The 102,875-nt window shown below is 41.5% G+C and overlaps 3 protein-coding genes across 25 annotated transcripts; 1 reads left to right on the top strand and 2 right to left on the bottom strand.

Moving 5' to 3' along the window:
• Positions 1-8,762: 8,762 nt before the first annotated feature.
• On the bottom strand, positions 8,763-46,789 carry INTS13 (integrator complex subunit 13). 16 transcript variants are annotated; one of them, XM_039542499.1, is made up of 20 exons: positions 46,661-46,679; positions 45,675-45,803; positions 44,967-45,063; positions 43,973-44,108; positions 41,503-41,734; positions 38,256-38,330; positions 35,077-35,279; positions 34,013-34,093; positions 32,036-32,126; positions 29,768-29,896; positions 27,913-27,997; positions 22,974-23,063; positions 22,252-22,341; positions 20,539-20,717; positions 19,525-19,695; positions 18,959-19,113; positions 17,536-17,766; positions 12,142-12,281; positions 9,847-9,982; positions 8,926-8,965 (listed from the first exon to the last, which is right to left on the bottom strand). In XM_039542499.1, exons 5-20 carry the CDS (start codon positions 41,725-41,727, stop codon positions 8,926-8,928), a joined length of 2,121 nt encoding a protein of 706 aa, XP_039398433.1. In that variant the 5' UTR covers positions 41,728-41,734; positions 43,973-44,108; positions 44,967-45,063; positions 45,675-45,803; positions 46,661-46,679. The 16 variants fall into 16 exon arrangements, with proteins under 16 accessions (XP_039398386.1, XP_039398522.1, XP_039398433.1 ...); XM_039542466.1 differs by lacking the exon at positions 46,661-46,679 and adding an exon at positions 46,544-46,654; XM_039542488.1 differs by lacking the exon at positions 46,661-46,679 and adding an exon at positions 46,577-46,595.
• FGFR1OP2 (FGFR1 oncogene partner 2) lies at positions 46,736-68,580 on the top strand. 6 transcript variants are annotated; one of them, XM_039542629.1, is made up of 7 exons: positions 47,608-47,757; positions 51,050-51,052; positions 56,483-56,619; positions 57,556-57,673; positions 59,100-59,242; positions 62,503-62,616; positions 65,833-68,580. In XM_039542629.1, exons 3-7 carry the CDS (start codon positions 56,485-56,487, stop codon positions 65,968-65,970), a joined length of 648 nt encoding a protein of 215 aa, XP_039398563.1. In that variant the 5' UTR covers positions 47,608-47,757; positions 51,050-51,052; positions 56,483-56,484; the 3' UTR covers positions 65,971-68,580. The 6 variants fall into 6 exon arrangements, with proteins under 6 accessions (XP_039398541.1, XP_039398570.1, XP_039398552.1 ...); XM_039542607.1 differs by lacking the exons at positions 47,608-47,757; positions 51,050-51,052 and adding an exon at positions 46,736-46,868; XM_039542636.1 differs by lacking the exons at positions 47,608-47,757; positions 51,050-51,052 and adding an exon at positions 46,909-47,042.
• Positions 68,581-71,876: 3,296 nt separating this feature from the next.
• TM7SF3 (transmembrane 7 superfamily member 3) lies at positions 71,877-102,651 on the bottom strand. 3 transcript variants are annotated; one of them, XM_039543136.1, is made up of 12 exons: positions 102,416-102,651; positions 88,102-88,256; positions 86,593-86,743; positions 85,789-85,909; positions 83,552-83,723; positions 82,153-82,330; positions 80,265-80,351; positions 79,668-79,748; positions 78,768-78,920; positions 77,071-77,168; positions 75,306-75,468; positions 71,877-74,439 (listed from the first exon to the last, which is right to left on the bottom strand). In XM_039543136.1, exons 1-12 carry the CDS (start codon positions 102,498-102,500, stop codon positions 74,177-74,179), a joined length of 1,707 nt encoding a protein of 568 aa, XP_039399070.1. In that variant the 5' UTR covers positions 102,501-102,651; the 3' UTR covers positions 71,877-74,176. The 3 variants fall into 3 exon arrangements, with proteins under 3 accessions (XP_039399070.1, XP_039399074.1, XP_039399081.1); XM_039543140.1 differs by lacking the exon at positions 102,416-102,651 and adding an exon at positions 101,693-101,771; XM_039543147.1 differs by lacking the exon at positions 102,416-102,651 and adding an exon at positions 101,644-101,674.
• Positions 102,652-102,875: the final 224 nt, after the last annotated feature.

Below are 102,875 nucleotides of genomic sequence, written 5' to 3'. Positions count from 1 at the left end.
ATTTAAATGAAACCCATCTTAAGCAGCCACATGTGAGAACAGCCAAAATTGGTTGCCTAGTAGAGACAATGTCTTAAAGGTCAAACAAAATTGCACTGGAAACCATGGGAGTAAAATGGTTGCAGAAATGGGACTTCATATTGGTGATGATCCCTTATGCAGGTTTCACTGCAAAGCATACTGTGGCAATACTCTATGAAACCCTTCATATAAAAACACATTTTATTGTAGTAGCCAGGTAGTAATATTGACTAGAAAGTAACAGTAATTTATATACTACATGTAATTATTTTATATTATATATGTATATATACAGAGAGAGGGAGGGAGGGAGAGAGAGATGTGGTTTTAAAATTACATGCAAATACATGGCAAAACACACATGCAAAATTCTTGCTGAAGTATACTACCGACAAAATTTCAGTGTCATTACAGACTAAAGTTATAGCATCAATCAAATCAACCCATAAGTGAGGTGAGTCCTTTCCTCAGTTAAAGCCTCCAGTTGTTGGTGGCCCCTATGTTGCTGACCGAAAGAGAACAACCAAGGACGTATATCCCAGAAGGGAAGTTCAAAAGGCCCTGCAAGGTGGTTGTCAGCCAGTCATTTTAAAACCCATATAGCCACCCAATGTAATGCAGATTAAAAAAGTGAAATAGCTCTTTTCCTGTTGAAATGGTCTGAGGAACTACTGTCATTAGTGTAAAGGAAACAAAGAATGTAGACAAAAAAAAAGTCAAATCTGAAACCAATAAGAAGCAATTAGAGGAGACTCAAAGCAATGAAAAGTAACTCAAGTCTGGGATTTAGATTTTGGGTACATCTGTCCCAGAATATGAAACTTGAATGAAGGCTGTATGCGATACCCAGATCTTTCAGAAATTGATATTGCTTTAATGAACATGAGCCATTCTTCATCTAAGAAGATATTTGGAGGTTGAATCATACCTTTCCATGCAAGATTAAGTGACCCTCCTAGTTAAGGGGAAGGTAGTTGTTATGGATATTATAGAAACCCAAGTGCAACGCTATAGCTTCCTGATCAATCAGTAAGAGGGGAAGTGACTGAAAGGATTTCAAGCTATCTTCAGCATGGGTACAAGCATCATTTTGCATGTGGTAAAAGTTACCTATTTCATAGGAAAGAGTCATTTGTGGTGCTCAAGAAAGGCTGGGTCAAGGGATGCACTGGAGAGGGGGCAGAGCATACTTACCCCAGATAAAAATCTATGAAACTAATTAGTTGCCATAAGTTTTACAAGGTTTCTTTATCATCATTCACTGTCAGCCAGGCTGTTTGTTTCTTGTAACTTTCCCTCCCGCTTACTTCATCCTTTGTAGGTCAAACAAACACTTTCCCTAAAGTTGTTAACTCCATTAAATTCATAACAGCAACTATTGGATGCAAGTTCCATTTTTCAGTACCCGCTGACACATTTTATGATCAGGAAGATGGCAACTCAACTCAGTTGACCCTTGGAATAAACCCAGTCGACGGCTCACCATCAGGACCAGAAAGCTGGCTTCAGTTTAATGCGTCTCTCCAAGCCATGTATGGCTATCCACTCAGTACTGATTTTCAATATTCACCTCAGGAGTTTGTACTATCTGCCACAGATTCAGGGGGTCTGACTGTTTGGGAGCCTCTCATCATTGAGCTTTTGAGGCCCACCAGCATTCCATGCCATATTTATACCATCAGAACGAAAAATAGTTACCACTCATTCCTGAGAGAGAGAGAAAGGGTTGGTTTATTCCTTGACAAGCTTTCTAAATATTTAAACTCCAGCAGTCTTAAGAGCATCACACTGACTGCCCTCAGACCTGGGTCCACTGTAATCTCATGGTACAACAGGTCTCTGTGTACAAGCAGCAACAGATCACTGAGCTGGTGCTCAAGAGATGAAATCCAGGAAGTGCTGAATAAACTAAGAGTACCTGATGGGACTATCAGCCCATACTTTGCTGAGGCAATGTTGCCAGAATACAAAATTGACATCGTTGAGAATGTTTCATATGGAGGAATCTGCTTGCCCACTACAAAGCCATTTAATGGATCCTGGACTTTAAACAGTACCTTCCCTACATATAACGAAGAGAGCAAATCCTGGATTAGAAATGTCTTGCTAATTAGCTTATGTGCAACCATCATGGTGGCTCTGATAATTGTTGCCCACCATTGTTGTAAATATCACAAGAAGATTCTTGAATCACAGTCTATGACTTTTCAGGGAAGTCCCTTATTTGACTATGTTGACCTGGAAATGGACATGCTGAAACCCCACAAAGCACCTGTACCTCAACAGGAGGTTCCACCCTCACCACATTTATGGATACCTGTGCCACCTTCTTCCCAACAGCAACCTTGCAGGCCCAATGTAACTTTTGTTGCCTCAAGACTGCCTCAGTCTCTACCACCTTTCCAGCCTCCAAAATATCAACTCCCACCTCATTACAAAGTAGATATTACTAGCCGCAGTGATCAAGGCAATAGTCACAGGAAAGATTACCCTAAATCTGGATTATACTAAGAATCTGTCTCAAAAGAGGCAGATTTGTCTATTACTCAGGAAGAAAATGCACAAAGGATAAACGTCTTAACTTTGTATTCGGTTTTAAATTTGAAAAAGATGTTAAACCCTAAAAGTTAAGGTGATATCACAATACAGAATTCTGGAACTAACAATTAATGCAAGATGCCAAAAGAAACAGATTTAGTTACAAAACCAAAAGGTTAGTGGTTTGTTTTGTAGCAACAGATTGATATGGAAGGATTGCCAAGAGGCAAGTATTGACATAGCTCAGACTGTGCCTATATATAGGGCCTTACCAAATTCATGGCCATGAAAAATGTGTCACGGACCATGAAATCTAGTCTCCCCCTGTGAAATCTGGTCTTTTGTGTGCCTTTACCCTATAGTATACAGATTTCATGGGGGAGACCAGTGTTTCTCAAATTGGGGGTCCTGACCCAAAAGGGAGTTGTGGCAGAGGGGGTCACAAGGTTATTTTAGGGGGGGGTGTCGTGACACTGCCACCCTCACTTCTGCGCTGCCTTCAGAGCTAGGCAGAAGAAGAGCGGTGGCCGTTGGCCGGGCACCCAGCTCTGACAGCAGCGTCCCCCCAGCAGCAGTGCAGAAGTAAGGATGACAATACCACCCTTACTTCTGTGCTGCTGCCTTCAGAGCTGGGTGGCCGGAGAGTGGCGGAGGCTGACTGAGGGCCCAACTCTGCAGGCAGCAGCGCAGAAGTATGCTATCGCCACCCTTACTTCTGTGCTGCAGCTGGCGGCGGTGCTGCCTTCAGCGTTGGGCTCCCAGCCAGCAGCCACTGCTCTCTAGATGTCCAATGCTGAAGGCTGCGCTGCCACCAGAAGCAACGCAGAAGGGTGGCAGTACCGCAACACCCCCTACTACAATAGCCTTGTGACCTCACCCCCAACCTCCTTTTTGGGTCAGGACCCCTACAATTACAACCCCGAGAAATATATATCTTGATTTAAATGACCTCTTCAGGTCAGAATAGCATTTCTCCAACTCTATGAAAGATTTCTCCCTCTTTATTAATAACAAATACTTCACTTTCACACCTTTTATCTGAGGATCTGAATATATTTTAAAAGTCAAGCCTCAGAACAATCTGAAAAACTGGAGTGGAAATATCAGCCTATTTTACAGAGTGCTTAAATAACTTCCCCAGAGTCACACAGCAAGGTGGTGATGGCAATTAGGAAAAGAACCCAAGTCTCTTTCTCTAACCATTAGCTCGTAAATCATACATTTTTATAGATATTGGGCAAGTTTTTCAAAAGCACATAAGTGACATTAGCCTACATCCTCAAATATACTTCGGCTCCTGGAATTTAGGAGCCTAAATACCTTTGAGGATCCAGGCCCTAGAGTCTAAGTTTGACTTAAAGTCAATAGAACAAAGGCTCCTGAATGCCTGTTATTTTTGAAAATGGGACTTAGGTGCTTTTGAAAATTTTACCTGTTACTTACTCATCTCAGACTTGGGTGAAGCAAGAGAATCTCTTGGAGACTCTGGATATTTAAGTGTTTTTATCCCAATCTTTTCAAGCCTGTATTTAAAAAGGTATTTAATAAAATACAAAAACTCACACACATTCCATTTCGTAAACTAGAGCAATGCAGACTGCTTAACTATAAAAGCAAAGCAGTGTTTTTAAAGGAAGATCACGGGGAATTATGCCAGTGAAAATTGCATAGGCTCATACTCTCCACTGTAGACCAGACCAGCTCAAGATCTTGGTTCCAGTGCCAAAACATATTAAAAGAAGCCATAATTAAAAGAATTTATACGTAAGGTGTATATTCAACAAACTGAAAGTTCACCACACAGTGTTATAACCTAACACACAAGGTATTTAAATTGTTCACTAATTCACATATACCTCTGTAGACTTGTAGAAATTCTCCCTCAAATTAGCATCTCCTTCCATTTTATGCTTTTTGAAATGCCATAGGATCACATTATAGAGCACCCTGGGAAAGGGCGCATCCATGAAATGCACTCTGCTGTGAGGTTGCACCATGCTAAAAGAGTAGTAAAGATTTTGATGGAAAAGGGCCATGAGACCCACTGGCATTGTAACTATGAAAAATATATGTCTATCCTTTACATTTACCAACAGCTACAAAGTAAATCCTCTTAGGATAGCTATTTGTTCTCTGCCAATGCTGTACTCTTGTAAAAGTAATGATATTTTGCACTTAGAACACAATGAAATAGCTAATAAAAAGAACAATCTCGATAGAGCTATAAAACATGGATTAATATACAAGTAACAAAACTTGCTTTATAGCTGACGGTGAGACTGGCTTTTTTTAATTGGCACTACCTATAAATATCCCCCTTTCTTCATCAACCTATACATTGCAACTGCACGTACCGGGTTCATTTTGGAAAATGTACTTCCAGAGCTAACGATAATGTATCATTAATTTATATTGAAGACTATTAGAACAGCACCATGGTTGCTGGTGCGGACAAGAAGCATTGAAATTGTTGACAGTATCATCCTATACCTACTCAACGAGCTATGGGTTTTTTTTTGTAACAGCAGTTCAATCATTGTGAATGTGGCCACAATAGTCTGGTTTAGAATCAAGGATGATCTTCTGTACAAATTGATGGCACTAGTTCAGGATTATAGTGTTGCATTTATCCACAAGCTTCTTCCTTAGGACAACTGCTGAAATACCTACAAGAAACCAACCAATTGGTTACCAGGTCTCCAGTTGATGTAAATCAGAATAGTTCCATTGACATTAATGGAGGTATGCCAGTTTGCACCAGCTGAGGACCTGGTCCTCCGATTTGTGGGCTGAACAACATTTGGGAACGTCAAATGATTTTGAACAGTCAACCTGTACCTGAACTCGTACCACTGGAGTGAACAGGAATTTTGCCATTGATTTCTATGGAGCAGGATCAAGCCTACGCAGCCACAGGATCTTGTTATCATCCCTCTCCCTCTTTCCTCCTTTTGTTCAGTACACTCACATGGGAAGTCTTGTTTCAGATTGGATTGTTAAGAGCTTCAGGGCAAGGACTAAGTGCCTACACATTTGTACTGCATCTGGCACAACAGGGCCACAATCTTGATGGGGGCCTGTGCATGCTACTATAATAGATGTATCAATTTGTAAATTATAATCATAGCTGAGGGGACTGTCTTCATGTGTTTCTTATGCAGCATCAACCATGCTGTTGGCACTTAAATATAGCATTGTACCTAAAACAACAATGTTATTTTTTTATTTATTGAACCGCCATTAAAAGGTTAAAACGGGTTCAAATGTGGTAAAAGTTTGGACAGAAAGTCACCCAAACCTTTCATTTCTGTTAAAAGCCCAGAATGCCATCTCTGCTGAGTGCTTAGCTCTAGGAAAAAAATCTAGCTATTTTTTTTGGAGCCCATGTTTGAATATCTTGACCTAAAAGACCATCTCATACAAGTTTATTAAAACCTCTCCAGAGAGGAGGTATGAGGCTTCAAAGGTGCTATTGCAGGGGAAGGGTGGGGTTGGGTAAGCATCAAAAGGGCAGAACAAAGATAATTAATATAGAATATAACACATGTAACAAGCTCACTTACCTCACAGGATCGTTGTGAAGCTTAAAATGAAATTGTGGCCCCAATTCAGCAGGAAATGTAAGCATGTCTTACTTTGAAGTATATCAATACCTTAATTAATTCAATAGGAATGCTCATGTCCTAAACATTAGGCACATGCTAAAGTATCTTGGAGAACTGGGGCCCATTTGTTTGTAAAGTGCTTTGAGATCTTGTATGGCAGGTACTTCAGAAGAGCAAAATATTTTTATTGAATCATGTGTAGCTATTTATTTGGGTTGTTTATGCAGTATGTTTGTTTTTAATAGAACATGCAGGATTTCTCTTCCTGTGATTAAATATTCACATACATATTTTAAGTGTGCAGCCTAATATAAATGGAACATTAGGATGGGACAGGTACAGAATGCCCAGATACAAAGGATAAGCACTTCTGCTTGATGTTTCTTTACAAATAACAGCAACTAATGCTGAATATTGACATTTAAATGCTCAGCTTCCAGACTTAAAATCTTCTTCAGTATAGACAGGAGGAAGTTCACCTCATATAGTGCTCTCAGGCCGAGTAAATTTTAAGATGAGAAACTGCCATAAAATTTTAGGTGCTGCAAGAAATGAGGCTGGCCTAATTTTAAAGCCCATCTTGAACCCAACTAACCCACAGCTGACCCAAACTCATGTCAAGTCGCTTTCAGACATGACTAATACTTCCTCCAAACTTGTGTTAACGTTGTGGCCTCATCCTTTAGGTTTGGCCTGGTGGAAGCTTCCTGCTCCCCACATCTTGTGGCTGCAATCTGTCTCCAATTGTCTCCTGCCTATGGGGTTGGCAACGTGGTGGCCCATGTGACCTGCTCCTGCCTCACTTTTGTGTGTGCACTGTGGAGTGAGAGGTGCTGTGACTTGCTGGCACACTCACTCTGCACAACACTGAGAGCAGCAAGGTGGCAGCAGTCAGTGGGAGCAGGGCATGCAGCCGCCACTGAGCTGCCAACCCTAGGGGCAGCAGGAGATGATCAGAGAATCCAACCCAAGTCAGAGAGTCAGGTTGTCTTCACATCTGAACCTGATACTTGTAATCAGGTCCTGTCAGATTGCAAAGCTCTAGGTGGCACTTTTCTTTCTGCATCAGCACTGAATCAATGCCTCAATATGGTGGTAGGTGACCCTGTGCTGCAGGACATGCTGGCTTTCAGATAAGAGGTGGAAACAAAGGACTTGAGTATTTGTGGCCATTAAAGATTCTATAATACTCAAGAGTAGGGAGTCTTTGCAGAGATCTTTCGGATGAGTCTTTATTAAAAAAAAAAAAAAAAATCAGTCCTGTCTGCTCTGAGAGGACTTTCAATATCTGTAAGCCCTTTTTATAAATGCAGAGATTTGCTCCAGCATCTTTGGTCAAAGTTTTCCCTCCCCCAACTGTTATGAAGTGCTGTGAAATGGTTGCCTTCCCATCCCAGAGGTCACTGGATTTCAGCAGTGTGACACCAAGCTTTGAGAACCTCAGCAATCGCCATATAAATGTAAAATATGACAGACAAAATATCATGCAAGTACTCTTTATTAACTGATCCTATGGATTACTTAAATAATTACACCAGGTGACTCTAAAAGAAATCATCATATATCAAGAAAGAAATAAACCATGTATTTACTTCGTAATTACATTACATTATACTTGCTATGTAATCACCTTGAAGCTCTGTATTTTATTTCTATCCCGCTAAATGGTCAGCATTACGAATGTAAGTAAGGAGTACTCACATGATATTTGTGTTCTGATCCAGCCATCAATCATCATCATCTGTGGCTTTCATACTTTTCTCAGTTGATGAAACTTGGCTATGTGACATACTAACTTATTTAGAAGAAAAGCCTATGTGTCAGCTACCCTTCTTCCTAAAGTAAGAGCATGGTACCACATCTTGCACTGTAGTATACCCAAGTCAGTTGTTTCTACCGGCTGCCATCAAGCAAAAGGAAGTTAATTTAGCAAAGGTTGGAGTAACTCTGCTGTATGGCCGCAGAAAGAATAATTGATTGGGCCCTGCTCTCTGAACTGGGTTTTATTTTACACCCAGTAGCCTCTTTCTGTACATTCCTGTGGATGGCAAGTTGAAGGTAGCAGCCAGTTACCAGTTAAAGGCAAGGATTTTTGTTTTGTTAATTCTGGCATAAATAGCTACTAGAAAAGCTTTGCTTTCAAACTGAATAATTCTCTTGATGAAATTAATAATTAATCTTGTTTAAGAAGTTCAAGCCCTTACCCCAATCATTTATACTCTAATGAAGGTTTTAAACCATTTCTCACCCCACTGCCCAACTGTTGATCTGGAACTGCACACTCTCAACGAGGAACTCCAGATTAAGAGTCTGTACTTAATAGGTATTTTTATATTTCTCTTCTCCTAGAGCGTGGCCTCTTGAGGAGTTTCATACAGATCTAAAAATGTATCAATACAACAGAAAAAAAAGCTCAAATACATTTTTTTAAAATGCTTGAATATTGTGCTTTTCAATATTAAACAACAGACCTAAAAATCAGATTGTATCATTTCACAGGTTTGCTTGTGTGTGTAGCAGGAGAAACATCCTTTCATCCTAAAATATGATTATAAGATACTTCAAGACAAATCCAATTTGCACACAATTCACTGAATGTAATATGCAAATTTTACATTTAATAGAAAAAGGATAAAATCAGAAAAATGTAAAACCAATCAAAGCAACAGATCTATACAATCTTACTGAAATGGTACCAATATCAAATCCAGCATAAAATATTAATGAAATATGGCCAAGCACAGTTCTTAAAAACCAACATTCATTGCCGGCTGGCTTTTCCATTTTCTGTTGTTTCCATTCTGAAATACAAAAATAGGTCAAGACAATTGAACAGTTAGAGCATATCGTTTACTTGTCATGCACTCAAATGATTAAAAATAAAAGGCAAATCTGTGGTTTTATATAAACATTTCTTTATACTTTTCTAGTACCCCAACACTATTTTTTAAGAGACCTCATTATGCCGTAATCATTAAACCAGAGGAAAGTTTGCTTTCAAGGAACTTTCCGCTTACAACTAGGGTAAATGAGCAATAAGTTCCATATATAAAATCACAGATAAGACTGAAGTTACATTATTGACTCCAGCAGTGGTTAACAAAGGCAAGACAAAACACAGACTCGTGTCTGACTGTGGAGGGTCTGCTCCTCTGAATCTCTGGAGCTGAAACAGTTTCTGTCAAATCCGTAATAGTATTTAACATTTTCCCCTGTTTTTACCATTTTGCTTAATTTGTTGGCCACTCCCATTCTAACGATTACTTGATGGCTGTTGGATTTATGGGGATGCAAGAGATGTTATTATTCCTTTAATGTGTTGTACAAGATGCAATGGTTTTATCTCTGCCATGTTTGATTTAGCTACTTTTATGGAGATGCTGTTTTGGGGAGTTTGGGTTTTAATCTTGTTTCCTACTTGCCCCCCTACAAGCATAAGGAGGATTGTGTAAGAAGCAATCCAAGAGAACAGGGTGGCATTCAGCCCTGCTCAGTTAGGGGGAGGGTTGCAATGAAGTAGGGGCAAATGGAGGAAAACTGAGATTATTAAATGTCTTTCCTGTAAAAAAATGTTTTTTAAATTTTAAAGTAGTGCAAGAGGTAAGGAATCCTTTTAACAGATTACTACTATGACTAATTTATTCCTGTATATAGAATATATTATGTATTCAGCAATACTAACCCGTTTTCCTCTTTAAGATGTTGATACAGCTCAGCTTTATTGTTGACAGAGTTCAGACGACCAATAAATTCTTGGTGTTTTCTGGAATTGGCTGTATTAATCCTATTGCTCCACAAAGACAGCAAGGACATTGGCCCTAGGATTAGATTTGAAAATAGAATCCAGGTGATTTGATTACTGAATTCTCAAATATTAATTCAATATAAGTTTACAGAACAAATTATACAGCACCAGCATAGCACATTAAAGACCAATGTAAGACATGGTCCCTATCGCAAGAAACTTACACTGTAGGTTAGATGAACATGACAGCTGCAAACAGGTGGGAGGTTTAGATGGTATAAGGTTCTGAGGTTACCTTTTCCCACATTATGTTAGTTCTATATGGTTTATTTTATGGTTTCAGTACATTTGACCAAAATGGATTCTACTATTCTGTGGACATGAAGCTGGGCCAGGCTTTATGCCTATGCAGAGCAGTAAATGGATCCAAAGGAGGCAAACCCCATCCTGTTCACAACCCGTAGCAGACAAGGAATTGCTCTGCATCAATCAAACCTTGTCCTAAAGGCAGAATTGAAGCGGTGGCTGCTCTACTGCAATATATGGTAGTGGAGCCATCAAAGGAGGCAGTACCTCTCCTTGATATCCCAGCCTGGTCTCTCCAGCTGATTGACAGAGTATCAAGTGGTCACTGTCCTTTCAGCACCAGCCACTGCTGACAGCTCTGAAATACAGCTGTTCACCCAGCAAGAATGGTGGCCCACTAGCCCAAAAAAAATCCCCACCCAGAACTGCCAAGGACGGTGGGGAGCAACAGAGCGCTCTGAGCTTTCCATCAGCATGTGTTATATTGGCTGAGGGGAATCTCAGTATGCGAACTACCCCATCTCACTCTTTATCTTTTGTAGACTGCTCCAGGGAGTACTCTAGCTCCAGGTCTGCATAATGCAGCTCTCTCTAGAACCTTCAGACCACACCACAATATTCTATTTTACATAGCATGTCAATTAACTAACAGTGATTTTTAACCTTTTTTCCATTTGTGGACCCCTAAAAAATTTCAAATGAAAGTGTAGACCCCTTTGGAAATTCAACCAGCGGTCTGCAAACCCCCACCATAGAAGTCTTGGCCTGAAAACTGATATTTTATAAATGTTGCACATGCTCAGCATGGCATTTGATGCAACGTGAGAAAGGGCACTAAACTGTGGGCATCTATGGTAACGACAATACTTCTGGGTTTTGACCTGTAGGTGGGGGTATTCAAATACTTTTGACTGATCAGAAAAACAGAATGCCTTTTCTGGGATCTGAAACTTTATTTTCATAGTCACCTTCTGCGAACCCCTTAGACATAGCCCGTGGACCCCCAGACCATACATTGAAAACCACTGATCAATAGATTATACACACACAAAAATCAGAAGACATCTCTCAGAATTCACTAAAACTAACTTTTCAAATCTCTCCAAGATTCAACTCTTCTGCAGTTGACACCTCACTCTAGGATAAAACAATTTTATGTCCCCTGCTAAGGCTTGTTCATTCTGTCTTAACTTGGCTTTTGTGGCCTTCTTTCCCATACAGGTGTACGGTGCATTGTATTCCACCTCTATGCCTTATTTAGCACTTTATTTTGGGGTAGTGTGTCTTTATAGAAAAGAACCCTCACCAAGTAAATACATTTTATATTTTCTAGTAACTCTTCCGCTCTCCTCTGTGTTACCCTCATGGCTTTTTATTCTACATTAGTGACATCTCTATACAAGGAAATGAATTTTGAACCCAATAAATTTACTACCTAGATTAGGATGAGACTGCGATTTTTGTGCACATTGAGAAGCTCCTACTCCAAATGTAATTCCACCAAAATCAGTGGGACCACATACAATGTAAGGTACAAACCACATTTAAAACTATCACAGTCTGGCCCTTGATGAACAGCAATCAATCAGATGGAACTCAAATCAGGAACATAGAGGCTTTGTATCAGTCCCCTGAACCTTCAACCTCACAGCTCGTTTTTCATCTCTCCACCTGGACCAAAACTATTCAACTCATAGTAAGATCCTGCTTGACCCCCTCTCACCACCCCCTTTGTGTATAAAGACTTAGCCATGACTCATTAGCACTGAACGATTAAATCTGCACACAGGATATTCAAGAGATGCACCTTTATCTTATTCAAGCAAATATGAACTGCTGTGACAACCGTATATGAGATCTTGCAATTCACACCAATTTTACCTGACTTACTATTTTTCAAAATCTGTTGCAATCATTTTGACTTACCTTTTGTTTTTTCCACTGGAGGTATTTCATCTATTGTAATAAGAGGCTTTTTGTTGGGTGGTTCGGGAGAATCGGGAGAATCTTTTATAACTTCAGCTTCTGCCAGTTCCTCTTTTTCGCGATCCAGTACACCTTTTAATCTTAAGTGGGGAAGGGAGGAAAAAAAGGTGAGACAGCAGAGAGCATCAACAACACACTTCTCATTTACAGTGCTCTTCAAGTTTATTCATATAACATCTGTCCTAGTATAACAATTGCTTTTTGTTGAGAGTCATGAGATCGATGAAAATAACCAGAAAAGCCACTGGCTAAGTATTTTCTTGGATGCAAACCAAAAGGAAGTGGAAATGACCTGAAACTCAATCTCATTTCAATTAGTTACCAATATTTATATTGCACTCATTATTGTGATAATTGGTTGTGCTACAGATTTAAAAAAAGTGCAATTGTTGCTAACCATCCGGACAACACAAATCTACTGCTGACTCCGGGTTTGAGCCTGAACCAGTTTGCTGCCATCTGCATCCCTACCTTTGTCTCACACTAGGAGAGAAAGGAAATCATAGTATTGGACTTGACCACATGCACAGACAGATCTAAGGCCTTGGCTACACTTGAGAGTTACAGCGCAATAAAGCCACCAACAGCGCTGTAACTCTCTCCCCGTCCACACTGGCAAGGCACGTACAGCGCTGTATCTCTGCGGTTACAGCGCTGCTTGTACTCCACCTCCCCGAGAGGAATAAAGAGTATTGCGCCACTGCTGCTGTGCTGTGGTGCCAGTGTGGCCGCCCAATACGCTCTGATTGGCCTCCAGAAGTATTCGGCAGTATCCCACAATGCCCGTTCTAGCCACTCTGCTCATCAGTTCAAACTCTACTGCCCTGACCTCAAGTGACCAACCATCAGACCCGCCCTTTAAATTCCCTGGGAATTTTAAAAATCCCCTTCCTGTTTGCTCAGCCAGGTGTGGAGTGCTATCAGTGAATCTTTCCAGGTGACCATGCCTCCACGCGCCAAACGAGCCCCAGCATGGAGCAATGGCGAGTTGCTGGACCTCATCAGTGTTTGGGGGGAGGAAGCTGTCCAGTCCCAGCTGCGCTCCAGCCGTAGGAATTACGATACCTTCGGGCAGATATCAAGGGCCATGATGGAAAGGGGCTATGACTGGGATGCACTGCAGTGCAGGATTAAAGTGAAGGAGTTGCGGAATGCCTACCACAAAGACCATGAGGCAAACCGCCGCTCCGGCGCTGCCCCCACGACCTGCCATTTCTACAAAGAGCTGGACGCGATACTTGGGGGTGACCCCACCTCCACTCCAAGGACCATGATGGACACTTCAGAGCGGGAGGAGGAGGAGGAAGAGGAGGAAAGCAGGAGGGTGCTGGGGCAGGGGGAGACACCCCGGAATCCCTGGAGGCATGCAGCCAGGAGCTCTTCTCAAGCCAGGAGGAAGGTAGCCAGTCGCAGCAGCCGGTACTTGGTGGAGGACAAACAGAAGAGCAGGTTCCCGGTAAGCGGCTTTTATTGTCAGGAAGGAAATTTTTCGGGAGAGGAGGGTTAGGGCTGCATGCATGCCTAGATGCGGAATAGCGCATTGATGTGGTCTATCACATCGCGGTAATCGGCCTCAGTAATCTCTTCGAAAGTCTCATCCAGAATGTGGGCAATGCGCTTGCGCGGGTTTATTGGGAGAGCCACCGTGGTCCTTGTCCCAGGCAGGCTAACATGTCCGCGCCACTGTGCCGCAAGGGGCGGAGGGGACCATTGCTACACACAGGCAAGCTGCATATGGGCCAGGGTGGAAGCTGCATTGCAGCAGAAGACCCTCCCATGCTTCCCAGGTCACCCTCAGCAGTGAGGTATCTTCCAGGATAAACTCCTGTGGAAAATGTTGGGACAGTGTTCAGTGTAGGTGCCCCCTGCAGCTGTTGGCTCTCCCCAAGGCACAGAAACCCAGAGGACAGTACAGCCCTGAAACAATCAGTCCCCCTTACTCACCATTTTGGGGCTCCCGTGGGTTATGTGTGCTCTCTTTGGGATGGGAAAATTATGCTATTGTGTAGACTATGTGTGCCTCCCTTAAGTGCGGGGGAATCATTACTCTGTCTGGTATAAACAATGCTGCCTCTGTTAAGTGTTGCATTTTGCCTTTACAGATGCAACCTTGAGATCTCAGCTGTCCGTGTTATCACCGGCTGAGAGACTGCAAAAACTCCGAAAGAGACTGCGAAAAAGCAAAGACGACATGCTGCATGAAGTGATGCATCAAACTCTCACAGAGTATCAAACAGCGCAGGAGTGGAGGGAGAGCGAAAGCAGGATCTACAAGGAAAACGCAGTGCACCGGAAACAAAGCACGGAGCGGCTGATAAACATCCTGGAGCGCCAAGCGGACTCTATCCAGGTGCTTGTAGCCATGCAGGCGGAGCACTACCGCCCCCGCCCCCTCCTGCAGCCCTTGTCCCAAAACTTTCCCTTGTGCCCCCATGTCACCTCCAACCCACTTTCCACAACATCTGCCACCAGCTGCCTCCAACACCTGTATCTTCACCAACCAACCCTGAGAACTACGACCCTTACCCCTCTGCACTCAACCCCCATCACCATGCAGTATAGCCATCCTGAAGTGCAGCACTCATTGCACAGCACTCCAGACAGAACATACGCAAATCTGTGATTGTACCGTTCCCCACCCCACCCCCTTGCTCTTTCTGATTCCCAAACAGTTGTGTTTCTTTCAATAAATGAATTTTCTTTTCAATAAATGGATTTTTTGGCTTTGAAAACATTCTTTATTATTGCATAAAGTAAAAGATATCTTAGCCCAGGAAAGAAACAAACACTGCAAATCAGCTTAACAAACACTGCAAATCAGCTTAGCAAACACAGATTCCTACTAACATTGTAACCACTGCACTTCACTCCTGTGCAAGGCACCAAACATTACTGTTGGTTTTCAGCCTCAAATTGCTCCATCAAGGCATCCCTAATCCTTGCAGCGCTGTGCTGGGCCCCTCTAATAGCCCTGCTCTCTGGCTGTGTAAATTCAGCCTCCAGGCGTTGAACCTCGGAGGTCCATGCCTGACTGAATCTTTCACCCTTCCCTTCACAAATATGATGGAGGGTAACAGCACGCAGATATAACTGCGGGGATGCTGTTTTCGCCCAAATCCAGCTTCCCATACAGAGATCGCCAGCGACCCTTTAAACGGCCAAAAGCACACTCCACAGTCATTCGGCACCGGATCAGCCTGTAGTTGAACCATTCCTTGCTGCTGTCAAGGTTCCCTGTGTAGGGTTTCATGAGCCACGGCATTAACGGGTAAGTGGGGTCTCCAAGGATCACAATGGGCATTTCGATGTCCCCTACTGTGATCTTCCCCTCTGGGAAAAAAGTCCCAGCCTGCAGCTTCCTGAACAGGCCAGTGTTCCGAAAGATGCGTGCATCATGCACCTTTCCGGGCCAGCCTGCGTTAATGTCAATGAAACGCTCACAGTGATCCACAAGCACCTGGAGAACCATAGAGAAATACCGCTTCCAATTAATGTACTCGGATGCTAGGTGGGGTGGTGCCAGAATAGGAATATGCATCCCATCTATCGCCCCTCCACAGTTAGGGAAACCCATTTGTGCAAAGCCATCCACAATGTCCTGCACGTTCCCCAGAGTCACAGTTCTTCTTAGCAGGATGCGATTAATGGCCCTGCAAACTTGCATCAACACTATTCCAATGGTCGACTTTCCCACTCCAAACTGGTTCATGACCAATTGGTAGCTGTCTGGAGTTGCCAGCTTCCAGACTGCAATAGCCACCTGCTTCTCCACTGGCAGGGCAGCTCTCAATCTCGTGTCCTTGCGCCGCAGCATGGGGGCGAGCTCCTCACACAGTCCCATGAAAGTGGCTTTTCTCATCTGAAAGTTCTGCAGCCACTGCTCGTCATCCCAGACTTGCATGATGATGTGATCCCACCACTCAGTGCTTGTCTCCTGAGCCCAAAAGCGGCGTTCCACGGTGCTGAGCATGTCCGTGAATGCCACAAGTAATTTCATGTTGTACGCGTTACGTGACTCGCTATCATCATCGGACTCCTCACTGTCACTTTGGATCTTAAGGAATAGCTCAACTGCCAAACGTGATGTGCTGGCGAGACTCGTCAGCATACTCCTCAGCAGTTCGGGCTCCATTTCCCGCAGACCGAAACGGAACACAGATCGCGCTGCACAGAAACCGTTGAAAGATGGCACCAAATGTGGACGGAAACACAGGGATTGCTGGGATGCGAAGCGATGCATCACGGGGCGTTGGGACAGGACCCAGAATGCCCCGCACCCTTCCCACAAACCACAGCGCCAGAATGGGAAGAGGTGCTCTGTGGGATAGCTGTCCATAATGCACTGCTCCCAATGCTGCTGCAAGTGACGCAAATGTGGCCATGACAGTGCACTGGCAGCTGTCAGTGTGGACAGACTGCAGCGCTTTCCCTACTCAGCTGTACGAAGACAGGTTTAACTCACAGCGCTGTACAGCTGCAAGTGTAGCCATACCCTAAGTATCATCAGGATGCTCACAACACTGCAGGACAAAACATCCATCTTCCCTAGTGGCCGTGCATGCACATAGAACAGCACATACAAGTTGAGCTTAGAGCTGATTAACCATTTTTTTTGAGTCTCAACTTTATCTTTTTTTTCCCTCCCCTTTCAAACTTGTCTTCTAAAGAAGTCATATTCAAGAAATTCATGACTAGACAGATTAACTGATCCTTCATGATCATGTGTCATATCAGCTAACAGGACAACTTTTTGTTTCTTAAGGCATAGAAAGCAGGTCCATAATCAATAAATCTTGATGCTCATCTACACAAAACTCAGCACAGAGAAACCTGGAGCATCTAAATGTCTATCAGCCAGAGTTCAGGATAAATGAAATTCATTTGTCTATAGTTTTCTGTCTCACTTCATTTTAGGGTTTGTTTATACAAAGTTATTAACAGATGTAGTATGTTACGGATAGGTATATATCTAAACAGTAGAAAGTGCTATAGATAGTGAAGTCAAAGTCAAGCAACTTACTGTTATTTTGGCCATTATAACAATTGATTAAACATTACAAAACATGCATCTTCTTATCCCCATTCTAAACTACTTATAAGTGTACCCTTAATATAAGCATGAAACTAAATGTCATATTTGAGAAACTTATCTTAACATCAGATAACTAGGGTTTCGATATTTATACTTACACTTACATGTGTGCCTTTTATAAACAAGCTAAAATCATGTTAGTTAAATCACTTAACCTTTTAAAAATTCAAGTGCTAGACTGTGCTGCATATGCCGCATTACATACTAGTACGTGAAAGCATATATCAATTCAGAAAATTCACCTCTCTGATTCCTGCCAGGGTTTTTCCAGTTCATAATCTTTTCCTGATTTCTCTGACTTGTCTTCTTTTTCTTCTCTCTTCCTCCCTCGTTTCTTGCGCTCCTCTTCTTCAGGAGGTTTGCTCCTGCAAGCCAGGAGACACTCCAAGACTCGCTGGTGTTTATCCGAGTTAATTATATGCGCTCTAACAAGGGTCTCCAATTCATTCCACATAATCCGGTATTGTTCATCTCTATCCACAGGCACAAAATAAAATCTTCACATATTTACTTACACACACACACACACACACACACACTCTCTCACTCTCTCTCCCACTCCAGCTTGTAAGAGCCATTTATATATTAAATAATCAAGGTTCAAAACAGTTACTGTCTTGTAGATTGAGCCTAAATTTTTAAAAGAAGTCTCAGTAAAGTAGGTTTTCTCCAACTCCCTTTTACTGGAATTCTGATCACTTTGTATTGTTTCATTCTTGGAAGCATCAGAGCTGCATAGTATGTGGACATGCTCAGTTGTTTCCAACAAACCTGAACTTGTAATTAAATCTAATACCCTAATCTCCCCTTGAGTCATAATCATCAATTTCCCTGCGTCAAAGCTATTGTAGAGACATTGCCAAAACCTATTAAAGTCACTTGAGCCAACCAACTCAAGAGGCAAGAAGAAACAGTCTTTTTCAACGCTGGGACAGGTAGAAATCCATCTGTTAGTTGCCAGATTCAAATGAATTTTAATGTTTTTCTCTTAGACAGAAATTAAAGACAAAATAATAGAGAATCATTGTAACATAACACTACAGAATTGAATAGTTCAAGTATTTTTTGTAGCTGACTTTTTTTTCATACTCAGGAAACCATCCTGCCTAGGATTAGATTGATGTACAAGAAATGCAGATCATTATCCCAATGGATGGGATATCATAGACTTCCAAATTTGTTGTAAGGGAAGTTTCATCTCTTATATAAAATGTTTCTACAATGGTATGACTACTTTTAAGATAATCAAATATTAAAAATATTTTAAATATACTTTGGAAGTGTCTGGTTTCCATAAGTCCAGTGGTGACCTGCATTTCCTCTGTTCTAACCTACATGAGGCTCAAGATGGTGTTTTCTGTGTGATATTTTTTCCCCTTTAAAAAGTGTCTTAAATATAATAAAAATATTATTCTTTGTAAGATGTGATTGAATCTGTTTTCAGTTACAACTGAGTTTTTTCTTTAACATGAAACCAGGGGAATAGGATTGCAGCTCTAAATTATGCAGCCAAACAATATACAACATTTATTTTGCACATGTATGTAGTTTAGTGGACTCTAAATTACCTTTGATTGTCCAACTTAAAATACAAGGTTCATCTGGAATGTATGCAGATGTGATATATTTTTTGCAAAAGTACAATAACATTAATAAATGTTAAACCTTTTTGGACCCTTTCCCCTGGTACCAACTGTTGAAATTGGCAGTGGATCATTTTTCCTCTCCATATCTACCAAGTTGTATATTGTTTTCTGACAATTCAGCACATCCTCATCTGTCAGAGCTTCTTTCACAATAATACTGGCTAATGGCACTACCTTCAAGACAAAACAAAACAGAACAAAATCTGCATTTAGTTGGTGGGTGGGGATTTAGAAGTATATTTGAGCTTGACATTAAAAAACAAAAATCCTTTAATCTACATTTTGAAGTGTCCCCAGCATGCATTACTATATGAAATCTCCCCCTTAACCCAATAGCTTTGCATCCAACTCAATTCTATGTAACGGGAGACATTTGGGTACAGACTTATAGTTGTAAAATATACACAAAGTACTTAATCAAAAGTGAAAGCCAAAACCTTATTTTAACCGATTTTGTTTTTGTTGATTTTTCTAGTGTGCTATCAACTATGCAGTTTTTACTGATATTAACTCTTCTCTAAGTACAGTTTTAAAATACTCCAGAGCAGAACAGAACAGAAAAGTTACAAATCCATGATCACTTACAGCTTGCATGTTGAAGATGGTGGTTTGCGAAATAATCATAGGCCAGTAACGAGTATGTTTCTCTAACTGATCTTTTGCTCGTTCCAAAGGAATCTCAAGACTTCCATCGATCTTATATCTGGGGTCTAGAAAAGGAGTTAATCTGTTTTCCCTCATAAATTCACCAAAATCCTAATGATAACCAAACAAGATAAAATTAGGAACTTCTCTAATAAAGTAACTTTCATTGAATGGGTCAAAACATCATTACCTCCATTATGAATAATGCAGAAAGGAAAAGGAATGTAGCCCTAAAAACTATAGATCTGTGTTCAATATTCTTATTAGCAATTCTACTTTGAATTCATATAGAAAGCATTTAAGTAAGAGGTTTGTCAAATCTTAACTTCAAAAAATTGTAGAATGTGAGAACAAATGCTCTGCTTTGGATTGGTAATAACGAATTACATATGTTAAAGTTTTATTCTGTTTGTTTACAGTCCACTTTTTGCTAATGTGCACTGAATGCAGAGGGTATCAAGTTAAAGAGAGTAAAATGAGTTTCTTTAGAGTGCCCCCTCCACACCTGAGTCTATACACTCCAGCTCTTTTTTATCTGTGCAGTCCAGCTATTTTCAAAGACCCTCATTATGACAATTATCCTTCTTATAGAGGGCTGGATGCAGGGCTATATGGATCCAGTCCACTTCAAACCTTTGTTGAGATAAACAGTTTTTAGAAAGAGTAACCAATGAGAGTATTTCAGAAAGTTCATATTGCCTACAGCATGCAAGCACAGATATGGAATAGCGACAGAAGGTTTCTATAAAGTGGTCATGTGTGTGTGTCAATAAATGCTGACCATCAAGAATAGAATGAAGAAATAGTTGATCTAGGTGTGCTTTTTTTTTTTTTTCTTTAAAATAAGTGACCTACAATTTCTTATGGTACAGAATGTCTGTTTCTACCCACCTCACTCCTGAATTCTGATGAATTGTTGTGTAAAACTACAAATATAAAATAGTAGTATCTTACTGTAATCCTGTAGTCTGTGACTCTCCCACCACATCCTTCACTAATTGAAGGGGGATCTTCTAGAATTGATCGAGAACTGCTCAATACATGCAGGAAAATCTCTCCTCCGTGGCTACTAAGCATGTGGCTAATTACTTTAGAACCAGACTTGCGTGGTTGTTCCAACAAAACAGAACGACCTATTAAAATTGAGATCAGTTTGATTAGCTATTCTACAGGTTTATATTTAATCACCCAGCCACCCAACCCCCAGTGGTGTTAAGCTAATGTAGGTCTCTTACTAAACTCAAATTAGTAGATCTACAGTTGTTTCCTATGGAACTTTAATTCCTGCCTTTAGATAGGCTATTATGGAACACAGCACTCTTCTTGCATTATATAAAAAGGGGCCAAACTATGTACTTTATTTGTTACCTTTTGATCATTCAGAAAATATAGTTCTTATGGAGATAAATGTTTGTAAAAAGTAATGCAAGTCCTATACTGTATTTGGCCAGCTCATTATTTTCAATAGTTTACAATATACCTTTGTCAACCAAATAGTGACCCAAACATAACTTGTTCTCACTGAAGACTAAGGACATGGTAAATATACAGTTTAAAAAACTCTCTTGTGTATTATTTAAGCACTAGGGTACCTTAAATTTCTTTGTTTCAAGGGACACTATTTCATGTTCACAAAAGTCAAATATGGCTTATTTTCTTGAAATTAAGAGTATGCATGAGAAAACTCTACTAAATATATTCTTTTGAGGGTGAAGGTTATGGTAACAGTTGAATGATAAACTGACTAACCAAATCCTTGGTTGACCTCAATGCTAATTAGTATGTCAGTTTCAAGCAGGCAAAATGCCCTCCTAGTATATGAAAATAAATGTAGGAGGTCATATGATTACCTAATTGGATCAACTATGGGTGGTAAAGATAGTAGTCACCGATCCTTGATTCTGTCCTGATTGCTGACAGCTGCCTATCTTCTCTATATGTGACAGAATATATCATTGCTACCTTAGCTCAAAACTGGATTACACTTAAAATGAAAGTTAGCAAGTTTACAGAGTTGAATAGAAGGGAAGATATTTTTGATCTCTTGAATGAGAGACAGTGAGGGAAAGAGGAATACATTGAGAAGTTCCTATTCTGTTCTGAATCTCTGCTGCATGTTTCAGAGAAACTTGCAAATGCTTTGCAATATAGAACAATTTCCACTTAACTCATAAGAGCAAGAAAACCTATTTTCCAGTTTTCTGATGGAAGAACACTTAGTTATTACATTTCTATTTGGAAAGAATACTCAACACTATTAAGCATTGTGATCAAACATATTATCAGCTATACTGTAATTCAAGAACAGATGTAATATTAAAATAAATGTATATTACTAAACGCAGAACCTATGTTGGGATTTAGAAAAAAAACAACAACCAGGATTCCTCTCTTTCCCATCTCTTCTCCCCTTTTCTAGGTTTAAAGTCAAATTGTAATTTTTATTCCATTTGCAATCAAATATAGTTATCAGTCTAGATGCTTGTTGGACTATCTTGTTTCTGTATTACTGTCCTTTACACAGATTAGGTGTTAATATGACATCGGTAATAATGTGACTATCTAACTTTTTAACATTTTGTACAACGTGGATATACCTACACACTTTTAAAAATGGACTTTCAACATTAACAATTTTTAAAATGTTTAACCAAGAAAACAATTTACCATTGAGAAGAAAGTTTGTCAGACAGGAGGAAGGTCGGCTATTTACATCTACAGGTGAGATTCTGTATGCTCCAGTGCAATAATGCAATTCTGAAAAATAAAAATGTAGAAAGGTTTTTAGCTTAGTTCCAAAGATAGAAAAGAACACACTACACAGAGGGCCTGAAGCTACTCTCTTACAAAATGCCTAAATTAGTTGAAATGATTTGTTTGTGAAATGTCTTTGAGAGAGAGAGGGAAGAAAAAAGCTGCAGAGCAATGTTACTAGAGAATTATAATACATTTACAAACTGGTGTTGCAAACCACAGAAAAGTAATGGAGGGGAAAATACACTATCTGACTAGGAAATTACTGAACACTTTTAGCTAGCGAACAAGCAGTTTGCTTGGTGGAGGGAGAAAAATCCTGGTTTCCCCTCTCTCCTACATAAATAAGTCAGTGATTAGCCAGCAGCAGGAGCATTCAGTCTGACAAGATACTAACTATATGCATATAGTGGCCAAATCACAGCAGTAGATGTTGCAGCCTCTTTGGAGGCCTGCTGGCTGTAAAGTAGAGCTGTGGCAAGAGATACTGGGTATAGGAAACAGAAAGGAGAAGAACAGTAGTGCAATCACCAGGGAATAATATTTCTAATGTTTGGATGCCATTGGGGAGGGAAAAAACCTACTGCAGGACAGAAAGTGTTTCTCAAACATTTACAGAAAAATACAGTACCTACCAACACTGTTTGTTCGTGGCGTGCACCATTTTAATGTTACAGTTTCTTTAAATGTACCTTCTCTGCTATTGCCACCTATATGATTATCACCTGCAACATCAAGTTAGAGAAAATGTACCATAATAAATTAGTCAGTAGTCTTTGGTTCATTACATTATACAAAAATCTAGCAATTATAACCTTATATAAATATATGATGGCACTGCACAAACCCTCCTATTATTTGAATGAGAGGGTTTAACGAACAAAATGTCTGATCTGGAATCTGAACTTGATTTTGGAAAGAGAACATGATGATTTTTTAAAAAGTAAATATTCAAAATAAGCTTCAAAACATCCCCTAACCCAGAAGTTTTCAGAAGTAACATCTACAATTGTAAACTTTGCAGTACAGACAACCTTGGGTGTAAGAAACCATGCATGCAAAATACGTAGGTGTTCAAGTAGGCATGTTCAACATAATGGCTACATTGAGGCTCCTGAAAAGGTGTTCCTCTAAGTCTCATTTTATTATTTAAAGCAAAAATATATTTACAATACTTTTATAGTTGTAACAGGACAAGAAGTTTATTTTTAAAATGTCTAATACATTCAAAGGATGGATAATGGCCTTCTGTGCAAAAATACTGCATCTCCTTTGTTTTGAACTGATCAGTTATAATTAAAATTTTATTTTAAACAGCACATCCCAAAAATCATAACTGAAAATATATCTCAAGGACACATTTGACAAGTTGTATTGCTTTCTTCCCTTTTGCAAAAAATAGTAGGTATTGTTATCAATCTTTTTATCCTTTCTTGTCCAATGCGAACACCTCTCATCATGTAGTTCTGGCCATGTATATTAAGATACATTGCTAAAACACTTCCTTACAACCATCTTATTTACAGCTGGTCTGACAGGAAGCAGTGAATTACAGGAAGACAATAAAATATATAGACATATCATAATACTTTCAAGACAACGTGGTAGATTCTTGCTAATTAGTGCTTTGCAAATCTGAACCTCCAATAATCTGCACACACTAAGGAAAGATAAGTTTTACGTGAACTTTCAAATCCCTGGTGTTGCCACTTACAAAATATACTTCAAAATATTACACTCTAGCCCAGGGGTCGGCAACCTTTCAGAAGTGGTGTGCCAGGTCTTCATTTATTCACTCTAATTTAAGGTTGTGTGTGGCAGTAATACATTTTAACATTTTTAGAAGGTCTCTTTCTATAAGTCTATAATATATAACTAAACTATTGTTGTATGTAAAGTAAATAAGGTTTTTAAAATGTTTAAGAAGCTTCATTTAAAATTAAATAAAAATGCAGAGTCCCCTGGACCGGTGACCAGGACCCAGGCAGTGTGAGTGCCACTGAAAATCATCTCACGTGCCGCCTTCGGCACGCATGCCATAAGTTGCCTACCCGTGCTCTAGACCAATAACTCATGGCTGAACTAGATGCAAGTGTCAATGGGTATATATTGGGTTATGCGGGAGATCAGACTAAGTGATAAACACAGTCCATTCTGATTATGAAATCACAGAAATGTACCAATGGGTCTTGCATGATCTGTCCTTTACTTCTACAAGTAGTCTTTACCCACAGAAAAAAAAAAACCAAAAAAAAAAAAAAAACACCACACTGAAGTCAACCCTGCAGGTTGCTGTTAAGGATAAGATAATGGCAATACTTTTAGATACTCAAACAGAGATCTTCTAAAGAACGTCAGTCAGATCTATTTAATCTCAATTGTGCAGCAGCCACAATGCCTTAACAAAAAAAAATCTGGTTCAAATTACCACCTTCCTGGTCAGAGTTAATGTTTTTAAAATTGGAAATGCTGCCTAGTCTGCTCTCTCCTGTCCAATATATTCCTATAGACGAGCTTGAAAAATTCATTTTGCTTCATAAACTTGTCCAAGTAAACTTTCCCAGGTGAGTGTCAATTGACTTCTACAGAATCCAGGCTTCTGTTTATGGCTGCAAAGAGAACATTTTCAATCTGGCCAGGAAGTAAACACTTCTGTCCTGCTTTTCTACAGACAGACTACATCTGTGATGCTTCTCACAGCTTTCTCAAACTGCAGCAGACTGAAAACTTAACAGTACTAGCAGTGTGGTGGGGCGGCTGCCCCACACAGGGAGAAGAAGGGGTTAAAAGCAGCACCAGGGAGGCTGCACAGAACCCACGCATCAGGAAAGGGCTTATTGAGCCCATGGATGGGGGAAGGCTTGCTGGAGCAGCCAATCAGGGCCAGCGAGAGTTGTATATAAAGGGCTGTTCAGCCAAGCAGAGGGGAGTCTCTCCCTGGAAGGCAAGGGAGGAGGACTGGCTGAAGAAATGCCATAGATAGAGCAGTGCTGGGCAGGAGCAGCAGAGTGTGAGGGTGAGCTTCTAGCTGACTGCTGCCAGGCTGGGGCCTTGCAATAAGGGCTGAGAGCGGGCTAGGGCTACAGGGGAAGCGGCCCAGGGAAAATAGGCAGCAAATTGCAGGAGGGCAGTAGATTGCTGCTGGCTATTGGGTCCCCGGTTTGGGACCCAGATTAGCAGGCGTGCCTGGGTTCCCTCCACTTGTACCCCACTTACCAATGAGGAGGTGGCCGATATCCAGACTGCAGTTTGCCCCTGAGGCGAGGGGCTGGACCTTGGACTGCAGTTGGCAAGTGGTGGGACTAAGCACTGCCAGTCCTCTGGAAGGGGGGAAGATACCTGTGTACGGGCACAGCTGGAGGACCATGCGCAGAAGAGGACGCTGCGGTCCGGGGAGTGATGCGGGTCCAAAGAGTGGAGACAGTAGTGATAGCAGGTGTGACCCCACTAAGCTGAAGGCAGACCATGGAAGGGCCAAGCATTAATTCCCAGGATGGCCAGCAGGAAGCGCCGCGGTGGTAAGTCCTGCCCCCTTACAAGCGCTATCACTAAATAAATTCAGAACCCTGGATCACTTTCACTTTCCTGCTGGTTGGGAAGAGAGCAGTGTAGGGAAGTACCTTGTCCATCTTTGCAAAAAGGCTTTGATGAGATGAGAATGATCCTTCCAGAAGCCAAAGGCTTACTGAGGGCATTTCAAATTTTTCAGACACCTGACATCTCCCAGCCACAGGAAGATATAAAAGATGGAGTCCCAAGGAGGTTTCAAAGACAGTATGCCAATAGAAAACCCTGCACTCCCACCTTTCTCAGTAGCCGGGAGGGGAGGGGGCCAAAGGGTGTAGGCCTCCATATTTATAGATTTACACAGAGAAACAAAGAAAAACCCACATTTTACTGAACGGACTGTGGATGAAAAGAAAGAGGGCGGGGCAGAAAAGAGGATGGAGAAGCAATTTTATTATTCATTTAAGTTCGGAAGACAAGAAAATACATGTCCAGACCAGTATAAATGCATTATTGTTAAGGATACAATTCTGTCACGGAGGTCATGGAGTCTGTGACTTTCTAGGACTTCTGGGCCTGAGCGGCAGCCGGCCCTAGGGCTGTCCAAGCAGCGGCCTGAGGCTGGAGCAGCAGAAAGCCCTGGCAGTGCTTTATTTGTTCATCCCCCCGCCCCAGGATGTTTTTAGTAAAAGTCAGGGACAAGTTGCATGCGTCCATGAATTTTTGTTTATTGCTCACGAGTTGTCCCTGACTTTTATTAGATACCTGTGATAGAATCTTAACCTTAATTATTGTACATCATCTCTCTCTTCCCTTGCTGCTTCAATTAAAGACAAAACTGAATAACATTTTTGATCACACATCACTCAAATTCTTTGACAGAATAATTGTAAAAGACAATTAGGTAATTTCTCCCTCACAGTAACCCAGGGTAATTCAATCTCTTTCTAAATCACCAACACACCTCATTAAAACCCGCCACCCACTTACCCCCAGGTCAGATGGTTCTAAATGAAAAGGGTGGGATATCTGCTTCATATCTTTCAATATTTTAAAGGTGGAAGTTTGTATCTGCTCAAAGTGAGTAAAATGTTTTACTCAAATCTAATTTTGGCCTTCCAGTATTTGTACACTAAATTAGAGCTCCGATAGCCATACCCTGTTTCTAGACCACAAGTATTCTACATGGCAAAGCTGTTCAAACTAAATGTATTTCTAAATTGCACTGGATTTGGGTTGAACTTTATCAGAGGATAGTAAGAGATGAAACCAAAAGCTAAAGATCATACTGGAAAAGAAAAAACTGTGGGAGAATAAGGTTCAATTCTCAAATAATCTCTGTCAATTTTAAGAGGAAGGAATTACTGTTCAGCCTAATATACTGCACTTGTCAGTTGTCCGTATTCTACAGGAAATTTAATCTAGCATACCCAGATGTGCATATGAAAGTATCATCCTCTTTGATGTACATCTGATTGTCTCAAATTTTTGGAAACACGTCTGTGTGTCTGTCAGTGAAGTAATTGGTTGCCATATTTATTTAGACACTGACATGCAGCTACCTGGATAGAGAATACCTTCCTATAACATCAAAGAGAATTTGGCCTGTCACACGATCGTCTTGCTCAAAAACTCCTGGAATTTAGTTTAAGCATCTGGTCTCTTAACTCATGAACTGGCATTCTTACATCCAAGTGACAAATTGAAATGCCTCTGGTTCCATCAAACACACACATTCTGAATGCATGTCTAATCTAGTTTGATGTTTATATGTTATTCTTTCCTTAATTATGTCTCCTCTTTTTAAAAATAATCAGTTAAATTGAATATTCCAAGACCAATTCCTTTTACATTACATCTCAAATTGTTGTAAAGAAAATTTAAAGTTTCAATTAAATCTGCTATAATTAGTTAAATCTTGTCCTTGCTGAAGAAGCTTAAAGTTTGCATCAATTTAAAGCCCAGATCCTGAGCTTTTGAATGATAGTTTTTATAAAAGTGTTCTATTAGACATTTTTAATTCTTAGAATACTCCACCACTTTCTTTTTACATTTTTCCCTACTTACCACTTTTTAGAAAGTCTACATGTGCATCTTTGTGATGAAGAAGCTCCACATCATAATTGGCAGATGTGTTAGCATGTTGTTCTTCCTTTAAATAAAAAGAAAATTCAAAAAGAATCTGGTTTATTTTTTTTAAAGGATTCTTTGTTGTTTTTAATAAATGGTGAATGATATTCTACATTTTACCTTTCAGAAGAAAATAAAATTCCAAGTGAATCAGACAATAAGGGGTTGCAACGTTGAGGAAACTGTTTGCTTTCTGATCTATTTAAAGATGCAATAGCCAGCTTTTTCTTTAAATCTAGGATATTCCTATTTATATAAATGCCATAAATGTGCACAATGCCTAACACACAGATAAAGGACACTGACATAAATTCTAGTTTTTTCCCCTTCCTCTTCTTCTCTATATAAAGCTTAAAGATGTAATATAAGAAAGATACATAGTAGTATCTTACACCCAGAGCTACAAGAAACAGATTGGGAAACTTGTAATTTCCTAACCAGCACCCAGTAATTCTAACTACTAGAGTCTGTTGGCAGAGTCCCCTTTTTTTTTTTTTTTTTAAATCTTCTGAGAATTTCTTTTTAACCTGAACTAACAAAAGAAACCACTTACAGTAGCAGTTTATCATGTTCCTGTGGTTAAGAACTAGAAGCTATTCAATAGTTCTAACTGCAGGCATGAAGTTAAAGACTGGATGTTTGTTAAAAGAAGGACACAGCATCTTTAAACAGCTGCATTAGCAAACACTATATATAGTAAATTAGCAAAAACAGAACAGTAATCTTGGGGAATTTATTTTGTGTAAATAGTACACAGGGGACCCAACATATTCTATTCCTAAAAAAGACAAAGGTAGGAAGAGGCATACCAGCAGCACACAGGGCAGTAAGTTACAAATAAGGTATTTGTGAAACTAAAAAAAAAAAAATCACATTTATACTATGATCCATGTTAAAGCTGAAAGTTGTCAAAACAAACTAAAGTATCTGTTTACTTAATTTAACACACACAATCCATACACTACTACCATTTATTCATTTTAAAGAAGTGAGCACTGGGTAATAACATTTTTCCTTTTGTGCATTCTTTAGTTTTGCTAATAAACTTCCCCCTCTTTCAATATCGGTGCTCTTGGTCTGGCAGTAAAACGTAATTGAAGCTGGGGGGCTTCTACTTACTAAAAGCCAATTAGAATTTTTAATTACATTGACTGCAATCCCAGTGGCAATGAAGATTAATTAAAAAGAAAAATAAATGAGAAGTAGGGATGTATGTAGCTGGTGGGGGGAGGAGGGAGTCATTTAATATCTTCCATTACTAGAGGCAAAAGTAATTTTCCCCTTCCCCTCTTGGTTAAGCAGTTCAATATCAGTTGAAAAACCACTATCCTTTGGTCAGAAACTATTAGTTACAAACACCTTTATGGTTGGGTGGGCATGAAAATGACACAGAGGAAAAAAGACTCACTAAACCACTAAAATGCACAAAGGTCAAGAATATCTAATGAACACAATTGTAAGAGACAAAAGAATCACAGACAAAGTAATTTGAAGTAAACAAGATTGTATTTATATAAAATAATATGAAGTGGACTGAAATAACACTTGTATTGCCAAATCGAATTGCTGACATAGCAATACAGCATTTTGTTCTGTGATCCTTCCTTTTTTTCCTTCTTAAAATGTACTAACCTGGTCACAGACATTGAATGTGGGCTAATAAAAAACAGAAAATATGATATGGAGAGAAAAACAATGTAAAAATTCAATTAAAATAAATATTAAAATTTCAAAACAATTTAAAGTAAGTGATTCAGCTACTTATCATAAAAAGCTATAGATACAATCTTACCTTCATAGGGATATTGGTTATTGTGGTTGAAGCCAGATCGAAGTGCTGCTGTACTAAAACATTCAGTTTTGTAGCCAGATGCCGTCCAGCACGGACACTATGTACTTCACTGGTTAAGACTGGAGAAAGCTTTAAAAAGATATAGAATATATAGCATCAGTGTTTTCAATCATCAAAATTTTAAGCTTGGTGACTTGCATCACCAAGTTCAACAGAAATTGTGATGTATGGTTCCTTAGAAGAAAAAAGGATATGAACAGTTTAAAGTGATGGGTGCAGTAATGTTATATAGAACACTTTGGTTCTGTTAGTCGTCATAACTTCGTCAAACATGCTGAACACCAGAGAGTTGTTAAACTGTGACCCTTCCTGCCAACAAGAGGCCACCTTAGTGCATGAGACCAGAATCCAAGAACTCCTGGGTCCTAATCTCAGCTCTGCCACTGATCTGTCATAGGGCCTGACGTAAGTCTGTCTCCCTTTCCCAATCTGTAAAGTGCGGACAGTAGTCTTTTATCCACCTACCTCATGTGTATGTTTCATATACACTTGTATAACATTCTGAAGAGATAAAGTGCTAAATGTCATGAGCTGATATAATGAGCTGCAAGGAAGTCCTGTCTAATTTTCTTTGGGCAGAGGACTGTGTTATAGAGGGGAACCTCAGAATGTTGTGAAGGAGTAAGAGTACTTTCTGCTTCTCACGCCCATTGCATAAATATTTAATACCTATACAAGGGCTCTGTGAAGTTTATAAAGCATTTGAAGGTTCTGTGGGAGGAAAAGTATTATGTTTATTTTTACTCCTACAATGAGATATAGAGTTGGATTTATTTAATGTTCAGAATGACAGTTTAAAAAATAAATTTGCAGATTTTTTTCACACTTTCAATTAACTCAATAGTTTCACTTTCATCTGGTCATTTTAAAGGGACACTGTCAAACTAGAAAGCTTTCTTTAAAATAAATATATTTTCATTCTTTTACATCTGTTACAGCCAACACCTTATGATTATTAAAACAGAGCAGGACTGAAGAACAGCAGAGCACAGTGGCACATACCACTTGGGACATGCATGGTTTTTGACTTACAGTCACTATAAATATACAGATTGCCCAATAACATGCACTTGTAAATAAGCAATGAAAATATCAGTGTACAGAATAATTTTAACTCAATGTGTCAATATTATTTATAAAATACAATTTCTTCTTTTAGGACATTTATTTCATTGGTATGTGGATAAATACTATAGGATTTTATCTACTCCTGAGACACCACAAGCAAACGTGCAAAATCACCCCTTTGGAAGCAGATATTCTTTCCACTGACATTTAATTAAAAAGACACAAACAAGTCAATCTGCCAAGTTTAAAATAACATATTGTGAAATACAGTTAGTCAAAGTACTGACAGGTTGGTTAGAATAATATATATGTAACATTTAATAATATTCATGCTCTGGCAGGCTATCAAGCTCAGCAGCAACAGAAATTTGTATGGGGAAAAAGAGGTTCCTGGTGGCCAGCAAAGTGTTCTTCCATGGATACAGGAAGTCCCAGTGAAGTAAAATAGGCCTTGTTTTCTCATTGTACTATAATCTCCTTCCCACAAATTAAAACTAACAGTTTTCCTTTCAAGAGGTCACTAAACAGCTCAATCTGCAAAAACTATAAGATGAATGGCTTTACTGCAAAGTCAATAGGTAGCAAAAAAACTCAAGCAGGCTGACAAAAGAGATACCATAACTGCATGCCAATTGCAAAATGAGGGGAAAATAGTTATCAGAAACAGACACTGAAAATGTCAACAACATTTCTATGATGTCAGCTTCTTCAGAAACTGTCAAATATGCCTCTTCCTTTACTGATAGTTTCCCAGAGACTGGATACTCAAAACATTACTGCTAAATTTTCCGCATGTATTTGTCTACCTAAGGCCAGGACTACACTACAGACCTATGTAGGTATAACTAATTTGCTCAGAGGTGTGAAAAATCCACACCACATGAGCAACAGTTATACCAACCTTAACCCTTGCGAAGACAGCACAATGTTGACGGGAGAGCTTCTCCCATCAACATAGCTATTGCCTCTCAGGAAGTAACAAGAGAGCTCTCTCCTGTTGGTGTAGGAGTGTCTTCAATTAAGCACTACAGCGGTTCCTCTGTGACAATGCAGGGTTTTAAGTGTAGATCTGCCCTAAGTTGGTTTGTGACATTCAGTACAGTAGTACCATTTTTTTAAAAAACAATTTAAGCTCCTTACCTCTTTTTTAAGGCGATCTGAAACAAGGCTATCTTCACCAACTGGATAGGTGTGGATTAAGACCAATTCACACTTCTGGATCTGCATGAGGCTTAGAAATCAAATGTTCTATTTAGTAGGTCAGCAATGCAGCTGAATGCCACATAATTCATGTCAACTCTCTTCCATGCAAGACTAACTTGATTTCCTGAACACTGCACTAGTCAGAAGCACCAGAGACAAATTCTGCTTTTGAGTAAGTTTTGTCACGACTTGGTGTTTGTTTATTCCATTTTATAAGCACACAAATCTCCGTCACTGGAGATTTTTAAGAGCAGGTTAGACAAACACTTGTCAGGGATGCCATGAGTGCACAGGATTGGACTAGATGACCTCCCAAGACCCCATTCCAGTCCTACGATTCTATGAATTTATAATTGAAAATATGGTAAGATTTCCAGCTGAGAGTTTTGAGGTGCGAAACAACACTGTACTTCTGTAGCACCTTCCATTTAAGTATCAATGGGGTAGATAGATCCCCAGCTAAAGTAAGTTGTCATAGCTCCACAGAAGTCAATAAACCTATAACAAATCGATACCAGCTGAGGATCTGCTCCTAAAAGTGTTTTGAAAATATCAATTAATTCCCATTAGGTACAGAAGAGAAAATGGAAATTAATAGCCTGAATGATGCTGAGCACCCTCACCTCCCAATTGCTGGAATTCCACACACAGTCATTATCCAACTTGCCTGAAGTTTTCACAAGAAAACACTGGCTGATGGAAAAAGAACCCAGATCTTGTACCTCCAATCCTCCATTGTTTCCAGTGTGACATGTTTTAGTCACAAAATCTTTTCACCTTTACATAGTATTTAAATAAAAACCTTATTTCCTGGGACCCATAGTACCATTTTAACATTTATGAAATTGTAAAAATGCAAATGGTGAAATGAAAGTTAGATGTAATGTGGTGGATTATATTAACAATGTTTATTTGTATTGTGAAAATGTCTACAGCCAATCAGGATAGGGCCCCATGTACAATGTAATAGACAGTTCCTGCCCTCAAGAGCTCATAATCTAAATAGACTAGACAGAAGATGGGGGAAAGGGATTTAACATAACATTCCTTCCCCCCAGTAATTTTGTTTCTCAAGTTTCAACAGAAAAAAAAAAAAAAAACCACAAAAAAAAACCAAACAAAAAACTATTTGAAAACTAAAAGCAATTTCCAAGCACAGAAGCTTTTGCAGGCTAAAAGTAACCAGCATGTAAAACTAATTCATTGCTGCCACCAATATGCATTGCTAAAAGCATTAATCACCAGCAGTATCAGATATTCTTCAGATAAATGATTAGTTACAGAGATGTTTTCCACAGCTGGGCTAAATTATCTTCTTTACTCTTCTCTTTTATAGCTCACTGCTTTAAGAGATACCAATCTAAAGAAGCGCAGTCTTGTGCAGGGCTAAGGTACAGGAAAACATAATGGCTATAACTCAAGACCTCAAACTACAGGGTTGTGTTTTAGCATCTTCCCCATCTAGTTTCCCCTCTCTGTTAAGTTTATCTTGAGAGGCCATTTGAATGTTCTCAGTGGTAGGCAACCTGCGGCCCATCAGGGTAATCGGATTACGGGACGCGATGACCCGCCCCCCCCCCGCCATCTCCCAGTGGTCGTGGTTCTCTTTTCCCGGCTAATGGGAGCTGCGGGAAGCAGTGGGCCGCAGGGACATGCTGGCTGCCGCTTCCCACAGGTCCCATTGGCTGAGAACAGAGAACCATGGCCACTGGGAGCTGCGGGGGGGGGGCCGTGCCTGCGGACAGTCAACATCAGCAATATGTTTCACGGCCCGCAATCAGATTACCCTGATGAGCTGCATGCGGCCTGTGGGCCAGTTGCCCACCACTGATACAGATCAATATTTCATAAAAGGCACATCAAAGTTGGCATATGCGAGAGAAGAAAAACTGTGCTTGCGGATTGAACACTCACTGATCTGAATTAGCTGCAAGCTTGTTATGCTCATGAATAGTTTCCTGGACACAGTCTTCAAGCATTCGAACATGGCTGTCACTAAAAGAAGGGGGGGAAAAAATTACCTTAGAAAAAGAGAAAAAATTAACCCAAATACTTTAATAAATAGCTTATTACTTTTACAGGTCAAGAGGATTTTGAAAAACTTATGTGGCTATATTTGTTTCACTAACATATTGCTCTTACTGTTTTGGCATGTAGATGCAGCACAAATAAGAGCCAATGTCAGTTTAAAAATTCTTCAACAAAAGTATAAATAAGTTTTGCTTTGCAACATTTAAAAAAGTCAAAGTAGAATTTTAATTAAATATCCACAACCTTATATTTTTTTCCTAGATGCTTGTACAATTGAACAAAATTTCAAATCTTGTACACTAAGCCCCAATCTGCAACTTTTTATGCATCTGTGGACTGCTCTGCCTGTGAGCAAGGCGGCACAGGATAGGTCAAAGAACTTGTCCACACTTGAAAATTAATTTGGATTAAAATATGTTGTGAATTTCAAGCACACCAGCTATTCAGGAATGTACAGACACCCCTCCCCTTTCTCTTATTCATGAATAAGAGTACCTTCTTCCAATTTAGCTTAATACACTCTGATTCCTGAATAGCTCCATGTGGAGACAAGCTTTAATTCTGTATCAAAATTATTAACCCTTCATAAAGCATTAATCCCAACAGCACTACACTACTATACTCCTTAGCTCACCAAAACTCTTTAACCAACTCTCTCCTGGAAACTTTCTATCATTAATGCTCACTTATGTAAAACAAGGAGCTGTTATCTAGAGTGCCTCAGCTGACCTTTCCTGGTGGAGTACATTAGGAGAGAACTTGTCTGTAAAATACTGGTAGCCAAAATCTAACTATTAAAGAGATTATATGTCAAAATAAAAATACTGAACTACATAAAGAAAAAAAAAAATAAGAATCAGAAGACAAAGGATCTAGCCTACTTATAAAACTATTACTTTCCAAAAATATATATAAATAAATAAAAAATTGTATAATCCTGTAAACACCTTTTGGCATTCGTAATGCAGATTATTCTTCCTCTGTTTCCAACACGTTCTGCATTTTCCATTAGCATGGTTCGGGCCTCATGCTGGTATTCTGTGATTTTGCAGAGAGTTTCTACTGCTGCAACCAAACCGTGCAGTATGCTGCAACATTCTGGGTCCGCACGAGGATTAGGTGGTCCAACAGCTGCTAGAGCTGCCATTAACTGGTTAAAAAGAAAAAAAGGTTTTGTTGTGAAGTTATGATCTTCGCTATTACAGTAAAATGATCTGTTACTAGAAATCATTAATTACAATTTATTCTACATACAAATTAACATTGTCAGGAAGAAAAAAATAGAGCAATAGTCAATTGATTTTGACCTATAACCAACTTGCTGGGCTAAATATTTAGCCCTAAACTCACCGCCTCCAGCAGCAGCGCAGAAGTAAGGGTGGCACGATATGGTGCACTGTCACTCTGACTTCTGCACTCCTGTGGAGCTGGGCTCCCTGCCAGCAGCCACCACTTTCCAGCCACACAACTCTAAAAACAGTGCAGAAGTAAGGGTGGCAGTACTGTGATCCCCTCTATGATAGCCTTGCGCTCCCCTCATGGGTTGGGATCCCCAGGTTGAGAAATGCTTACTTAAGGGCTTTACATGTTTATATTTTGCTGTCTTTAAATACACATTCATGCTTTGTTACAACACTGTGAAATTCAAGATTTTAAAATGTTAGGAGCATGAAATTTACAAAAATGGACAATGAATTTGTTAAGGCCCTAGCAATTAGCCAAGACACAACCCCATGTTCTGAGTATCCCTAAGCCTCCAACTGCCAGAAGCTGGGACTGGACAACAGTGGATGGATCACTTGAAATTGCCCTGTTCTGTTCATTCCCTCTGAAGCATCAGACACCGGCCACTGTCAGAACTAGATGGATCACTGGCCAGACCTAGTATGGCTGTTATGTTCCTAAAGTTGCAAAACCATTTCCATTATCTTCCTTTATTACACACTTCTAGTTTTCTGAAAGCTACTTCTTTTGGCTGAAAACATAATTTTTATTATTTCACTAATATAATTACGACCAAAGAGACGCTCATCTGAATTAAGATTTTTATGTAGGTCCTGACAAGAATGTTACTGATAGTTCTTTTTTACCAAGACTATGATCATTTGCTATTTCTGATGGTAAAATTAGACCTTTGATAGTTTACTTCAGATATTAAAATTAGAGCAGGCCAGGAAACAGGAAATTTTTTGGCCCAAACTGGGACAAAAAATTGAAAAACCTCAATTTTTCATGGAACTGGGTGTTTGTTTTATTTTGCTTTGGAAACCAAAATGTTCATCTCAAGGGGAACGTTTTGGTGATTCTAAAATGAAATATGATCCCCTAGGTCCCAGGCTCCCTGGAAGCTCTGGGACCTCCACTCTGAAGTAGCCTGCCCAGCAGGAAACCTAGAAGCAGTGGTTCCAGGGCAGCCCACTAGACAGGCTGATTTGAAGTCAGGAAGTCCTGTGAACCCCAGCCTCCCAGAGGAGGGAGGAGATAAGCTTACAGGAAACCAGCCTGGTTTGCATGTTTACAACCAAATTTTCACAGAATCAACATGTTTCTCTAGATCTATCAAATTATTATTTTCCAATGAAAAACTGTTCCATCAGAAAATCTCTAACCAGCTCCAGTCAAAATGCAAATGGAGTATGTGATAGTGTCTATTAGGCATTCTTTGCCCCAAAGCTGGAGGTGTCAACAACCCCCTTCTCAGACTGGCCTATCTACAAGACTTACTCCTCCAAATGCTTAAAAGGACCAGCAGGAGACACTGACCAATTGGGAGACAGCAGGCCAGTTTAAGGCAGCTTGCCTGCTTCTGCTTGGGGCAGAGGTAGGTGAGGCTGGGAAAGAGGAGTTACTTGGTGCTCTCCCAGAACCCCAGGGCCAGGTAAGGGCCTTGCTTTCAAGTGCTGCAAGTAAGTGCTTGCCTTGGCCAGACAAATAAAAATAGACTAATTTTGAATGTGTCAACTTTTTTGAGACTGACCCTGAGCTTACGGTACAGACCTCCCTACTCCAAGCAGGTGGCCACAATTTATAGACCAGTGGTTCTCAACCTTTCCAGAGTACTGTACCCCTTGCAGGAATCTGATTGGTCTTGTGTACCCCCAAGTTTCACCTCACTTAAAAACTACTTGCTTACAAAATCAGACATAAAAATACAAAAAAGTGTCACAGCAACTATTACTGAAAAATTGCTTACATTGTCATTTTTACCATAGAATGATAAAATAAATCAATTGGAATATAAATATTGTACTTACATTTTAATGTACAGTATATAAAACCATATAAACAAGTCATTGTCTGTATGAAATTTTAGTTTGTACTCACTTCCCTAGTACTTTTTATGTACCCTGTTGTAAAATTAGGCAACTATCTGGATGAGTTGATACCCCTGGAAGACTTCTAAGTACCCCCAAGGGTATATGTACCTCTGGTTGAGAACCACTGTTATAGACTAATGCAGGGAGTGCTTACAGTACCATCCCCGGCCCTGTAGAGGGTACTACAGAGAAGTCAAAGCTGTGATGGAGTACCTTTTAATTTTGTCTTTAAATTACTACCTTTTTTCCCCTTTGTATTCCCACTGTGTTTTAGTGAATCTCTTTACAAGATTATTTTGGAACTTTTTTGCAATAAAGAGAATTTTACAGCTCTTGCCTATTTTCCTTTGTTAGTTACATGATTGTGATTTTAAAGGATGACTAATAAAAGAAACACCAAATAAAAATTCAAGTGAGTCTAAAAGAGGAGCTAGTTTCATCTAGATTTGAAAGAATACGCAAATAAAATTAAAATTGACACAAGAAAGCTAAAAGTTGTTGTCTCTATTTAAACCATTATCTTAATGATGAAAAGTTAGGTGAACTGCACACACACAAAACCTTATTCTGTGAGAAACATACAATCTTGCTAAATCCAGAATTCTCCTTCAAACAAATGAATCAATTTAACACTTTCCAATTATTATTCTCAGACAAAATATACAAGACAAAAAACTAAAACATTGGTATGTCATACCATGATAAAATGCTGCCTACTGAATATACTAAGAAAGCATATTCTTTCACTATAATTAATTTAAACTAACCTCACAAAATAAATAAATAGAGATATCATGTATTAATCATACCTCCTGCAAGTTTTGGTCTTCTTGGGTCCAGGAATTTAAGATATGAGCCCCAGAATCACTTACAATGAAATTCACCTAAAAGGTTACAAAGCAAATTTTAAGGTCACAGTAATGTATTGTTTCTTCTTACACAATAATTCTCACATGCCCACAAATTGAGCTTTGCATAGATACAAAATTTTTATCTACACCCAATCTGCAAAAATGGTCTGCGGATATCTGCATTCGCGGATATAAAGTGGAAATCCACGGCTTAGCGGGGCTCTACTAGCAGCTCCACGGGTCACCATGCACCAGTGACACAGGCCTGTGCCAAGTCCCCAATTGCTGCCCACTTCTCCCCAGAGATCTCCTGCCCTGCCTCCCACTCTGCCCTTGCTGCACCTCCTTTCCCAACTCCAGACAGAGAGGCTACAATCCTGGGCCCTCGTGTGCGGTGCCGCCCTCCCAGTAGGGGGCTCGGACATCTCTACACAGCCATGTCAGCTCTAACAAATGCAGACCTGGCCAGGACAGGCAGGGGCGACAACTACTCTCCTCACAGCACCCATTGTTGCTGCCCACTAGTTTAAAGTACAACGACACCTCTTTCAAAATGGCACTTGGCTCACTGTGCAGGAGCACATGGTTGTGCTCTCTTCCGGGAGTTGTAGTTTAAGCAAGTCTAAGCAAGCCGGGCACTACAGACGCCAGAATGCTCAGCGGGCTATTGCCACATATTGCAGCCCACTGCTGCAGGATTCAAAGAGCTGAGTGGGAGCCTCAGTGACAGCCACTCCATTTGGAAAAGTGTGTGTTGCAGTCAGAGCTCCATTCCCACCTCCTCTACCCCACACCTGCTGTTGGGGCCTGAGCATCTGCCTTGCCCCCATCCCATCTGTTACAGCGTCACCCTGATTTCTGTGGGGAGATTCCTAGAGCCCTGCATCCAAGCCATGAGCCACCAAAAATGGTCCATGAATATAAAGCACATACCCACAGATTTGCAGAGCTCTACCTATAAAAGGCAAGAGTATTATCTTTATAGATCACTCAAACCTCATGTTATTTTTACAATCAAACTAACCTGTGACCACAAGTTATAACAATTGTGCTAAATCCAGACTAACATATCTCCTTTTTATTTTAAGCAAAGATCAAGCATTTAGAAGTGCAGTGATGACACAGAAAAAATGTTCATGTACACTTAATTATCTTTTTAGAAAGTCATTATTAACACTGACTTCATCTCTTGTCTGTTAGTAGAGTATAAACAAGGAGCGGATTTTGACTGTTAACACTGCTGTTACCATTGCAAGACTAACAGGAGGAAAAAAAATGGAGCAACTCCCTTAGTATCTCAGTTATATTTTCATTAGCAATAGTTATCACTGAGCACAGATGTATTTTTTCTGTTATTTAATTAAACATGGCACTTAATCAGTGAGTAGAATTTGCTATCAGAGAAGATCATTGAGGTAAATACCCTAATGAGAGATGAAGATAAAGTTATCTAATCTATGAGTATGTGAAGGCTCATAAAGCATTTAAGCATGTACTTGGAGATTACAGTGAAGTCAATGGGACTTAAGTATATGCTTAAATGCTTTGCTGAATTGGGGCCTTAGAGAAATTACAATTTACTCTTAATAGCAGAACTGCCACTCCATTAAATTGGCATTGCAGAGAGCTACAAAAGAACTTAACATATTTATGACAGAAAGGAGTGGAACAACCTTATTACAACAACAGTTAAAAGGGTCACAAATGGGCCCAATGACAAATCTGGCATACTAAATCTTATAATTGTGAAGTGTTAATTAAAAGGCACAGTGCTTACTCTATAAAACAAAAAGGATAAAAAATTGCGCTCTGTAAAATCTTTCACTTTTAATTTCTTTAATAACTTACTTTAAACTTATTTTTCTTACAAATACACATTGCCTGTGTCATGTTAAAAAAAGTTCATCTTTCTATTTATGTTTTCAAGTAAGTTATCTCTGATTGCAATTCACAGTTCCTTTTCTCATTAACACAGTGATTCTCTTTCATTTATGTACCAAAGTGTAGGCACCTCAAAAAACCCGTTTTAGTCTTAGACGCAAACGAGAGTCATGCTGGACACAGTGGATTATGGCAGCTGGATGTGATGTCAAGCATGCACCAAGGAGTGCCATTATTATTTCAGATTTCCAGGTTAATGAAGAAAAGGAACCATAAATCACAGAAGTGACTTGTTTGGTCTTAAAGGGATGGAGAGGTCTCAAATGCATGCCAAAAGAAAAACAGACTAAGCGATCCACTATGTACTCCTTAGTTTTGTCCAAAACATATCAGCTTAACTCCAAAACAAAATAAATTAGTTTGAGAACAAAAAGGCCTGCTCCAATTCTGTGTTTTATGTACTTTGTATTATTTAAAAAGACTGAATGAAGACTAACTTCTTACAGCAAGATAAATGGATCATAACACATTATCAATCCCTCAGCAAGACTGCATTTTCCTCTCCCCCCAAAAGTGGAAGACCAGCATTACAGAAAGCAGCACTAAAGCATGAAGCTACAGGAACCGTCTCCCATACTAAATCCTGCATACAAACAATAGACCGAGAGGGCAGTACATTTTACTGTCATTTCAGCAACAGAGTCAGATATGCCAATGAGGGCAATTATTCTATTTCTCTGCCTTGCTTTTACCGTTATCCCATGAAGTACCACTCCATACTCACTTGGAGACATCTGTGACTAATTATGTAAATGATTAAATAAAAGAGGAAAGTGAGTTTCTCCTCTAAGATGACATTTTCCTAGTAATACCAAGTATTTTATGTTTTTCTTATTTATTTTCCATCAAATTTTACAAAAGTTATATCCAAGTCTGTGTAGCATCAAAATCTAGATTACATAAAACCTGAGATCAAAAGAAATGATTTAATGTTTAAATGTATGTCAGATAATAATTATTAATATTATTATAGTTGGTATGGATTTAAAAGCTCACCCACAGGGTTTGCAACCAAAGCAATGAGAGAGCAGATAACCAGAAAGTGAAAATGCTCATAAACTAAAATGAAACTATTTTCATTGTTCAACTGAGTGAAAAGGGTAATGCAACAGCTTAAATGGTGAAAAATTCAATTTTTAAAATTTCCAATGTTTTTAATCTAAGACACCTGCTTTTCTATCTGACAGTATCGAAAAATAATTTTAAAAGAGCACCCATTAAAATGAGAATTTCTACAATAAGCAGTACTTTTAGAAGCACTTACCAGTTTTTTGAAAGGAAAAATATCATACATTATTCTACAGTATTCCATAGATGATTCCACCGAGCAGGTCCACAGTGATTTTGATATGGGTGCCAGGGGTATGATTCCTTGGGTCCGATTCTTTACTAACATGTCAAACTCAACATGTTGTCTACATGATTCTGCCATATACGGGCAGTGATCCACAACAAAAACAGTTTTATGGGACTCAGAGAAAATTTTCATTTTCCTCCTGAAATGAATAAATCCTGAAATTAGACAAAAACTTACAAAGCAACAAGAAAAGACCACTATATGAACTTTGAGCCTCTGAAGATGTTTAGTGTTATTTTATTTAAATTTGTACTACAAATATTAACTTTATTAGAGAGCTGCTCTTGGTAAGATTTTAGTTAAAGATGTGCAAATATTTATACCATAAATACATATTTTCATTGTTTGTTTGCCTTACTTATGGTTGGTATTTAAAAAGAAAATCCTTCTGAACTAACAACTAGTAATTTTTTTGCAGGTCATCCTCACATAAGGATTAAAAATGAAATTAGTAAACGGTCAGTTTTTTTGCTTGTATATTTACAAATATACCTTAAAATATTATTTCTGAAAATAATGAATTACAGAGCAATAAGCAATTTTTCAGCAGCCAAAGTAGTTCATTGCAGTGACCTGAAGAAGAGCTGTGTGTACCTTGAAAGCTTGTCTCTCGTTCACCAACAGAAGCTGGTCAAATAAAAGATATGATCTTACCCACCTTGTCTCTCTAAAGTAGTTCATATTTGTAGGCGCAGTGTTCAGCACACATAGCAAAGCAAATTCGGTCAACCAAATTTATTTTCACACCAGAAATTATGCTAACTTGTGCTAGCTATGTCAACTTTTAAAAAGCCACTCATCTGTATGGTTTTTTGTGTTTTGTTTTTGTTTTTCTAACCACTTATAGTAATCTTGGGTGGTGGTACTTAAGACAAGCCATTTTTAAGAGCAAAGAAACTTTTAAGAACATAAGAACATAAGAAAGGCCGTACCGGGTCAGACCAAGGTCCATCTAGCCCAGAATCTGTCTACCGACAGTGGCCAATGCCAGGTGCCCCCGAGGGAGTGAACCTAACAGGCAATGATCAAGTGATCTCTCTCCTGCCATCCATCTCCATCCTCTGACGAACAGAGGCTAGGGACACCATTCTTTCCCATCCTGGCTAATAGCCATTTATGGACTTAGCCACCATGAATTTATCCAGTCCCCTTTTAAACATTGTTATAGTCCTAGCCTTCACAACCTCCTCAGGTAAGGAGTTCCACAAGTTGACTGTGCGCTGCGTGAAGAAGAACTTCCTTTTATTTGTTTTAAACCTGCTGCCTATTAATTTCATTTGGTGACCCCTAGTTCTTGTATTATGGGAATAAGTAAATAACTTTTCCTTATCCACTTTCTCAACATCACTCATGATTTTATATACCTCTATCATGTCCCCCCTTAGTCTTCTCTTTTCCAAACTGAAGAGTCCTAGCCTCTTTAATCTTTCCTCATATGGGACCCTCTCTAAACCCCTAATCATTTTAGTTGCTCTTTTCTGAACCTTTTCTAGTGCTAGAATATCTTTATTGAGGTGAGGAGACCACATCTGTACACAGTATTCGAGATGTGGGCGTACCATGGATTTATATAAGGGCAATAATATATTCTCAGTCTTATTCTCTATCCCCTTTTTAATGATTCCTAACATCCTGTTAGCTTTTTTGACTGCCTCTGCACACTGCGTGGACATCTTCAGAGAACTATCCACGATAACTCCAAGATCTTTTTCCTGACTCGTTGTAGCTAAATTAGCCCCCATCATATTGTATGTATAGTTGGGGTTATTTTTTCCAATGTGCATTACTTTACATTTATCCACATTAAATTTCATTTGCCATTTTGTTGCCCAATCACTTAGTTTTGTGAGATCTTTTTGAAGTTCTTCACAATCTGCTTTGGTCTTAACTATCTTGAGTAGTTTAGTATCATCTGCAAACTTTGCCACCTCACTGTTTACCCCTTTCTCCAGATCATTTATGAATAAATTGAATAGGATTGGTCCTAGGACTGACCCTTGGGGAACACCACTAGTTACCCCTCTCCATTCTGAGAATTTACCATTAATTCCTAACCTTTGTTCCCTGTCCTTTAACCAGTTCTCAATCCATGAAAGGACCTTTCCTTTTATCCCATGACAGCTTAATTTTCTTTTACAGTTTGTTAGTTTGTGCATTTGACAACATTTTGTGTATTGTCAGTTTCTCTTCCACCTCTGCAGACAGAGATTTCCCTTTTGTTCGTATGGATCTTTCACACGGCAATAGGAAAAAAAAGCATTTTAAAGAATAGGAAAATGCGATTGCAAAGTTAAAAATTGGCATAGAAACTTCGGGGCACAAATCTATTACGTGAAACTATTTTAAACTTATTATTTGAAATTAGAGATTAAGTTACCCGTGTTCTTTCAAAATTGTCACGAATCAAAGTGTTATTTCTCTGTTCAACATGGAGAACTATTTAAACAAAACATTGCTAGCAGAAACTCTACTGTAGTCTCCCCATCGTCAGCATCAGGATTTTTGGACAGTTTCTAAACACAGCGAAGACAGCATTTGTAACCAGGTTGAATGTGGATGCAAACAGTATTATAGCTGTGCTTCCAAACAAATTTCAAACATTAAAAGGAACACAATTGTCTAAAGTTTATATTCTGTAAGTAAACCAAAGAATTCAGTCCCCAGACTATGAACTATTAAAGACTTCAAGCTTTTGTATCTGCCCTTACATACAGATATGTTTTTTTCAGAACCTCCTATTATGAACCATTCCAAATGAGTTAAAAGTATTCTTGATCGATGCTGACCAGACAGGAGGTCTTTTAAAAACTGACAAAACTGAATTCAACTGTACAGTGCCCTGTGATTTTACTACCACAGTTCTCACACCATGTGGATGTGACACAATCTCCTTCACAAACACAGATTTAAGGCAGAAATCAAGATGTTCAACTTCTAAGTGCCAGAAGAGAAGGAACTCAAGATTATGTTCTACCAACCATGCTTCTTCGTATTCTGGGCTCAACCTACGATCTCTGTATTTGGGAGTAAGTCATGCCAGTTAAGTAATGGAAATGTTTCACAGACTCTTGAATCATTTTTAAGTTTTGTCTTCAGAATTAAGCCAATGTTAAAGACCTGGTGAAATGCTCAGTGTTGAAGATGGCATTTTTCAGAAACATCCATGTTGTGAATGTTCTGTTTTTCCACTAGAATTTTGTTGTTGTTGTTGTTCAATAGCACATTTGAGCTTGAAGATCTAAAAGAAACTCACTTTCTGCATTTTTTAGAATGAGCACAAATCTTTCTACTTAAAATAAAATGTAAACATTGTTTTAACTACTGACAATCTGTTTTCATAACTTCAGTCCACTGAATCACTTATTTCTTACCATTTTCTTCAACTCTAGGTACACTAAGTCAGAAAAACTCATACCCTGATGTTTCGTGGCAGTTTAATAATCACTATTCATTATGCGCAGCATTGACCTGCAGAATTCAAATATAGTATGCTTACAATGAAAAACAAGCAACCACTTAGTGAATTCAGCACTTATGACTTAAAAATATAAACTAGCCAATGTTATATAGAACAAAGTTATCAGATGCATTCCCCACCTTATAGAAATTTTTGTATTCCAGCAAACCAAGCCTCACTAACAGTTAGCAAATCCCTATCCAATTTACAATAGCTGGTCCCACACACTATCCATGTCACACTTCAAACAGTCCTTCCAATCCTATTCCCCTCAAGCCTTCTAAATTTTAGAGCTTTCCTGTTACATTAGGAACATTGATGTTCTTATTGTATCCCTTTTAAAAACAAGAAATGTTTTCATTGACAGTTTGACATTAGAATGTTTTTAGAATTAAAATCATTCAAATATGTTTATGTAAAAACTTTAGAATGGTAATATCTTTTGCCAGTAGGGTGACTAGATGTCCTGATTTTATAGGGACAGTTCCAATTTTGGGGTCTTTTTCTTATATAGGCTCCTATTACCCCCCACCTGCTGTCCCGATTTTTCACACTTGCTGTCTGGTCACCCTATTTGTCAGACCAACTTCTGTTGATGAAAGTGACATGCTTTTGAGCTTACCTAGAGCTCTTCTTGCCAGACCTGACGTTTGAAGCTGGTCTTGCTCACCAACAGAAATCAGTCCCATAAAATATTTTATCACAGCCACCGTCTCTCTCGTATCCTGGGACCAACACAACTATAACACCACTGCAAACAAAGTTTGAATGACAACGCAGCTTTAAAAAAATAATAATAATGAAGGAACCAAGCAAACCACACACACGCTGGGTTTGTTTCCCCCTGGAAATAAACAAGCACGTTTTTCGGCCTAAGGCGGACAGAGTCATACCGTGCTCCACCTTCACGTGAGGTTTTCTTCTTTCAGCCTCTAAAGGCTGATTCACACTAGCAAGCTCTGCCGATGATCTCAGCAAGAGGCGCAGCTGTCCGGATGTTAATAACAGTTTAACTACGAGCACAGCCAGACCTTAACCTCTCCCAGCGCCGTGCGAAGAAGACTTGGGCCCAGCATTAGTGGAGGGAGCCGGAAGAGCCAGCGGCAGAGCCGGGAACAGAACCCGACCCAGGAGTCCCCAGTTCCTCAGCGAGACACACAGAGGGTGGGGGAGGGGGGAGGAGTCTCTTACTTTTGCCTGATCCTCTGCCCACACAGCGGGCGCGCAGGCGCACTTGGGCTTTACACCGGGACGAGAGGGCGGCGCGGCGGCCTGGTACTTTCCACCCCCTCCTGCCGCCGCCGCTGCCCCACAGCCCGCCCCTAACGCGGGGAGCAGCCGGGCGCTCCGCTCCGCTCCCCCCTCAGGCTCCGACACCCTGAAGCTGCCGCTTCAGCCAGTAGCCCGGGGGGCCCGTCGCCGCTGCCCGGGCCTGGCCACAGCGATCCCCCCCCCGCGGCTCATTCACTCCCCATGCCCGTCCCTGGCTACCGTAACCACAGCGATATCGCGAGACTCCCCCACCGTCCGTAGAGCCTCTCGCGGGACTTCCCAAGGGGCTCGCAAGAGAAACTGACACTCTCGCGATACTTGGCTGTGGCACTTTACCACAAGCCGAGCAGGTGGAAAGGGCTGGAAGTCTCGCGATATCTAGTCTCTGTTGCCTCCCGGCGGGTAGCTGTGGTTGTGGAGCGTCTCGCTCCCCCCTCATGGGGTCTCTCCTCCGCCTGGCGCCTCCCCCCGCACTCGCCGCTCTTTGAAGCGGCGGCCTCCGCCCGCTCGCGGCGCCTAGCGCTGCCGGCGCCACCGGCTATGAGTGAGTCGGGGAGGGCTACGGGGAGCGGGGCTGGGGGCGCCGCGCTCAGCCGGGGGAGGCGGCGGCGTTTGTGACGTTCGGGCGCCTGTGGCCGTGCCCGGTGAACGTTAGCCAGGGAGGGCCTCGTCCACCCGCGCGCGCCCTTGATATCGCGATACGTGCCGCTGTCGTGAGGTAACATTATCGGGCGCTGCCGCCCGCCTTCCTGCCCCGCCCGGCGCGCGACGCTGCGGCACCAAAACAGCCCTATCGGGCACGCGCCTGTGGGGCAACCGGAGCCTGCCGACGTCAGGCTGGGGCAGCCCCCCCCCCAAGCACCCTCCTCTCCCCCCCCCCGCTCTCCTAGCGCTACGATCCCGAACACGGGGGCTCGCACAGCGGCATCGCTTAAACATTTTGCTGTCCGACGCGGAGGGATTTACCTGATAAATGTACGCGGGGGGATGCTGCTCGCTCTGGGTGTTACGAGAGGTTGCGTGCAGGGCTCGCCCAGACGTGCCTTTGCCCAAGCGCTGTATGGTAAAACTGTTCCGTGTTTGAAAATTAATCATCAAAAGGGAGAGAAATAAACCGAGCAGAGAGGTTTTTAGCAGAGATGGAGAAAGGCAGAAAGATATAGGAAGGGTGTGGGTGTGTGCGGGGGGGGGTTAGTATGTTGTTAAGGCAACTGAGTTTGATAAGATTCAAAGTAATTAGTTAGCGACAGGAAGTGGCAAGAAGGGAGCATGTAGGTGGCTGTATTGCTGTGCTGTCAGAGTTGTTGATCTTGTTCTGTGCTAACCCTGACATTTCTGAAATCAGTGAAAAGGCATCTAAATGGCAAGTGGATATCTCAAGCCAGGCATTTCCTTGGGGAAGGAGGGAGGCTGCAGTTGTCATAGAATCTAAGGCCTGGTCTACACTAGGACTTTAATTCGAATTTAGCAGCGTTAATTCGAACTAACCGCTCAACCGTCCACACCAGGAAGCCATTTAATTCGAACTAGAGGGCTCTTTAGTTCGAATTTGGTACTCCACCCCGACAGGTGGAGTAACGCTAAATTCGACATGGCTAGCTCGAATTAGGCTTGGTGTGGATGCTAATCGAACTTAGTAGCTCCGGGAGCTATCCCACACTGCACCACTCTGTTGACGCTCTGGACAGCAGTCCGAGCTTGGATTCTCTGGCCAGCCACACAGGAAATGACCCGGGAAAATTTGAATTCATTTTCCTGTCTGGGCACTTTGAATCTGACGTCCTGGTTGGACATCGGGGCGAGCTCCGCAGCATCTGCAACGATGCAGAGCTCTCCAGCAGAGGAGTCCGGGCAATCCCAGAATAGAAAGAGGTCCCCAGCATGGACTGACCGGGAAGTCATGGATCTGATCGCTGTGTGGGGCGAGGAGTCTGTGCTCTCGGAGCTGCGCTCCAGCAAGCGGAATGCAAAGACCTTCGAGAAGGTCTCCAAAGCCATGAAAGACAAAAGATACAGCCGGGATGCGATGCAGTGCTGCGTGAAAGTCAAGGATCTAAGACAAGGGTATCAAAAAGTCAGAGCAGCAAACGGACGCTCCGGAGCCAAGCCCCAGACATGCCGCTTCTACGAGGCACTGCATGCCATTCTAGGTGGGTCTGCCACCACTGCCCCACCAGTGACGGTGGACTCCGAGGACGGAATAGTGTACCGGGACAGTTCCTCCTCGATGTTCGCCGATGGGGAAGATGAGGAATGGTCTTTGGAGGACGGCGCAGGCGACAGCGAACCCACTCCCGCTTTCCCTGACAGCCAGGATCTCTTCATCACCCTCACAGAGATCCCCTACCAACCGTCCCGCCAACCCGGACTCAGAATCAGGGGAAGGATCAGGCGGTAAGTGCTATAAACATGGAAACATTTATTTTTTAAAAAACAGGTATATAAAAAATAGAAATACTATATAAAAAATTTTAAATCTCAAACTATACAAAAAGTAGGTCCACACATATAGGAATAGAGCAATAATCCTCTTGGGACAGTTCAAAAGCTCTCAGAGAGCAGCTCAAAAGCCTCCAGGAGGTTCCTGGGGAGAGGTGCCTTATTGGGTGCTCCGTGGAAGCACACTCTTCCGCGCCAGGACATCCTAATGTACATAGGAACCATCACCTCCACCAGCATTGCTGCATATGGTCCTGGTCTGTGCAGGGCTTCCCTTAGCATCCGCTCTCTCTGACTCCGAGTGACACGCCTCAGGGTAATGTCGTTCTGGAAGTGCTGCATCTAATTAGGGCAATTAGTGTACTGTTACTATTGTGAATGGTAGACTTTTACTTTGCATAAGAATGACCTCGCTTAACAGCCACGTGTTGGAGGCCACAGAGGAAAAGCATACAGTGATCTTTCCGTGCACTGCCGGGAGGGGCTGGAAAAGGCTCAGACTTTATGCTTTCCAGATTGCCTTTAGCGGGAGGGCACAGCTATCCATTAACTGTTAAGCAGACTCTACTGTAAGGCTTACCAGGACTGGCTGCTAGACGGATTCAGCTGTCCCTCCCGCTTGGCATCTCTCCTGTGCAAGACCGCAACCACTGAAAGCGTATTCAAATCTCGAACTTGGCCTGAGATCTCGTGAGACTAGGTGCCCTGTATGGTCTTGTTCACAGAAACTGACTAGACTGTGTTCACTGTTCGCACACATGTATCTGTTCAAGGAAATCACTTACTTTTTCCCATCACACAGCTTGGCTCTTTCCCGGACTGCCCGTCATCCACCTGCAGAGGCTGGCTAACATTAGGCGGCGAAAGAAAAGACTAGGGACGAGATGTTCGCGGAACTGATGGCCTGCTCCACAGCCGAGGCGGCAGAGCAGAGACAGTGGAGGAGACCCTGTGTCAGCAGCATCGCACACACATCGAACGGGAGGATAGGTGGCGGCAGGAAGACCAGCAGGCGACTCAAACGCTGCTTGGTCTAATGAGGAGCAAACGGACACGCTCCGGCGCCTTGTAGATGTTCTGCAGGACCGCAGGCAGGAGAGAGAGCCCCTGCACTGCATCTGCAACCGCCTCCAACGCCAAGAAGTCCTGTCCCCTCACCCAAAGTTACAAGAAGGAGGCGGTAGGGGCCGTGAGAACTGTCACTGCACGCAGCAGAGCGCTAATGTACAAGACACCTCTCGCTCTAAATTTGTAGAAGTTCTTCCCTTACAGGATCACCCAGTCCTAAATCCAAGTTTCAACCCCACTGTGTATAACATTATTAAAAGCGGTTTGCTGTTACTCTCTGTTTCCGCTTCTCGTGTCAGAAGACTTTGTGTGTGTGGGGATTTTAATTGCAGTGCATAGCCCACATTACCAGGGTACAGACTTGGGGGCAGGGTCAACTGCAGGGCACACATAGACTGCAGTCACTAGGCACAAGGGTCAGTCTGTGTGGTGTATGCTGCCCCGGGTCATTCGTTGATGTGTATGCTTGTCCAGGGTCCTGGCGCCTGCCATCCCCGAATGTAAAGTCAGGCTTCCCTTACCATGCACTTCGACCGTAGCCACGAGCCTCTCCGCTGCCCTGAGCCCCAAAAAGAGCCCTCATCCAGGGACAGATACTCACCCGTCCCCCACACCCCTCACCCCTTCCAACGCCCAAACCCACAGCCCACAGCCATCATGCAAACCCCTAACAAAAGACGGCACCCCTCGCCCCTTCCTGCAAACCCACCCATTCCTGCAAACCCACCCCTATATGCACAATCACTGTAAACCGTCCTCCACCCCACAGACCTATGTAGGAGCAGGAGGCTGTCCGTCCTGTATTGGACAAGCGGTCTGTACATCAGTGCACACCGAACCCAGCACAGTATGCTTCCATGTTTCAACCCAGGAACAGAAATGCAAAGTCAACGAAAGATTTATTATTAATTACTGTTACATGTCATTAGTTTTAAAACGTGCTTTGGAAGTGGGGGAAACTTGGAGAACCGGGTTTGTGAGCTCAGATCTAACTCGACACATACAGACACAGGCCCATGATCAGGCTCTCTTAAAATCAAGTGGACAGTCACAGGTTACCCTGCTCTGCGAGGAAACTAGCTTTCAAAGCCTCCCGGATGCACAGCGCTTCCCGCTGGGATATTCTCTCGGCACGGGTGTCTGGCTGATCGTAAAGCAGCCAGGCGATTTGCCTCAACCTCCCATCCGGCCAAAAGGTCTCGCCTTGCTCTCACACAGATTGTGGAGCACACAGCAAGCAGCAATAACTACGGGATATTCTTTTCGCTGATGTCCGAGCGAGTGAGTAAGCTCCGCCATCTCCCTTGAGACGTCCGAGCACACTCCATGACCATTCTGCACTTGCTCAGCCGGTAGTTGAAGAGTTCCTTCTCACTGTCCAAGGCGCCTGTATAGGGCTTCATGAGCCAGGGCATTAGCGGGTAGGCCGGGTCCCCGAGGATCACTGTAGGCATCTGCACATCCCCAACCGTTATTTTGTGGTCCGGGAAGAAAGTACCTGCCTGGAGGCGTTTGAAGAGACCAGAGTTCCTGAACACACGCGTCATGAACCTTGCCCACCCACCCGACGAAGATGTTGGTAAACGTCCCTATGGTCCACCAGTGCTTGCAGCACCATTGAAAAGTAGCCCTTTCGGTTAATGTACTCGCTGGCCTGGTGGGCTGGTGCCAGGATAGGGATGTGAGTCCCATCTATAGCCCCACCGCAGTTTGGGAATCCCATCGTGGCGGCCATCTATGACGACCTGGACGCTCCGAGTCACTACCTTTGAGAGCAGTTGCTCAACGATTGCGTGGGCTACTTGAATCACAGCAACCCCCACGGTAGATTTGCCCACGCCAAAGTGGTTCGCTACTGACCGGTAGCTGTCTGGCGTGGCAAGTTTCCAGAGGGCTATGGCCACTCGCTTCTGCACACTCAGGGCTGCTCGCATCCGTGTGTCCTGGCGCTTCAGGGCAGGGGACAGCAAGTCACACAGTTCAAGGAAAGTGCCCTTACGCATCCTGAAGTTACGCAGCCACTGTGATTCATCCCAGACCTGCAGCACTATGCGGTCCCACCAGTCTGTGCTTGTTTCCTGGGCCCAGAATCACCGTTCCACACCATGAACTTGACCCATTGCCACCATGATCTCCACGGCGCGGCTGAGAGGTCTGCGCCACTCTCCTCACCATGCTGCCGGAGCCTCCTCGCCCGATTTCTCAGCATCTGACTGTGGAAGAGGTGGACGATAAGGTGCGAGGAGTTGACAACGGCCATAAGTGCAGCGATGATCGCAGCGGGCTCCATGCTCGCAGTGCTGTGGCGTCTGCGCTGTAACCGACCAGAGAAGGGCGCGATCAGATTTCCCGCCGGCGCATTCAGGGAGGGAGGGCGTGATTGACGGTTCAATGACGACAGTATCCCAAAACCGCCCTCGACACATTTTTTCCCCCAGCAGGCATTGCGAGCTCTACCCAGCATTCCAATGGGCAGCGGGGACTGCGGGAACTGTGGGATAGCTTCCCACAGTGCACCGCTGGACTCAGAAGTTCGAATTAGTGTATTTAGTGTGGATACACAAATTCGACTTCATAAGGTCGAATCCACAAATTCGACTTAAGTAGATTCGAAATAGTCTTGTAGTGTAGACAAGGCCTAAGATTGTAAGTGTTAAGTTTATTGCCCCTAATGGTTGCAAAGAAAACCTTCCAGATATATAGATTCAGTGATGTATTCCCAACTCTGTAGACAGACTGGTCACATCTCTGCTCAAGTTTAAAATGTTTTTCCAAAGCACAGCCCAAACTGCTGAGTAGAAAGTCTCAAACTTGTGCTGTAGGGATTATCCTTTTTTTTTTTTTTTTTTTTTTTTTTAATGATTGTACAGTGCCCAGCCTAGTGGGTTCCTGGCTTATGGTTCCAAGAATGTCAGTCTGTGTCACTCTGAAAACTAAAATGAATGTACAGTGTGATGTGATGGAAGCAGCTACAAGTATGGTTGAAAGTTCACTATGTTTGGAATCTCAACCAGGTTCAGTCTGTTACTGTCTAATTTTTACTTTCTTAAGCCGTTTCAGCTGTTTTACACACATGGCATTACAAATTGCTCCCATGTGACAGCACAGGCTTTCAGCTATCGGTAAATAATAATCTCCCACTCAAAGACACTAACATCAGAACTGGGAGTATCTTCTGCACCATCTGGGATCCCGCTATTTTTGGTGGGACGTATGTTGCTGTATTTTTCCTGGACTTGCCCCTAAATGTGAGCTGTGCACAAGAAGTCCCCCAGAGCTATGAAACCATACATCCTGCATAAACATTTCACAGGCTTTCTTGAGTCATTCACTGTCATTCAGAACCTTGCTGGTTCTGTTACAAAGGAGCTTTTTACTGCAATGTAGAAAGGGTAAAATTGATTATTTGCCTAGAAAGGTGCATCAGCACTGAAAAGTCCAGTAAAGGTGTAGTTGAATCAAAGTTAATGATATATAAGCTCCAATATAGACTGCAAAAAATGTTTCTCCTGTAAGGTGTGAGGCTCCATTCATAGTGGGCTGGAAAATTAAATGAAAGAACAATTTTTAAACTGTCTAAATATGGTTCTGGATAACCTTGCTTCTATCACAGTTTTGCCAGCCTGTGTCGCCAAACTTTTTGTGTTTGTTGTTGTAAGTGTTCTCACCTAGAAAGAACAAGAACACAGATTGGGAGTGGGGAAAAAAAAACATATGAGCCAACTCTCCATTAATATTAATTAAAAAACCCTCTAATATTGGCCCGATTAAGACAAAATAAATCAATCTGATTGTATCTGGCAACACACACAATTCTAAAGAACTTGGCTAGGTACCGCAAATGGAAAAGCATAACCCACAAGATTAACTGTTAAAGATGCACCTGTTAAACAGGAAAGACTTAACTTTTTCCTGTAAATGTTTGTAGTGTTAACAGCCGTTTACACATTTACAGCCAGCCTGCATCTGCCAGTTTTTAAGTGAAACTTACTTGCTGAATAAACAAGTTTTTTTTCCATTCTCTACCAATGGGATCCCTGAAAAGTCACTTGGCTACCTTTACATAAATACAAAAGTAAACATGTTTGTATATTACATGTTGTATTCAGGGCAGAGAGGGAGTCTCCGGTGAAATTAATCAAATTAAAACGTCTGTGTAATTTAAATAGATATCAAAATCTTTGCAGAATTAGATTTGCAGCATATTCTTAAAATGCAGGAACACTGTTGAGCAATCATAAAATTATTCTCCCCCCCCCCCCCCCGATCGTAGTAAGGTAGGAATGGGGATGATTTTGCTTCACGTGTAAATGTTTGATTCATTGAATCATTCTCCATCTTAACCAGCACATCCTGGACTAGTCTGTCAGAATAATCAGTAGTGAAATAGGGGCTTCATTAGGATATGCTTAAAATCTTGGCTGTGATTTTTCAAAGGGGCTTAAGGGAGTTAAGCTCCCAACTCTTATTGACTTTTTCAGGTAAGTTTGTTACCTAAATGACCTCTTGTGCTTTTGAAAATATCCCCCTTGGCATGTGTTCGGTAAGCATGCTCAGAAGTTATTATTTTAATAGTTTATAATTTTCCCCAAGGCAAATAAAAGCCCTACTCTTCATTGAGGGCTACTACACCGCTACCTCGATATAACGCAACCCGATATAACACGAATTTGGATATAATGCAGTAAAGCAGTGCTCCGGGGGGGCGGGGCTGCGCATCAAAGCAAGTTCAATATAACACGGTTTCACCTGTAATGTGGTAAGACTTTTTGGCTCCCAAGGACAGCGTTATGTCGAGGTTGAGGTGTATTATGCCAAGATTCAAACTCTTGCTGTCTTTTTACTGTAGCTCTTTTTACTGCTCAAAAGCATGAGCAGGTTTTTTTTAATAGAAAAAGTGTGTGGGTTTTCCTCCATACTCTGAACTCAAAAATGACTGAAGAGACTTTGCATCAAAATCTCCAAATAAGAAACCAAATATAATCTGAGTACCAAGACTAAGGGTATAAAATCTCATAAGGCCAATGTTTTTCAAATTTGAATATATACAGTTTTGCTACCTTAGCCATAGTGAGTCACTGGTCACGATGACTGTAATGATAGATCACAAAGTTTTAATTGATTTCCATATGTTCATTTTGTGTCCTAAATTGATGTGTTACTCAGTTCAGTTAAAAAGTCCATATTTTGACATGAGGAAAGTATATGCAATGGTAGCTGGAGCCACTTTTAGACATAGATAAAAATCATCTATTCTGGGCCTCCAAATTTTTCCCTGGGTGATTTCCTCTTGCCTGGTTAGTGGTCACCTCTACACTCAAGATTCATAAAAATGTACCTTTATTCCTAGCCTTTCAGCATCAGTTCTAGATTTCTCCCCTCTCAAATACATCACTGGGACCTTAAAATATATGGGGAGGGGGGGAATGACACAACTTTTAAGCTTCAACACCACAAGGTCTTCAGTAACCAAATTTAGAAATAAATTTTTATTTTCCTCTTTTCATATACACTTCCCAAAAAGGCTATTGCAAGTCACACCATTGTCTCTTCAAGTCCTCCAGAATTCTATCCTTCCTGCTTATCCTTCTTTGCAAGAAGTTGGTCTTCATGTCTCATATTGACTGCTGTAATACCTTCTGGAGGAACGAGCCAGAACAATAATCCAAAATGAAGGTGCCAGCTCTGAACACATCTGCCCCTCTTTTCTTTGCTCTAGTTTTCCTTCTCGTTCCATATTAAATTCCAGCTATTCTACTTTCAGAATAGCAAACAACCTATGGTTCCATCTCTGCCTTGTATTACTGAATTTTATGGGATAAATTTAAGTCTCAGAAACAGAACTCTCTGGATGTCCTTTGAACATAGTGTTCCATTATTAAGATTGCCAGGAAATTAGCTGCAGTAATCTGGTTGAAGTGTAAATAAAGGGGAAGAGTGCTATCCCTGTATTTTTGATGGCCTTTAATTAGGTCAGGGTTTCTCAAACAGAGGTCGCCGCTTGTGCAGGGAAAGCCCCTGGTGGGCCAGGCCGGTTCGTTTACCTGCCCCGTCTGCAGGTCTGGCCGATCGCGGCTCCCAGTGGCTGCGGATCGCTGCTCTGGGTCAATGGGGGGCTGCTGGAAGTGGCGGCCAGTAGATCCCTCAGCCCATGCCGCTTCCAGCAGCTCCCATTGGCCCGGACCAGCGATCCGCGGCCACTGGGAGCCGTGATCGGCCAGATCTGCGGACGGGGCAGGTAAATGAACCGGCCTGGCCCGCATGGGGCTTTCCCTACACAAGCGGCAACTTCTGTTTGAGAAACCCTGAATTAGGTGTCTTGAATTTCAGTTAATATAACATAACTTTTTGTAATAGCAAAAGTTTCATTTCCTCTCTTGGCTATGGTGAATTTGGGGGATTAAAGGTGGGTGAAGGAAATGGGGGGCCTCAGGGTTCCATGAGGGATGCAGAGTTTCCTTGTTCCCCAGGAGAAAATAGTTCCTGCAATGTGAGGATGTTTCTCCTTATTTGCGGATGAGGGAAAGACTGTATCTGACTGCTTCTGAGTTAATGAAAACACATTTGATGTGTTTGAGGTATGACATGGTGGTGATACAGCTGCATGATAAATTGTCCTTGTCTTGGAAATAATTAAATTTATTTTTTTAGAAATGAGTTGCACAATTGAGAAAGCCCTAGCTGATGCTAAAGCACTAGTAGAGCGACTAAGAGAACATGACAACGCAGCAGAAGCTCTTATTGAACAGACTACAGCTCTCAACAAGCGGGTGGAAGCGATGAAGCAGGTTTGTTTTCCCATTTTGCTTACTCACTTAAAAAGACACTTTGAAAACACTTGAAACATCGCTATTTTAAAACTGGTTTAAATATTGTCGACTCCTACAGTATAGTGCATTATCTGTTTAATATCCAGGACCTCCTCTGGTGATCTCATGGGGATTGAGATGAAATCTGTGATCCAATAGGTCTCTTGTCTCTAGTAATTATGATTCTACAAACAAAGTACTTGACGGTTACTATGACCCCATCCTGCAAACATGTACTTGCTTAAAGTTAAGCATGATCCTGTGTCTGTAGGATTGGGTTTTATGATTTATTTTGGCACTTTCAGTGTCCATGTGCTGCTCTTCTGTGAAGTAGTTAAATGTAGCTTAATATTTTTGCTTAATTTTGCACATCTCAGCTAATACATTGTTCTTCTGCAAGTCTCTATACAAAAATCTCCTTGTTTTCCCTTGCATAAGTATTCTCATCTCATCTTTAGATTTTCTTCTGTGACAAAGTATCCTGTTCAGCTTATTTTGAGTGGGTAATAATTTCCTCTCTGCTGTTATCTTAACCAATGGATATTACTAGATTCTGTGGGTGGGTCGGTAGTGATAAAGGCTCTGTGGTATCTACGTTTGGGAGACCCATCCTGTCATATTAACAATTTCAGTAAAGTAGAAAAACGTGTTATCTTTATTTTAAAGTTGTGAAGTAAATGATACATCTCAGGGGAATTATAATGGTCAGCAGAACCTTCAGACATAAGATTATTAAAAATTAGCTCATGTTAATGGTCTTTAAATGTTTGTTAATTAATAATAAGCAGTGTATCAAAAGGGCTATTTAATATTGGTCAGATTCCAACTTTGAAACTAGTCAGTCAGGACTAATACACTTGCTTGCCTTCATTTACACAAGAAACTTTTGTTTTTAACTCTGTTTAATTCTACTAGTACCAAGAAGAAATTCAAGAACTTAATGAGGTAGCAAGACATCGGCCTCGATCTACATTAGTAATGGGTATCCAGCAGGAAAACAGGCAGATCAGAGAACTGCAACAGGAAAATAAAGGTGAAGCTTAATATTTTCTTCTTTAAGGATCTGATCTTGCTCCATTTAAATCAGTGGGAGTTTTGTCATTGACTTCAATGGATGTAGGATCATATCCTAAGAAATTTCTCTTCTAATCTTAAATTCTTCTAGTACAGGGGTTCTCAAACTTCATTGCACCACGACCCCCTTCCGACAACAAAAATTACTACATGACCCGGGGAGGGGGACCGAAGCCCGAGCCCCACTGCTCCAGGCAAGAGGACCAAAGCTGAAGCCCGAGGGATTCAGCCCTGGGCAGGGGGCCTGTAACCTGAGCACCACCACCCAGGCTAAAGCCCTCTGGCTTTGGCTTCAGCCCCGGGTCCCAGCAAGTCTAAGCCAGCCCTGGTGACCCCATTAAAATGGGGTTGGGACCCACTTTGGGGTCCCACCCCACAGTTTGAGAACTGCTGTTCTAGTATAAACAGTCATATACACTGGTTGTGTAGACATTTGGCTTCTTTATTACAATGGTGAACAAAAAAAACAATTCAGGCATACTATTTTTCCTTTGAGATTTTTAAAATGTAGTTTTGCTGGCAATTTTCTATAGGTCTTATAGCTCTTATTTATCCTGTGACTTGACTATTATTCACTGTTATTATACAGAATATATCTATCTCTGTGTGTGTGTGTGTGTGTGTGTGTGTATATATGTATATATAATATATATCTCTTACTGTTAAGAAAATAACTTATTTATGTACAGGGGAGGCTTCTACTTCTTTTTTAAAAAATAGTCTAATGAAATGTCTTCTGACTTGATGGTTTTGGGGTACCCTAAGCAAGGGGGCACTTACAGATTCATATTCACCACGCTCTTGTCTCATGTAGGAAGTTATCTACCTGTTTGTAGGGCACTAGAAACTCAAAGATCAGCCCTGCTTACTAAGTACAATTCCAAAGTGGGTCCCAACCCCATTTTAATGGGGTCACCAGGGCTGAACTTCCTCCCTTTATTAATTTTGTAATGGTTAATTGCTTTGAGCTTTTGGTGCAGAAAAGCTTAGTTTTGTGAAAATTAACTGCTGGTGCTATATACTGAAGAATCACAAAATATTGTATCTCAAAACAAAACAAAGTTTTGCTCACGTTTGAAGTCAGACAAACTCTGCAGAGTTACAGATCAAAATAGTAACCTAAGTAACTTCCTGATGGACTCTGCACTGGGTGTTTTAAGTGGAGCACTAGGAGTGAGATCCTCACCCTTTTCTCTGGCCACTTGACTCCAGTTAAAAGGGCTGGAGCAGCATAAAGGGACTCTATAGGTTCTGGCTGTGGGAGAACTTCTCAGCACAAGTGCTATGCAGACTTTGTTTGGTGGTGTCTAAGAGCTTGTATTAGTTTTCTCCTATGAAGTATTTTTGCATGCATGTCTTGAAGCAATTTTTAATTGTTTTTGTAGAACTACGTACATCTCTCGAAGAACATCAGTCTGCTTTGGAACTCATAATGAGCAAATACAGAGAGCAGATGTTTAGGCTGCTCATGGCCAGCAAAAAGGATGATCCTGGTATAATAACGAAGTTGAAAGAACAACATTCCATGGTAATATGTTTTTTTAAAAAAATTCTAACTTGTAGTCGTGTGTCAGTATAATAAGATAATTGAGCAAATGTCATTTTGTATTAAAAAGTGCATTAGCAATTCCCAAGTTTTATAGCATAGCCTACTTAAACATGGACAGGAAGCTTGTTCAGACTAACAGATCAATCTTACTAGATGCTTGTGATGTGTGTTTAGGCATTTATCAAAGAGCATTTCATTACTACATTTCCATAATTCTCTTTTTCCTCTTGTAGACCTGGGGGAGGGGGAGGGAGAGAGGCAGCTGTGCCATATTGGACTCTTGGCTATCATAGTCTCCAGTAATAATTTAGATCAGCTCAGTGTTCCAGCATGCACTTGTGACTTTTAATGGCTTCTGTGATCAGTGCTGGGTCAATAAGGTAAGCCTTGTTTTATTCAATATTCAACCGCTTTTCTGAAGGTATTAAACTAGTTTTGAAAAAACCCTTGGGAGAACCTTCTGAATATTGAATAACCAGGCTTACATTTCTTCTCTTCTCCCACCCCTTCAGGCAGGCTTCCTGTTTCAGCACTAATCAGAGATGCTATGGAGTAACCAGTGCATTGTAGGATGTCTGAGTGGATCTGGAAGTTGTCCATATTGGGTGAGCTGCTTGATTATCCTGGAAAGCTAGAAGAGTAAAGGGTTACTAAAAGCCAATGTTTTTCTAACCTGCCATCAGTAGGATATATATGTATGTATGTATGAGGCTATTCAGCTCCTAGTTAAGGCTGACACATGTTATTTTGGTTTTTCACTTTTTTAATAGGCTTTGCCAGAAGGTGACAATGTTCAATTAATCTTTTTAAAGTAATTAATACATGTATTTAAATTGTACCTTTGTAAGATGGCACAATAAACTCTTCATTAATGGAAAGTACTGCAATTGTTACAGTAAACTATTTCATTAGAAGAGCTATTGAAATAGATTTTTACATACAAGTAATAGAATAATAAACGTTGCTAGGTACCAGAAGTAACTTCACAGATAAACGCTGAGAATAAAACAGTGGGATATTCCCTCAGTTCACTTCTACTTGGAGTTTCCAGTTAACCTTTCGGGTTAAAAATCGGAAAAACTCCCTCTGTGGAAGAGAGAATTTCAAATAGAATGTAACATTAGGAGTTAAAAAAATGTAGGTACTATAAAGTGAGTTTGTGTCTAGAAAAGTATGAAGATGAAGCATTAAAAGAAACTGCATTTGTTTCAGTAACAGTTTAAATCCTAAGCAAGGAAACTATACATCTCCCTCTGATTTAAGCCAAGAGTATTTTATTTGTGGAAAGTATTATTTTAGCAGAGACATTTCAGGGCCCTCTTGATCTTTTTGGTCCAATTCAGTCCCATTTAGTATGTCCGTTGGGGAGACTTTAATGTGTCTAGATGCCTGGAATTTCACCATTTGTACTTCCTACTAAGTCTGTATAATCAGTAATGTTGGATAACCTTGAAGTGCGGTTTAAAAGCGTCCATCTCTTATGGGCATTAAGAATATAATTACTCCAAATTTTGTGTCCAAGGAATTAATCTTGCCACTTGGTAGAACAGTGTTCACTGGTAAAGCAACTGTTGGCACTTGTCTACTGAAGTTTTCCACATTGCTTTCTGCAATTAATTTTTTTTTCAAACAGAAACTGGAATAAATATTTTCAAATATCATATATACCAAAAAAAAAATCTGTATGGTGTTAAGTAGTGAAAACTGGTCTAAATATGGTGTAGAAATATGCTCTGTTTCCTGCTACGAATAGTTTAATCCTAAACTTCCTAAAAACTGGTTTGACTATTTAAAAAAAAATTCTTTTGCAGGCACTTGATCCTTGCTGTACCATATGGTAACTTTTAAAACAACCAAATATTTCAAACAACAGAGCTATTGCAACTCAAACACTGGTTACTGCACACCTTTTAACTTTTTTTTGTAGTACTTTAAAATTAAAGTTTACATCCATATTAACATTGTAATGACTCTAAACTAGTGATTGAAATGTGTCCTTGTAACAACCCTGAAGGACTCCTCCTCATCAGTGCAGCTCAACATGTCCATGAAGCACTTAATTATGGTCTGGAGAGGAGGCAGTTGGCAGCAAATCAGAATGTACATTTTAAAATTGGGTGGTTTGTTTTTTTGTTTTCTTTTTTTCCCAGATCTTATTTAGTTTTACTTTACCTTTTTGAAAATAGTAAACAATAGAAGAATATCATTATTGTGACCCAAAACAAAAAAGAAAATTCCATATCTCTTGTAGCAGATGTCCTGAAGATCAGGCATATTTAGCAAGATCATGGGCTTTTTCAAGCCTCTGCAATACGTAGGCACAATGGGGCAAGCTAAAGATGGAATTAACTTTGTAACTTACTTATTAAAGCCTAAACATTATTTCAACTTTTTTAATAGTTACGCTTTTGATTTCAACTTTATTTTAATATAAACCCTCCTGGGATATACAAGGAGTTCCTTTGTTTTGGGGAATCGTTTGAGCTTTGTTGTTTAACTAATATTTGGCTTTCAGATGCTCTTGAATGATTTTAGTGTAGCCATACTATTCTGATGTCATCAGGTATACTAAGCAAAGCAGAGTTTAAATGGAATACATCAAAATCAATAGGTGCAGAAAATGGTGTAGGCGATATGGGTGACATGCTTTCCTCTGGTTTGGTGTAGAATCAATTCCCCAGCATGGTGGGGGGAGATGACAATGGGTTACTAATCTTCCAGGTGAGGTGTAAAATAGAAAATTTTGACCAAAGAACAGATGTGTCCTTTAGTGGGCAGGCAAGATAACAAAGATTGATTAAAGTACAAACATAGATGAAGGACACCTCACAAAAACTAGAAGTTGTCTGGACCATCCCACAATGGAAGTAGTAGATGTACTGCAAGGACTGTTAGGAATGAACAAGAGCAAAGAAATTATTACTACCTCTGTAGGGATTATGTGGTCAGTTTTGGTGATACTGTAACAAGCTTGATCCAAACTTCCACAGGCATGAGACTGAAGAAGCCTTTTGCTAAGATGACTTTCTTCTTTTAAGTTTACTGGATAAATTATGTCACAGTAATATTAGTTAATGTTGGAACGTTGTGGGGCTTTTTTTTTTACTGCTAGATCTAAATTATTGTAGAATTCAAACTTCTGATAGCTGGCACAGTAGTTTAAAATGCAGTTAATGCTCACTTTTATTAATGCAGGAAAGAATATATTGGTAAAGCTTTTTATTTCACTTATGGTTTAGGAGCTACAAGTGCATGTGGACCAAATTACAGAAATGGCAGCAGTAATGAGAAGAGCCATTGAAATTGATGAGCAGCAGGGTTGCAAAGAGCAGGAGCGTATTTTTCAGCTTGAAGTAAGTATTACATCAAAGAAGCTGTGGCAGCAACAAGGTTTTCTCTTCCCACCTCTGCTGCTAAATGCACTGAGGCAAGTGTTATCACATTTTGAAATAAAATTACAATGTAACATGTATTCTTAAAGCAGAGGAACTTTGTAGCTTTGAAATGCTCCCTTGCTCAACATTACAAGGGTTTGCTCAAACTTAAAGCTCTCTCTTTATTTGACCACCTATTATATATCTTTTTTTTTTAATCTACATCCTGTTTTTGGCATTAAACATATTTATTTTGCTTGGCCCATCTCCTCTCTCTATCTGGTTTTAGTCATGGTGACAGAAGCAAGTAATTGAAGTGCAGAGTTGCTAAAATAAGTGTTTATATGAGAACTGGGCTACATACTATCTACATATTATGCCTAGGCTTAATTGAGTGCATTGGGACCATGCTCAGCTTATATATCACTGGAATTAGCCTTTAATACAACATTTCCTTTTCCTGGCCACCTCTCCCCCCTCTTTCTTTTCTCTATTTATTCTTCTAGTTGCACTACTTGAGCACTGTGAAAATTCTTCGTTGCTGTCCTGGTATGATAAATTGGGAATATGCCTGTTCAGTTTATGAATTGTGTGAGATTATGAAGCCTATATTTGTGTCAGGCTGCAAACTCTCCATTTTGAAATTGCAGCCTTTTGCTTTCTCTGTGGTCTGTCTGCCTCCATGTAGGGTTGCAAATGCCAAAGGCTGGTGGCAAAACAACAATAGAGGGTAATTGTCTCAAGTACCCAATCACTGGAAATATAGTCACTCTAGACAAGAGACTGGTCCCTGCCCTGAAGAACAGCTTTAGCAGGTGGGAAGTGACTTTGTGCTCATACAGGGAAGCTGGCATGAGTGTCACCTGACAGATGGTGAAGGTTTTAAAAGAGCACAGGCTGGTCTCTGCTTGAGGGCTGTTTTCTGCAGTCTATGAGGGAGAGCTCACTTCCCTTGTGACAGCATGCATGAGGCAGGGGATACCCTGCCCACCTTGCAGAATCCAGATTATTCTTCAGCCACTTCCAACAGAAAGGTGAGCTAGTGAAAGAGATTGTGGTTAAGATGTTTTATTGTTTTCCATGGTCTGTTTTTTCTCCTGTGCTTTACAGGATTAAGTATGAAAGAGCATAAAGGTGTTAGACCAGGGGTGGGCAAAATACAGCCTGAGGGCCAGATCCAGCCCGCCATGACTAACATTTCTGTCCGGCCTCCTCTGCCCCTCATGATCTCTGAGTCTGGGTTGCTAAAAGTCCCGCGGTGCAGTGGGGAGCTCAGGCAGGCTGCATGCCTGCCGTGGCCCCATACCGCTCCCGAAAGTGGCTGGCTGCTCCTGGCGTATCTCCGTGTGCTGTCCCTCCCCCATCACTGTCCTCACAGCTCTCATGGGCTGGAAACCGGCCAATGGGAGCTGCAGGGCTGGTGCTTGCGAGCGCAGGCAGCGCACAGAAATGTGCCAGCAGCAGCCGGCCGCAGCCGCTTCCGGGAGCAGCATGGGGCCATGCCATGCGGGCAGCCTGCCTGAGTCCAGCCGCACCGCCGGCCGGGAGCCACCTGTGGTAAGCGCCTCCCAGCCAGAGCCTGCATCTCACACCCTCTCCTGCACTCCAACCCCGTCCCAGGTCAGAACCGCCTCCTGCACCCAAACTCCCTCCCAGACCTCACACTCCCTCCATAAATATAGTAGAAATGTGCGGCCTGTGATGGCTTACCAAAATTAGTGCCCACCCCATGTTAGACTGTACAAAGTGTAAACTGTAAGTGTGTATGCATCAGAACTGCTGCACTGTAAACTGGAGGCATCACACCTTTTGGGTGGCATTCTGGGAAAGGGATGGGTTTAAGTGCAGGGGAGTCAGTGCTGAGCTAAGAAGGGGTAGGTGGCTGGATAGTGGGTTCACACTCAGAAGGGGTGCCAGTTAGAAGAGAGGTGCCCTGAGATTGGGGCAGTGGCTCAACTCCACTCAGGCTCCAGAAGCTTAACGCACCTTTGGGGATCTAGAGCATAAAGGCCTGGGTTCTTCTCACATTAGTTCTGGGCACTCACTAGATTCTGAGAGACACTTGTCCAAATATTTTCCTTGGCTCCAGTTGTCTACTTTGACTTTGTTGCAGAGAATATTGCATCTGTGTCCAGACTAGAGAGAGCCTTACCAGTGGTGCTTCTTTGTGCCCTTTACAGAATGCTATGCTATTCAGCTTAATTAAGGATCTGTATGAACCATTCAAATAACTATTTTCAACATTCATCACCTCTAACCATGAAGTCTGCAAAGCCAGTAATTTTGAAGAAGAAAGCTTAATCTTCTCTACACCTTCTGCCATTTTAATCCCACATGGCAAAGGATGCTTTGCATTCTTGGTTTTCAGTCTCCACTTCTGTTCTATGTACATTTTCTGATCCTGTTGTTCCCATCATATTAGTGCCACCCAAAACAATCTCATCTCATGACAAAATTAACAAAATGTAATATATTATTGAATTAGCTTGATCTAATTTATTTTTATGCTCCTGTTTGCATTATACTCTATTTGGACAATAAGACTAGTCAGCTTTGCTCTGTTTCCAACTCTTGTGATTTTTTTCATGAGTCCTGCACTAGGATGTTTTCTGTAAAGTTCCAGCTCCTAGAGAAATGATCGAGAGTTTCAGCTTTCATTTTTAAACAATTAAATTTTTAGCCCTCATGGTTGTAGACAAAAGCTTTCAAAATGTGACAGAAGTGTATCCTGAAGGTTCAGAAACTGGAAGACAAATAGCCTCCAACCCACATGCATGTCTTTGTCTTAAAAAATATTTTTGGGGTCGCTTTTTGAATGTTTGGGGTAGGCAGTGCAGCTTTCTGGTTATGTGCTTGCACAATGCTTTGCCACAAAGAAATGTTTTAAATAAGGGTTTTCCCATTGAGGATCAGCGGGGAAAAAAATCTTAGCTTAACTTATTTTTTAAGCATTGCTTAAAAAATATCTTCCTTTGAACACTTTTCTTGATACTGAAGATACCTGTTCAGTACAACAAAAAATAGAACTCCTAAATACTCCCTCACTCTCAAATCACAGGTTAATGTAAGACTACTTTCTTCCTCTTCCATCCCAAACAATTAATCTCCTCCCCAAATAATCTTATTTTCATTTTCTTTGTCTTGATTTCCACCTGGAATTATTTTAAGTGTCTTTTTTATTTTGGCATGTTTTAGCAAGAAAACAAAGGCCTGAGGGAAATCCTTCAGATCACCAGAGAATCATTCCTGAATCTCAAGAAAGAAGATGTATCGGAGAGTACATCTCTGTCAGCATTAGTAACAAGCAGTGATCTGAGCCTGAGGAAGAGCTGAAGATTCTGTGAAGTCAGCAAACTTTGTTGCACATTTAACAGCTTAGGGTATCAGGGTTCACTTGTCAAGCATTTGTTACTGAATAGGGCACCAGAAAGCTCCTGTATCTTAAATCAGACTTCAGGTTAATGCTTTATACAGTGTACAGTATATCAAGGTTTTTAGCACCAGATTAGTTGATTGCCATAGACCTAACTCTTGTAGGAAATTGCTTCTCAATACAGTTGTGGAATTGGAGATTTTGTATTAATCCATTCAAAACAAATGACAAGCTAAACAGTCACATATAGAAAATGTGTATAAGCTACTGATCATAAAAAGGACACCTGCCTAAATAACATGACACTTGAAATCAGTCTCCTTGGCCAAGAGTAGTTAAAGTAACAGGTAGACCCTATGTACTATCCATGTTGCTGTTTTTCTTTTAACAAATTTTATAGTCAAAACTACCTTTCGCAACAGGAATTGGTAATACTAAAGGCCTAATCCAATTCCTGGTTGAAGTCAGTGGAAACACAGACCTGAAGAATCCCGCTTCAAAATATGATCATCACTTGCATTTGGTATGGCAGTTAGGAAATAACTAATTTAAAATGACAAATCTTGTTATTCCTAATGCTGTTAATCTTTATCAGCACTCAGCAGTAAACCAACTTGTAAATAATATTTAATATGAGAAGGTACTTTTCTGTAGGTATCCACAGTATGTTCTGCTCACACGTATGAGCAGTTCTAAATACTTCTGTTAAAGTATTTTGCAGATACTGAATCTATTTTTAAATTGTTTCAGTAACATTAAAAGAGCTGCTCCCATCTTGCTCAGTTCTTTCTGTAGCCAATCACCTTTAGAGAGGGGAAAAGGTTCAGACTTTTGTTTCAAAACTGTAGGACTAGGTTGGTCTGTTTCTAGTCTGTAACTAGATGTTTGTTCATCACAACTTGGGAAGCTGCAGTTGGGAAACACCCAAACTGAAGTAGCTGAAATAAGGTATACTGAAAGAACCATTTGAGGAAGCTGGGACTGTAGCAGGCTCTAATAGTGCTATTAATCCCTCACTTTCATGAGGTACTAAAAATGTTTTTAAAGTTTGCTTCAACTCCCTTTATAGACTGAGTTGTGCTTTTAACATGCTTCACTGTGCAAAATAGGGCCCGTTCTTTAAGTCCTGAGGCAAATGCAGAAATGAAAACTTGGCACTTCCCACTTAAACTGTTGGAATCAGATTAAATGGGCTACATGTGCTGCAGTATGTAGGTGTGAAGTGAAAAGCCGAGGAAATAACTTTTGCATGGCTTTTGTCCTTTGAGTGTTAATTTGACAAATTGCTTCCCTGAATAAGAAAAGGAGGTAAAAACCCTCAATTGATGTGTGTGGCTTCCTTTGCATATTTTTTCTGGCATGTAAAAAATTTCATAATTTTAAAGTGAATCTTCAAATATGTATAGTAAAAGCCTTCACCAAAAATTGTTATACACACAAGCACTAGCCAAATCTAAATACTTGGGCAGCTCAAACTTTCACATAGCAAAAGTTGTTTGAATCCTATTAATCTGCTACTCAAGCTTCATTTGATAAATCAGATTAAATACTGTAAATGTAAACTAATTTTTTTCAAATTAAAAAACCCCAAAACTCTTGAGCCCTTGTAGGCTAAAATGTATCACGATATAAATGTCTAAGACTGAATTATTAGCCTGTGGAAAAACTTGAGTTTATAAAGTTAATGTTAGTAGCATCACTATACCCATGGTTCAAATTCACATAATAACTTCCCCTCCCTTGAAGTGAAGTGAAGTGATTAAAAATCTTTAATACTTAACTTGTATGAACGTGCTTGGTGAAGATTGTAAATATGCAAGTTAGTCATTGAAATGACTGAACTGCTCCTATGGAAGTGATAAAAGGCATTGTAATGATGAGAACTAACTGTGGATCAAATTCTCCAAACTTTTAAAGGAATCTTGCTTTTTACAAAATAAGTTTTTATAAAAATTATTGAAAAGATCACTAGTTCTGTTTCTTGACAGTGACTACACAATCAGCATCCTATCTTTTAGTTTAGGAACTTAAACTTCATGTTATAGAATGCCTCTATTGTATCAGCATTTGAAAGATTTTATTTCCATTTGAGAGCTGTAAAAAAATGAGTTTCCCTTTAGCCCTTACTGACTGGTGTCAAAAGCCATCTTAAATTTTATCTTGAGCATATTTTATATTTTTAAAAATGTAATTTCCTAGCTTGTATAACAGAGGAAGCTGTTAGTCTGTGGCAATTCCTTAAGGTTGCTCTATTATGAAACAATGCTTGATTAGTGCTTATCTTTGTAAATACAAAACATGATTTTAATTTATCTATTCCTAGTCTTCACCTACATGTATTGATATTTCTCCCTATCCATCCCCAAAACAAACTCAATTTTAGGGTTTTAAATACATTTCACATTGTGTGGAGTGACTACTTTCCATCACATACCCACTATTTTTGTAATGCAGATGCTTGAAGTGAACATAGGGCTGGGAATGTGTATTGTACAGTAAATTTATTTTATGAATAAAAATGACTGAAAATGTAGATGGCTTAATGATTAAAGCAACATTAGCAAAATGTACCATTCAAGAATGAGCATGCTTAGTATTCTATATTTATAGAAAAGATGTCTAATTAGTGGGGTCATGGCCTTCCCTGAACTTCCTTTAAATGTTAAGGAGGCAGGTTTTCTTGTAAAGTGACAAGGAACTAAAATTTGAAAATCAAATGTATTTTTCACTTTATCTCTGTAAACTCTAGTCAGTTGGACAAGTAACTGCCTAGTCACTTTCAAAGGTTGTCATGCAGCTTTCAAACCAAGTATTACAGAACACTTTACAAAAATTTCATTTCTTAAATTTTGAGAACACTTAGCTAAAATCTGACTTCCTTCAGGGTTTAAAAATGAATTATTTACATCAGCATTCAGGTTGCTACTTCTATGAACATTAACTCACATGTATAATAAAGTTGGGTGATTACTAGGGCTGTTTAATTGCAGTTAATTCACACAATTAACTAAAATGTAATTGTGATAATTTTTAATTAGTGTTAAATAGTGGATGTTTTCTACATTTTCAAATTGATTTCAATTACAACACACAATGAAGTGTATAGTACTCACTTTTACAAATACTTGCACTTATAAAAAAATAGTATTTCAATTCATCTCATACAAGTTACATAACTGCACTCAAACAATGTAAAACTTTAGTGGCTGACAAGTCCAATCAGTCTCACTTGTTCAGCCAATTGCTAAGACAAATACATTTGTTTACATTTACAGGAGAAAATGCTGCCTGCTTCTTATTTACAGTGTCAGCTGAAAGTGAGAGCAGGTGTTTGCATAGCACTTTTGTAGCCACAATTGCAAGGTATTTACGTGCCAGATATGCTAAACATTCATTTCATATGCCCCTTCATGCTTCAGCCCCCATTCCAGAGGTCATGCTTCCATGCTGATGGCACATTAAAAAAAACTGCATTAAATAATTGACTGAACTCCCTGGGGGAGAATTGTATGTCTTGTGCTCTGTTTTACTCACATTCTGCCATATATTTCATGTATGGCAGTCTGAGATGACCTAGCACATGTTCATTTTTAAGAACACTTTCACAGCAGATTTGACAAAATGCAAAGGTACCAGTGTGAGATTTCTAAAGATAGCTACAGCACTCGACCCAAGGTTTAAGAATCTGAAGTGCCTTCCAAAGTCTGAGCGGGACAAGGTGTAGAACATGCTTTCCAGAAGTCTTAAAAGAGCAACATACTAATGTGGAAACTACAGAACCCGAACCACCAAAAAAGAAAATCAATCTTCTGCTAGTGGCATCCGAGTCAAATGATGAAAATGGACATGCAGCAGGCCTCACTGCTTTGGATTGTGATCAGGAAGAAATCATCAGCAGCAAGGGGACACATCCTCTGGAATGGTGGTTGACGCATGAAGAGACATAGGAATCTTTAGTGCATCTGGCACATAAATATCCAGACACTGGCTACAACAGTGCCATGTGAACACCTGTTCTCACTTTCAGGTGACATTGTAAACAAGAAGTAGGCAGCATTATCTTCTGCCAATGTAAACAAACTTGTTTGAGTGATTGGCTGAACAAGAAGTAGGCCTGAGTGGACTTGTAGGCTGTAAAGATTTACATCTGAATGCTGTTTTTTGTACATAATTCTACATTTGTAAGTTCAACTTTCATGATAGAGTGCACTGCTGTACTTGTGTTAGGTGAATTGAAAAATACTTGTTTACAGTACAAATATTTGTAATAAATAGTGAGCACTGTACACTTGTAATTGAAATCAATATCTGAAAATGTAGAAAACATCCACAAATATTTAAATGGTATTTTATTAATAGTGCAATTAATTGCAATTTTTTTTATTGCTTGACATGTCCTTTACTGGATTTAAGTTTTAAAACTTATTTCAAGCTGTTTTAGAACTTGGAGGTTTTATTGAACTAAATATGGAGTTGGTCAGTACAGTAGCCTCTTTAGTTTCAAATTCAATCTCATGCTGTCTCTATATTGTCTTCACTAGACTGTAGATTTTGTATTAATACCTAAATGCATTAGGGGTAGTAGTGGGAAATTAGAGGGCCTGAGAGCTGCGTAGGGTGGGGAAGGCTGGGATAGATTTTTTTTTTTGAAAATGATGCATCAAAGTTCTGAAACTTGTCACTTAACCATTTTAAAAAAATAGGCTAGTTCATGGCTGAGCTTTTGTTTCAGGTTGACTGTATACACTAGTTGAGTTTACATTCTGCTCATGCTTTTAGCATTATAAGAACTAAAAAGATTCTTGAATAAAAACAGATTCTGGAACAATTCTGCAGCCACAGGGCCCTGAATACAACCATCCCCCCAACAATCAGTACTGTTCCCACTGGCTGACATTTATAACAATCTTAGAGTGCTTTACAAACCGATGTGCATTATAGTGATAATCTCACATTAAATTGACAAACAGCACACTCCATGGAGAATCTGACCCTTGCTCTCTGGCCTACATTGTGGAAATGGACAGGGCCCATTTTCTCTCACCCAAAACGAGTAGTCCTAATGATTAAAGGAGGTAGGATACTGGCCATGCCACAACTATCCCTTAAAAAGTAAGGGTCAGCCACAAGAAGCCTTTGTGGTTTGAGGGAAGAAGTAGCTCTAAAGTCCTGGTTGCTAAAAAGTTCTGTCATAGCAAAGTAAGAGTTTAGTGCTGGTAATTGACTACAGTAATGTTGTTACAGCAGCAGTGCTTCATTAAGTTGACCTAGTGTCAGGGCACATGGGCTTTGTTTTAGAAGGGGAGCTTGGTGTCATGTTAATCTTTAACAAATCATGACATGAATTCATAAGTAGGCATAGGGAACAATGCTGGAAAACATGGAGCAGTGCTGAGGGTAGAGTTACAAAAACCACTGCAAAAGGCCATTTCTCAGAGCACTCAAGTGGATTAGAAAAAGCTTTGCTCAAAATTCAAGAGGATGGTCAGTTTTAAGGCTGTGACTGGGACACAGGAGATCTGACTTTCATTCCAATCCCTGCCAATATTTTCCTGTGTGACCTTAGGCAAGTTGCTTAATCAATTTCCTCGATGTGTAAAATATGGCTATAGTTTTCTTTCTCCAAATCTTCGATTATGGTGTAAGGTCTTTGGGGCAGGGACTCTGAGCACAACGTGGCCCAGATCTCAGATGGGAACTCACGATTTTACTGTACAAAAGATAAAATGAAGCCTCTGTACTCACCTTTTCAACATCTCCACAAGAGACTTATAGAACAGACAAAAGGTGTTTCCACAGATTGGTTTTGAGCATGTTTGTACCAAAGGTGGTAAAACCCTCTACAAGAGCAGACTTCAATTCCACGTACTCTTAAAAAAAATCTTTATTATAAAAGATAGGAACAAATGCAACTCATATTTTCTCTTTCACAATGTTAATCATGGCAATCATAAAAACAAGGTAAACATATACAAGGGTAGTTTTATATCCAAGTTAAGTGTTTGCTACTTTGGCCATCAGATGTGGCAAAGTTACTCAGTATCATCAGTGCTATAAAAGGTAGTCAGTGAGCAGCAGTCCAGTAGATGATGAGAAACAGGTTTCCCCTCGAGACACTTGAAAGACAGCATGTTCAGGACCATATCTTCAAATGGTGCAAGTCAACATAGTTCTATTGATTTCACTTGAGCTATGCTATAATCTGGCCCTTGCGTTTTAGCTCCCACAATGAATGACTGATTTAACTTAATCTTAAATCAGCCTTTGAAGAAACTGTGAAACTATGCCACATCTTTCTTTACTAATTTTCACCCCATAATGAACATTATAAAAATTAGCTTAAGTAGTATTAAAATGGTCTGAAGTATCAAGATTTCAAGGGAAGGCTGCTGCTTCTTGTTAAAGTTCTGGTCCACTCATGCCATCAGATGTTTTGCAGCTTTCAAAAGCTATAGTTAAAAACTCGATTCTTTTACCACTTTGTAATTCAAGGTGGTATCCCATATTGAAAGAATTTCAGTTTAGCCATCAAGTTGCACTGGTAAGTTTAGTATTTTACTATTTGTTAGTGGTTGTTCTAATACAAAATTGAAGAGCATTACAACAAAGCAAGAGAGGTCAATGCTGTTTGCTGCCTAGGAGTTAGAGGTATACAAGTGGGGGTGATGAGGGAAGAGGAAGGAGGTACAACTGCCTGCCATAAGCTAGATCAGGACTTGGGAGGTATGGACTTTATTGCCCCACACACACACGCAAGGGAAAGGACTGCATTTGGAGGCCGGGAAGGAGGAGCTGGAGGAAAGCTTGGATTTGTGGTTTTACTGAGTGATCCAAACTAAGCCACTCTTGTTCACTTCTCCAGCAGTGATTAAAAAGAAAAGGACACTAGCTCTCGGGAATATGAAGGATGGTCTGGTAACTCCTTTCACACACAGTGTGCTAACTGGAGTGTCAGAGAAGTGTATGTATTACCAACCAGCAAGGCTTCAGGTGGATACTTTACCTGCAGTATAATCTTCCTATCCTCAACCCAAAAGGGGAGAGGAGGGAAAAGCACTGATTAAGAGGCAGGGTTAGTGTTTTGAGCAAGCTCAAAAAAAAAATATCTGCATTTCAATACAGAAGTGCTGAATTTGAGGTTATTCTTCTGTGAAGAGCTAACAATCAATTCTCAGGAACCAAAGCTATTTACAAAGTACAGTAGCTGAAACAAGGAGGCCATTAGCCCTTAGGTGTTCCTAGCTCTAAGAAGCAATTATGGAAGCTAAAGCAAGGGAGGGGACTCTTGTGTTTGATCAGCAAGCCATCATCTCTGACAACTTACAACTCCAGCTTTGCCTCACTGCTTCTTGTAGGACTCGGGGCAACTCTTCAAGCAGAGACCAGACAAGCATCTTGGTACTGAAAGGACGTCATCCCACCCCAAAGATAGCTTAAAAGGGAAGGTGAAAAGGAGCCTTCTTATTCGATTTCTGAGGCAGAGTCCAGTTGCTGAACACACAGGAATACAAATATTAATCCAGTGCAATTAAAACACAAGTACTGTACAGTTTGTGATGGTTCACAAACCTATTAAAGACCTATTAAAAATGTTTCATACCAATATTGAAGGTTTAATAGTTATTGAAGTAGCCTAACTGCAGTGTCTTCACATCTAGTCTGTCTTTAGTATTTCTTCCCTTGTATGTTCTGCATAGGATGCTCATGTCTGGTGAGAATCAAGATGGTCTCTTGAAAATCCATTACAAGATACAAGGGAAGAGTTTTGACATTGCACATATTTAAATCACAAGTTATCTTCTCAGGCTTTTGTTTTTAGACTTCACATACCTAAACATTTCCAATAAACACAACAAGACTCACAAAGAGAAACACCTTGGTCATTGCACTCAAATATACTCCACCCTTACTGCAAGGTCTCTGCAGGAACCAGAAGTTTTTACAGCAGGACAAGTGGGCCACTGAGAAAGAGCACAGGACAGCATTCAGCGTATCAGCTAGATAAAGGTTTGTCTTCCACGTCCAGCATACACTGTAGCTTTGTTAAGCAGGATTAGGTCATAAGAACACCAAGTCAGCATTGCTGGACAGATGCTGGTCCTCACCAGCTCAGTTTAGATGCTTAGAGACCTTTTGAGTAGCTATCAATGTGCACCATTTGGTTAATTACAGAAGCAATGGAGTTCTTTCCCCAGCTGGCTGCTCTTTTCGGAAGAACTCCTTGATCTGTGATAGTTTGTTATGGATCCTCTCTCTCAGAGGAGGGATGTGGTGGCTAGGATCCAGGATGTTAGTAATCCTGCGCTCCCTTTCTCGTTTCCAGATACGATAAGGGTGTGGTGGGAAGGGTACCTCACGTCTCTCTCGGCGAAGCTGCACCATTATTCCACCGACTGCCAGCATCCCCCATACTGCCAAGATGATGAAATCTATAGGGGAATAGGAAGCCATTCATTCAAACAGTATCAGAATAAAGGGATTTCCCCACTCCAGCGACCTTGCTTTTGTGGGGGGAAAGGTCAGGCTCAGATTTAGAAGATGCTGATTTGCATACTGACATGGCTTGGAGCAGGTTGTCATAGGGGAATGGAAAATACAGGGCTGGGTACCTGCTACACACACAGTATGTTTGTAGAGGAAGGAGGGTGCTCTTGTAGTTGAAGTACAGGACTGAGTTAAACTTACAACTCCAGTTTTGCCTCGCTACTTCTTATAGGACTCCGGGCAACTCACTTAAACTCCATTGCTACATCTATAAATAAGAGATCATTTGTCTCAAGCATGTTGTGGTGATTAAGATTTTTTTTTTTTTAAGTGAAGATTAGTATGTGGGGAGAAAGTTTCCCAAACCAGTTCTTAATCATTAAATGGACACTTTCGCCTTGGCATGATCCAGGCATTTGTTACAGGATTCACACTGGGTAAAAGTTAGCCTCTCTTAAAATCGGATTGGAATTTGGGATCTTACAGAAGCCCAAAGCCTTTAGTTGCATCTGGGGGCCATGTACTTCAGCCCATCCTTGCCAAGTAGCCTGCAGCTGCTCTAAAGAAAGTTGCAAAACCCACCTCCTCACCCATTAAGTTACATTCATAGAAAAGCCTCAAAAAATCCCCCAGTGGAAAGAAAGAGAGAACAGTCATCTTAATTCATGGGAGGTGCTCACATACCACAATGCAGTGGCCATGGAAGTACCAGATAGCTATGGCGCCAGAAGGAGTAGCTCTTCTCACTAAAAGCTTCCGAGTCATTTCACTTACTTAGTAGTTTGTGAAGAGACAAAACCTAATTACTTACCATTTGTTTGGAAGGGCACATTGGTGTAAGCTTGGCTGAAATCATCATTCAGAATCCTCCTGAGTAGGTCCAATGTGATGTAAGTGAGGCTTGTGTACAGGTAACAAGCAATAGCTAAGATGACTGAATAAGAGCCTATTATGCCACAGGCCAATATGTTCAGCTACAAAGACAGAAAGGTCAGATCTTTCAGTAGCCAGCTAAAGAACATCCTCTTTTTATCTTTTCCATACAGACAGCACAGGGAGAGTTCTGTTTTACCCTGTCTTCCCTCCTGTGTTCCCCATTTTTATTTGTTTCAAAACACTTGTTGCAGCTTGTTTCAGTGTACGTCTACACTGCGGCAGGGCAATTGCAGCACGTGTAGACATACCCGAGTTTGTTAGTAAGTTTGCTAGATCAGAGCTGTGAAGCAATGGCAGCTTGAGCTGTACAAGCCCGACCAGGACCCTAGATGTGTACTCTAGTGCAGTGTTTTTCAAAGTTTGGGTGGGTCACAGCATGTAAGGCAGTGGGTTGCCCAGGATCCCTAGCAGCTCTGGTCAGCACCTACCTGTTCCGACAGCGCACTGCGCCCCAGAAGTGGTCAGCAGCAGGTCCGGCTTCTAGGCAGGGGGGCCATGGGGCTCCGCATGCTGCCCTCGCCCCAAGCACTGGCTCCACACTCCTGGCCAATGGGAGCAGGGAGGGGAGGTGCTCTAGGCGAGAGCCACGCAGAGCTGGTTGCACGCCTCCGCCTAGGAGCCGGACCTGCTGCTGCCCACTTCTGGGGTGCAGCGCGGTCTGCGGTGCCAGGACTGGCGGGAAGCCTGCCTCTGCATCCCGGCTGTGCCACTGACTGGGAGCCACTAGAGGCAAGTCCGTGCCCCAATCCCGCGTCCTAATCCCCTGCCCTAGCCCTGAACCCCTGCAAACCCAGAACCCCTTCCTGCACCCCAAACCCCTCATCCTCAGCCCCATCCCAGAGCCTGCACCCCCAACCCAGAGCCCTAACCCCCTTCCGTACCTCAACCGAAGTGGGTCATAACACCATTTTAATGGGGTCACCAGGACTGGCTTACGCTAGCTGGGCCTGGGGCCAAATCCAAAGCCTGAGCCCAACTGCCCCGGCTGAAGCTGAAGCTGAGCGCTTCAGCCCTGGGTGGTGGGGCTCAGGTTGCAGGCCCCCTCTTGGGGCCGAAGTGCTTGGGCTTAGATTTTGGGCCCCCACCCACCCCTGGCGATGATTGGGCTTTGACTTTGGCCCCCTACCTGTGGCAGCAGGGCTCAAGCTCCGGCTTTGGTCCTCCCTCCAGGGGTCATGTAGTAATAAGGGATCGTAGTGCAATGAAGTTGGAGAAGCTTTGCTCTAGGGGCTAGCCCATGCCACCATGGCTTCATTGCTATTGTCTGAGCTAGTCGAATCGACGCTAATTCGGGTATGCCCACATGTGCTGCAGTGACACCTCCGACTGCAGTGCAGACGTACCCTTAAAGATTATAGTCTCTTCAGGACTGTTTTGTGTGTGTCTGTACTGTACCCAGCACAACGGGGTCCCAATGCAAACAAAATATGCCACAAATTATGTATTTAAACACACAAGTGAGGAACAGGCTCTAAAGGTTTCAGAGTCAGGACTTTTTGGAGAGCTGCACAAGGCTCTTTGATTACATCCCTAGGCAAACCTCTTCCTCTCCCAAAAATTTTAGAGGAGTATGTTGTTTTCAGAGATACACATATGCTCAACCGTTGTAGAAAGTGAAGCCAGGTAGTGCAAATACTTACAATTCTTGGACAGCCAACAAAGACTATTGGCACCATCAATGCTATGCAGGAAAAGGTCACCCAAAACACAGCATCATCACGAAAAACCTTGTAGTCTCCTGTGGAGACACACCACATTGTGAATCAGCCACAAGTGAGACTTCATGGAGTTGATTTTGCAAAGTAAAGGACCACAACACTTAAAATATTATCAAGACTAGAGTCTCATCCCAATATACAGGGAGTTCTGGAAATAAGTTCCCAGAGTACTGTGAGGGGAAATCATGTAGTTACATATGGGCAGCAGGACAGACCAGCCACTGAATTTCTTCCTGTCCATTTCTGTCCATTGTGTTATACAAAATCAACATCTTCATCATTTGCAACAGTCAGTGCCAGTCTGCTGGGTTTACTATAACTACTGTACCATAAATGTACACAATAGAACTAATTGAGAAGTGAAAAAGTTGATGAAAAAATGTGCAAAATGTTTAAATCTGAAATGTCAACAAGAGATTTAGAAAAAATTCTTAAGATTCCAAGCAGCTCTAGTGCACAGTTTTACACACAAATAAGAGACTGTCTTACGGACTAGATGGGTTTACAATCCAAGGCCCCAATCTCACAAGCTCTGCATGGGCAGATCCCTGTACCAGTTTGGAATGCCACTGGATTTCAGAGGTCTGCACACAGACACTGATCCTGCAATAATCTCTAAGTCACGCACTAGTGAACTCTTTCATACAGTTCATTTAACCTAACTGAAAACCTACAGCTTGGAGCTGTCCCTTCTCCCAATCTGATCTTTGGCTTGAGGGTTTATGTTAGCTGGAGAGAGAGAGAACCGATCAATTTTGAGTTCAGTATTGCCACGGCACAGCAAGATGAATGCAGTCTCTGGAGATATAGAGAAGGAAGCAGCTTTGCTGACACCACTATCCCAGAAGTACTTCAGTTCAATAGCCTAGCTGTACAAACAGCCTTGTAAGTAGTGTCTTTTTAAAGATGTACTAGGGGGAACAGTAGCCGCACCTGTTAGCAAAGTCAGAATAGACATTGAAGAGCACATTGGTACAGCTAGGAGTAAAACTCCTCCCTCCAGGACATGACTGTGCACAAGGCTTTTTGTTTGTATTTTACTTTCCCCAACACTCAACACCAGACAAGGAGCAGCTCTCAGAACATCTTCAAGCACCATCCCTTCCCCAAGTTACAGGCTTGCAGACTCTGAATCAGTTTGGGGGGGAAGGGAGAAGCAAGAATGGATCTACGTGCACAGGGAGTAATGTTGCTGTTTCAGAAATCTAATTTAATACCAAGCACTCTGGGGGGAGCCCCAACATGTTCAAATACAAAGTCATTTGTGGTCTGCCACATCTTAGGGGATTTGTTTTTTTTTTAAAAAGCTCCTATTATAAACAGCATCCTGTCCATGTGACACTCATCGCTTCAAAAAGTGCTGCAGACACACTACATAATTCTCCCAACATTTTGGAAGTACATAATTAGTTAACACCCATTTTAATCCTCCAGTCACTTTCCACAGATCAGCCAGCACGTGGCATCCTCCCCAGAAGCCCAGTCTCAAGCTACACAGGTAGCAAGATGTCAGAATCTACTTCAGAAGCCAGCCCCCACCCCCGTAGTTTGGTGTCACTGCAGCAGTACAGTCTCTGAATGACTATTCAGACAGTAACAGAAAATGCTACAAGGCATACCTAGTGGAGTGAAGAAGATCACTGATGAGAAGAAGAATCCCAGCACAAGTCCAACAATCAACATACAGAGAAGGACAAAGCCAAATCTCCACCAAAAAGCAACCAAGAGAAGCCCTCCAACAAGTCCAGCTACTGCTGTCAGAATCAGACAAACTGTAAAAGAGAATGGGGGGAGGGGGTGTGGTAAGAAAAGCATGTCCAAGATGGTGAATTCCTGTAAAAACCAGTTTTGGTAAGGTCCTAAAAGATCGCAGTTGTTGAGCTGGTATGCAATGCTACTTCAATTATATAAGTTTATTAAGTCTACCCTTATCTGATGAAACCTAAATGATAATGAAGCCATTAAAATTGGCTATAGCCATGTGTACCTGTTGAAATGCCTCCTGACACTGATCAGAATACCAGAGAGTCAGTATGAGACAGAAGTATTTCTGGATTTTGTACTGTCATTGCAATAAGAGTGCCAAGCTTGTGCCTTAACCACAAGACCATCCCTTCTTACTGCAATGACAGTGGAGGAAGAGGCACAATACAACTTCACTACTTTCTGAAATAATGGCCTTCCTCTAGTATTCAAATCCAACCAGTTTAAACCTCTGCCATCCTACAGTTCACCTTAAGTCAAAAGTAGTAGATCATGAGCCAGCAGTTAGTCTGGGCTTTTGGATACTATTGGGACAATCTATATTATGGTTCAGGAAAGCGATCCAGCTTTTTAATGTTAAGGACGGCACATTCACATGTTAATTCACCATAACAGAATCTTGTTGACCTCGTTTGTGTCTGGACAACTTTTATTTCTATCAAAGAGCCAGGATCCAGTCCCAACTGATTTCAATGGGACATTGTCATTGACCCCCAATCTTGCTTACTCGCACTCACAAGTTTGTCCTTACTTACCATCATAGCTAAGGGAGGTTATTCTAGTAAATAACACAAAGAAAATGAATCCTGTAACGATGAAGCCCATGTAGAACAAATCTAAAAAAATAAAGAGAGAAAAAAATAGTTTGATATGCTCTCTGACAATTTTCCATTCTAAGCCTACTTTTATGTACAGTTAAAAAGATATCTATTCTCCAGGAAATGAGATTTTCGTTATAAAAATGTAGTTTGCATAGAGTAAATAACCAAACAGCACAGGCCCACCCAAATGTCTGGCACTGGTAAATAAAGTTGCTCACTTCATCAAAACTCAGCCAGTCTACGATAAGACTGCCCTGTCCCCGCCAGCTAGTTTTAGCTTCCTGTTCTGTGGCATCTATAGCCAGTTTCTCACCAACTGCTGATACAAGTTTTCAGTCCATTATAAAATTGTGGGATCAAGAACAGGGGGTCCCCTCCTGTAACACTTACAGCAAACCTCATTAAACAGGAGATACATGTGGGATCAAGAGTGAGGATTATGCAGATTATGTTTGTTCAATCTACAGCCACAAAGTCCTATTACATTCAAAGCAAAGACAGCCACACCTCAGCCCCCACAATATGCAGTACCTGTTTTCCAGAACCTGTGACCAAAGAAGCAAATAAAGAGACCAAGAACAGCAAAAGTGGTGAAGAATATTTTGGTGGAGAGTCTTCCTATAAGGAAACAAAAAATAAAGTTGGGTGTGCATATACACGCACGGGTGTGAATAAGGTAACGAGCCATGGCTACATATGCTTTGGCTGTGGACACTATGGGTATTGACAGCTCCTACACTCCTTCAAAGTACTGCATGAGCTGAAGAAGCATCTCCTTTATCAGAACAGTGTTTGGAACTACTGGACAGTTCCAATTCCATCCCACAGAGGGTAGTAGTTCCTTCCCATTCTAATATCAATGCAGGAGTGGGGCTCCAAAGAGTAGAGCCTGAAGCAAAAGTTCAAGATCTCCAACTACGCTACATGTCATGTAAACATGTAAGTAAAATTACAATGGTACGAGTTACCAATTGTATTTAAATTACAACACTATACCAACCCCCAACCGCAGTTTTTAGACAGCGAGTCCCAACCCTCTTTGACATAGAGCCAGAATGCTATAACAGGTAATGGCACTATGCAACCATTTAAAAGACCTTTAGGGCCTGTCTACACTTACAGCGCTGCAGCTGCAACACTGTAGCGCTTAGTGAAGATGCTCCCGATGCCGCCGACGGGAGAGCTTCTCCCATCCATGTAGCTCCTCCACCTCCCCCAGAGACAGTAGCTATCTTGATGGGAAAAGCTTTCCTGTTGACACAGTTCTGTCACAAGTTTGGTCGGTATAACTGCATCGCTCAGGGGTGTGGATTTTCTACACCCAAGTGATGTAGATAAATCAACTTACATTCATAGTGTAGACCAGGCTTAGTTACTTACAGTCATTTGTTTAATACCTCATCTTCATTAAACAAGAAGACGCTTGAAGAGTTTCCTCAAATATTCCATTGCAAGACACTGCATGCAATATTCTTATTGGTGTTACAACCATTGGAAAATGGACACTACAGTTTATTTGATTCTCTGAACATGTTAAGATGATTATCCAGATCTTCCACAGACTGCAGAATGTTTTAAATACCATTGCTTGAGTTACAATATATGATTTTAGAAGAGTATTTACCTGCCACAACTCACTTTCAAACATCATGGGCCACATTTTCCTGTCCCTTGCACAGTCATTTACCCCCATATATCAGGCAGGCGTAACATGCTATAAGCATCGGAATGACAGCTTGGCATCCCTCCCTCGCAATAATCCCCCATGCCTCCCACTCACTTCGTACAGGTGTAAGCAACTTCGTGAGCTGCAAGGAAGCAGCGAATCAGGCACTACACTTTCCTGCTGTCGACACTCACTTGTGCCGTTATGGTCAGAAAGGCAGTTATGTAAAAATGTCATCTTCTTACTCAAGAGATTCATTCACTGCATGCAGAGTCATATTTCAACAGCTTGGTGACAGATATACTTCATACTTTTTTTATTCCCTTTTGCACTACCATGTTAACACAACTATTGGAGAGAGCTGGGTCCTATTCTAATCCATATGCCATATTCATTAGCCAATGAATATCATTTGCTGCATCCTTCTTAGTGGTGGTGCACGAGATTAAGAATACAGCTTGGGTAGGCAGTTAAAGTGTAAATGCTATACCTGCACTTATGTACTTGACAAGTTAGATCTGGGGTCACTGAAAGAAGCTAGGGAAACTCCCTATCATAGAATCACTTCTCATGCTAGAAACACACTAAAATGCCATAAAGTTGGCAGTTTCTTGCTCTGTGTTAGATATTCTCCAAAGCTGCTGACAAATGCAGAAGCCCAAGCCCAGGTCTGAGCACGTTAAATAGATCAACTCACACTGAAAGCACAAGTGCATATTTAAAAAAAAAAGCATACAAGTCTACTGGACTTACTGAGAGAGAAACAATTATCCACGAGGGCAGTGAAGCTACAGGCATAGGTATGAACAGGTACATATGCAGCAGAGGTATTCCAAAGTGGATCCCACACAATGACATTATAGATCACTCCTTGTCCAGGGAGTGAGGAGAAGTGTACATTGGTCTTTTCATCAGTTGTTAAGGAAACCAGCTGAAAAAACAAAATTTGTCACTGTTGATAAATACTCTTGTCATCTTACAAAGGGCTCTGCCCCTTTCCTCCTTTGCATCACGCCTGAGGCGCATGCCATCCAACCAGGATGCCTTGGTAAGCCTATCTAAGCAAGCTCCAAGTTAATCATGTTGGGTACTGGCTCTGGAACAGTGTTTAACGATCTAGAGGCAGAGTTAAGTAAATGTGGGATGTAATCCAAGAGTCATCTGTGTGCCAAAGTCTCATTGATTTCAGTGGGAATTCTGCCTAATAAGAGCCAGTTCACACAAGCCATCGCTCAGTATTGCCAATCCAACCCAAAATTCATGGATCAGACTCTACATCTACTCCCCAAGTCAGAAATATCCCCCCACCCCCTGATATTTTTAACACCAAATCATGAATTGCATTTTCTGTACTTTTAGTAGGACGCGAACTGCTCCCAATTTGGGAGAGAGCTAAAAGGGTCAAAAATTCAGCCTTTATAAATATGCAAGTGCAGCCATCCTGTTCACAGGGAGCTCTACTTCCCCTGTCTTGTTCCCTGCGGTGTGGAGAGCTGCCAATCTATCCCACTCTAATCCTCTCCCTAGCTAGACAGGAGAAGTAGTGTGCTATTCACATTCTCCCTCTGTGCGCCCCAGTCTCCTGCAAGCCCCCTACCTTCACTTGCTCCCACCCCACATTTCCTCCTCAGTGGCCATGTTGCTGGGGCCAGCCCGCGGCCTCAGCACCATTGCTAAAAAGGAGACAGTGGCCATATTGGCTAAGGCTAAACTTCAAGATTGAAGGCAGAAATCAGATTTTCGATCACTCTTAAATTTGTATTGAGACTCACGATAAAAGTTTTAAAAAAAGTCACAAGGCAAATAGAATCAAACTGAACAGGAAGTTAGAACCCAATTTCCAGGCAGCTCCCTACACCAAAGCTCTCTAATGGAGCATCAGTTTAGAAGTTTTCCCATTATCAGAATGGACCAGCTAGCTGATCATACCCCTGAAGGCAAGGCATATATACAGCAATTTTTGACAGTTAATAGCTTTACAAGATACCCATTTCACAGATGTCACACTCCAGAAGTAGAGGTCAATAGTTGTGGTGTCATGCCATGGAACAGAACCCAGAGGGAACATAGCATCCTGGTGTTACAACACTGCAACTGTTTCACTCTTTCCCCCACACATTCCTTTGTTGGCAATCCAAAAGGCCAAACTTACTCTAATGCCATTAGCTCGGACACTCTGCACATCAGACATCTTTCGCAGGTGGTTCAGGAGTGCAGTTTCCGAGAGATCATTCTCTGGTAAGAAATACTGATAGATGTCATAGCGCAGTCGCCATCTAGAGTTCTGGCCTGTCCCTGAATCACACGCGGGTGGGTTGGCACCTCTGGAATTAGACAAACAAAAGTTTCTACTAGCCACCTGCCCAGACCAAGAGTCCGGATCTTAGATTTGTATCGCTAACTGGCAGAAGCAGAACTCCAGATCTGAACACTGATATTTCAACATCCAGATCCAAGTCTGGGCTTCAGGATTTGGCTCTTTCTAAAGAAGTTCAGGCTCAGAGTTTAGATTTCAATCTGTCTCCAAGCTGTACATGCAGGTTGTAAAATCTTCTGGGAAAGAGATAACGTTTTACTTTGCATTTCTACAGCACATACAACAGACCTTGCCATTATAGCTAATGCTTAACATAAGCCATTGCAAGGAAATACAACACAGATTTTCCAAGTTGTCATTTAAATTGTCACAATAGCCAGACAGACATTAGGAGAGAATTCACATTTTTTCCCCTCGAGTAGGTTAAAATGCAGAAGAAACAGATCTACCTTAGAATCCATCCAACAACATAGAGCTTTAGGGCTTGTCTACGCTGGCACTTTACAGCGCTGCAACTTTCTCGCTCAGGGGTGTGAAAAAACACACCCCTCAGTGCTGAAAGTTTCAGTGCTGTAAAGTGCCAGTGTAGACAGTGCACCAGCGCTGGGAGCCGCATTCCCAGTGCTGGCAGCTACTTTTAATGTTGCTAGTGAAGACGTTCCCTTAGAAAAGCCCTTCCTTAGAGTTTCTGCTTTGACAAAGGCACAAATTCCATCTGGCCTTATATCCTTCCCCACCCTCTGCCAACAGCCATCTATCATGATGCATTACACTATGCAGAAGATTAGGACTGCAAGTGATAAGCAGCAAGATTAGATAAGACTTCCAGACCAGGATCCTGGTATCATGGTAATAGAACAGGGGTGGGCAAACTTTTTGGCCTGAGGGCCACATCGGGGAATAGAAATTGTATGGCGGGTCATGAATGCTCACAAAATTGGGGCTGGGGTGCAGGAGGAGGTGAGGGCTCCGGTTTGGGGTGCGTGGTCTGGGGTGGGGATGAGGAATTCAGGGTATAGGAGGGTGCCCTGGACCGAGGGGTTCAGAGGGCAGGAGGGAGGGGATCAGGGCTGGGCAGAAGTGAGGGAAGGGGTGCAGATTCCAGCTGGGGGTGTGGGCTCTGGGGTGGGACTGGGGATGAGAGGTTTGAGGTGCAGGAGGGTGCTCCAGGCTGGGATCGAGGGGTTCGGTGGGCAGAACAGGGATCAGGGCTGTGGCAGGGGGTTGGGACGTGGGGAGAGGCTCAGGGGTGCAGGTTCCGAGTGGCGCTTACCTCAAGCGGCTCCCAGAAGCAGTGGCATGTCCCTTCTCTGGCTCCTAGGCGGAGGCACAGCCAGGCGGCTCTGTGCGCTGCCCCGTCTGCAGGCACAGCTCCCATTGGAGCACGTAGGAGCCGGAGTGGGGCCATGCCACAGCTTCCGGGAGCTGCACAGTGCAGCCCCCGACCCTGCACCCCAGCTGGAGCACCGGAGTGGGGCCAAGCTGCGTGGTGCAGGCCCCAAGCCAGCGCCCCAGCCACACTGGGATCAAGCCACATGGTGCGGCCCCTGACCCAGCGCCCCGGCTGGAGCGTGGCAAGCCCCAGACCCCACTCCCCAGTGGGAGCTCGCAGGCTGGCTTAAAATGGCTCACAGGCCAGATCCGGCCTGCGAGCCATAGTTGCCCACCCCGGTAATAGAATGAAGAAAAACAAAAACAAAAACAAAACAAAAAACAGTAGTACAGAATGGTTTCTAGAACAGAACAGATGTTTTCCCATGAAGAATCATTAGTCCCAATAACTGTGTATTCTTCACCAGGGTAAACATCAGAAGTTTTAGCTAGTATAGTTTCTCTCACAATCTATGGATAGTCTCCTCACCCCATTTCCTCTCTCCCTCACAAAATTAACCTATTTTGAGGATCAGCTATGCAGCTCTCCTCATTTGCTGTCTAGTTCTTTTGCTATACACAAAATTCTCTCTTGCTGAGAGAGAGAAATAACCTTTCCAGCAGGATAATATTGTTTATTAAGCATTTCCAGCTCTGCACAAATGCAATACAAGGAAAGCTATTTGTTAAGTTACACACACCTGGCATATCCCAAGTTTGCAGGGGCAAACTTGATGCTTGTGTCAATTAAATTATACTCTAAATAAATATTGGGATCAACTTCCAAGTTAAATTCCAGATTGCAGCCTCCAGGGATAGGATCTAAAAAACACAAACAAAACAAGACAGTTAGATGTAGCAAATCTTCCTCTCCCTCATGCAGAATTCTCAGCAGTGCAATGGAATGAAGCTATAGTTTGCTTTTGTTGTATTTATTATTAGGCCCTCATTTGGTATGTACAAACAGGCATAGTCCGTTCTCCAAAGATCTTGAGATCTAGGGACCTGATCCTACAGGTATATACATGCAAGTAAGTCACATGGACTCACCTTTTTTCATGTTCTCTGTGTGTATATATCTTCCTACTGTATTTTCCACTCCATGCATCCGATGAAGTGTGTTTTAGCCCACAAAAGCTTATGCTCAAATAAAGTTGTTAGTCTCTAAGGTGCCACAAGTACTCCTGTTCTTTTTGGACTTTAGTGAAACTCTGACTAGTCTTAAATATGGGAATAAATGTTTGTAGGACTGGGGCTCTAGACTAGCAAAGCCTGTACACCCAGCTCCAAGATAACAATTGCTTTAAATGTTAGATCTCAACATAATCAATCAGTTGATTAATACTGAACCCAGATTTGGCATCCATTCCCCAATAAGTGTCAGGACTTCTGGTGTGTTTAGTGCAAGCTACATACAGTACTGTGCAAAAAATATGGCCTTCCAGAGAAAACATCTGTAGTTTAACTCTTATCCCAGAACAGAATGAGAGGGAAAGAAAATTTACCTCTCTCAGAATAAGCAAAAGAAACAGCTGTGCTCAACACTTGGCTGGCATCCGGAGACTGCAGGTACCATGTACACACACTCTGCTGAGGCCGAAGGATGGAAACTAACCCTTTGTCTACTCCAGTTCCTGAGCTATTTGCAGAGGAATTCTGAAAACAAACAGATAAAACCCAAGCACACCTTCAGCACAGCAGTAGGTTCTTGCAGAGTGACAGACACAGAGAGCTCCTTCCTGAAGGCACACATTACCTAGGGCATGCATCCCATTGCCAGCTATTAGATCATTGCATACTCCAGACAAGTCAGCCAGCCACAGGCTTTTTTATTTTATTCCTTTAAGAGGCAATATTGTTTAGTTTGGGCTCAAAATATGACACTGGAGTGATTAGTCTGAGGCAATGTTCTCAGACTTCTAAATCCCTATGTTGCATTTGGGATGGTTTTACATTAATAATAATTTAAAAAAGCAACAGAATGATCACAGTATTTGCTTTATTTAGGACCTACACAAAAAGCAATGTTTTATGCAGTTACCTCTGCAGCAATAGTTTAGTACTACTGAATATTCCAGAAGAGCGAGTGGGTTAAAGCGTTGGGAGAAGAAACTTGCACAGCCACCACCTTCACCAATCACAAGTTCCCCAGTTTTGTTCCAAATACCCTGTTAGTGAGTCCTTGCTGAAATGCCCATAAAAGTTTTGCTTAGGAGAATGAGGTTAGTCGCAGGAAAGCTACCTAATGGTACAGAGATTATACTGAAGAAGGTACATTTTGTCCCACAAACTAGTTACATACTCGTTGCAACAGAATTAAATTACACTGCCCAATGCTACCGTTGCTGAACTGAGCCTAGAGTTCAGCAGCAAGAATGTTTATGCTTCATTGGGAGTGGTGTGTGTGTCATGTTTGTCAAAGAAAAACGGAGAATGAATTTGAGCTTTCAAGAGCATTTCTCCCCCTCATCCCACACACTAAAGTTAACAAAGATAAATCCAGAAGCGGCAATTAGGCGAACAAAACAAAAAAGCTGTACACAAATTTTTAAGAAGGGCCTTATAACATCCACACCTATAAATATGAATTGCAACAGCCAAAGGTTTGTAGCCTAGTGGAGAGCACTGAGTGGGGAACTGGTATACTGATGTCAGTCCTAGGTCAAATATGAGATGTTACAGCATGTTTCAAAGGTCATGTAACAGAACCACAATTGCTTCAGAGCAGTTTGCAGCTCATTCATTCAGAATCCCAATATACAAAATGGCTCCATGCTTTTGAGAGACATAAGCTACAAGAAAGTTGAGTAGACATGAGAAAGATTCTTAGTTCTAAAGTCTGGGAGCTAGACTAAAACATATGCATGGTTCATGCAGTTTCATTCCCCCCCTGCCCCTCCAACATAAATTTATCCTTACTACAGAGTGATTTTCTAATCTTCCTCTTCTAATGGTGAGTACCATTAGTTAATGTGAACACAATGGAGGAATTTGGATTCCAACTTCATACATACCTTATCAAAAGAGATGGTTACATTGTTTTGGTGGGAATGTACTTGAAAAATAACGACAGTCACGTTGCTTGCAATATTCCTTATTACAGCTTCCACTGAGATGGTCTTGTTAAGTAGCACATTTCTGAACTTGTCCAAAGAGAGTTCAAGAAGACCTGTATTACATAAACATCCAACAATCAAAGAAGTTATGTTGGTATCATTGAAAGGGAGGGCAGGAAGGAGATAGATGTAATGAGTTTAAAGATTTATGGGGTCCAAAATTAATTATCTGCAGACAAAGCAGAATTTGGTACAAAAAATAAATAAAATTAAATTTAAAAAAATATTTAATTCCCAGCAGAACGCCACAGACCATAAAAAGATCTGCTTCTCCAGAAGAAAGCCATAATGAGAGTTTAAGCCTGGGACCAACAATGAGTGTACATCAAAGGGGCTGTCCTCACTAAAATCTTAAGATGTGCAGAACTGAGTTAGCCGACAATGCTGGCCATGCCTGAACTGACTGCAAACAAGACAAACGGCATTTGGTATGGCGTAAATACGATGAGTTGAGTTAGCTGACATGATGCTGTATGCCACTTTCCCTTGTTTACTGGCATAACTGACTGGTCAGTGCACTATCCTCACAATGTAGTCTTTAGACATACCAGGTGGAATCCAGAGCCTGCTGAACTCAATGGCAAAACTTCCAGAATTCACCCAAGATTTCCTAGTGAAGACATGCCTAGCCACTTTAGAGAAGTTTAACATTTTTCCTTGGTGCACATTGATCTTTGAATTCTGCATCGATGGCACAGTAAGTTTCTAAGTGAGGAGATCTAATAAAAGTTAATTCATTCAAAGAGAAGTTTGGGGGCTGAAGCCAGGACAGTTTCCCTTAAATAATGCAGTCTTGCTGGAGTGTGATCCTTAAATTGAGAGGTACACCCTCTGCATTAGTTTAAGAACCACACTGTGTGACCCAGCATACCAGATCATGAGAATTAACTAGTTATTTAGGTTCTGCAAGAAAGCCTAATTAGTGCCAGTAGCTGAGGGGAGAAAAAAAAAATCTACATACAAGACCTCAAAATCTATTTGTCATGTAATTAAAGAAGCTCATTTTTTGTAATCAGTGGGTCTTCTGTTTTTGTTTTTAATGGCTTCTTTCAGATATATGGTTAGGTTTCTATCAGCCCTAGTCTACACTACAAGTTTGTGCCAGTATAACTACATTGCTCAGGGGTGTGGATTTTCTATACCCCAAGTGACGTAGTTACACCAACCTAAGCCCCCGGTGTAGACAGCGCTATGTCGATAGGAGGGTTTCTCCCTCTCTCTTGAGGCGTAGGGAGCATCTCCACTAAGCACTACAGCAGTGCAGCTTCAGTGCTGTAAGTGTAGATAAGCCTTCAGTTTTAAACCAAGAGGCACAATCCATGCTAAGTTCTCTCTGCCCCCAACCAGTAGTCTAGCTAGCAGAGAACTCACCAGGCATAAAAACATACGTGAGCTACTTCCTCAGCAGAACAACTCTTATCATGGAGTAAATGCTGACACATATGTTGCCTATTATTCCATGCTTCTGTTAGATGGACTGGATTTGCTTTGAGGACAGCGCTGCTGATTCCCTTCCCCAATCCCCTCACAGAATATGCAGCGGTCAGGTGCCCTTTTAAACCCTCAAGAGGATACTGTAAAGTTAGCCTCACCGAAGGTATGAGACTTGGGAGGACTACAGTAGCAGCAACCACAGCCAGACTGGATTATACGCACAGGAATTCAGAACTATCAAAAGAAAAAACTTTACCCTTGCACATTTTTAGAAGGTCTCTTTCTCTAAGTCTATAATATATAACTAAACTATTGTTGTACGTAAAGTAAATAAGGTTTTTAAAATGTTTAAGAAGCTTCATTTAAAAATTAAAATAAAATGCAGAGCCCCCCGGACTGGTGGCCAGGACTCGGGCAGTGAGAGTGCCACTGAAAAAAAATCAGCTCGCGTGCTGCCTTTGGCACACATGCCATAGGTTGCCTACCCCTGCTCTATAGTATGCTTTCAGATGCTCCCGTTGATTGCAACAATAGCCCCATTTATGGTTTTAGTTTTTACTTCATACAACACAGGCCTTGCACCAAGCCTGCAAGGAATGCATATTCTCCCCCATCTCAACCTTCACTAAGACCTTGTCTACACTAAAGTGTTTTGTTGACAAAAGTCAGCTTTCGTTGACAAAACAGTGGAGGTGTACACACTACAGTGCTCCTCCCACTGATTTAACTCTCCTGCCATGCCAACAAAATAAAGCCACCTTGAGGAGAGGATAGGGCTTTCTGCAGCAAAAGTTAGATTGATGCAGTGTGTGTAGACACTGCACTTGGTGATGTCACCTCCCAAAGGCCATTTATGGAGTCTCACAATGCCCATCCTGACTGCTCTGGTCAGTGGATCAAACTCCACTGCCCTACATCCAGGTACATAGGCATCTGCCCCTCCCCCTTTAAAGGGACAGGAATTTTTGAAATTCCACTTCCTGTTTGCTCAGCATGGAAAGCTCACATTGCCTCTTTCCAGCTGACTGTAGCAGCTCCACACACTAAATGATCTCCCACATAGAGTACACTAGAGTAGTGGGATCTGCTGGCTCTGTACGGAGGGAAGGTTGGACAGTCCCAGCTCCGCTCCAGTCATAACTTCTATATCTATGGGCAGATTTCCGTGGCATGTTGGATAAGGGCTATGAACGGGACATGCATCAGTGCCGTGCAAAGATAAAGAAGCTGAGGCAAGCATACCAGAAGGCAAGGGAGTCAAACTGTCACTGGTGCTGCACTGAAGACCTGCTGCTTCTACAAGGAGCTGGATGCCATCCTCAGCAGCGACCCCATCTCCACCACCAAGGGCCCCATGGATACTTCAGGGGGGTTGGAGATAACGGCCAGCAGACTCAATCCCGAGGACGAAGAGGTGGACAAAGAAGTGGAGTTGGAGGATGAGATGGGACAAGCAATAGGGTCATCTGGTAGCGTGTCAAGCCAGGAACGCTTCTTAACCCCAGAGGGTTCGAGCCAGTCCCCGCACTCTGGCTGTGGTGCACTTGATGCAGGAGAGGGGAGCTCTGGTAAGTGCTCACTTTGAGTTGATACTGCTCAGTTACATGAGGCAGAGCTGTCCTTTATTTTGTTATATGCTAGAAGTGAGTTAAAAGATAGACACAAACACAGCTAGTTTTGTACAGTTCTGCTTCACATTCCCTTGTGCAGCTACGCAGTGGAGACCCTGCAGAACACACTGAGATTTCACGGGAATCCTTCAGGAGAGATCTCTAGGGAACTTTCTTGGAGGTACTTGCCAATCCTCCACTTAAGGTTCCTTGGCAGAGCTGCTTTGTTCCTTCCCCCATTGTAGATAACTTTTCCACGCCAATCAATAATCACATAGGGACCAGGTCTGAAGCCGCACACGTGCAGGAGATACAACCTTGCTTACCTTCAGGAGTGAGATATCAGCTTCAATTACCCCCACGTGTGCAAAATGGTGGCAGAATTTACAATATTTTCTGTAGTCGCTTGCAGTGATCCCTTTAAAAAAATCACCTAGACCTTTTGCCCCATCTTGAAACTCCCCACCCCACCCAGGCCAAACTCACCACATTTTGGGTGTTCACCAAGCTGTGCGCTTGCCAAGGGACAGTGAGAAAGAGGTGTATTTTACTATTATGAGTCAATGCTGTAAGTGCTCTAACAATCGTGCCTCTGTTTATTGTTTCTTGAGCTTCTGCAGACGTGGCCTTCAGGGGAACCCCCTACACACCAGCGGAGTGCCTCTGCCAGATAAGGAAGTGACCCTAGAGGAGCCAGGAGGACAAGTTTTGGGAGGTGCTCCAATCCTTTAATGCCACAGATCAAGAATACAGGTTGGGGAGACAATTAATGAATGATTTTAAATAGATAGCCAGGACAGGAAGCTGGGCCAGGAGGGAATTTTAGTGAGCCAGGAACAGATGATAAAAGTGATGGAGGACCAAACCAAGATGCTGAAGTCCCTAACTGAGCTGCAGGCAGAACACTTGTGTGCTCACCCACCCTACCCCGCAGCCCATACAGAACCGCTTGCCATGCCCTCCCCAAACTCCTCTCACACATTCCTTGCATCTTCCTGGTCCATCGCAGTACCCCGTTCACTCTACTCCTTCCAAACTGAAAGCTGGATTTACACCCAGCTACGAGAGCCTCCATCATGAGAGTGTTCCTCTCCGTGGTAGTCCCTTTCAACAAAGCATTTTCTGTGCTTTGTTTATTGCTGTTTAATAAAAAAAAAAATATTCAAAGAATCTTTTTTTTTTTGTCTTCTACACACAGTGGTTGCTGCTGGAATTAATACACTGGCACATTTGCAGACTACAACTCACAGCTAGGAAGCAACCCCCCATGGTGGACTTCCCGACTCCAAGCTGATTCACAACTAAACAGTAGCAGTCTGGAGTTGTCAGCTTCCACACATCAATCGCCATGCGCTTCTCCACCGAAAGGGCAGCTCTCATTTTAGTGTCCTTGTGCCACAGTGCTAGGGCGTGCTCTGCACACCTTTCCAGGAGGGTGTCTTTGCAGATCCAAGAGTTCTGCAGCCACTGCTCATCATCCCAGGTGTGAATAAAGATGCGATCCCATCACTGTGTGCAGCTGCTCCGTGAATGTCAACAGTAATCTGGTATTGTTTCTTTCCTTGGCACAGGGCAGGGCAGGCATGACAGATTCCTGTTCAGATTTGACGCTCATGAGATTACAGCTCTTCATGCAGTATTGTCCTTTATAATACTGATCAAAACAGTAGAAAGCAATGCAGGATCCATGCTTTCACGTGGAGATGGTGGACATACAGTAACCAGGGACTGTTGAAAAATGGTACGAAATGTAGTCGGAAGCCCATGGAATGATGGGACAGAAAAAACTGCATCATGGGATGTTGAGCCTGCACCTATGATGCACTGCGATCCACTTCGCCTTCCCACAACTCCCAGCTGCAGAAGGTGCAGAGTAGCACAGACTGTTACCCACAGTGCACTACTCTCACTGTTGATGCTAGAGCAGAAACTGAACAGGCTCTGCTGACAAAAGGAATGTTGTATGAACATGCACAAGCAATGTAATTAGAGCAGTTTATAATCGTCAGCGTAACTTGTGTCAACTTATCTCTGTAGTTGAAACACAGCCTAAGGCAGGGGTTCTCAAACTGGGGGTTGGGACCCCTCAGGGAGTCATGAGATTATTATGTGGGGGTCACGAGCTGTCAGCCTCCACCTCAAACCCCACTTTGCCTCCAGCATTTATAATGGTGTTAAATATATAAAAAGGTATTTTTAATTTATAAGGGGGGAGGGGGTAACACTCAGAGGCTTGCTATGTGAAAGGGGTCACCAGTACAAAAGGTTTGAGAATCATTGGCCTAAGGAGTTGCAACTTTAAAGTAACTACCATTTACCATAGTTAATAGGTAGCAACAAAACCCACAGTGCTTAAAGTAACTGCTCAATATGCTGACTGCTCAAAACTGCTTACTACTTCATAACGTCTACTCAGCTGTTTTTCACATCAGCTGAACATTAATCAGTGGGACCATGTGAGGATTCTTTCCTTGAAGGAGTTAGACTGGTTTAACTACTCTCTGGTGTGGATTTTTCACAGTCCTTGAGAGGTAGCTATGCAGATGTAACTTTTCAGTATAGACCAGCCCTTATTCTGGAAACAAGAGTGCTTTTTTTCCCCCAAGTTTAGCTTAATCCACAATAAGAGTGTACACACTTGGGAGTTATTTCAGAATAACCCATGTGTAGACAAGCCCTTATATACAGTTAGTGTTTGTTAAATGATTTTGCCAGTCTTATTCTGTGGCCTCGAACTGGCTCCAAATCACTTACACCCGAATGGCTCATCCAGAAAAAATAAGGTCAACACACAAACAGCAGTTCTTTTAGAGTCAGTTTCAAACACATTCGGTGGAGAGGTCTGAAGTCCAGTTCTAATTATCGTTCATGGGCCATAATTACAGATTTAGTACTCCATATTTCCTTCAGTCCATAGGGATAATTCCCATTTATGTCAACAAGAAGTTTATACAAAGAGCAAGGGCAGAGTTATAATTCAAAACTTAGCTTTTGTTTTGTAGTATCTTGATGCTGCATTCAGCATCATTCACTGGGAAAATAAGCTCACTTTTAGGATCCCTGTTATTATTTCTCTTTTTTCGTCATGAGTTTCTTTTCTTTGAATGTCTCCCTTCCATAGTTTCTTCCATGCAACAACTTCCAGTCCCTTCCACCTTACCAGCAATGAAACAGTCACAGTTTTCAACCATTGTTTCAGGTGGCCTGCAGATTCAAGAATATAACACAGCCACAGCTACCCTCTGTTCACATTCTGATAGTTACCTTCCTGGGTGCTAAAAGATTTCATATTAAAAAGTTTTTACAGATTCTGCAGAACTAATATGCCATGCAAGCCACACAAACACCACTTGATAGACTTAACATGCCTACTTTTGAGTCATCTGTCACATATTAGGCTTCCCCTCAGTGCAGCCTCTGAGCATATCATTTCAGACATTTAGATTTAAGATAGATCATTTATAAACAATTCCACAATTAAAGCAGTAGCCTGATTAATGAAAGTGAACTTATTTCTTACTCCAAAAGGAAAAGAAAACGGATTCTTGGTGTTTGGCTTTTAACACCACCACCACCACCAAAAAAAGCTGCCTTCTAGAATCGAGCAGTTTCAACAGCTAGAATCAAAGAGGAATTTTTCACAGGCACTAAATTCACACAAAAGAGAATTTTCCATAACCTTTTTAACTCTTGTTTAGCCACAGTACAGGCAATAGCCAGTGAAAGGCTTTCCCCACTGCCTCAGCCCCAAACTACAGGAACAAGCAGCGCTTACTTTATGCCAGAGCTTGCCAGTGCTGAGCCCCGGCACCTCTAGGCTTGGCCGTTCATAGCCCTGGCATCTCTGGGCTTGGCGCATTAGTTATGAATATTAAAAAAAAAAATGGCTTGAGTCCCGGCACCTTTTTCATTACAAATTAAGCACTGGGAATAAGGGTTCAATTCATCTTGGCTCTCATTAAGCAAGCTGAGAGGGCAATTCAGTCTCCATGCCTATGCAAAGAGCCCAAAAAGGGTGCAAACTGAGGTGTTTGTTCTGCAGTGTCCAAGATCTGTCTGTCCATTGAAACCTGATCAACTTGTTTATACAGAGGCCTGTAAACAGCCAAAGCCACCAATAAAGGAAATGTATCATTTATTAAGAGTTTAGGAGAGCCAAGATAGAGGTACTAGAGAGGACATCTCCCCCACTCAGTTATATCAAGTTGGAAGATTCCTTACTCTGAGGTTTACTATTAAAAGTTTCCTCTTAAAGTCTCTAGTTATTTTGTCATCCCAAGCAGACATGTGTTCTGCTTGTACAGCATTACTGGTTGCATCAACAAGTGATGAATGGAAAAGAAACAGCCTACTTAGGAGTCCCTCACCATTATATGACAAGTTCTCAGTTACATGTCAGAGTGTATAAAGGCATAAAAATACATGTTTAAGTTATGGGCAGTTTAATACAGAATTTTTACAAGTTCTGGGAAGCTTAGTACTGGTGAAAAGTGTCATATTGACAGCCAGGGGAACAAAGTCCTCTACCCATAGATCACTACATAGCCTGCACCACCACTTGGCTGTGTTGCTGCAGCCGTCCCTGTATTGAATACAAGTATCACAGTAGCACTAAGGGGGCTCAGCTGAGATTGAGGCCCCTCTGCGCTAGAGAGCTTTCTGTTTAAGTAGGCAAAAGTAGGAGGGAAACAGAGAGGTGAAGTTATCGGCCCAAATTCACACAGCAGGTCAGTGGCAGAGCCAGAAATAGAATCCAAGTCCTCCAAGACCATACCTTAGTCACTGGACAAAAAAAGTGGGATCAGGAAACCCAAACCTGAATGATCACCTCTAGGGGATACTAGCTTAGTTCAGTCTACAGGTCTATTCCATTCTTTGCCTCCCTTCTAGAAGGTTAAACAGCCAGATAGTGATGACTTTTGATTGCTACCAAACCAGGCTGGATTTGAACTGGTGACCTAGAGATAACAAGGAATTTTGTTTGCTAGACCTGGAATTAAAAGCAAAATATAATCAGAGGCAGCAGCATTTGGCAAATATTACTTAGTGTTTGCTTACTGGATATTCATTAACATTAAGATCAGAGCACAATGATTTTAATGTAGAACAGAAAAACTGTAGAACTAAGTAAGTAGGTGCATCTCAAAACCCACTGCTTCATCACTTTGTATTGTATCCCATCCTCTCTCTGCAGGATGTTAGTTTTGGCCCTCCTCCTGGACTGATGAGGCAGAGATTCACCTGCGTCAAGCTCAGTGCAGCATCATGGCCTTTGAAAGTCACCTTTTTGGGGGCCAGGGATCTTACATTTCTGTAGAGTGCTTCATAACCCTGGGACATAAATGTCCCATTACCACTCTAGTCCAGCAGTCAGTCTGGTCAGCCTTGCTTTAGGGTTCATACAAGTTTTTTTTGTGAATTTTGTATCTCAAGACTATACATTTTAAAAGTCTGCCTGATGATTATCACTGTTGAGCATTTGGAATTATCAACATTTCATCCCCGCCTTGCCACCCCACCCATCATCAAGTGTTCACACATTATTTGGGGCATACAAAAAATAAGGCACAAGAGTTGTTAATACATGCATTTCATGTATTCATATTTGCAATATTATTAATATGTATATGACTAATACAAGTATATGAGGCAGGAGGTGGGGGGGAATACAGTATGAATCTTAATTTTCAATTCATATGTTGAACACTTTTTAATGTGAAAAAACATTCAAAATATTTGTTAAAGTTATAGTAATATTTTAACCAAATACGCCAAAGCACTTTTCCCACACTCATGCCTGAAGATGTGCTCATTTTCTATAAAATGCTTCAGTTGGTGGTGGTAGGGAGCTGACCTTTGGTGTTGACGTGGTACCTTTACCAATTTTCACTGCACGTTATTTCTCCCATGCTTCTGACATGGTGGCACAGTTTGCCAATTCAAAGCCATCAGGCATTGCTGCATGGATGTCAACTAGCTCACAGAATCTTCAACACGGTGGCAAGGCCAAAATAGGATGCTACTGCATTACTGCCCAAGGGTGCAAGGGCAGCTAACAGTCCAGGCACAATGTTCTAGTGTTGCTCTGCAGTAGCATGAATGTCTATTACAGCTCTCTTGAACTAGAGATTCCATAATCACTTAAGAAATTAGGCCTGTTCAAGGTGATGATGCAAGAGTAAAACAATCATCAGTGTTATCTGATAATTCCCACAGGATTCTCTTTCGCAACCATCACCATTTGTTGTATAAGGAGGTTGTCTGACTCCTCAGGTGGCCATATCTTCCCTATTGATCACCACACCTTCTTCTTTACTTCAACTGGGGTGTGGTCTCTACCTGCAGTGACTAGCTTGTGCTCCAATAGGTTCTCTTGGTCAAAATTCTTGTCTTGCATGAGTTCTGTACAAAAGATGTTAATCAAGTTTCTTGTTTCCAGTTACCGTCAAAAACAACTTTCTGTGGCAGTAGCTCTGTACTTGCACTCAGCTGATGCACACTGCTTGCTTCTGTAGCTCTGCTAGATCTTGTGACACTCTTTGTGATGAGGTCTTTGCACTTTTCAAAGACAAGGTGTACATCACCTACAGCTAGCTTGTGTTCAGTGCAAACTCAGAAATTGGACACAAAGTCCTTGAATATCACTTGCTGGCCAGCATACCACTGAAAGAAGTGGAACGGTCAATGACTTTACAGGTGATGTCTTGTTAAGTATGTCTAGTTGACACCTCTATCTGCAGCTGGTTCTTTAGCTTAAACTTAGTCTTGGAAAGTCTCATGTCACCAGAGTCAGAGAACCTTGACACTGGTACAGGAACCAACTCATGGGACAAAATATTCTTCATGTCAACCTCTCGTGAACTTGTTTGTAGGCAAGTGTCAAATGCCTTTGTTGGACAAACCTGTACATGCTTTGTCCCTGCCAGTGGCTCTGCTATCCCTGGTATTGTGTTACAGAACCCTGTGGGCCAGCTCCGTTCAAATTCTTGCATTTGGTGAATTCCAATTGTAAGTGTCCTCTACACTGATGGATAGCAGTGCCACTCTACCACTGACAATGTTTATTATTTCCTCTGGGTGTTTAGTGGGGTTTAAGGGATCAATACACAGCTCTGGCTTCTTATTAATGCTTTCTCTGTCCCTTGCAACTGCAGCAATCCTTGACTTGATTTCTTCATGAGGCAGAAATACAAGAGATGCACAAAGAAGGTGGTTTTGAAGTACATGTCATTGCATATACCATTCCATATTCCTGGAACATGGTCAGCTGTTTTCATGCACCATGTGTTTGTTTATAATCTGTTAATGTCTATAACTGTCCAATATTTCAAAATTACTTCTCAGGAGTGAGTATGTTAGAATTTAAGTGAGCGTGTTCAGAGAACAATAAATTGGCTTGTGTCTCTGGGAGAGGAGGAAGCATACTAGTAAGGTATATTCCTAATACAGACACTAATACGGAGATAACATATGTACCCTTCTAACTAATTTATGTTCCATAATAAAATATTAGTATGAAGTTTATTAAAAAAATTGAAATTTAGTGAAAGGGGGTTTCACTGTCACCTCGCTTGTGAATCAGGAGCGGGGTGGAATTAAGTGCTAAGCAGCGACAGGGGGTCATCAGGCAGTTGTTTTTTTGTTTTTTTAAGAATTTAGGGTTTTTCAATTCGGAATCCACAAGAACAAAAAACAAACAAACACTGTATGGACACTAAAGCAAAGTATTCACAAAAATTTGTATTTCGCTACCAAACTACTCCCCCAAGCCATTCAATTTTCCCTCATCACATTATTGCCCAATTTTCCCACTAGGCAAAAATCACCTTGAGTTATTTCCATGTTTGTCTCAATGATTCCATACAAACTTTCTCAATCAAGGAACCACATTGGCAGTGGAACCAAATTAACTCAGCAAATAAAAGGGTAGGGGAAACCCAACCACTCATCTATAGTCCCTCCTTTTACTCTTAAATGTCACAAGGGACTCCGAGTCTTTAAGATTGTCTAGAGGGCCCTTTTATATGGTGGTATTTTATGTGCAGGAATTATCAGCATAAGGAAGGGCCACTGACAAGCCCCCCCAATACACTGCAAATATAGCAGGCCCTGGAAAGGGAGTCAAGTCAGTTAAGTTCCACCTGTGCTAGGTCTCTTAACTGGCTCCCTGAAACTAGGACAGCATAGACTACACAAAGCTTTCAGTTTGTTACAAAGGCATTGTTACCCTATCTGCACGATAAACACAACTGTTGTAGTGCTGTGCCATTACGTGACAGACAAGTACAACTGTTTTCTCCCATTTGAGGAAAGAAAAAGAATCCTGGTGAAATATGATAGCCTAAGTCTCCTGTACCAACCTGTTGTTCGCCCAGTAGTACTGCGGTACAGGATTAGAATTTCAGCAGAGATGACAAGGGGAGTACTAGAAACTAGATTGTCACACACATCCTGTAATGCATTTGCAAGGACACAGATCGGACCCACCTAACTTCTTTCATACACCAATATACATTTGAAAGGGGTAATTAGAGAGCTAGCAAAGAAAACCCAGCCACTTCCTCCAAACTCAGAAGCTATATTGTTAATACAAAAGCACATGAACAATCACTGGATATTCCTAGCCAAGTGGATTATTAATTTATATTTCAGGTTTACTTTAAAAAGTGTTTGGTCATAGATGTGTTCAATGTTTTTTAATCTAAAGCTGGTTGAGAGTGTTTCCTACATTTTTTGACCAGCTTTATAAAAATGTAGGTCTGCCTTGCAACAGTAGCCAGGCATCCTCCAAGGGGAAGTGGGTTAGCTTAGTAGCACTTTTGCTGTTTCCCCACTTTAATGTACTGCGGAAACCAACAACAACACATAACCATAAAAAGTGTGAAAAACAACTTCTTCCTCTGGTCTCTTTTGGATGAGAAAGGAAGTAATTACCAGCATTTTACAAACACAGGGATTCAATCAACCTCAGCCCAGGTTTTCCTAAGTGCTCTCTAGTTTTAGGTGCCCAATTTGAGATATTCAGGGCCTGATTTTCAGAAGCACACCCCCAACTAACTTCAGCTCAGCATCTCCACAGGGAGGGAGAAACGGAGACTCAATGTGTCTCAAGCTGAGTACCAAATTAGCGCGCACATAATTTTTTTTAAATGTTGGCCTAAAATCTTATTACATATGACAGGGGCTGGAAGTTCCTTGTTGCCAAATATTTTCTATGCTTTACTAAACGATATTAAATTTAAAGCAAAGTTGTAAGAATCAAATCAAAGATCCTCCAAACCATCAGACTGATGTGGTGAAGGTAAGTCAATTTCATAGCCAACAGTAAACAAGGGAGAGAGATATGGCCAGTGTCACATCTGACTACCTTTGACTATCCCTAACCCCATGGACCAGTTATCCATTTTGCAGCTGGGTGAACTGGAGGTGGCCTTTCAGTGCAAGATGGAACATGACTCGAACTCATGAGCTTCAGGATTGTAGTCGAGTGCCTTAGCCATTGTAAGACAAGCTAAAAAGGAAATTCAGAGTTAAGGTCAAGTTGCCATGCATGGATTGGTCTACACTACAGACTTATGTCAATATAATGACATTGCACTGCTGAACTAATTTGGATTCAAGAACCAGGCTTTTAGAACAGTTTGCTTCATAGTCATGGCTATTTCTTGGATCATTAGCCAAGAAATGACCAACACTTTGCAAGCTTTAAAAAACAAAAAACAGGTCTACTAGACGAATCAGTTTCTCTAAACCTCTACTGCCTATTGACTCGACAGGGTGACACACTGATCCAGAAGAGTCTATATGCTTGAATTAACCATGATATCTGTAGTACTAAAATTCATGTATTTGCTTAACACTTTTGCACAACTTAGGGCTTTTGAAAGAGAAACGTCAAGTTAAAAACACGAGCCACACAGTTTACTAGTTATCAGCAAAATGAGATTAAAATCAATTTCTGCAATTCTTAGAACAGATAGATATCATCAGAAGTTTGGAACCAACCAAAAAACCATTTCTGAATTAAGGAAGTTTCAAGTCCAGTGTCTCCAGACTCACATTCAGTTTACGAACCAGGAACAAGAAGGATAATTAGGGCAATGCTAATACAGCCTCAAACTATAGTGGGTGAACAATACATCTATAATCTCTTCATACTGAAAATTTTGTTACAACTAGAACTTCAAAAGATTTCAGAGATATCTTTGTATAAAACAGATTGCGTCCATCAGGTGGACCTTTATTTTCCACATCCATTATTCAAACACACACTGTCCAACCTTCATTGTGCATCACAATCCAACAGTTTGAAGGAAACTGCCCATATTTCAAGGAGGGCATACAAATAGTAGTTCGATTTCTTGTTTTAACCAATTTTGAGACTGCTCTGTTTTACCATTCAATGAAGTCATGCCCTCCAAGAGAAGTACAGTACTGTTGCTTACAGGCTAGCCATAGTGCTATTAAGATTCTCTCTTCAATAATGAAATGCTTGTTCATGGCAGGAAAAAAGCCTCACTGTTGCCAAAACATATGACTGAGCCCTGACCCATGAAACACATGACATGCTCCTTTAAAGCCTATAGTGCTCATGATCACTTTGCTGCTTATGCAAAGCACCTGATTTTGGTAACCAACCCAATTCATGCCAATTCCCCACTGTGCAGAATACATCCTAGTGTGCAACGTACTTTGACAGCTATTCAAACGTTCTTTGCAAATAAATAAAGATCCCAAGAAGGAACAGGGCTACCCCAGGACAGAGAAATTATTAGGAATCCTGACAAACTATTCTAGGCCACCCCTTATTTTCAGCTCATTGAAGCCTCTAGCAGCTGTGATCCAGGATCATCTTTGCAGCTTGAGAGAGATGATCCCTGGCTATTAACTATCTTTGTGGGGCGAACAATCCCGAGGTGGCCACCGGCTTATGAAAGTATCTTTCGCAAACACAGTTCAAAAATATCCAAGAAAACAAATAAGCTGTGAGCGATCTGTTTTTAAAACACATGCCTGCTTGTTTTGACCGTGCAGAAGTGAAAGAGGAGCCAGCTTTCTATTTCAAGCCACTGGGTGCCTCTGCTGTGGGCGGGAGGGGTTATTCTGATAGTCCCGGCCACAGGGGACCCTTTCTTTCCTTCCCTAGCCCGCCCCCCTTAATATCTTACCCGCGCTGGAGCTGACCGAGGCGTCACGCCTGCAAACGAGCCCCAGGACCAGCAAGGCGCTGGGAAAGAAGCGCGGGAGCCACATTGCAAGCCCGAGGTGGGGCGGGGGAAGGACTCCCCGAGAGGGCGGCTCGCGGGACGCTAACCCAGGCAGGCACTGCCCCTCATCGCAGCCCGGGGGCCAGCCCCATGCGCCCTACCGCCAGCCCGAGCCGGCCTCGCCTCCGCTCGGCCCCATTTCTAACCGGCAGGCTCCGCGCAGGCTCCCACTTCCGGCAATCAGCCCCGTGCTTCGCTTCGCGTCCGCGCCGGGCGCCTCCCTCGCTCTCGCTGGTTCCCGGCAGAACAGAGGCGGGGGCTGGCGAGCAGGAGATGCCAAGTTCCCGGGAAAGTGCGGGCGCCGCGGAGCTACGCAGGGGCTAGTCCTGCTTAACAGTGCACGCGAGGGGCCTCCAGGGTG

The sequence above is a fragment of the Mauremys reevesii genome, linkage group 1 (assembly GCF_016161935.1).
Source record: "Mauremys reevesii isolate NIE-2019 linkage group 1, ASM1616193v1, whole genome shotgun sequence".
NCBI classification, from domain to species: Eukaryota; Metazoa; Chordata; order Testudines; family Geoemydidae; genus Mauremys; species Mauremys reevesii.
Note: the sequence above shows the minus strand (reverse complement) of the source record. Positions and strands in the feature narration are given on the sequence as shown.

What these genes read in the sequence shown, in the direction of transcription:
- TM7SF3 (XM_039543136.1), bottom strand. Translation starts at nt 102,500, where the DNA reads ATGTGGCTCCCGCGCTTCTTTCCCAGCGCCTTGCTGGTCCTGGGGCTC. An exon ending in GGATAATTGTTTCTCTCTCA is followed by an intron (nt 80,352 to 82,152) that starts GTAAGTCCAGTA and finishes GTTTCCTTATAG; the next exon opens with GAAGACTCTCCACCAAAATA. An exon ending in TGTGCCCTTCCAAACAAATG is followed by an intron (nt 74,440 to 75,305) that starts GTAAGTAATTAG and finishes ATTCCCCTATAG; the next exon opens with ATTTCATCATCTTGGCAGTA.
- FGFR1OP2 (XM_039542607.1), top strand. An exon ending in ACTGCAACAGGAAAATAAAG is followed by an intron (nt 57,674 to 59,099) that starts GTGAAGCTTAAT and finishes TTGTTTTTGTAG; the next exon opens with AACTACGTACATCTCTCGAA. An exon ending in AGCGTATTTTTCAGCTTGAA is followed by an intron (nt 62,617 to 65,832) that starts GTAAGTATTACA and finishes GGCATGTTTTAG; the next exon opens with CAAGAAAACAAAGGCCTGAG.
- INTS13 (XM_039542452.1), bottom strand. Translation starts at nt 46,763, where the DNA reads ATGAGGGGGGAGCGAGACGCTCCACAACCACAGCTACCCGCCGGGAGG. An exon ending in TGTAGACTTTCTAAAAAGTG is followed by an intron (nt 23,064 to 27,912) that starts GTAAGTAGGGAA and finishes TTGATGTTGCAG; the next exon opens with GTGATAATCATATAGGTGGC. An exon ending in CCCTGGCAGGAATCAGAGAG is followed by an intron (nt 12,282 to 17,535) that starts GTGAATTTTCTG and finishes TCCCCACTTAAG; the next exon opens with ATTAAAAGGTGTACTGGATC.